This window comes from Salvelinus alpinus, chromosome 18 (genome assembly GCF_045679555.1).
Source record: "Salvelinus alpinus chromosome 18, SLU_Salpinus.1, whole genome shotgun sequence".
In the NCBI taxonomy this organism is placed as follows: Eukaryota; Metazoa; Chordata; class Actinopteri; order Salmoniformes; family Salmonidae; genus Salvelinus; species Salvelinus alpinus.
Window position 1 is genome coordinate 16,861,928 of NC_092103.1, and position 130,072 is coordinate 16,991,999.

General features: G+C 43.6%; 6 protein-coding genes and 1 long non-coding RNA gene across 16 annotated transcripts; 6 read left to right on the top strand and 1 right to left on the bottom strand.

Annotated features, from left to right (window-relative positions):
• Positions 1 to 627: 627 nt before the first annotated feature.
• gnaz (guanine nucleotide binding protein (G protein), alpha z polypeptide) lies at positions 628 to 40,973 on the top strand. Of its 4 annotated transcripts, none has more exons than XM_071350447.1 (4): positions 628 to 885; positions 25,571 to 25,804; positions 26,188 to 27,011; positions 37,983 to 40,973. In XM_071350447.1, exons 3-4 carry the CDS (start codon positions 26,289 to 26,291, stop codon positions 38,325 to 38,327), a joined length of 1,068 nt encoding a protein of 355 aa, XP_071206548.1. In that variant the 5' UTR covers positions 628 to 885; positions 25,571 to 25,804; positions 26,188 to 26,288; the 3' UTR covers positions 38,328 to 40,973. The 4 variants fall into 4 exon arrangements, with proteins under 4 accessions (XP_071206548.1, XP_071206547.1, XP_071206551.1 ...); XM_071350450.1 differs by lacking the exon at positions 628 to 885 and adding an exon at positions 25,029 to 25,359; XM_071350446.1 differs by having other exon boundaries at positions 25,571 to 27,011.
• On the bottom strand, positions 15,082 to 28,605 carry LOC139543913 (uncharacterized). Its single transcript, XR_011668769.1, has 2 exons — positions 28,206 to 28,605; positions 15,082 to 15,911 (listed from the first exon to the last, which is right to left on the bottom strand). It is a non-coding gene; the product is annotated as an uncharacterized lncRNA (long non-coding RNA).
• A 7,801-nt stretch (positions 40,974 to 48,774) lies between the features above and the next one.
• On the top strand, positions 48,775 to 53,459 carry rab36 (RAB36, member RAS oncogene family). 2 transcript variants are annotated; one of them, XM_071350452.1, is made up of 11 exons: positions 48,775 to 49,066; positions 49,621 to 49,724; positions 50,669 to 50,760; positions 50,880 to 50,954; positions 51,053 to 51,154; positions 51,276 to 51,340; positions 51,568 to 51,619; positions 51,724 to 51,805; positions 51,994 to 52,084; positions 52,505 to 52,621; positions 52,831 to 53,459. In XM_071350452.1, exons 1-11 carry the CDS (start codon positions 48,997 to 48,999, stop codon positions 52,890 to 52,892), a joined length of 912 nt encoding a protein of 303 aa, XP_071206553.1. In that variant the 5' UTR covers positions 48,775 to 48,996; the 3' UTR covers positions 52,893 to 53,459. The 2 variants fall into 2 exon arrangements, with proteins under 2 accessions (XP_071206553.1, XP_071206552.1); XM_071350451.1 differs by having other exon boundaries at positions 48,777 to 49,066; positions 49,606 to 49,724.
• A 2,362-nt stretch (positions 53,460 to 55,821) lies between these two features.
• Positions 55,822 to 88,319, top strand: depdc5 (DEP domain containing 5, GATOR1 subcomplex subunit). 5 transcript variants are annotated; one of them, XR_011668770.1, is made up of 43 exons: positions 55,822 to 56,984; positions 57,095 to 57,182; positions 57,269 to 57,315; positions 57,473 to 57,558; positions 57,662 to 57,745; positions 57,853 to 57,902; positions 58,032 to 58,101; positions 58,229 to 58,307; positions 58,480 to 58,541; positions 58,888 to 58,957; positions 59,055 to 59,127; positions 59,291 to 59,394; positions 59,504 to 59,578; positions 59,686 to 59,820; positions 61,397 to 61,458; positions 62,836 to 62,909; positions 63,107 to 63,176; positions 63,270 to 63,306; positions 63,405 to 63,522; positions 63,617 to 63,849; positions 64,178 to 64,378; positions 65,708 to 65,843; positions 65,948 to 66,051; positions 66,199 to 66,258; positions 67,707 to 67,890; positions 68,343 to 68,503; positions 68,732 to 68,852; positions 68,953 to 69,120; positions 70,302 to 70,539; positions 70,728 to 70,861; positions 70,989 to 71,088; positions 71,908 to 71,970; positions 79,399 to 79,529; positions 79,655 to 79,735; positions 80,144 to 80,276; positions 80,400 to 80,508; positions 80,883 to 81,122; positions 81,770 to 81,861; positions 84,224 to 84,393; positions 85,124 to 85,295; positions 87,052 to 87,112; positions 87,475 to 87,557; positions 87,722 to 88,319. XR_011668770.1 is itself a non-coding variant. In XM_071350453.1 (42 exons), the coding sequence occupies exons 1-42, from the start codon at positions 56,930 to 56,932 to the stop codon at positions 88,018 to 88,020; spliced, it is 4,821 nt and encodes a 1,606-aa protein (XP_071206554.1). In that variant the 5' UTR covers positions 56,058 to 56,929; the 3' UTR covers positions 88,021 to 88,319. The 5 variants fall into 5 exon arrangements, 4 of the variants coding, with proteins under 4 accessions (XP_071206554.1, XP_071206555.1, XP_071206556.1 ...); XM_071350453.1 differs by lacking the exon at positions 81,770 to 81,861 and having other exon boundaries at positions 56,058 to 56,984; XM_071350454.1 differs by lacking the exon at positions 81,770 to 81,861 and having other exon boundaries at positions 56,058 to 56,984; positions 67,734 to 67,890.
• A 3,964-nt stretch (positions 88,320 to 92,283) lies between these two features.
• Positions 92,284 to 95,262, top strand: ywhah (tyrosine 3-monooxygenase/tryptophan 5-monooxygenase activation protein, eta polypeptide). The gene is made up of 2 exons (XM_071350459.1): positions 92,284 to 92,756; positions 93,777 to 95,262. The coding sequence occupies exons 1-2, from the start codon at positions 92,670 to 92,672 to the stop codon at positions 94,428 to 94,430; spliced, it is 741 nt and encodes a 246-aa protein (XP_071206560.1). The 5' UTR covers positions 92,284 to 92,669; the 3' UTR covers positions 94,431 to 95,262.
• Positions 95,263 to 100,258: 4,996 nt separating this feature from the next.
• slc5a1 (solute carrier family 5 member 1) lies at positions 100,259 to 113,643 on the top strand. Its single transcript, XM_071350458.1, has 14 exons — positions 100,259 to 100,471; positions 101,844 to 101,915; positions 102,467 to 102,571; positions 104,832 to 104,891; positions 105,015 to 105,119; positions 106,061 to 106,166; positions 107,900 to 107,980; positions 108,406 to 108,617; positions 109,064 to 109,307; positions 110,542 to 110,692; positions 110,829 to 110,997; positions 111,426 to 111,641; positions 111,792 to 111,906; positions 112,016 to 113,643. The coding sequence occupies exons 1-14, from the start codon at positions 100,340 to 100,342 to the stop codon at positions 112,228 to 112,230; spliced, it is 1,983 nt and encodes a 660-aa protein (XP_071206559.1). The 5' UTR covers positions 100,259 to 100,339; the 3' UTR covers positions 112,231 to 113,643.
• A 4,718-nt stretch (positions 113,644 to 118,361) lies between these two features.
• Positions 118,362 to 128,452, top strand: rnf208 (ring finger protein 208). Of its 2 annotated transcripts, XR_011668771.1 has the most exons (3): positions 118,362 to 119,411; positions 126,136 to 128,138; positions 128,169 to 128,452. XR_011668771.1 is itself a non-coding variant. In XM_071350467.1 (2 exons), exon 2 carries the CDS (start codon positions 127,279 to 127,281, stop codon positions 128,077 to 128,079), a length of 801 nt encoding a protein of 266 aa, XP_071206568.1. In that variant the 5' UTR covers positions 118,362 to 119,411; positions 126,136 to 127,278; the 3' UTR covers positions 128,080 to 128,452. The 2 variants fall into 2 exon arrangements, 1 of the variants encoding a protein (XP_071206568.1); XM_071350467.1 differs by having other exon boundaries at positions 126,136 to 128,452.
• Positions 128,453 to 130,072: the final 1,620 nt, after the last annotated feature.

Consider the following 130,072-nt stretch of genomic DNA (forward strand, 5'->3'; position numbering starts at 1 on the left):
AAAAGGCCCGTTTTTACCAAAGATAGATGAGAGCTGAGGAGAACAGCAAGCCCTACCCCTTCACATCGCATAGTAGGTATGATTTTTTATTTGTCAGCATATCTATTTGTTCTTGGTTAGAGCCAATAGCAGTAAAGGAAGTGGTCCCTCTGTCACAGAAACAGTTGGCACGGAAACAGCACATTACACCATTATCCAATCCCCCTCCCAGACCCATATCGTCATCACTCCTCTCCCTCCCTTCCTCTCCTCTCTTCTCCCCTTCCCACTCTCTTGCTCTCTCTCTCGTGCATGCTATTTCAGCCATCAATGAAATCACAACCAATCTTGCTGTTGACTTGTCATAGACCAGAGAAAGAGAATAAGCAGGGCTGTTATACATTGAAACACACACATAAGCTGTCCTTTCCATTGCTTCTCATAGGGGTCTCTGTCTGTTTCCCCTTCTCATTGCAGCAGACAGTTTCTATTGTATCCTGTTTTTGTCACAGCCCTGTGTTCTGTTTAGCTTGGTGCCCTTTTACCTCTTTCTCTGTTTCTCTCATGATTTAATCCTGTCCATTTTCCCCTTCTCTCTATCCCTGCTGACTCCTCCCTTCATTTCTCTCTCTCTCCGCTCTCTGACACACTCAAACACGCACACATACACACATGCACACACACCCTCCTCCCCCACCGCTGCAGTGTCTCAACTGCCTTGGAGCAAACAAGAGAGGAAATAGAACACAGACAATAATAAGAAAGGCGAGAAAGAGGGGAATAGAAAGAGAGAGAGTGTGAAAGACAGGAGGATGTTGGACTAAGGGTGGAGTGCACACAGCCTTTCTCTTCCAGCAAGTGTTTGTCTGCAGTATCCCTGGTGAATGGACGCTGGACGGTGAAACGGTAAGCCTGCCTGCTTTATTTTCTCACACACCCTTTTTTTGTCATCACTGCTAAGTTGGCCTCCTTTGGGCCCCCTTTGTTTTTCTGGGGTGGGGTGAGGAATTGCTATGTGACTGTATTCATAATACGGAGGAACAGAACATTTTTCCTCTCAGCTGAGCTCAGGATGGTGATGTTCTGAGATGGAACCAAGGCAAGGCTGCTTCTCCAGTCCCCTCCTCCACCCTCCCTGCTCTCTATGTAGATATAGGCATGGACAAGGAGAGCTGGTGTCTGCCTATCTGTGGTGTACATCTCCTCCTTGATACATCCTTGATACATCCTTGATACATATGGTTGTCTGTAATGTTGGGTTTATGTGAAATCGGAAGGATACCTCAAAGGTGTATGTGTGCATGCTCTGTCCATCCCAGCGACCATGGAAGAGAGAGAAGAGAGCCAGTAAAAGCACTGTTAAGTAGGATCTGCTGTATGGCTCTCATGACTGCCTTAGTTAGACAGTGAATGTGACACTGCGGTGGGAGGAGCACACACCCCGTGGAGCGTTGCTCTGCAGGCAGGCACTGGACTGGACATTGGCTTCACATCGGCATTTAGCAGCACTCCGCCTGCCAGCCCACATCAACAATAACATCAGCACTTCGATCGATAACTGTTTTGACCCGGGATGGGTGTGTGTGGAGGTGTATTTGTGATGTGTGTGCATGAGTGTGATTGTGACAAAGTGAGAGAGTGTGTGTGTTCGCTGCTCTCCATCGGCCACAGCACTGAGGGTCATTTGTTTTATTTAAAAAATCCCTCATATCTCTAATGAGGCATTACCGTGGCTTGTGGAGAGGGGTCAGAGTCAGCAGTGCAGTGCCAGGAGTCTTTCTGTGTGTGTTTGTGTGTATGTGTGAGTGAGAGAGAGAGCGATAACCTGCGCAGGGAGGGGTCGAGGGGCTAGGGGGTTTAACAGTGGGGAGGCAGATGAGGTTGATGCAGTGGAGAGAGAGAGAAATGGGGAAAGAGAGAGAGAACGAGATTGGGAAACAGGAGGAAAACAGGACAAGAGAGGAGAGATGGAGAGAATGTAATGAGAAACATTGAGGGGACAGGGCTGTTTAGCCGAGTGTCACCGGAGATGATGGATGATGCAGACTAAAGAACTGGCTGCATGCGATAGTCTGAAAGAATGAAGTGAAACAGCCAACATCCAGGCCCTCAGACATCTAAAAATGGAGGAAGAAAATCCCACAATGCTTTGGGATCTCTAGAGGAAGACAGATCAAATCAAATCAAATTTTATTAGTCACATGCACCGAATACAACAATACAACAATACAATACAAATACAATTTCACCTTACAGTAAAATGCTTACTTACGAGCTCCTAACCAACAATGCAGTTAAAACATTTTTTTAAATAAATATGAATAAGAAATAAAAGTAACAAGTAATTAAAGAGCAGCAGTAAAATAACAATAGCGAGACTATATACAGGAGGAACTGGTACTGAATCAATGTGATGAGGTACCGGTTAGTCGAGGTAATTGAGGTAACATGTACATGTAGGTAGAGTTATTAAAGTGACTATGCAAAGATGATAACAGAGAGCAGCAGGGGTGTAAAGGGGGGGGGGGGGGGGGGGGGGGTAGCCATTTGATTAGATGTTCAGGAGTCTTATGGCTTGGGGGTAGAATCTTTTTAGAGCCTCTTGGATCTAGACTTGGCGCTCCGGTACCGCTTGCCGTGCGGTAGCAGAGAGAACAGTCTATGACTAGGGTGGCTGGAGTCCTTGACAATTTTTAGGGCCTTCCTCTGACACCGCCTGGTATAGACATCCTGGATGGCAGGAAGCTTGGCACCAGTCATGTACTGGGCCGTTCGCACTACCCTCGGAAGTGCCTTGCGGTCGGAGGCCGAGCAAATGCCATACAGGCAGTGATGCAACCAGTCAGGATGCTCTCGATGTTGCTCTTTGAGGATCTGAGGACCCATCCCAAATCTTTTCAGTCTCCTGAGGGGGAATAGGTTTTGTTGTGCTCTCTTCGCGACTGCCTTAGTGTGCTTGAACCATGTTGGTGATGTGGACACCAAGGAACTTGAAGCTTTCAACCGGCTCCACTCCAACCCTGTCGATGAGAATGGGGGCGTGCTTGGTCCTCTTTTTCCTGTAGTCCACAATCATCTCCTTTGTCTTGATCACATTGAGGGAGAGGTTGTTGTCCTGGCACCACATGGCCAGGTCTCTGAACACCCCCCAATAGGCTGTCTCGTCGTTGTTGGTGATCAGGTCTACCACTGTTGTATCATCGGCAAACTTAATGATGGAGTTGGAGTCGTGCCTGGCCGTGCAGTCATGAATGAACAGGGAGTACAGGAGGGGACTGAACACGCACCCCTGAGGGGCCCCTGTGTTGAGGATCAGCGTGGTGGATGTGTTGTTACCTGCCCTTACCACCTGGGGGTGGCCCGTCAGGAAGTCCATGATCCAGGTGCAGAGGGAGGTGTTTAGTCCCAGGGTCCTTAGCTTATTGTTGAGCTTTGTGGGCACTATGGTGTTGAATGCTGAGCTGTAGTCAATGAATAGCATTCTCACATACTGAAGGTGTTCCTTTTGTCCAGGTGGGAAAGGGCAGTGTGGAGTGCAGTAAAGATTGCATCATCTGTGGATCTGTTAGGGCGGTATGCAAATTAGGGTGGGTCTAGGGTTTCTGGGATAATGGTGTTGATGTGAGCCATGACCAGCCTTTCAAAGCACTTCATGGCTAGGGAGGTTACCTTAGTGTTCTTGGGCACAGGGACTATGGTGGTCTGCTTAAAACATGTTGGTATTACAGACTCAGACAGGGAGAGGTTGAAAATGTCAGTGAAGACACGTGCCAGTTTGTCACAGTACACGTCCTGATAATCCATCTGTCCCTGCGGCCTTGTGAATGTTGACCTGTTTAAAGGTCTTACTCCCATCGGCTGCGGAGAGCGTGATCACACAGTCTTCCGGAACACCTGGTGCTATCATGCATGTTTCATTGTTATTTGCTTCGAAGCGAGCATCAAAGTAGTTTAGCTCGTCTGGTATGCTCGTGTCGCTGGGTATCTTTTGGCTGTGCTTCCCTTTGTAGTCTGTAATGGTTTGCAAGCCCTGCCACATCCGACGAGCGTCAGAGACGGTGTAGTGCATTTTGATCTTAGTCCTGTATTGGTGCTTTGCCTGTTTGATGGTTCGTCGGAGGGCATAGCGGGATTTCTTATAAGCTTCCGGGTTAGAGTCCCGCTCCGTGAAAGTGGCAGCTCTTGCCTTTATCCCAGTGTGGATGTTGCCTGTAATCCATGGCTTCTGGTTGGGGTATGCACGTACAGTCACTGTGGGGATGACGTCATCGATGCACTTGTTGATGAAGCCAATGACTAATGTGGTGTACTCTTCAATGCCATCAGAGGAATCCCGGAACATATTCCAGTATGTGCTAGCAAAACAGTCCCGCAGCTTAGCATCTGCTTCATCTGACCACTTTTTTATTGATCGAGTCACTGGTGCTTCCTGCTTTAATTTTAAGCAGGAATCTTGAGGATAGAATTATGGTCAGATTTGCCAAATGGAAGGTGAGGGAGAGCTTTGTATGCGTCTCTGTGTGGGGAGTGAAGGTGGTCCACAGATTTTTTCTCTTTGGTTGCACATTTAACATGCTGATAGAAATTTGGTAAGACCGATTTAAGTTCCCCTGCATTAAAGTCCCCGGCCACTAGGAGCGCCGCCTCTGGGTGAGCGTTTTCCTGTTTGCTTATGGTGGAATACAGCTCATTGAGTGTGGTCTTAGTGCCAGCATCAGTCTGTGGTGGTATGTAGAGAGCTACGAAAAATACAGATGAAAACTCTCTAGATAGATAGTGTGTTCTTCAGCTTATCATGAGATACTCTACCTCAGGTGAGCAAAACCTCGAGACTTCCTTTGAAATTTACAAAAATACATAGTCCGCCGCCCCTCCGCCGCTGTTCTATCCTGCCGATACAGCATATAACCAGACAGCTGTATGTTGATAATGTTGTCGTTCAGCCACGACTCTGTGAAGCATAAGATATTACAGTTTTGAATGTCCCGTTGGTAGTTTAATCAAGTCAAGCCAATATGGAATATTTCAAGAACTTTGAACGTTTCTTTTTTGAACGTTGCAGTCGCAACAACCATCAAGAGCTATGATGAGACTGGCTCTCATGAGGACTGACACAGGAAAGGAAGACCCAGAGTTACCTCTGCTGCAGAGGATAAGTTCATTAGAGTTACCAGCCTCAGAAATTGCAGGCCAAATAAATGCTTCACAGAATTCAAGTAACTCAACATCAAGTATCTCAACATCAACTGTTCAGAGGAGACTGCGTGAATCAGGCCTTCATGGTCAAATTGCTGCAAAGAAACCACTACTAAAGAACACCAATAAGAAGAGACTTGCTTGGGCCAAGAAACACGAGCAATGGACATTAGACTGGTGGAAATCTGTCCTTTGGTCTAATGAGTTAAAATGTGAGATATTTGGTTCCAACAGCTGTGTCTTTGTAAGACGCAGAGTAGGTGAACGGATGATCTCCGCATGTGTGGTTCCCACCGTGAAGCATGGAAGAGGAGGTGTGATGGTGCTTAGCTGGTGACTCTGTCTGTGATTTATTTCGAATTCAAGACAGACTTAACCAGCATGGCTACCACAGCATTTTGCAGCGATCCCATCTGGTTTTCGCTTAGTGGGACTATCATTTGTTTTTCAACAGGACAATGACACAACACACCTCCAGGCTGTGTAAGGGCTATTTGACCATGAAGGAGAGTGATGGAGTGCTGTATCAGATGACCTGGCCTCCACAATCACCTGACCTCAACCAAATTGAGATTGTTCGGGATGAGTTGGACCGCAAAGTGAAGGAAAAGCAGCCAAAAAGTGCTCAGCATATGTGGGAACTCCTTTAAGACTGTTGGAAAAGCCTTCCAGGTGAAGCTGGTTGAGAGAATGCCAAGAGTGTGCAAAGCTGTCATCAAGGCAAAGCGTGCCTACTTTGAAGAATGTAAATATTTGTTTAACAGTTTTTTAGTTTCTACATGATTCCATATGTGTTATTTCATAGTTTCGAGGTCTTCTATTATTTTACAATGTAGAAAATAGTAAGAATAAAGAAAAACCCTTGAATGAGTAGGTGTGTCCAAACTTTTGACTGGTACTGTATGTCTAGTGTAACTTGCAGTTATTCATGTTAAATCTAAATGGCTATCATATGGCTATCACATACTTTCTTACACATTGAAGATGAAACTATCATAAGGTTCAGTTTACACGTAGAAGGTACTAGTACACACAGAAGGACCGGGTAGGGTAAAAATTAGACGTGGACCAAGCAAACGTAACAACGTCAGGTCAGACATTTCACATACTTTAAAATCTTGGTGTGCTTTACGTTATGGAGGTATGTCAACAATTTAAACTGGTAACTCTACAGAGAAGAAATGTGACCCATAGTGATGTCACTGCTTGGAAGGTTGGTGCTGCCATGTCAGACACAGCTCCTTCGGCACTATGGGAGATGTCCACCAAAGACAGAACCACATGCCTAATCAGTCCTACAGTACATTATATCACCTCAAACAGAAACGTCATGTAGCCTAGGACCCAGCATTCTGTGTCTGTATTTTCTGTTACACAATAATAAGTATATCTCAGGAAATAACTACCGGACCACAGGTCAGAGATCTGAAAAATATTTCCTCACATATCCCATTTTCCGACTTCTATTTGCAGATTTGCTTTTCAAGCTAACAGCCTAGATGACACTCTAATATGATGTAGTTTGATAACCCATGCAATTAGAGTGGGATTGAAGCCTGAAGTTGGACTGAGAGGAGAGGGAATTGGAAAGAGCAGTAATAGGGCTTAACACAAAGTCAGAGGTCTCTGGTAACCTTGGCTGTAAGAATGGATGACAGGGATCATATCAAACTAAATCACACCCCTTCATTGAGCGCTCTTTAAGGTTTTGCTGACACACATTGGTTAAACTCACACACTCACATGATGCCATTGCCCATGTGGTGTCATACAAGACACAAACCTATATAATTGCCATATTGGTCTACAATACATCACATGCTTGGAATTTGGGCACAGCAGTACTAGCATAGCACAACACATTCACAGTGGCCGGTTTGTCTCTATGTTTTTTGGTCTGAGAAGGACACTGGGGTTGTATCATATGCTTCCCTCATCTATGCCCTTGTAGGTTAGAAGACTTGGCTGACTTTACCACTTAAATTGATTATATTATAGTACGGGAAATGATACAATATGTCCATCTCCTCTTACACTTAAGAACAATGATTTATGTGGACACATTTAATGTTATACTGTATCATATTACTCTAGGCCTGCAGGCTGTGGGAATATTCACCAAACCGGCCTCTATGAAATTGTTTTGCTAATTCCTTTAGCAATTGAATAACTCTGATAACCTACTCTGGAATGCAATAAACACAGAAATAATGTCTACTGTGAACCCTTTTTTAGCAGGATATACCTTTTTTATTTGTTATTCTGCTAGGTCCAATACTGTGCCAAGCCTCTTGTGACCCATCATGCTGACTGGCTTCCTAGATTTCTGACTGTCAATTGGACTGAACCAAATTAGGGTGGGGCTTTATCTGTTTGTAGTAACGTTACAGTAAGTAAGCATTAGGTTATCGTTGAGTTTTATGTAAATCTACATAAATTAATTTCTCTTTCTCTCCTTCCCTCCTCCTTTTCTCCCTCGCTAATCTGTGCTGGCGCTCAGAACTAGGACCCTGTGTGTGTGCCTGAGGACGATGGGCCCTCTTCCCAGCACTAATTACTGAGGGCAGAGCAAAGGAACTAACAGAGCATCTTTGTGTTCCATTCCTCACACATAACATCAGTCATATGACAGAGTACAAGGAGGAGGTGGTGGAGGAGGAAGTGGTGGAGGAGGGGAGGAGGTAGTGGAGGAGGGGAGAAGGAGGTGGTGGAGGAGGGGGGAAAGAGGTGGTGAAGGAGAGGAGGAGGTAGTGGAGGAGGTGGTGGAGGAGGGGAGGAGGTAGTGGAGGAGGTGGTGGAGGAGGGGAGGTTGGAGGATGTGGTGGTGGTGGAGGAGGTGAGGAGGTGATGGAGGAGGGGAGGAGTGGAGGAGGTGGTGGCGGAGGAGGTGGTGGAGGAGGAGGTGGCGGAGGAGGTGGTGGAGGAGGGGGGAAAGAGGTGGTGGAGGAGAGGAGGAGGTAGTGGAGGAGGGCAGGAGGTAGTGGAGGAGGTGGTGGAGGAGGGGAGGTTGGAGGAGGTGGTGGCGGAGGAGGTAATGGAGGAGGGGAGGAGTGGAGGAAGAGGGGAGGAGGTGGGGGAGGGGAGGAGTTGGTGGAGGAGGTGTTGGAGGTGGTGGCGGAGGAGGTGGTGGAGGAGGTGGTGGCGGAGGAGGAGGAGGTGATGGAGGAGGGGAGGAGTGGAGGAGGTGGTGGCGGAGGAGGTGGTGGCGGAAGAGGAGGAGGTGATGGAGGAGGGGAGGAGTGGAGGAGGGGAGGAGGTGGTGGTGGAGGGAAGGAGGTGGTGGTGGAGGAGGAGGGAAGGAGGTGGTGGTAGAGGAGGAGGTGGTGGAGGAAGAGGGAATGAGGTGGTGGTGGAGGAGGAGGGGGGAGGTGGTGGAGGAAGAGGAGGATGTGGTGGAGGAGGAGGGAAGGAGGTGGTGGTGGAGGAGGAGGGAAGGAGGTGGTGGTGGAGGGAGGAGGGAAGGAGGTGTGGAGGAAGAGGAGGAGGTGGTGGAGGATGTGGTGGTGGAGGGGAGGAGGTGGTGGAGGAGAGACGGAGGAGATGGTGGAGGAGGAGAAGGAAGGGAGGGGTGGGGGATGCTCTGGACTGGAGGACCATTGAGGGTGTTGGAGAGGGTTTGAGAGGTGACAGTTTTTGAGTGTGTGTGTTTGAGTATGTGTATGTGGGTGTGTACACTATGTTTGTGTGTGCTGTGACCATAGCTGCTACTGGCTTTAGGTCAGGAACCTCGACAGCACATCCAAAGTGTCCCAGAGCAGCAAATGAAGCCTGCATACTGATGGAAGGTGGCAAGTCTGCAAGGACACCACTGTCTGCAGGTCTAGTAATGGAATATTAAGTTGATGTGGAGGTCATGGGCCAACAGAAGTCTGTAACTGTGTGTATGTGTGTGTGTTTGTGTGTGTGTTTGTGTGTGTGTGTGTGTTTGTGTGTGTGTGTGTGTTTGTGTGTGTGCACACGTGCATGTGTACAGATACCCTTGAACTCTATGTTAAATTGGCATCATATCATTCTTTGTCTGAATCAGATTTTTTTTAAACGTCAAGGTTTGGAGGAAACAAAGTATGTCAGATTGCCTTGTCTTATGACTGATAGCCTTGTCTTATGACTGATAGCCTTGTCTTATGACTGATAGCCTTGTCTTATGACTGATAGCAACTGCTGTCAGCAAGATCTATGGAAGTACTTATGGATACATTTGACTGAGGGCTTATCCAGTGTGGAATAATACGTTTTTTGTGAGTTGGTGTATATGGTGCAAGGTTTCCCTGTATCTTAACATGCCATAAATTAGATTTATACATATCTGATACTGCTCATCAGTAACCTCTACTGCACATTGCAGTCTTTTCCATAGTCTTGCTTGCCAGACTCATGGCGTGGCAGCTGTGTGGAGAGACTGCCCTACACTGACCAGTATTCTTTCAATACGGCACCCATATTGATGACCCTGCTGCTGTACTGGTGTTTCCTATTGCAGTCTATTCCAGCTAAGTTTCCTCATCCTGACCCAATGATGAAAGCACCAACTGCAGGATGTTAACTAACAGTCAGTGGCTTACAGCAGACACAAAATGGCTGTTCCCCCACAGTTTCCCTTCTGTTAAAAAAAACTGTGGCGACTGCTGAGGGGAGGACGGCTCATAGTAATAGCTGGAATGGAGTGTAATGGGCTGGTATCAAACACATGGAAACCAGGGGAGTCGTCCTCCCCTCAGCAGCCTCCACTGGTCATGAGAAAAATATAACTGTGTTTGTGCCTGTGTTAGTGGAAAGATAAGTAGCCTGAGCCTTGTCCTGAAATATGATTATGTTAAATAAGAATACTATCAACTGGTTTTAAGCAGGTTGAAGAGTGAATAAGCTACAAAGCAGCCTGACTGAGTGTTTGCTTTGTCACTCAAATAACTATCCCAGTTTTGTTTCACAGACATTGAGACACACACACACACACACACAGGCACAAGTAAATGGACAGACAGACATAGATACAGGCACAACACACGCACACACACACACACACAGATTGCTGGACTCGCTCCACCTTCTACCATCCTTTCCCTTGAGTGGGCTGGCTCACGGCTCTGTCTGTGCACAAATGTGCCATTGTCAGCGCCGGCTGGCCTTGTGACTCAGTGTGACCCGCTCCATCGGCGGGACGGGAAGGCAGAGGGGCACAGGCAGGCGCTGAGGCAAGGCACACCAAACACAGTCCCTTATCACATAGGATCTGCTAGTAACTACACTGAGCCCCCACCACTACCCTGCTCCCAACCCTCTCTACAGCCCACTGTTTTGGAGGGATGAAAAATGAACACTGCCTTTCATTGTTTACCATGATGTAGGAACAGTGTACCCATGTGACCTACTTGTTGAGTGTATGTACTGACATGTATGTGTAACTGATAGATGCGCACACACACACACACACTACATGTTAATGTTTTTAAATGTATGGAAAACGTAAAGTATTTTGTCTGTAATGTATTTTTCATTATGTGTCAGACCCCAGTAAGATTAGCTGTCAACATTGGTGTCGGTTATTGGGGATCCTAATCAATCAAAAACCTAGTGTCTGCCTCCCACCCAGGGCCAGAAAGCGAGAGAGTGAGTGTACCAAATCATGAACAAACACAATGGTCAAGGCCAGATCTTCAGTCTAAATTGTAAGTGGTCCATGCACAAATGTTCACAAACAACTGAATGATTGTCGGGGTTAAAAACCAAAACATTTATCAAATAATTCAGTTAAATAACTATTATTACGGTTCCTGGGGATATGTGTGGCGCAAAAGCCCCCAGCATGCAGTGGGTGTTTTGAGAGAAGCCGAGCCAGCGTACTGTCTGAGGAAGCATTCCTTTATACTGTGTGCTTTCTGTGTGTGTGTCCATATTTGGGATGTGTGGGGTGAGGCAAGGACAACAAAAGTATTTTTTGTATTCTTAGTTTAAGACATGGGTTTGGTAACACTTTATTTGAATGTTTCATCCTAATCCCTACAGAAGATAATCATAAACATGGTTTAGTTATACTTGAATTGTAAGTCTAACAACAGTTCATGACAACAGTATATCACATTGTTAGTCTGTGCGGTAAACATGTTATGACAGAACAAGTGTTCTGTCATTTCAGCAATGGCCATATTCCCTCCATGATGTTATCCCTGGTAGTAAAGAGTAATTGTGAAGTTGGCCAGAAGTCCTACCCCAGCAGCCTCAATAGGGGAGTAAATGCTCTCACTATGACCCAATCCCACACATCCTACACCCAGCTCCCAGAACACGGGAGGACGCCTGGTATTTCCTCAGGCCAATTAAAAGTTCTGGCACGAGTCAGGAGACAACAGAAAGAAACTTATGGGCGACCTCTGATGTACCCCAGAAGGTTTAGGAAATGAATGATTATAATACATTTATTGAACTTGCTGATTGAACACAAGGTCCCAGATATGGTTGCAGCACTGATTAATTTATCCATATAGAATCCAAGGAGGCTGCCAGAGGCCCCTCCCCTCACCTCATTTGACAGGAATCCTGGGTCATTCTGGGGGGACTTTGTCAGATGACACATCTTGGGGCAGTAAGTGTTATCAGCTAACACACACTCCCCCCTCTCTCCCCCTAATCACTGTCATACACACACTCCCCCCACTCTCCCCCTAATCACTGTCATACACACACCCCCTCTCTCCCCCGAATCACTGTCATGTACACTCTCTCCCCCTAATCACTGTCATGTACACTCTCCCTTCTCTCTCCCCCTAACCACTGTCATACACACACTCCCCTCCCTCTCTCCCTAATCACTGTCATGTACACTCCCCTCTCTCTCCTTCTAATCACTGTCATGTATCAAATCAAATCAAATGTATTTATATAGCCCTTCTTACATCAGCTGATATCTCAAAGTGCTGTACAGAAAATGCTGTACAGAAAATGTACACTCCCCTCTCTCTCCCCCTAATCACTATCATGTACACCCTCCCCTCTCTCTCCCCCTAATCACTATCATGTACACCCTCCCCTCTCACTCCCCCTAATCACTGTCATGTGGGAGAGCGAACGCAGACCCAGTGATGATGATGGACTCATTTAGGGCTCTTTGAGAAGTCACTGGTGCTCTAAATGTACAGTCTAGTCAAATTAAGTGTTCTATCTGTACATATTCCACATCTACTGGGTGTCTGACAGTTGCACTAATGTCTGATAATGTGCTCTGATACTGTATATAGAGGCCTGTTTCTAACGGGTTGATCTATTTTAGCAGCATTCCATTCCTCAAGGACAAACGACATTGAGGACGTCAGGATTGTGAACTGGGATCAGATCTGGGTTATTATGGGAAACCCATAGCTAGTAGGGCACCAACTAACCAGCATATTGAAGCAACAACTCTATTCAGGCCAAACTCTCAATCTTGTATAATGCAACACAAAGTGCTGAGTCCTGAAGATCACTCAGTCTGCGACCTACATCTACTATGGCTCTGACGTAGGATGGTATGAGTGAGCTCACCGGCAGTGACTCACTACAGCGATACAGGAATTTTTTTAGGTTGAAACATTTGCCTCAAGCATGCAAAGCATTCTCATGAAATGTCCATGTTTATTGAACATATGAAGCCAGTCATAATTTTCAGAGGCAGGAGGACATTGTGCTGTCTGTCTGTTTGTGATGGAAGGTTGTAGTGGAGTGACATTGATCTTTTTCTCTGCTGCCTGAGGGATATTAAATTGACTTTCTGGTTGTTGTCCGAGTTTTTTGAAGGCAGCCTGCTGGTATCTGCGTTTTGGTATGTGTGTTTTGCCTCATTTTAAAGCTATATTTTAACACATTTTTGAGTGAGCACTTCCACTTTATTGGATCAAATTCAATACACTTTGAATTATTATACAATCCAACACCAATGAAACCAAAGTTGAATTACGCCTCAGAACATCTAGGGTGGTCATGGGTCATTCCTCCACTAGCTCTTAACCAAATACTGTAAATCAATCATCTCCAGTTACTGAATTGCAGGCTATGCATTGATAATTAGTAATTTCTCAGTGTTCCAGTAACAGCGAGTTTATCATTGAAAGTTTCCACCACAATCTCAATCTCAGTACTTTTCACTCTGAATCAGTTTCAGTTATTATTTTGTGACTTGGTCTTGTTTTCTTGTAGCTACAGATAAAATCAATATTCGGGTTTTGCTCCCTCTAAATTCCCGAGATCCAGCACAGCTCCTAGTCTGTTATTAAACTGTAGTGAGGTTAACCCCCCAAATATTAAATATTAATCTTACCAGCATTATGTTCTTAATAATCCAGACCTTTTGTACCTTTAAAGGGATACTGCGAGATTCTGGCAATTAAGCCATTCTCTACTTACCCAGAGTCAGATGAACTCGTGGATACCATTTGAATGTCTCTGTCTGCAGTATGGAGGAAGCTGAAGGTAGTTTCGCGAGCCAATGTTAGCGCAATGAATGGAAGTCTACAGGTACGGTAGCATATGCTAGAGTAGGCCTGCCTATAGATTTCCAGTCACGCGCAAACGCTAGTTAGCATTAGCTCGTGAAACTACCACTTACAGTACTTCTCCACTAAACATGATAGGGGGTGATGCAACAATGGAACCCATTCATTTTTAATGGAGGAAAGCGAAGTGGGCGGGGGGACTGTTGGACGACGCAAGCATGGGCAGGGCAGCGTGAACTGGGTGGGACCAAAATTGGGGAAAGTTGAACTTTACGCAAATACTCAGCGATATCGCTGTGTGATTTACCAGTTTGCTAGCATTGAATAGTGGAAATCCCCTGTAACGCAGGGATTACCTAACATTTGTATTTCGCATCGCCACGCTAGCTTCACCCTCATGTATGTGCTAGCAAGCTAGCTAGCTAGTGCTTGGTATCAACAGCCAATCCAGTAGGGACTTGACGATAAAGTGAGCTTCGATTAGTCAATCGCTCCGCGATATTGAAGAATATTTGCATAAAGTTCAGCTTTCCCCAATTTAGGTCCGGCCTTAGTTGCGATTACTCGCCTATGCTCGCATCGCCCAACGGTCCCCCGCCCACTTTGCTTCTCTTCCATTGAAAATGAATGGTTTCTGTAGTTTCATCGCCCACCTTGTATTCTATTGACACATACTATAACTTGCTTCATTCTGCACACAGAGACATACAAATGGTATCCACAAGTTCATCTGACTCTGGGTAAGTAGAACAAATATTACAGACACAATAACAAAGCATTTTTCCCACCCCTGTTTCGGTAACAAGCTGAGGGATGGGGCTGGAGAAATGTAATCACTTTCAAATTCATAGACAGCTATGGATGCAAGGACTGACCATCCACGATTGAACCATGTTTTGAGGCTATATAGTGTTTGTTTATATTTACCTTGATTACAAACATTGGAGTTCATGGAAATGTAAAACTTGTAGTGTATTTGAGGTTTTAAAAAGCTTCTGAAGTTTGGAATTTTCACTTTGAAATTTCAGACTTGATTTTCCCTTACAACAAAATGTATCAACCCTTCTGTCTTTCTCTAAACTCTATATGTATCTTCCTTTGCCTCCCTGTCCCAGAGTGCTTTGCTCTGAGCTGGAGTTATCAGGAACAATTAACTGGCTGATTTAAGTCATGTGTACTGTCTCAATCAGTCAGACGTCACAGTGCGCCTCAGAATCCCTAGCTTGTTGCGAGAAAGATAGAAAACTTGTGTTTTCAAACCAAAAAAGAAATGCTCTATAGACCAGAAAATTCCAGAGCCCTGCTTTTTCAAAGTAATTGAACAACATATACTGTATGTGCCTCAGTAGTATTGCATGGCCTCATCCCATTGTTCACAACTGATTTATCGGAACAAAAGGCCTGTGTTGGCTAAAATGAAGGCCCAGATCCGTCTCATGGGAAATGTCTTGATTTACATTTTTTATTGTATTACTAGTTTGTTAACAATGGTTTCATTGGTCAGTTGGTTGGTCACAAGGCTGGCAAGCCATCATCTCTGTGTCCTTTAGAGGTGTTAAACATTTAAATTAAATTGGGATCGTTAACATCTAGAACATTTTGTTTTTTGGTGGGGTTTTACACAAAATGTAAATCAGAGTGCAGGGAGGTACTGTGAGACCCAAACCGTTGCTGGCAGCAGCACAGGCCCCCAACAACAGACATTAGACAGGCTTTTCACACAAAAAATGTGTGAGTGAGAAAATCACAGTGCTGATTACAGAAATGATTGCAGTTCAAATGCAGCCATTGTCATTGGTAGAGGATGTCGGCTTCAATGTCCTGATGGCATATCTAGAACCAGACTGCAAGATGCTATGTCGAAAAAAACTGTGACGGCCCGGATGGAGAAGTCCTCTTCTGGCTGTGCCGGGTGGAGATTATAACAGTACATGGCCAAGATGTTCAAACGTTCATAGATGACCTGCAAGGTCAAATAATAATAATCACAGTGGTTGTAGAGGGTGCAACAGGTCAGCACATCAGGAGTAAACGTCAGTTGGCTTTTCATAGCCGATCATTCAGAGTTAGAGACAGCAGGTGTGGTAGAGACAGAGAGTTGAAAACAGCAGGTCTGCGATAAGGTAGCGCACATCCGGTGAACAGGTCAGGGTTCCATAGCCACAGGCAGATGTTGTGTTGAAACTGGAGCAGCAGCACGACCAGGTGGACTGGGGACAGCAAGGAGTCATCAGGCCAGGTAGTCCTGAGGCATGGTCCTTAGGCTCAGGTCCACTGAGAGAAGAGAAAGAAAGAGAGAGCGAAAGAAAGAGAGAGAGAATTAGAGGAAGCATACTTAAATTCACACAGGACACCGGATAAGACAGGGGAAATACTCCAGATATAACAGACTGACTCTAGCCCCCCGACACATAAACTATTGCAGCATAATTACTGGAGGCTGAGACAGGAGGGGTACCATGAACTGACTGACCACTTAGAACATGGAGGAGAGGCACACAGAAGAGAACGTAAAAACGGCATTAACTACTATCGTTGCTGAGTGGGAGGGGGACAGCAGTAAGGTGAGCGCCATCTGGTAGGCAGCCAGGACTGCGGTAGATTTGAACTGCATCGCCCCCTAGTGGTCATATGCATGACTATATCTGAATTGTCAATTCACATGTAATTAACGATTAAACGATAAAATAATTCTGTTTAAACGTTGAGAAAATGTGTACATTTGTCACTCAGCTCTCTCCCATCTAACCAGCTAGAATTCACAGGAATATTAGATACAGATTTAGTTCACTCTAACACAGGTCCTTGAATTTCTTGGTCGCCTAAGAGAAAAAAGATATGATTTTTGACTCTCAACATTTATTTATTTTACAGTGGTCTAATTCAATCACTTTATTCAATATGAAAACAATCTGATTGGCATCCTACTTTTAGTTTGACGATGACGACAAAGAATAGATTAAAGGACATGCTAAGCTGCTTGGATCTCATTTCTAAGTACAACTGCACATTTACATTTTACATTTTAGTCATTTAGCAGACGCTCTTATCCAGAGCGACTTACAGTAGAGTGCATACATTTTATTAAATTTTTACATACTGAGACAAGGATATCCCTACCGGCCAAGAGCAGACGCTCTTATCCAGAGCGACTTACAGTAGAGTGCATACATTTTTATTCCTTTTTTTTTCTTTTTTTTGCACCAGGGCAGTCATTGATTCACATGCCGCTGTATAAACGTCAAAGCCAGGTAAAGGCAGTTTGGACAGCCTCACACACACCAACATTTATCTGTCTAAATGATCACGAGTCCCATCAGGTCAGCTCTTCTCACTCTCAACTTTCTGTTCCCGTAATGTCGTTCACCAAGCCAAGCCTACTCACAACCTATTTAGGTTGCGCTGCTTTTCTTATTACGGTATTTTGGTATTTTATTAGGATCCCCATTAGCTGTTGTAAAAGCAGCAGTTACTCTTCCTGGGATCCACACAAAATATGAAACATGGCATACTACAGAACATTAATAGACAACAACAGCTCAAGGACAGAACTACATAAAACATGTTTTTTAAAAGGCACATGTAGCCTACATATCAATACATACACACAAACTATCTAGGTCAAATAGGGGAGAGACGTTGTGCCGTGAGGTGTTGCTTTATCTGTTTTTTGGGGACTGTGAAAAGACCCCTTCTGGCATGTCTGGTGGGGTAAGTGTGTGTGTCAGAGCTGTGTGTAAGTTGACTATGCAAACAATTTGGGATTTTCAACACATTAATGTTTCTTATAAAAAGAAGAAGTGATGCAGTCAGTCTCTCCTCAACTCTTAGCCAAGAGAGACTGGCATGCATAGTATTTATATCAACCCTCTGATTACAATGAAGAGCAAGCCGTGCCGCTCTGTTTTGGGCGAGCTGCAGCTTAACTAGGTCTTTCCTTGCGGCACTTGACCACACGACTGGACAATAATCAAGATAAGACAAAACTAGAGCCTGCAGGACTTGCTTTGTGGAGTGTGGTGTCAAAAAAGCAGAGCATCTCTTTATTACGGATAGACCTCTCCCCATCTTTACAACCATTGCATCTATATGTTTTGCAAATTCAAAAAGGCACTCGCACATCTGAGCAATCTTATTTGCAGGTGCATGGCATCAATTGAACAAGATGAAGGAAAAGGAAACCGCACACTGCTCTTGATAGTATCACCGATATTTAATAAGCTTACGTATCGGCCTTCGTCAGAGCTTTAAAAAAAAAAAAAAAAGCTCTGAAGAAGGCCGATACGTAAGCTTATTAAATATCGGTGATACTATCAAGAGCAGTGTGCGGTTTCCTTTTCCTTCATCTATATGTTTTGACCATGACAGTTTATAATCTAAGGTAATGCCAAGTAATTTAGTCTACTCAACTTGTTCAACAGCCATACCATTCATTACCAGATTCAGCTGAGGTCTTGAACTTAGGGAATGATTTGTACCAAATACAATGCTCTAAGTTTTGGAGATGTTCAGGAACAGTTTACTACTGGCCATCCATTCCAAAACAGACTGCAACTCTTTGTTAAGGGTTTCAGTGATTTCATTAGTTGTGGTTGCTGATGTGTACATCAGCATACACGGACACACGTGCTTTGTTTAATGCCAGTAGCAGGTCAATGGTAAAAATAGAAAAGAATAGAGGGCCTAGAGAGCTGCCCTGCAGTACACCACACTTTACATGTTTGACATTAGAGAAGCTTCTATTTAAGAAAACCCTTTGAGTTCTATTTGATAGATAGCTCTGAATCCACGATATGGCAGAGGTCGAAAAGCCATAACACAAGTTTTTTCAACAACAGGTTATGGTCAATAATATCAAAGGCTGCACTGAAATCTAACAGTACAGCTCCCACAAATTTCTTATTATCAATTTCTTTCAACCAATCATCAGTCATTTGTGTCAGTACAATACATTTTGAGTGCCCTTCTCTATAAGCATGCTGAAAGTCTGTTAATTTGTTTACAGAGAAATAGTATTGTATTTGGCCAAACAATTCTTTCCTATAGTTTGCTAAGTGCTGGTAGCAAGCTTATAGGTCTGCTATTAGAAAGAGTAAAGGCCGCTTTACCACTCTTGGGTAGCGGAATTACTTTGGCTTTCCTCCAGGCCTGAGGACAAACACGTTCTTCTAGGCTCAGATAAAAGATATGACATATATAAGAGTGGCTATAGAGTCAGCTACAATCCTCAGTAGCTTTCCATTGAAGTTGTCAATGCCAGGAAGTTGGTCATTATTGTTCGTTAACAATCAGTTTGTTGGTTGAAAACAGTGGAGGCTGCTGCTGTTGCTCCATATGGAAACCACATCGTTGATGTGTTTGATACCATTCCATAGACTCCAATCCACCCAATATTATGAACTGTCCTCCCCTCAGCAGCCTTCACTGGTTGAAAACACTATAGGCTAATGTGTCACACAGCTCAACCGTCTTCATGTCTACTGGGGGAGCCAGGTCAGGGAGGGCAACGGTTACTGACTGACTATTTAGTCTGGTGTCCTCAGTACCCTCAGTCTGCCAGGCTGCTCTGCTACCACAGGAACCCCAGCCTCCAGCAGGTAGTAAACCCTCTACCCTCCCTCTCTCCCAAAACCACTGTCCCTGTCCCTGCACTGCCATGGACCAATGGGTAAATGGAACATTAGAACCATAAGCGTTGTGCAAAACGATCCCTATTTCACAGTTTACTGTCTGTGAGGTTCACGGAGGACCGTTGGCAGAGAGAGATAGATGGGAGAGAGAAAGGGGGTGAGAAAGAGAGAGTGTGAGAGAAAAAGAGACAGAGAGGAGGGAGAGGAAAGAGAGGGAGAGGGGGGGAAGTAACCTCAGCGTGATGTAAAGTAACCAGTGACTGTGATTGTTGGGAAGAGGCCTGGGGTGTTCATGTGTGTTCATGTGGTATGCGCGTGTGAGGAGGGGGGCATGCATGTGTGTAGACATGAGTGAAGAGGGACTGGGGCATATCACACAATGCAACTGCTGGTGAGATGCTTTACGTAACAATAGTATTCATCAATAAGACAGAGATGCCATTGTGCTTTTTGTCAGGACTTACATAATCTATTTATTGCCAGAGCCAGGCCTGTTCAGTGGCAGGAGAGATGGAGCAGTGGCATACAAGGTAGGCATGGTAACCCTCGGCCTGGGGGAGCTGCTGCATACTCTCGGAACAACTAGTATGCAGAGTTTATCATATCTAAAACAACACACCTCTTCAGGTGTATTTTTGAATTTGAAAATCATACTCCTGTACACCTGTATTTCTACTTGATTACTTATGTTTATTTCAACACATGTCAAGCTGGCTGTTGTCAGAAACCTTTGGACAATGGACAGTACAGTATGTTTGCTCTACTTTGAACACCTAACATGATCCCTCTTCAAATACAAAACATGAACACACACCTGTTCACCTCATTTTTAAACCATTGGTAGTTAACAAAAACCATACTCATCACACACTCCGCTCTGAAAACATAATGACCTGAGAACAACATTACTTCTCTGTCTAGCAACTCTATCATCACTAAACATGACACTAGCACAAAACAGCACCTGCCTGTTCCTCAATTCTTAAATTGTCTGGCTTGGCTTTCATTGTCTCGCTCTACAATCTGTATGTGCCTCTCGATTAATTCTATTTAATTCAGCCCAGCCCATTGGATAAATGTCACGCCCTGACCTTAGAGATCCTTTTTATGTCTCTATTTTGGTTTGGTCAGGGCGTGAGTTGGGGTGGGCATTCTATGTTTTGTGTTTCTATGATTTTCTATTTCTATGTTTTGGCCGGGTATGGTTCTCAATCAGGGACAGCTGTCTATCGTTGTCTCTGATTGAGAACCATACTTAGGTAGCTCTTTTTTCCACCTGTGTTTGTGGGAAGTTGACTTTGTTTAGGGCACATAGCCTTTGAGCTTCACGGTTTGTTTGTAGTGTTTATGGTTTTGTTCGGCGTCTTGTTTAATAAAGGAACATGTACGCTCACCAGGCTGCACCTTGGTCCTCTTTTGTCGACAGCCGTGACAATAAAGGAAGGCTAGCAGACTGACACCATTGCAACCTCTTTCATAGTCCTATTTTATTTATTAATTGTAAGGAAAAGATAATGTCCATACTACATGTGAAAAAGAGTGGTGATGTGTGGATAGTCCTGGTAACATATAACGTTACTGAACAAAAATATAAACACAACATGCAACAATTTGTTACAGTTCATATCAGGAAATCAGCCAATTGAAATAAATAAATTAGGTCCTAATCTATGGATTTCACATGACTGGGAATACAGATATGCGTCTGCTGGTCACAGAACATGGGCCTCACAATTGGCCTCGGGATCTCGTCACGGTATCTCTGTGCATTCAAACTGCTATTGTTAAAATGCAATTGTGTTCGTTGTCCGTAGCTTATGCCTGCCCATACCATAGGCCCACCGCCACCATGGGGCACTCTGTTCACAACGTTGTTCAAACCGCTCGCCCACACAACGCCATACACGTGGTCTGGTCTGCGGTTGTGAGGCCAGCTGGACGTACTACCAAATTCTCTAAAACAACGTTGGAGGCAGCTTATGGTAGAGAAATTAACATAAAATTCTCTGGCAACAGCTCTGGTGGACATCCTTGCAGTCAGCATGCCAATTGCAAGCTCCCTCAAAACTTGACACATCTGTGGCATTGTGTTGTGTGACAAAACTGCACATTTTAGAGTGGCCTTTTATTTTCCCCTGCACAAGGTACACCTGTGTAATGATCATGCTGTTTAATCAGCTTCTTGAAATGCCACACCTGTCAGGTGGATTATCTTGGCAAAGGAGAAATGCTCACTAACAGGGATGTAAACACATTTGTGCATATGGAACATTTTTGGGATCTTTTATTTCAGCTCATGAAACATGGGACCAACACTTCACACACTGTGTTTTTATTTTTGTTCAGTGTATATCCACAGTACATTAGGACATGGGACACAAATAACACAATTGCTTCAAGAACATCATACATAACATTTTCGATTTCCATTTGAACACCTACACATGCTGATGCAATGTCATGCATGTGTGGGTTTTACACAATTTGCACATAATGTACATTTTAACTAATTGTTCATGCAGGTAATAAAGACCTGTGCATGCATTCTGTCCGTTAACCAGGAATCTTCTATTACCCAACCCTCTGAGGATTACCATCACCTCCCAAACTAATATGATTGACCTTTTTCTGATGGCAAATTGGTGCTTTCCACTATCATGACAGAAATAGCCCATTACACTACCGTGACAGTAGTACATCTGCTCATTTCTAATAATGATTAGATATTGTAATTGTTCGCGGCACGGTCGAATTAGAAATAGGAGGTGCGCTCAGGGAGAGGAAGCCATTTGTGTCGTGTAGTGAACGAGAGGCGAGAGAGTGACGGAGCTGGTCTCACCCTGACTATCACATTACCTCAGTGCTCACCATTAAACATGAGTCTGGCCTGGCCTCGTTCCACGGCACCTTCTGCGCTCCCTCTCCCTCCTCTCGCGTACTCTTAAAAGGGACACGCCCTCACTACGTCACACAACTCCATTATTCTCCACATCACAACTACTGTCCTTGATTCAGTGAACTGGTGAAGTGTGCTCCGGGTAACCAGGTTTAAAGTGCATCCAGTTATACGGTTTCAAAAGGTACGGTTTCATTTGGACACAAAAAGGGTGGGGTATTGTAGTTGACTGAAATAATATTTGTGAAGTGATACTAACCCCATATGCCCCCCTCTCACTTAGCACGTGCCTTACGAGAAAGAGTGCAAGCAGTTCTGTAGTTCCGTAAGCAGAGGAGGCACTCCACTGTGCCCATTATACCTGACTTTCTGCGTGTTCAGAGTGGAAGGCCTGGCGACCGACCTCGTGCCTTATCTTGCCCCTGGTGTTTGTGCTTCCACACTAACATAATGCATACATTGTCATGCCATCAAGTCAGTGGCCTACATGTAGAATTAACTGGTCAACTGAACAATCGAAACAAGCCAAAATGTAGCGACAGGGAGTAAAGTGATAGTTGAACTGATCAAAATAATTTGCCCATTGGTGTATTTCAGCTTTGATCATTTAGCTCAGTTGCATGTTTGCCTTTAAATGCTTGCAAAAGTGTAATGTTAACACCAAAAGACAAATACCACGCTCGTTCGCCATTCAACTAATACCTAAACCGTCAATCTATCTAATCTAACTGAACAAATAAACCCACCATTAAGTGTACGACAGTCTGTACATTCAGAGAGGGAAATGGGTAATATCATACACAAGAGCCTGCGGTAAATGTGGGGATATTGTTGCGTAATCATGAAGAAATACACATCCCACCACCTCCTCAGCAATTATCTAAAGAAGCATTACCTCTGAGGCAGTATGGCAATGCTGAAGAACGCTGAAATTGCACATTGAAATGAGCTCATGCGCCGTTCGTTGTAATAACTCCTTTTATGGCCTCTGAAAATCAGTGATGTGCAGCTTTCTAACTGGTTTGGCTGGCTCCGCCATTTTGAGAGCTTGGGCAATCAGGTGCCTGAAACAGAAGAACAATACTGTCTTTCCTGTTTGCGTTGTGTGGTGCTTCTGCTGTTTCAGACAGTCCTCCTAGTCTTTCCAAGAGTGGACCTCACTAACTTTGGGGAATGCTCTCTCTGTCTCCCTCTCGGTCTCTCCCTCTCAGTCTCTCCCTCGCCGTCTGTCTGTCTCTCTCTCTGTGTGTGACAGGTCTGAAGAGGGTAGTCTGGCCAACAAAACTAGGCCACAGCGTGATTTCACATTTGTTACACAACCAATAGCATACGGTCTGTCCTGTCACAATGTGCATCTATTTATCAGTCCCAGAGTCCGAGCTCATAATGCAGCCCATTCACTGTAATATACAGTCAGGTCCAAAATGATTGGCACCCCTTGGTTCTGATTAGCAAAAAAGACTGCATAAAATAAATAATACAAATACTGAGCATACACTGAGTGTACAAAACATTAGGAACACCTGCTCTTTCCATGACCTAGACTGACTAGGTGAATCTTTGAGAATGCCTTGATCCCTTATTGATGTCACTTTAATCAGTGTAGATGAAGGGGAGGAGACCGGTTAAAGAAGGATTTTAAAGCCTTGAGACAATTGAGACATGGATTTTATATGAGTGCCATTCAGAGGGTGAATGGGCAAGACAAAATATTTAAGCGGGGTATGTGTGTCAAGAACTGCAACGCTGCTGGGTTTTCACGCTCAACAGTTTCCTGTGTGTATCAAGAATGGTCTATCATCCAAAGGACATTCAGCCAACTTGACACAACTGTGGAAAACATTAGGAACTGTTTCCTAATATTAAGTTGCACCCCATTTTGTCCTCGGAACAGCCTCAATTCGTCGTGGCATGGACTCTACAAAGTGTTGAAAGCATTCCACAGGGATGCTGGCCCATGTTGACTCCAATGCTTCCCACAGTTGTGTCAAATTGGCTGGATAGCCTTTGGGTGGTGGACCATTCTTGATACTCACGGGAAACTGTTGAGTGTGAAAAACCTAGCAGCATTGCAGTCCTGGACTCACTCAAACCGGTGTGCCTGGCACCTACAACCATATCCCATTCAAAGGCACTTACATCTTTTGTCTTTCCCATTCACCCTCTGAATGGCACACACACACAATCCATGTCTCAATTGTCTCAAGGCTTAAAAATCCTTACTTAACATGTCTCCTCCCCTTCATCTACACTGAGTGAAGTGGATTTAATAAGTGACATCAATAAGGGATCATAGCTTTCAACTGGTCAGGCTATGTCATGGAAAGAGCAAATGTTCCTAGTGTTTTGTTCACTCAGTGTCGTTATTATTTATTTGATACAGTATTTTTTTGCTCATCTTTATCAAGGGTGCCAATCATTTTGGGCCAGACTACCTGCAGTATTCCAGCACATAAAATGCAGTGTATTCACACGGTGATTATATGATGTAAGAACATTTTAATCATCCAGAAAAATCCACATGGTGCAAAATGTTTTCAGCATTTTTGTAGACAGTATTTTTGTAAGGCAATCTGTTTGTTTTCTGCTTGATATCCAAAGCTGCAAAAAAAAAATCCGGACTGTTTTGAACCATACACCTGCAGGATCACAAATTGGAGGTTGAGGCAGAGATCAGGCTTTGCAGTGGAATGAAAGAGTGAGAGGCACCTGTCGGCTTGAGGCAGTTATTTTCCACTGTGATAGTAAATAAACAGCACACATGACATCAGCTTGCAGAGCCTTAGGTAGACAGGAGAGCGGGAGAGTCCAGGGGCGAAGTGAGGGGAGAGCGGCTAGGGGGAGATTCATTCATCTTGCATGTGTTTCCGTTTCACACCCTGGATATCTTTTGGGTTTGCTTTAGTGTGTGTGGATGCGTGTGTGTGTGGATGCGTGTTTGTGTGTATATGTGTGTGTGTGTGTTTTCTTGTGTATGACTCAGCTCTGACTAGGTCTATGGTAACACAGGGCTGCAGATGGAGATAGATAGGAGAAACGCCTGTTAGAAAGAAACAGTAAAGAGGAAGTGAGCACTGAGAGGGACAGTATGGCGACACAGCTGAGGATCCGAGATACAGGTCTGGGCTTTGACCAAGAGAACGAGTGCTGTGTGCTCCACATGCATTGCAGTGGAAATACACTGTCAGTTTTGGGGGTATGATATTTTGTGTTGCTTGTGTGTGTCTCTCTCTACATGTTTGTTTGAGTGTGTATTTTAGTATCTGCATTTTGTGTGTTTTGTGTTTTGTGAGACGTAAATGAAGCAGCTCCGCTCCACTTCTCGGTTTCCTCTCGGGCTCCTATGCTCTGATTCATCAGGACTGTGTTCATTGATCATGTCTCTCCTCTCCCTCTTATGTTGGCAGAAACGGGGGCCTTCAGTTTCCTGAGACGCACCACTGCGAGGAGGAAACGGAGCAGAATATAGCCCAGAGAGGAGGCAGACAAGGCGTGAAGGACTGCCCTGGATGACTGCTGTCACCAAGATAGGGAGTGGTGACGTGAGAGCCATGAGGGAGGAGAGCGAGGGGGATTTGCTGCACCTACACATCATCCCCGAACACTGTCTTCACTAACACCTCCATCTCCATTCCTGCTCTGTAAGTTTCCTCAGGGGGTGACCCCTGATATGACCCCCAGCACCCGTGGAATTAGGCAGTCCAGCCCAAGCCCCAGTTCCAGGCTCTGTGTGGGCATCCCACCATGTCCTGGTAGAGCTCTGTGCCAACGTCAGTCCCAAATCCTGGGATGAACCCACAGAGGACCAACGCACAGCCTCTAGATCACGAGGAGAATGAAATATTCCTGAGTCATTCCTGCTCTATGGTTCTTGTTTCTCTTTGTTTGCTCTGACTGGAAGGTGTCTCTCTTGCTTCCCATCAAGCCCCTGCAACTTTGAAGATTCAAACGTAATCCTATTCCTGCTCTGACATCCATCCCTCTCTTCGTTAGTCTCTTATCTCTGTTCCTTTTGATCTTCCAGATTATTTTAGTTTGACCCCGGACACACCGCTTTTGCCACCCGGCACGTTCTCCTCTGTGATCACCACGTTTTCCTCGGTGTTCACCGCGTGGCAGACGACCATGGGTTGCCGGCAGAGTTCGGAGGAGAAGGAGGCGGCGCGGCGCTCCCGGCGGATCGACCGCCACCTGCGCTCGGAGAGCCAGCGGCAGCGGCGTGAGATCAAGCTCCTTCTGCTGGGCACCAGCAACTCTGGCAAGAGCACCATCGTCAAGCAGATGAAGATCATCCACAGCGGAGGCTTTAATCTGGATGCCTGCAAGGAGTACAAGCCCCTCATCCTTTACAACGCCATCGACTCGCTCACACGCATCATCCGTGCCCTGGCCACGCTCAAGATCGACTTCCACAACCCCGACCGCGCCTATGACGCCGTGCAGCTCTTCGCCCTAACCGGGCCGGCCGAGAGCAAAGGGGAGATCACAGAGGAGCTGCAGGGAGTCATGAAGCGCCTGTGGGCCGACTCAGGCGTGCAGGAGTGCTTCTGCCGCTCCAACGAGTACCACCTGGAGGATAACACTGCCTACTATCTGAACGACCTGGACCGCATCTCCTCCAACGAGTTCATCCCCACCGTGGAGGACATCCTGTGCTCCCGCGACATGACTACGGGCATCGTGGAGAACAAGTTCACCTTCAAGGAGCTCACCTTCAAGATGGTGGACGTGGGGGGGCAGCGCTCGGAGAGGAAGAAGTGGATTCATTGCTTCGAGGGCGTGACCGCCATCATTTTCTGTGTGGAGCTAAGCGGCTATGACCTCAAGCTATACGAGGACAACCAGACGGTAAGGGAAGCCAATGGGCAACACATGCAACATTTGCCATTACACAACCAGCCAGTTCCTGTCCACACTCTGTCATCACACCCTTGGGGCCTGCTGTTAGATATGGCACTGTGGTGTTCTCCTTTTCACACTTCTCAGGGTGCATTACATCTAGGGCCACTACTCATTTCTGCAGAGTTTAATAGACAACATGTGACTTAAAATGGCAGGGGCCCAAGTTGACCTCTAGCATGTGTCCTCAGAATGTTGGAGTTAAAAACAGGTAAATGATCAAGTAACAAACCCTAACTAACCCTTCAAAGAGGAATATACTGTATATCTGACATTCTGTGTGGATATGATAGCTTTACCCCGTGAAAGCATGAAAAGGGAAGACTGTATTCCTAGATAGAGGGCTAAAAGTTTTTCTTTATTTTTAGTTGTATTTATTTGCACAAAAAAGGGCTACCTTTTGTGAGAAGCATTAGGAGCAGATTACACATGCAAGAGCACGAGCCTGATTTTATCTCTGCTGCGTCAACACTACTCTATACCGCTCTTTACAACCTTCTGCATCTAAGGATGAGTCGGACCACAGAGTGAAGGAAAAGCAGCCAACAATCGCTCAGCATATGTGGTAACTCCTTCAAGACTGTTGGAAAAGCATTCCAGGTGAAGCTGGTTGAGAGAATGACAAGCGTGTGCAAAGCTGTCATCAAGGCAAAGGGTGGCTATTTCAAGAATCACTTTTCTGGTGACTACATAATTCCATGTGTTATTTCATAGTTTTGATGTCGTCACTATTATTCTACAATGTAGAAAATAGTAAAAATAAAGAAAAACCCTTGAATGAGTAGATGTTCTAAAACTTTTGACCGGTAGTGTATACTCTACCTTCCTGTGGCCTGATAATTCACATATAACATAAATAAGACAAGATGTATTACGCAGTCGCTGATTTAGTACATGAAATCAATTAGTTTACATTTTAGTCATCTTATCCAGAGCGACTCACAGGCTCAATTGCCTTGATCAAGGGCAGATTTTTCACCCACTCTGCCCCGGGATTCAAACCAGCGTCCTTTCAGTTACTGGCCCAACGCTCTTAACCGCAAAGCTACCGGCTGCCCTTTTTAGCGGGTTATAAATACCTTCTTGAGAGGATAATGCAGTTAGGTGTTAATTGAGTTCATAGTGTAAGGTGTGAGGGTGTACCTGTGAGAATTAGCAGCTTGCGATGGCACTGTTTAGCAGTAGGACGTCACAGGTACAGGAACAATTGACTGAGAGGGGGGTGAAGAGAGAGAAGGAGAGGAAGTGAGGAATGGAGAAGGAGAAAAGGGGATTGTTTAGAGGAAATCAGAGGCCCCACCCTTTTCCTCCCCTTGTCTGTCTATGAGGCTTATTTCTGAACTCTGGGTGTGGTTGGCAGGCACGGCTGATTTGGGCCCTTATTAGTGAAATGTCTGTTGGAACAGTTTCCACAGCTTTCCGCATTATTGCAAGAGGCTTTTTCAACCCAAAGTGGTATGAAGGTTTGAGGGATGACCATGAATAATATGAATACTATTTCATTGTTAATTAGATGCTATGTAATAGGCCTACACAGTGGCCTACACAGTGGCCTACACAGTGGCCTACACAGTGGCCTACACAGTGGCCTAGTGCTCCAATCAGCGTCATGAAGTATTCTGTTTAAAGAAACATTTGGTTCTGGTGCAAACTAAGTTCTGGTGTATTTCAAGCCTTCAAGCACATACTATGTTAGAAATGACAAAAACAGCTCTAGAAGTATTAGTGTCTGACTCAATGTAGTATTATGTCTCAATGTGTCTCATATATCCTCAGAGGAAGATGAGAATGCATCTGAAGACAGGGAGACAGGCAGAGAGGCAGGGAGTCAGAGAGGGAAACAGAGAGGCAGGGAGTCAGAGAGGGAATCAGAGAGGCAGAGAGGCAGGGAGTCAGAGATGGAATCAGGGATTCAGAGAGGGAATCAGAGAGGCATGGAGTCAGAGAGGGAATCAGAGAGGCAGGGAGTCAGAGAGGGAGTCAGAGAGGAATCAGAGAGGCAGGGAGTCAGAGAGGGAATCAGAGAGGCAGGGAGTCAGAGAGGGAATCAGAGAGGCAGGGAGTCAGAGAGGGAGTCAGAGAGGAATCAGAGAGGCAGGGAGTCAGAGAGGGAATCAGAGAGGCAGGGAGTCAGAAAGGGAATCAGAGAGGCATGGAGTCAGAAAGGGAATCAGAGAGGCATGGAGTCAGATAGGGAATCAGAGAGGCAGGGAGTCAGAGAGGAATCAGAGAGGCAGGGAGTCAGAGATGGAATCAGAGAGGCAGGGAGTCAGAGAGGAATCAGAGAGGCAGGGAGGGAGACATGGAGAAAGGGGCTGTGGTGAGCCTCTGAATTAGATTACTCAATGAGCTCTCAACTTGATGCCGCTCAGTCTCAAATGGAGCTCTCTCTCTCTCCTCTCTCTCTCTCTCGACTCTCATGCATGACAACAGAAAGGGGAGGGATCAGAGAGGGCCTGAATAATTTAGTCTTAAACATGAATATATTTTAGGTACTCTTTTTTGTGTGTATCTTTGATGGACTGTCTGAGACAAGAAGAGACACCTGAGGCCCTGACACTATCTCTAGGCAGTTTACTGATTCCATTTTTTTGTTGTCAGTGTACGTGTATGTTTTATGGTTTAGGTTTTGGGACTGTTACTAATCAAAAGAGATGGGTTGAGGTTGAAAGACCATGGCAAATAGAATGGGACTGATAATTACTTTCACAGACATTTTAAATTAAGTATTCAGATATGTTTTATTTTAAAAGTAGTTGAATATTGGAATGTACTTGGAAAGTATTGGCATGTATTTGAAAATGCTCAAATACACTCCCATTCATTTAATCCAGGTATTTGAAAATACTTCCAAAGAGTAGGCTATTTTATATAACAAATAATCAAATACACATGTATTTGAAACCCGGACTGATTAGGTGAGCGATAGGGAAAGAGAGGGACACAAAGGAGCAAGATACAGCTTCCTAGAGAGTGTAGCACAACTGCGAGAAGAGTGCTGAGGTTTCTCCACTGAGAAAAAGCTCTGGATCTACAATTACTTAATTAATGGAGCTCGTACGGCCCTATAGTACAACCTCCATAACTCACTAACCACAGTCATCATTCAACCATGCTCTATAACAAAATGGACCCAGTTGCAATGGTGGCCTTAAACTGCAATATTTCACATCTGTTTTAACATTCGCAATTGGCTGATGTTAAATGTAAAAAATACAGGAGGCTAGGGGAACACATGATGACCTCAGATTATGATATACTAACATGGAATAGAAGGCTGAATGACATCGCCACCTGAGAAACCAGCAGGAAATGAATGTGCAGAATCAAGAGTACTGTAACTAAAGAACTAGGAAAAGAGACTCGGCTCTCTCTTATTCCATCACATGGAGTGTAGTACTGGATCACTGGTAGGACATGCTACACAGGGTTTTTAGAGAGGATGGCTGTCTTTGCGGGGAAAAATTAAAGTCTTGCAATTCTTTCCCCACCCACCCATTCCCTGATGCATTTTTCCTGTCCCATCCCTGTCTTCATAATGAATTGGTTGCCATGGCTTCAGTTGCCTAGTAACAGACCAGTCAAATGCTCCTAATAATCCTGGGCTGTTGACAGTGAGCTGTGATTTAGGGAGGGTGTGTGTGCGCTGCAACCACATGTGTGTGTTCTGCCTGCGTGCGTGTGTGTACTGTAAACAAATACATGTTTGTATGCGGTAGTGTGTACTGTGTGTATGTGAGGAGAAAACAAAGTACAAGGGCTTTCTGGTTGGAGTGGTGTACAGTGGACATACATTTCACAGAGCTGCTACAGTGACATGTGATTGCACTCTAAGCCCCATAGACATAGTAGAGGTGTTAAATTAAAGTGTCCAGTGACTCCAGAGGATCCAAAATAGGACCACACTTCTACACTTCTAAAATCTCCTAAGGAGCGTAAGCATACTTTCTCACGCTGTTAATATGAAAGTCATAATTGAAAAAGTTAAGCTAATACAATTTCATGTTAATGAATGGGGAATTGTGTCTAATTGGAAACTGGGTTTCACAGCAGATAGGATGACAGAGTAGGACCATTCTTGGGTTAGCTACTGAAACACTCACCAACTATGAGGTGTTTAAACAGAATTTAAGATCCGAATTTAAGATCTCAATAATGCTCTTGTGGCAACGAGCAGGTGTCCACATACTTTTGGTCATGCAGTGTATGTTATGAATTGTAGCTAGGTGTTAGGGGTAAGGGGTTAGGGTTAAGTCTTGGAGTTAGGTTAAAGGGTTAAAGTTAGGGTTAGGGAAGGGTTAGCTAACATATTAAGTGGTTGCACAGTAGCTAAAAAGTAGTAAGTAGTTGAAAAATTGCTAATTAGCAAAAATGCTAAAGTTGTCCGTGATGAGATTTGAACTCACAACATTTGGGTTGCTAGACATTTGCGTTATACGACCACCCATCCACCCCGACCAACCACTGCCTTAACTAACCACATGTCTTATGTTACCATACCAAACAACACATCATACTAATTTGGGTGTCTTGAATTTACATTTGCTATGTTAAGTCTAGTCTATGAGACCAGGCTGCCGTGAGAGTAAAGCATAAATCATAGTCCACAGACACTGAGACGCGACAGTCCGGCGTCCCATTGTGACATAGCACTCAGACCACCATCGAATGTGCACCTTGCAGTAAACCAACGCGACTCTGGAACGCGTACTCTATTAATTTGAATGTGTTGACAGTTGGAGAAATTGCTTGAGCTGCGCTGAGAATTCGAAAAGTTTGAAAGCCAGCAGTACAATATTCTAGAACACTGGTGTGTGTAAGCATACACATTTTGGACTATGATAGACACTTTAGAGTCCTTGAGGAATGTATACATTGTAAATCACAATTGTTATGGTATGGGGGTGTATTGGGGAAATCAATCACAGTAAAATGTTGAATCCATTCAAATTAATCATGGAAGCTTCTTGAATTGAATTTATCCTGGAATTAAATGTTGTTTATAGGCTGCACATTTAATTGAATCTTGCAGAGCCCAGAGCTTTTGATTGAATGAGGCTGCAGTGAGCAGCAGCACAGCGTACAGACACAGAGAGAGGAGAGAGGGATGGGGTGGAGTAACAAGCGCTAAAGACAGCTACAGAGCATCGGGTGAAAAAACGTGAGGTAATGCTAGCTCAAAATATTCAGGTAGCATTACAAAACAGGGAAAGAGCGATAAACTACCTTGATTAATAAAAGTGTAGTGTGTATAGAGATACCTTTTTTTGAGGCTCTGGCAATTATAATGAAAAATAATAATGGAAAACGTTGTGTATGATATTCTTGAGGCAATTGTATTATTTGTGTCCCATGTCTTAATGTACAGTGGATATACAGTACCAGTCAAATGTTTGGACACACCTACTCATTCAAGGGTTTTTCTTTATAAAGGGTGGCTACTTTGAAGAATCTAAAATCTATTTTGATTTGTTTAACACTTTTTTGGTTACTACATGATTCTATATGTGTTATTTCATAGTTTTGATGTCTTCACTATTATTCTACAATGTAGAAAATAGTTTAAAAATAAAGAAATACCCTTGAATGAGTAGGTGTGTCCAGACTTTAGACTTTTGAAATATAAACTCAACATGTAAAGTGTTGGTCCTATGTTCCATGAGCTGAAATAAAAGATCCCAGACAGTTTCCATACGCACAAAAAGCATATTTCTCTCAAATTGTTTACATCCCCGTTTTTGAGCATTTCTCATTTGACAAGATAATCCATCCACCTGATAGGTGTGACATATCAAGAAGTTGATTAAACGGCATGATCCTTACACAGGTGCACCTTGTGCTGGGAACAATAAAAGGCCACTCTAAAAAGTGCAGTTTTGTCACACAACACAATGCCACAGATGTCTCAAGTTTTTAGGGAATCCTTAGATTAGGGCCTAATGAATTTATTTCAATTGATTGATTTCCTTATATGTACTGTAACTCAGTAAAATCATTGAAATTGTTGCATGTTGAGTTTATATGTTTCTTCAGTATATAAGGTAGTGCCAATCGAATCGAACCTTAATTGAATTATGTAGGGGTGGCTCCTCACTCACTCCAGAGATTTGTATTTACTTGAAACAAAGCATTAACCTCCTCATTAATACTTCATCTTAATTAAGGCCTGTGTGTGCTCAGGGAGAGGGGGGGGGGGGGGCTCTGCCTATAGGCCACGGGGAGGGATGGTGTGTTCAGGGTCTAGGGGAGGGGAAGCGTCCTGCTGTGTGCTGCTACCCTAGTATCTACTCTGCTTTCCCCTCTTCCCTCCTCTCTCCCTCTGTAACTCTAACGATGACGGAGTGAACAGGTAAGGAGGGTAGAGAGTCCCAAAGCACAGTGGGTGTGCTGCTGCCTTCCTCTCCACGCAGCAGGGTTCTGGTGTAGACACCATGAGAACAAATGGAGGGGGAGCCTCTGGCTCTGACCTTATTTAGTGTACACTGCTTAGGGTCCTAAGCTCAGTCCCTAAGGATGCCTACTTATGCCAGAGAAAAGAGGCTTGCGTCTCGCGCCACAGCACCGGATTCATAACAAGTCTGTATGTTCAGATGATTGGTTCATAGAACTTATATAGAACATAGAATTTACAGTATACAAATGAGTTCATTTGCCTAGTCCCTTGTTTAACATTGCAAAACACTACATATTGTATGCAACAACAAATAAGTGTGGATGGTTTATAGTTCAAGTAAATGAGACAAGAGACTTTATACGCTACAACCCTCTTGTTGTTAAACTATGTTTAATTGCACTTGCCCACCTATCGCTCTCTCTCCTTCTATCGCTCTCTCTTTCTCTCTCTCTCTGAGCATATCTTGTGATGTGCTCAGAGCACCATGATGTTTTGTGTAACCTTTTAAACAGCCGCCCAGTCTTCAAACTGAACTCCTCACTCAGTCACAAGCTACTGGATTCACACCACATGCCTGCAGCCTCCCATATCTCTTTCTCTTACACACACACACACACACACACACACACACACACACACACACACACACACACACACACACACACACACACACACACACACACACACACACACACACACACACACACACTTGCAGTATGTCTAGTGTTAGTCATTTTAGTACCGGGGACTTTTAATGGGATATGAAATCTATCAGGCCACAGATTTTTGTTAATCTCATAGATATTGTACATCTTGGGAAAAGCCTCATGCATGACAGAGCTCTACTTGCTGCATCTGTACTGATGTCAGTCAGACTGTTCTTTTCACATTTGGCTTCACCAACTGCCCAGCACTCCCTTGTGCTCAAACTATGATTCACTGCATGACCAACAACTGTTTCCTTGTTCTTCTTTGATATATAACAACTCCTCTCCCCAGTAATATGTGAATATATATTTCAGTATGCCAGTGATTTAGGGAGCTGTTAACTCTTTACACGCATGGGAATACTACTGTATACTACTGTATATGCATAGGGCTAAATTGAAATGTTTCTTACAGAAGAAATATGAAAACATATGCATAACCATGGTAGCAATTGAAAGGGAACAGTTTGTAGATTATGGGGAAATGATTAGACCAAAGGTGAGGACACAACAGTTGACCTGACACAAGACTGAATGTGTACAGGTTTGGATAGATTTTAGCCATGTTTTCAATTTAAATGTAAAAGTACAATAATCAGTGCAGCTTCTCAAGTCCATGGGCGTTGCATTCCAGTATATTGTAGCTCTAACAGAGAAGGCCGATTGACCGGTTTTACTGTGTCGAAAAGGGACAACGCAATCTCCTCTAGTTACTGCCCTTGTTATCCTGGAGGTGCTTTCATTGAGCATGATATGCCGGCATAGGGGTGGAGGGGCAAGACCATGCAGGATCTTAAAGACAAGGCTTGCATCTACATTCTGCTTAAAGCTATCTAGACTAAATAAATTATGTTTGTAAATGATATGACAATGGTGGTAACTGTTTGGTTTGTTATCAAACATCTTAAGTGTTTGTTTGTAAAGTGATTCAATTGGTTTCAGGATAGTAACTCCTGCTTGTGACCAGCATGTGAGGCAACATCTCAGATGTGAGAGGATCATAGCATGCATATATAGTTTGGCGGCCTCCAGAGGAAGGAAAGGTCTTGACCGTGTTAACCACCTTCATAAAACTTCATAAAAATGACATGGGTTTGAGTGAGAGGACTAACTGAGGTCTCCAAGTGGCCACACTCCTCTCCAAAGTGTGCACAGTTCCTGAGTTATTTCAATGCACTTGTATGACTCAAAGAAGAGTCTTCAACTATAAGGTGCTTTTTTGAGCTCTCCTAGCTGTGCCATTGAGGAACTAGAGCAAGCACACTTGTAGTTGTTTTGTTTGGAACACAGATCTGCATCCCCGTCATCACACAATTACTGTTGTTGTTTACACAATCCAAAAACGGCCCAATATTAATTATCAATCTGGGTCAGGTGAGCATAATTTGAAAGCTTGTTCTACTGCCAACATGACGAGATAAATTCTAAAATACGATCTTACAGTGTTAGGCTTTCACAAGGCAATTCAGAGAAACAGAACGTAATTGTGATGCGCATAGAAAGGAGTCATGAGTGCATTCAGGCGTACGTTCCGAGACAAATTTTCTTCAAAACAGACAAACATAGGCTCATTGTGTTCAGAACAACCCAGGCTATGACACCATGTCATGTTGTAACTGTATATCAAACAAAGTGATCATAAACATTGACACTGTATATGACATTAGTTTCATGATATGGAAATGTCAAGTGCACATTTGGACTCATGGCTGTTTGGCTTGCTTGTATGACTGCGATCTGGACTCAGGGGTAGACATAACATAGTAAACGAAAATCCAGCACACTCAAATTGGTATGATATGTTACGTTTGGTATGGTATGTATTAAATTTGTGGATGTGCATCATCCATTTGGTATGATATGTTACAAATTCCAATTCGTATGATAGAGTATGTTACGAATTGCAACTCGTACAGTATTTACGAATTTACAATACGCAAATGATATGCTATGAATTCCAAATTATTGTGGCTAAAGTTAGCTAGATGGCTAACACTAACGTTAGCTAGGTGGCTAACGCTAACGTTAGCTAGGCTAGGGGTTAGGGTTGGGGGTAAGGTTAGAGTTGAGTTTAGGAGTTAGGTTGAAGGGAAGGGTTAGCTAACATGCTAAGTAGTTTAAGGTAGCTAAAAAGTAGTAAGTAGTTGTAAGGTTACAAATGAGCTAAAATGCTGAAGCTGTCTGTAATGAGAATGGAACACGCAACCTTTGGGTTGTTAGACGTTCGTGTTTTTCTCCTTAAGTTAAATTCTGTCTTATGTAGCCATACCAAACATAACATATCATACTAATTTTAGTGTCCCGGATATTTGTTTATGTCTAATCTGAGACTAGCCTGTATGTATGTATGACATCAAAGCAGTATTTATTATATTCCTTAACGTCTCAATAATTTACAGCATTTCCCTCACTCAGATGACAAAAATGTTCAAAAGTTGCTCAATTAGCAGGAGTGATGGGGCAACTTGTCTCGTGTGGTGCTCATGTTCAGAACGGCTGTCAGTCAAAATCCTACAGCGCTGTGAAGCGCAGAGCCCGAGCTCTGACGTGATTTATAGCATTTTACTGTACAGCCACTGCATTCCAATTTAGGCAATTATCAGCGCCCACATCTGCCATTTTCAACACGTATATGGGTACAAGTGTAAAGGGCTACAGTCCTCTTTGGTTTTGCAATTTGTATTTCATGTGTTTTAGAGGTTTGAAACACAAACCTTCGCAACAAATTGCATTTTTGGGAGCATGTGATCTTGACAGTTATGACTGTGGCCCTCATGGCTACACATTTTAACAGAACTGGCTCCCATTCATGAATTTGGAAAGCATCCTAGGAGGAAAATAAAATGTATCCTAGGGGTTTGGATAATACACAGCTGACATCTCCGAGGCAGCACAAACAAATGGGTCTTGGTCTGGTAGCAGAACACTAAGAACCACAAGATTGTATATTGCTTAATTTAATATGCCTCCAAAAACAGAATCTTGCAATCATAGAAAGAAAACAGACAGAGAAGTTGTGCTTTGGGCAAAGCCAATGTAAGGCAGGCTATGCTTTTGCTCCCATGGCTAAAGCTCAAAGGTAGAGTAAATATGTCATGCCTGGGATGGGCTTAAGAGATGTACTCAACCTATCAAGTTTATTCTGTCGCTTAGTCCATCTGTCCACACTGAGGATTGTTCCTGTTCATGGTTATGTTCAGTGTAAAATACCATGAAAATTCCCTGAAACGTAATACCGTTGATTTGAAATACATTTCATACTCATTTCACCCATTTGTCTTACGTCAGAGAGGGCAAGGCTATCTGTACATCTGTACATCATCTGACCTCAAAAACAAGACTTTGATGTGTTTTTTAACTGTGCACAGTTCCAGTAACTCATTTAGTGCTCATCATGTGGGCAGTAACAGTTCTTTACTCATGCTAAGCTTGAAGTGAGAGAGAAGACCTGCTCTGTTTTTTTCCAGGATGAGAGTTCAAGTGCAGGTCTTTGACCAAGTCTCCAGTCCATGTTTACACAACATATAAACCACACCTTTGGCTGCTCGAGTGGAGATCTGAACAACTGCCACAAATATTTTAAATCTACACTACAGGGTCAAATCGTGTTCTCATTTTCAATGACTTTTTGGAAGATTTAGCAGTTACAACAAATCATATTCACAATCACTAAAAATGACTAATTTATAACCATCTTCAGCTTTGGCCCAACATCAGCCTCTTTCTCTTACATGTCAATAGGCTGTGTCACACGTGAGGGAACAACAATTTTCTCATGATTGCCTCTTCTCTCTCCCTTTCCATCCCTTCTCTCTACAGAGTCGTATGGCAGAGAGCCTGCGTCTGTTTGACTCCATCTGCAACAACAACTGGTTCACCAACACCTCACTCATCCTCTTCCTCAACAAGAAGGACCTGTTGGCCGAGAAGATCAAGCGCATCCCTCTGACTGTGTGCTTCGCCGACTACAGAGGTCAGAACACCTACGAGGAAGCGGCAGTCTACGTGCAGCGGCAGTTCGAGGACCTCAACCGCAACAAGGAGACCAAGGAGATTTACTCGCACTTCACCTGCGCCACAGACACCAGCAACATCCAGTTTGTGTTCGACGCCGTCACGGACGTGATCATCCAGAACAATCTCAAGTACATTGGGCTGTGCTAGGACTGGGGATAGGGTGGGGAGGGGAGAGAGGGCTGCATGGCAGCAGTAGACCTATTCGCTACCAGGCCCATTACACACAAAGCCTGTCTGTCAGTCTCTTTGAGGAAGTGTAGGAAAGAGAGAACCTGCAAGGTGGAGCGAGGGGGTTGGGATTGTCAGGGACGGCTATAGGATCAACTGATCTGCTTGAAATATTAGAGTTGAGGGTCAAAGGTCAAGATGGGATTTACCCAAGGTCAGCATAAATGTGTTTGCACTGAATATATGAGTATGTAGAGACACACACACACACACACACACACACATGCTTATGTTTGCTCACACACAAGGACTTGGGATCAACTGTCAAGCACTTGTTTGGCGTGAAAACAATGGAAACTGAAGACAGCTACCCCTACTCTGCCAAACCTGGTATTGAGCAGGAGTTCTTGACTGGCAGTTTCAGAGTTACGTTTGTCATTTTAGGTTGTTTTATTTGCCTCAGTCAATTAATGATGCTTTGCGAAAATCAATAAATTCCTGTGGATTTTCCCCTAAAAAGCTGGACAGCGGGTTTACCTGGCAAGGTATAGGGAGATGGTGAGTCACAGGTGTCCTGGGAAAATAGTTGGAGGACATGACTTATGTCACAGGGTTTCTATCCAAAGGAGAAAACTGCCACAGTTGAAAGCTGAAGTAAAGGGTATTTTCTACACACACTGTATCTCATTTATTGAGGGCTAAATGGCTCTTTAAGGTTATCTGTTTGTCCCTCTTCATTATATTTTCATTTTTTTTTGTTTAAAAAAAAATGTTTGTCAAACCTGCCCCTTAGAGCAGGTCTCTGACCTACCAGGAGAGTGTTACACTCCATAGAGTGGATGGTGTTCTCTAAGATCATTCCAGTTTCCAGCAACAAAGACATCAAAAACAGTGCCAATTTTAGTGTAAATAAAAACAGATCCCATCAATAATGTTGGTTTTATTGACAGAAACATTAAAACATGCATGATTTTGTTAATTGGGATATTGATCATTTTTTATTTTGGATTTGTTTTCTGTTATTTTAGGTTTAACTAATATATTCCCTAAAATATATATACAAGTCAAACACTGTGTACGATTGTACAGCTGTTGTCTAAGAGGAATTTATTGAAAAGAGTACTATAACTAGAGATGAGATGATGATGATGATGACAATGATGAAGATGGTGACGATGATGACGCCAATGACAAGCTCATTACAAACCCAGCATGAGATGATAGAGTGGGTCGGGGAGGGTTAAAGGGAAAAAAGTTTGAAGACTGCAAAAAATATGAATGCGAAAAAACAAACGCTTCAGTTTAATCCTCCTTGCGCTATCTACATGGTAATTGTTATACAGTGGGTATGATGTGTAAATATACTGTAAGGTTCACTCTGTTAAAACAATAAATAAAAGGTTGAGTTGGAATACTGTAAGTGAGAGAGAATGTGAGAGAGAGAGAATGTGTGAGAGAGAGAGAATGTGAAAGAGAGAGATAATGTGAAAGAGAGAGAGAAAGCCCTGCTCTACTTCTCTCCTCCAACCCTCACCTTTTCAGCAGAGGAAACAACTCAGCTAAGGGCTTCAGGCTTGACAGGATGTTCACTTCAACAAAAAACAACCAATTTAGCCAAACAATAAAAATAATAATAAATAAAATGAATTATGCAAATTCTGGTTGTGCAGAGAATGTGTTTTTGGGTGGTGGTCATGGGTAGGATGGGAGTAGACAGGGAAATACAGTACACACTACTATGTTTCAGATCTTTATGAGAACAGGCTCTACACCATGCGGATGAAGCACTGGTATTATGTTTTGCTGTCTCTTATGCCTTTAATTCTAATCTAACACCACACCCACCAACAAAAATATATATTTTCGAAATTTTGAGTAGGACATCCGGTTCCTAAGCCATCTCTCTCTCTCTCTCTCTCCTAAATCACCATTAAAAGAGCTTGTTCTTATCTGAACCACCATGCTACATGGTGGGGAGGGACAAATAACTAACACACAATTAGAGTAGGCAATTAAATTACGAGTAAATTGATTTAAGTGATAAATTGTTGCAGCAGAGATTTGACAGGGTGGCAGAGGCGGTTGGGATAGCCACAAATTCAACTCAGAGCACAAACCCTGATTGACCCCCTTCCTACTGCTAATGTTTCCACGGGTCATTGTTTGGCCATCCACAGCGCCTGCTTCTTATGGTTGGTTTACAGTCTGTCTATCGACATGTCTGTAGACAATTGTCGTAGCGACATCCTGAACATTCCATTGTCGTCCGACATCAAACTTGTCATTGTTATTATGAATGGCCAGTTTAACGACACGTCTGTAGACAAGTGTCGCTGGTCAAAACAAAGTTTAATTTATACTCCGGTGGAATGTCTGTAGATTGTCGCTGTGACTGTCAGCTTCCTTGCCGCACAGACATGAAAAAAGTCTCTGCGACTGTCGCAACGTCCATTGTCGTGGTTACCGGACTGCCACAGTTCTAAAATTATCAGATAGAATGAGCTACTTTTATTTCGTCACACTGTGGCAGTAAGAGATTTTCTGTAAGCTCGCCATTACCTTGCAAATAATAATGTTGTTGGGTTTACTTTCTTGTAATAATGAATAAAAAGATGCTAAAGTTAAGACATTGTCAGCTACCCCTGGTCATTATTTGAACTGGCTAGCCAGCTAGCTAACTAGTATTTAACGAACCAAAACATTGTTTAAAAATTGCTTTTAGTTGCCTGGCTTGCTGATTGGTTGACATTTACCAAATTCATTTTTAAAACAGATGGGTTTATTGGTGTTAAAATAGAGAAAGTATGCTATCTGGAGCACCTGGCTGCTTATACTTTTTCATAACGTTCATAAGTTTGGTGTCGGACGACAATAGAATGTTCATGATGTCGCTACGACAATTGTCTACATGTCGAGAGACGGACTGTAAACCAGCCATTTAACTTTTTTCATGTCAGTGCTACAATGAAACTGACAGTTGCAGTTGATTATATGTTCAGGAGCCTTATGGCTTGGGGGTAGAAGATGTTTAGAAGCCTCTTGACCTAGACTTGGCGTTCCGGTACCACTTGCCGTGCGATAGCAGAGAAAACAGTCTATGACTAGGGTGGCTAGAGTCTTTGACCATTTTTAGGGCCTTCCTCTGACACCGCCTGGTATAGAGGTCCTGGATGGCAGGAAGCTTGGCCCCAGTCATGTACTGGGCCTTATGCACTACTCTCTGTAGTGTCTTGCGGTCGGAGGCCGAGCAGTTGCCATACCAGGCAGTGATGCAACCAGTCAGGATGCTCTCGATGGTGCAGCTGTAGAACCTTTTGAGGATCTGATGACCGATGCCAAATCTTTTCAGTCTCCTGAGGGGGAATAGGTTTTGTCGTGCCCTCTTCACGACTGTCTTGGTGTGCTTGGACCATGTTAGTTTGTTGGTGATGTGGACACCAAAGAACATGAAGCTCTCAACCTGCTCCACTGCAGCCCCGTCAATGAGAATGGGGACGTGCTCGGTTCTCCTTTTCCTGTAGTCCACAATCATGTTCGTTGTCTTGATCACATTGAGGGAGAGGTTGTTGTCCTGGCACCACATGGCCAGGTCTCTGTCCTCCTCCCTATAGGCTGTCTCGTCGTTGTCGGTGATCAGGCCTACCACTGTTGTGTCATCGTCAAACTTAATGATGGTGTTGGAGTCGTGCAGTCATGAGTGAACAGGGAGTACAGGAGGGACTGAGCACGCATCCCTGACAGGCCCCTGTGTTGAGGATCAGTGTGGCGGATGTGTTGTTACCTACCCTTACCACCTGGAGACGGCCCATCAGGAAATCCATGATCCAGTTGCAGAGGGACGTGTTAGTCCCAGGGTCCTTAGCTTATTGATGAGGTTTGAGGGCACTATGGTGTTGAAAGCTGAGCTGTAGTCAATGAATAGCATTCTCACATAGGTGTTCCTTTTGTCCAGGTGGGAAAGGGCAGTGTGGAGTGCAATAGAGATTGCATCATCTGTGGATCTGTTGGGGTGGTATGCAAATTGGAGTGGGTCTAGGGTTTCTGGGATAATGGTGTTGATGTGAGCCATGACCAGCCTTTCAAAGCACTTCATGGCTGCAGACGTGAGTGCTACAGGTCAGTAGTCATTTAGGTAGGTTACCTTAGTGTTCTTGGGCACAGGCACTATGGTGGTCTGCTTAAAACATGTTGGTATTACAGACTCGGACAGGGAGAGGTTGAAAATGTCAGTGAAGACACTTGCCAGTTGGTCACCGCATGCTCGCAGTACATGTCCTGGTAATCCGTCTGGCCCTGCGGCTTTGTGAATGTTGACCTGTTTAAAGGTCTTACTCACATTGGCCGCGGAGAGTGTGATCATCCTGTCGTCCGGGAACAGCTGGTGCTGTCATGCATGTTTCAGTGTTATTTGCCTCGAAGCGAGCATAGAAGTAGTTTAGCTCGTCTGGTAGGCTCGTGTCACTGGGCAGCTCTCAGCTGTGCTTCCCTTTGTAGTCTGTAATGGTTTGCAAGCCTTGCCACATCCGACGAGCATCGGAGCCGGTGTAGTACGATATGATCTTAGTCCTGTATTGACACTTTGCCTGTTTGATGGTTCGCCGGAGGGCATAGCAGGATATCTTATAAGCTTCCGGGTTAGAGTCCCGCTCTACCCTTTAACTCGGTACGGATGTTGCCTGTAATCCATGGCTTCTGGTTGGGCTATGTACGTACGGTCACTGTGGGGACGACGTCATCGATGCACTTATTGATGAAGCCCGTGACTGATGTGGTGTACTCATCAATGCCATAGGAAGAATCCTGGAACATATTCCAGTCTATGCTAGCAAAACAGTCTTGTAGCTTAGCATTTGCTTCATCTGACCACTTTTTTATTGACCGAGTCACTGGTGCTTCCTGCTTTAATTTTTGCTTGTAAGCAGGAATCAGGAGGATAGAATTATGGTCAGATTTGCCAAATGGAAGGCGAGGGAGAGCTTTGTATGCGTCTCTGTGTGTGGAGTAAAGGTGGTCTAGAGTCTTTTCCCCTCTGGTTGCACATTTAACATGCTGATAGAAATTTGGTAAGACCGATTTAAGTTTCCCTGCATTAAAGTCCACTAGGAGCGCCGCTTCTGGATGAGCGTTTTCCTGTTTGCTTATGGCGGAATACAGCTCATTGAGTGTGGTCTTAGTGCCAGCATCGGTCTGTGGGAGTATTTAGACAGATACGAAAAATACAGATGAAAACTCTCTAGGTAGATAGTGTGGTCTACAGCTTATCATGAGATACTTTACTTCAGGTGAGCAAAACCTAAAAACTTCCTTAGATATCGTGCACCAGCTATTGTTTACATATAGGCATAGTCCGCCACCCCTTGTCTTACCAGACGCCGCTGTTGTATCCTGCCGATACAGTGTATAACCAGCCAGCTGTAAGTTGATAATGTCGTCGTTCAGCCACGACTCCGTGAGGCATAAGATATTACAGTTTTTAATGTCCCATTGGTAGTTTATTCTTCCTCGTAGGTCATCAATTTTATTTTCCAATGATTGCACGTTAGCTAGAAGAGCAGAAGGCAGGGTGGGGTTTATTTGATCGCCTACAAATTCTCAGAAAGCAGCCCGACCTCCGTCCTCTTTTTCTCCGACGTCTCTTCACGCAAATGACGGAGATTTGGGCCTGTTCTCGGGAAAGCAGTACGGTGTTCACGTTGGGCTCGTTGGACTCGTTAAAGGAAAAAAAAACTTCTGCCAGTTCGTGTTGAGTAATCGCTGTCCAGAAGTTATTTTCGGTCATAAGAGACGGTAGCAGCAACATTATGTACAAAATAAGTAAAAAAACAAGTTAGAAACAACGCAAAAAAACGAACATAAAAACACAATCAGTTAGGAACACGTAAAATGTCAGCCATCTTCTCTGGCGCCGTCACTGATTGCAACAGCAATAAGCCAACAATAAGAAATAAAAAAAGAGTACAAACATAAAATAAATGGCTCAGTAGAACAGAATAAACATTTTAGCATAAGTATAATACAGGAAGGAACAATTTATAGTCCAATATTTACATGTGTATTGGGGAAGGGGGGGGATGGGGGCCAGTGTACTGATCAATATAATAAGAGTCTGGTAGCAGCAGTTGTGATGTGTGTGTAGCATGAATGTATATGTGTGTGTGTATATGTCTGTGTAGGTGTGTGCATGAGTGAGTGCATGTGTGCTCAGGTGCGTAGAATCAGAGCAGTTGGTCAGTCCAGTTCAAGTGTTCCACCATCTGATGGCTTGTAGATAGAAACTGTCTCTGAGCCTGTTGGCATCACACCTCATTCTCCGATACCGTCTGCCCGACGGTAAGGGAGTGAACAGCTCGTGGCTGGGGTGTGTAGGGTCTTTGATGATGCTGCGTGCCTTCCTCAAGCACCCGTTTCGAGTAGATGTCCTGGATGGGTGGATATATCCATCCCTAATTTCTACATCTCAAATTATGCTGATTGAGCTATGCAGCTCTGAGGGGGAGGATGCTCAGTCTGACCCTCAGCAGGTGACCAGAAATTACTATTCCAGACTGGGGACTGGACAGTGGCTGTCAGAATCATGCCTGATTACTTCATCTCAACCCTGACCTAATGACCCTGTAGCCACACATGGTTTTATCCTTTTTGAGATCAAAGCCTCATCTATAGTGAGAGAGAGAGAGAGAGAGAGAGAGAGAGAGAGAGAGAGAGAGAGAGAGAGCGAGAGAGAGAGTGTCTCCATCAATACTTCTATTTTGTGAGTATGGTTATGGACGAATAGTAATAGTGGCCATTTGTTTGAGATGAGATGTTTCTACAACATTATTGGAGTCCACCTGTGGTAAATTCAATTGATTGGACATGATTTGGAAAGGCACAACCTGTCTATTTAAGGTCCCACAATTGACAGTGGATGTCAGAGTAAAAACCAAGCCATGAGGTCGAAGGAATTGTACGTAGAGCTCCGAGACAGGATTGTGTCGAAGGCACAGATCTGGGGAAGGGTACCAAAACATTTCTCCAGCATTGAAGGTCCCCAAGAACAAAGTGGCCTCCATCATTCTTAAATGGAAGAAGTTTTAAACCACCAAGACTCTTCCTAGAGCGGGCCACCCGGCCAAACTGAGCAATCGGGGGAGAAGGGCCTTGGTCAGAGAGGTGACCAAGAACCCGACGGTCACTCTGACAGAGATCCAGAGTTTCTCTGTGGAGATGGGAGAACCTTCCAGAAGGACAACCTGCTCCAGAGTGCTCAGGACCTCAGACTGGGGCGACGGGTCACCTTCCAACAGGACAACAACCCCAAGCACACAGCCACGACAACACAGGAGTGGCTTCGGGACAAGTCTATGTATGTCCTTGATTGGCCCAGCCAAAGCCCAGACTTGAACCCATTCTAACATCTCTGGAGAGAGCTGATAATAGCTGTGCAGCAACGCTCACCATCCAACCTGACAGAGTTTGAGTGGATCTGCAGAGAAGAATTGTGGAAACTCCCCAAATACAGGTGTGCCAAGCTTGTAGCGTCATACCGAAAAACACTCAAGGTTGTAATCACTGCCAAAGGTTCTTCAACAAAGTACTGATAAAGGGTCTGAATACTTACGTAAATGTTATGTTTCAGTTTTCTATTTTGTATAAATTAGCAAAAATTTCTAAAAACCTGATTTTGCTTTGTTATTATGGGGTATTGTGTGTAGATTGATGAGGGGAAGTTAAAAAAAAATTATTTTAGTATAAGGCTGTAATGTAACAAAATGTGGAGAAAGTGAAGGGGTCTGAATACTTCCGAATGCACTTTTTATTTCAGGATGTGTATATTCCTTGGTAGCAGGTAGCCTAGTGATTAAGTACGTTGGGCCAAAAACCAAAATGTCGCTGGTTCAAATCCCCAAGCTGACTAGTTGAAAATCTGTTGATGTGCCGTTGAGCCAGGCACCCCAATTGTTCCTGTTAGTTGTTCTGGATAAGAGTGTCTGCTAAATGACTAAAATGTAACCCAGAAAATAATCTGAATTAATTTACACATCACAGTTTTGAAAACATAGCTTGTCCAAAACAAGTGGTCTCTTGGTACAACTTACCCCGGGTATTGGATAAATTAAGCTGCCTACAAATGTATGTACCAAATGAAATATTACCACTACCTTTTTTAAAGCATGTGTATCTTTATTTCCCAAACACAATTCAATACTATCACAATTGCTTTTTTGTCTTTTAAGCATTTTAAACATATTTAACACAGGCTTAACACCTAACAAAGACTTTGTGCTTTCTTTTTTTTTTACACTTTTAACATAGGTAACTGTTGTTACCTCATATCCCAGCAATAAGTCTGAGAAGAAAACACTTCAATTTGATCAACTTGCTATTGGCTCAACTTACACAAAGGCAAACATTTTGACTATATTAGCACACACAACTACAAGGATGCACTTTCATTCGAGGTTCAGGACCTCATATTGAAGCTTAAATAGATAAATTAATAAATAAATAAATTTGACTCGGTGGAAATCTTTTTTATTTTATTTTTTTACCTTACTTGCTTACCACTTTTTCCATGTGGTTTCTTCCTTCACAGACTCCATGAAATGACGGCCTCTCCCTAAACATTTGGTCAAATTGTGAATTTTTGGTATGGTTTCCTAGAAACAAGGGTGGCTCAACTTACCCCACTCTCCCCTACAGAAAACATTTGAGTTAATGGATGATAGGAGAGCTGGTTATGGGTGTATAATTGAAAGTGTATGGAGAACTAACAGACTGGACCGTCTATGTTCAATATTATCCATCCATCAAGGAAATATAATTTAAAAAACTCAAAATATGTCTTACAGTAGATCCCATTGCAAAGGCAAGAACCACAGTGGTGTCCACAGCAGACTGACCATCTATAGTATGAATGTTCACAATGTTGTTGGTGGGTAAATTGGAAACAATGCGGAACAAACCGAGCAGCCACACATGGAAACAAGTTTTGCACTCACAAATTGTTAGGAATTATAACATTGAGAGTCCAGAGCAATGTTTCTGGAGCATGCTTAGTGTTTCCACCAGTAATGCTCTTAACGCATCTACTGGTGTTGAAAAGCAAATGGCTTCATATCTTTATATGCTTTGTATCTTGTTGTTGTAACTCCATGGGATCACAACTACATTTATATTGATTTCTGTGCAATTTGCAGCTTATGACAGACACCTCAAAAGACTCTGTGCTCAAATGATCACAGTAAAGCGCAGTAGAAATAGAAAATGACTGAAAATGCCATTTTTCAACAGAGGGGTTGAACATACACAATATTTTCATGAAACAAACACAATAACAGGCCCAAGTTCTATGCTGAAAATCAGAGAGGACACATGAATGTCTATTGAAAAGTCATCTTCCAGACGGTGTGATATTGTCCTCTACTAAATTGCCTATCTGCCACCTGTCTGTCCTGTCTCTGTCACTGATAGGCCCAAATGGCTTTGCAACAGGATAGCCTTAACGTTAGGGAGGTAAGGTGTGCAATTAAGCCTCATACACTGCCTTACAGTCCATTATTATTGATCAGTGATGAAATGGAATTACACCTTGGGTGAAAGGGAGCTATTGTCCCACATGCATTTGTGTTAGTGGACATAAAGAGGACATTAGTTGGCACTGACAACACTTTTGCACAGATCCTGTTAAGGCTCCAGGCCTGGGACCTACTTGACAGTTGGACAATCCTTTATAATAATAAGATAGGAAGATAATGTAGGTAGTAAGTGGGGTAAAATCAAACCTGTTTTGCATGACACAGCCAGCAGTATGCATGGGTGGCTCTGTATCTAGACCTCTGCTGCCTCCCAGTGGCTGAGAATGGAACTTGCAGCAGTGACGGATTCACGGCATACTGAGAAGACACCTGTCTGAGAACAGAGGTGGGATATTATTTAATAAATGTATGTAACATTGCCCACCCCCCACCAGCCAGATAATTGCCTAACTGTGCCCACTTAGAAAAAGTGCTTAGCAGTGAGTGGCCTCTACATGTCTCCCCACTGAGACTCTTCCAGCTGATGAGCCAATACATTCTTAATGAGAGGGAAATTAAACCTCTCAGAGCTATGGATCATTTCAATGATTGATCTTATTAACTGCCTTCTCACAGACAGTTTCATCTGCAGTCACCTGGAGGTCCAAAACGATCAATTACATTTTTCTCTGTGTCGTTTTGAGAGCTTGTGTGTTCAAACATGCTGACGAGAGAAGAGGGGGGAGAAAGAGATAGACCACTATTCTTACTACAGGAAGTGCATAATACTAGCAACAAAATCAAATACATACTTCAGTTTCTTTAGTGTACTTGCCAGGATTTCTTATCAATGCGAATAGATGGAATAGACTGCAGCTAGCTGCACACGGCCCTTGTATTCACAGGAGCAGATACAGCATACCCGCATTGACCTAACGTCATTTAGAATTCTACATGATTCTAGCTACTGGAACATCCAAAACATGTCGTTTGTTAGAATGGCCACATTCCACTCGATACATGTGACATTTTAATAGCCTAACAATCGTTGAATTTACGCGTTTCTGCCTGGCTGCCATGCTTTTATCACATGACAAATATCCCTGTAGAGCACTGAAAGCTGGTTGTCATGGAGATGCGGGGTAGATCTGATGCTTCCAGCTCGAGATTCAAGTGAACGATTTTTTTTAGCAGCAACGACGGAACAGTTGACAAGAATCCGTGAGTAGTTTACACATCATTCTTGATTTCAAGGTACACGGTACTATGTTGCAGATATTTTCATTGGCCAAATGTTGCCATTTCATTGCGTCTTGCTATATTGTAGCGTAGCCACTTTGTGTTCTAGAATATAGAAGATTAAACAGTCATCATAGCTAACGTTAGTTTCCACCGCAGTACTTGCACACACAAGTCTAGATTCTCCACACTTGATAGTATTTTTTATTATCACTGTCGCTGAACATACCTTTTTTGTTCATCTGAGAAATGTTATCGTTGAGTCATCTTCAGAGCTTTATGTAGGCTATCTAAATATTATATGGGCAGTGGAGTTTAAACCTTAGGCCACTGAAGCGTAATTTGTGCACGGCCTACATAATAATGAATGTGAACCCCCTTCCCTAAAACACTCCAGTATGGTTATTCACACATCATACTGCAGTGTTTTAGAGAAGGGGGTGCACCCTTCACAGGAGTCTGCACACTTATGGCATGGGAATTAATATAGCTAATCAGTACATTGCACTGGTCATGGCCAGGATTCTCGTTCACAGGCAGACCACCACACAGCCTTACCATAATGCAGGAGATGAGGAACGGGATGATGCACTTCCCACCACCTGTGAGCAGAGACAGGGTCATATCCAAGTTCCCAAAGGTACCCGAGCACACACCAGCAACCTGCTACCAGCCTGCTAGCCATCTGGATCAACTCAAACCTACCATAATGTTTTAGTGGCTCTGGTACCGTTTGTTAAAAGTCACAAGTGCTGTCATTCAAAACAGGTTGGAATGGAGGGGTCAACAGTATGTGGTTGATGTTATTGAAACTGTGTGACATCCACACAGGAGCTTACAGTTGTCTGAGTGTGTGTGATCACAGGGCTGGCTATTTCTGAAAACAGCACTAATAAAGTTAATGTTGTATAGTAACCTACTGTACCCAATGAAGTCTCTCTGTCAGCTGTTGCTGAGTAGGCCCAACTCATAAGTTCTAACAGCATGCAGTGACACCTAAACTCTCCTTGGTCAGGACAGTATTCTGAGTAGATAATATAGGACCACAATAGAAACAAGTGTCTTGACTTTTTTTGTATATGTATCCTCGACAATTTTGGCATATGTATCCGTTGCCTGATGTAACATTTTATGTATTTTAAATTGTCTCGTCAAATAAGTAGTGAAGATGTAAATTGCCAGGGCTGTAAAAGCTTCAGAGGATGTTGCACACATACTGTATTCCTAATACGCAAGGATTTAGCTATTTTCCCCCACAGTCTCCTGGTGCCGTTTCAAAAGTAGATTCAATTAAAAGGTCAGGGGAGTTTGAGTGACATTTTTCAAGCCTGGATATGAGAAGAGCTTTTACAGTAATGTCAGCAGGAATAACTGGAACAGCAAGACTTTGTAGACAGCTGGTATTTTCATGACACACCATTAAAAAAGGCCTTCAGTATGTCAGATGGAAGCTCATAACAAAATAAACATCAGTGCTGCATTATTGTTTTCATTACAGATACCAAACAATGCATTTAAACTCTTCTGTGTGATTGTACATCAGAGAGTGATGTCTGTTAACGTTGATGCGACTGTTGTTTCCAGTGTTATACTCCACAGGCCTGTCTGCAGATGAAGGAGGACTGGGATACCCAGGCCAAGGCTACCTGCAAAGAAAGAGCTGACAGGCATCAGGGGTGAGTTGCCTGGTTAGATGAATTGATTGATTAATGTCTGACTGATTCACTTATTGATTGGTATTGGATTTATCTGGAAAAGCAACACTGGATTTAGCTGTTGAATATTTCCTTTGAAGATGGGACAGACTGAAGATGTCCAAAGCAGTGGTTGTTGGTGACCTTAATGTGGGCAAGACCTGCCTAATAAACCGGTAAAGTATTCAGCTTGCGACCTGGCTGCTATATCATGTTCCTTTTAGGTGGTAAACAGCCTTCTAACATGTTTGTATATTCTGTTCTGCATTTTCAGGTTCTGCAAAGATGTATTTGACAGAGACTACAAGGCTACCATAGGAGTGGACTTTGAGATTGAGAGGTTTGAGATTTCAGGAGCTCCATTCTCCCTTCAGATGTGAGTGAGGGTCATGCTCTGGTTTCTTTGATTATGTGCTTTATTATTTTATTAGAAACTTGTGATTCTTTACTTGTATTCAAAGGTGATTTTCCCCCCCCCCTTCTCTTTCTCTACATAGCTGGGACACAGCTGGCCAGGAAAAATTCAAATGCATCGCTTCAGCATACTACAGAGGAGCTCAGGGTAAGACAGAGACAGCCAGTGAGATGCCTTTGGCTGCGTTTACACAGGGAGCCCGATTCTGATCTTTTTTTCACTAGTTTCACAGCTCTGAAAAAGATCTGATATGATTGGTCAAAAGACTAAAAGATCAGCTTTTGACTGCCTGTGTAAAAAGCAGCCATTGTAGACTATGGAAACCCTGAGGAGTTCACTGTTGCTGTATCTAAGCCTCTGTGTTTTTATTACAGTGATAATCACAGTATTTGACATGGCAGACATTAAGAGCTTGGAGCACTCATGGTAGGTTTATTTAATATAATATGAAATCAAGAGCGAGCACAAAGATAAATCAGAACAATCAAAGTAAAATGTCCTCTCAAATGAAATGTCTCTATCTCTCACAGGCAGTGGTTAGATGAGGCCATGAGGGAGAATGAACCTGGCTCCTGTTCTGTTTTCCTGGTCGGAACCAAGAGTGACCTACTTGTGAGTGCACAAACATGTACATGGTTCTTGATAGATAGATAGATATTGTAGATAGGCACACATAGGTGTATAATATGCTTTCCCCCCCCCCGTATCCGTAATGAAGAACCATATCCATTAGCTCTGTCTTTTGGCTCCTTTCTATGCTTTAAAATACAATTGATTAATCTTTTCTCTCTGTGCACAAGGCTCCAGAGGAGCGCCAGAGGACTGAGAGAGATGCCATCAAGATAGCAACTAAAATGAAAGCTGAGTTTTGGTCTGTTTCGGCCAAGACAGGTACAGACCGGAGCAAAAAACCCTATTATAACATGACACCATGACTTCATTGCGATGTTCATGTTGACGTTAGCATATCAAATCAAATGTTATTTGTCACATACACATGGTTAGCAGCTGTTAATGCGAGTGTAGCGAAATGCTTGTGCTTCTAGTTCCGACAGTGCAGTAATATCTAACAATTCCCCAACAACGACCTAATACACACAAGCATAGCTGTGGTTTTAGAGACCACAGGATAATTACATAGAGATGGTCTCCAGGTGTGCAATGTGCTTATTGTGTAATCAGAGGTTAAGCTGTTTCACTGTATGGAGTGTGTCTGGGCCAAGTGCATTCAATGCAGCTGCCGGTCTTGTTACTGTAAATAAGCATTTTGATGATATGGTAATGACACTCACTATCGGTGTGACTGTGTAGGGGAGAACGTGCAGGGGTTCTTCTTCCGGGTGGCATCTCTGGCCTTTGAAGACTCTGTACTGAAGGACATGGAGAGAGGGATCACCTCCACTCGAATAGGAGGAGGAGACAGCATCAGTAAGAGACAACTCAAAGGGCAACAGAGGGGTTTGGGTCAGAGAGTGTAGGTGGAGGGACATACAGTATATAGAGAGGAAAATAGTGGATGTTTATTTAAACATTTGGGAATAAATATGTTGTCAGATGCTCATCTCTCAGATTGGACTTGAATTGAAGTTGTAAATTCCAATACTCTGTATTGATGTTCTTGGTATCTTTCCCTTTAGAATCTGACAGAGCCAACCTGGAGGAGCCCCAGTCCAAAGCAGTGAATACGAATTGCTGCTGAGAAAAGAGAAGAGGACTTGAAGTTGGAGTCAAGAGAAGGAAGGAAGGGGAGTGATATGTCTAGAAAGATGTTGAAATAGTGGATTTTAAAAGTGGAAAGAGCTGTGACTGACATGTGCCTCTATTTCTCAGTCTTCACTGGTATCATTCGTACGTGGACACACAAGTGTCTACAGCCTTTATAATCATCATTTAGTACTGCCATTTTGGGATGTAATGTATCAACTTCCTTGATTTTAATCCGGTCATCAATGACCTTTATTATATGCATTGTAAAGTATTTTATGAATTCAGTATTTTGTCGAATTTTGGAAATTAGGGTGCATTTCAGACTTATTTGTAGAAGAAGTGGTTTGATAGTTTATGTAATATACTGTATTATCGTTATGTATTGTGTAGCCCTAACATTCTGCAGTTACATTTCCAATAATTTTATTGCATATTTTTGTTATTACTGCTAACCTCGTTGTTAGGCTGAATTGTTTCTGCACAGAGACAGAGCTGGCTGGTGATGACATTACCCCTAATCAAAATAAAGTTTCATATTTTTGTATGGGTCTTCACAACATCTAAATATCTCAGTTCCTTTCACTGGATGACTCTCACTTTGTAAAGTGCTACAGAGCTAGTTACTGACCGAGTTCACAACTGACCAAGAACAGTGACAAAACATTTCAGCATTAAAGAAAAGAAAGAACAGTTAGCCACTGCATTTACACAAACAGTAAATTCAAGAAATACAAATGCAAGGAATTAAAGAATCACCTCAATGGAGGACAAGTTCAATAAGCTACAACATTGTGTAACAAGATATGTGATGCTGTTCAACTAACCCTGTGCTTGGGGATACTTTCTTCTATCTCCATTCAGAAAGAAAAGTGTATCTTATAAATGTCCGTGTCCAGTTGCAGGTGGTTCTCCAAAAACCAGACACAATTCAGAATTATATTAAATCCATGTTTTGCCTCTTGCATGTGTGTAGATCTTTGTTTTGGTCGCTGTCATCTACTTCTTAATTTGGCCGTGGCCACAGCGCATGAAAACTACCTGTTCCTGCAAAGATGTTGTGAAGGACTAGATAGTTTTAAATAGTGGAGTAGGGTGGTGGGTGTTCAGTAAGTGTAGGGTAGATGGTAGGGTATTTGTTGATTTCTTTCTTTTTCCCCCATGTTTTTTTCAAGCAATGTATAAGGGAGTTATACTCCAGTCTAGTAGATGGCAGTAATGCAACATTTATTAGATGCCAACCACTCTTAAACGTCATCAAAGAAGAAAGAAGTCTGACAGCTAAATTGGCTAGGGAACTTATCACTCTTGTGCAAAAAGTGGATTTAATATCATTCTGAATTTTCTCTGGTTTTTGGAGGACCACCTGCAACTGGACACAGACAGTTATAAACTATTGATAAGTTACACATTTCTTCTAAATTGAGAATGAAGAAAGTATCGCCAAGCACAGGTTACTTCTGTGCAAAGCTGTAATAGCGATATGCAGTGCTCGACTTAGACTAAAATAGGTGCTGGAACTAATTTGGGATGCCGGTAATGTTTACATTTAGGTGCAGGAGCTCCACAATAATCGATTAATCGCGCCCGGGCGCCCATGTAGGCGTGTTTGCACTGGCTGAAAGTTGATTGCATTCGATTTGAAACCGGGCTGCCACCCGAACATGAGCCAGGTGCCGGCGAAGAAAGCCCACGGCAAAGTCTGCTCAAAACAAAAGTGACCTAATTAAGCATGTGTAGTAATTACTAGGGTTCTGTGTTTTCCCATGCAAACGGGATTTATTTTGATAAAACACTTTACCTGCCTTCCCAATGAAAAATAGTCAAGACAATTCTAACATTTATTTTATGGAAAAGAGATGTATCTTTCTGGACGATGAAACCATGCTGCCTTGTTGACAAAATGGCCGACAGGCACATATTACTGTTCGATTTGAGAAGGGCACTCCTCCCTCCCTGCTTTCGCCCGCTGACGTAATGGGCCATAGACGGGTATCCCGTGGTTGGGCATAATCGTATCCGCCCAGTGTTGTAGGAAGCAACCATTGGAGGAAACACGTCCGCATAGGTCAGGGATGGACAACTTTGATGTTGGTGGAGGCCACAAATAATCTGAAGTCATCACGAGGGGCCGTAGTTGTCCCCCAGATAGATAAAAAAAATGTTGTGTAAATTCTACACTTTTGCCATGGGGTGTGGAGAAGATGTTGCTGTTTTAAAGCTATTTTGCTGCAATTCCACACATTTTGCCATGGGGCGGAGAGAAGATTTAGCAATTTTATAAGTAATTTCATGCACATTTTGAAGTTGTATGTTTAATTTCGTGCAATTATACTCATTTGCCATGGGGCAGAGAGGAAATAAGCAGTTTTACAGGAAATTTCCTGCTATTCTACATATTATGCCATAAGGTGGAGAGAGTGAAACTGACTAACAAATCAATGGGGGCTCTAATTCGACCTTGATTACTACAAGTTTAGATAGCTGGCTAATTTACCAATCTATAAATGTTTAGCTGACATGGGCTAATTGAGTGACTATCAGTGACTGACATAAGATAAAATAGAAAAACTGTTGACGCACAACCAAATGTCAAAATAGCATATTGTGTATTCTACTATTCTACCTTGCAACAGTAAATTGGGACCCGACTAGAGTCACAGAGGAAGTGATAGCGATAACTGGGTCCAAAGTCTGTCTTCTCCAGAAAGTGGCGTAACTAGTGGAAATAGTTTTGCACACGAGTATCTGTCCTCACATTGTCTAGAATGGTCTTACCTCCTCCCTACTGCCTTCCATTGTTGAATAAACGTATTTTCAGTGTTAGAGCGGCCACTATAGTATGTGGTTAATATAAATAATCTGTGCTAAAGTGCACGGGAATGAAAATTAAGCACACCCACAGTGTGTTCGTAAATTCATTCTGGAGTGCCAGAGGGCGCTCAAAATGCGCCCCGGGCGTTCGTAAATCCAGAGCGTTGACAGATTGTCCGTTGGTAATTCGGAGCGTTTCGCTCTAGGGGCGTTCAGAGCGCACACTGGACGCGCAGTAGGGTTGATCCGAGCGTTCTGACCCCACAACAGCAGTCAAGCAACCAAGCTAACATTGGCTAGCTTGCTAGCTACAGAGCCCCTAGGGGCGTTCAGAGCGCACACTGGACGCTCAGTAGGGTTGATCCGAGCGTTCTGACCCCACAACAGCAGTCAAGCAACCAAGCTAACATTGGCTAGCTTGCTAGCTACTTCAAGACACAAATGAGAGAATAATTCACTCTGACCATTTTACTCTCCCGTGCAGAAGTGGTTTAGGCTGTTTCATGTTATCCAGAGCGTTGGTGACTGTAACTGTGCTGCTGACAACAATTTAATAACGTTTTTTTGCCGACGTTTACCGACACCGGTCGTATTCAACGGGTGTTGAGCGTTCGTAAATTCATAATTTATTCTACACTCTGACACACTCAGACGAGAGTGCTCTGAAACGGAGTAGATGGCCAGAGTGAATTTACGAACGCACCCCCAGTAGCCAGTACCACTTGGTACGCGGTCTTGCGAACACCCAATCAGCTAGCGTCAACAACTGACAAGAAACCAATCGTTGAATGACTTTATAATCTATGGGCGGTTATACTCCATGTTTTGCAGGAAGTTGAACCCTCGCTGTGCAGTAAAAACAACAATATACGAAACGTCTAATTTCAATAACGTTTAACCTATTTTTCATATTAATGCGTTGTAAAGGCAAGTCTGAACTTCATCCAACTTTTGTGTGCATTGTCTCACGTTGTGTTTCCAGGTAGATGTAACTTGCTAAAAGCTCACAAGTTAGCTGTAGCAGCTAACGTTAGCCACCATCACGAGACCGTCAAGTCAGTGGTGTCCCATGCGTGGAGCTCTGTGTTACTAATAGGGTGTTATTTGTGTCTACAAAACTTCTCGTTTCTTCGGGTTGATAGAGTTGGGTGTAACCGAAAGGTTATATAACATGCGTTCTTGGTAACATGCATTCGGTGTGCCTTTAGCTTGTCCATCATGAAGAATAAAACATACAAACTTGTGGTGCACAAGAAAGGCTTTGGGGGCAGTGGTGAGTGAATTCCTTTCAGTGACGGTGTAAAACGGTTCACAGTGTTTTATCATGTGTTGGGTGAAATGAATGCTGTTCTGTTGTTGAGAATAACCCTTCCTTATACACAGATGATGAGCTGGTGGTGAACCCCAAGGTGTTCCCTCAAGTTTCCCTTGGGGACATAATTGAGATTGCACACCCCACAGATGAATACAGGTGAGGATGCATGCCAAGAAGTTATCTTTTGCCTGGGTCTATATATTGGTCCAAAGTTATGATAGATTCTCCTCATTTTCCAACAGCCCTCTCTTGCTGCAAGTGAAGAGTCTCAAAGAAGACCTCCAGAAAGGTAAAGCATGACTCATTTCCTCCAGTTTTAGGGGAAGCCCCTATAGAACCTAGCTAGTGAACTGATCAATATTCCATTTGATTGTAAATTACATGCACAAGGAACGCTCATCAGTAAATCTGTAGCCTAAATACAATGCATTCATCGTCTCCTCCAGAGACAATCAGTGTGGACCAGACGGTGGCGCAAGCCTTCAAACTCCGGGCATACCAGGATGTCATTGTAAACATTGTGGATCCAAAGGTGTTTTTTCTATGAATCATATTTCCAATAGTATTTGATTGAATTACACTATTCAAGCTGATTTTTAAAGCGAGCTCATGCTGTATATGGATTTCTGTGTTAGGATGTAACTCTGGACCTCGTAGAGCTCACGTTCAAAGACCAATACATTGGAAGGGGAGACATGTGGCGACTGAAGAAGAGTCTGGTGAGAGGGAGTCTGTTTGAATACCTCTGTATATGCTATTGGTGTTTTGTTAAGGTAGTCTACTTCTTGAATCTGTGCCTATTAGAACTTCATTATATTTATCTTAGGTGAGCACCTGTGCTTATGTGACCCAGAAAGTGGAATTTGCAGGGATCAGGTATGCAATACCATTCTTAACACATTAATAATAATAAATATGTTATTTCATGTGTAAATATGTTTTATGTTTTATGTTATTATGTGAGCTTCTGTCCCTTACGTTGTAACCTGTCTCTGTTACCCTCAGAGCCCAGGCCAGTGAGTTATGGGTGAAAGGAGAGAAGGTCACCTGTGGCTACATCAGTGAAGACACCAGGGTAAGCAATGTCACCTTCAAAAGTAACTGTCTATTAAGATATTGCAGGACACTGTATGTAGTTACTAAATATGTTCTCCAGTCTCTTTACGATAGAGTGCCTTTCATATTTGTGGTGTTTAATGCAGGTGGTGTTCAGGTCGACCTCTGCCATGGTGTACATCTTCATCCAGATGAGCTGCGAAATGTGGGACTTTGATATCTACGGTTAGTTTCTCTTCTATCCCAGGTTATCAGGTGTTGGTATTGTTGAGTGTGTGAGATTGAGGCTGTGTTTCTTCTGTCTTGAGTGAGTAGGTGTTTTACTGAGATTGGCATTGAGCAATGAGCCCTGTAGTTTGTCAATGAGGAGGAAAATAAAGTTTTCATTTGTTTTCAGGGGATCTCTACTTTGAGAAAGCAGTCAGTGGTTTTTTGTCTGATCTTTTTGCCAAATGGAAGGTTTGTGACTTACGTTCTGTGTTATACTTGCAATGCATAAACCCATTAATTAAACTTAATGAACACATTTCTAGGCATTAAACCAAGGGTGGGCAACTCCAGTCCTCAAGGGCCTGATTGGTGTCACACTTTTTCTCCATCCCTAGCAAACACGGCTGATTAATCAAATTGCATTTTAAACCGAAGATCATGATTAGGTGACTTTTGGAGTCAGGTGTGTTAGCTGGGGATGGGGCAAAACTGTGACACCAATCAGGCCCTCGAGGACTGGAATTGCCCACCCCTGCATTAAACAATGCAGTTCTAAAGGTATTTAACCTAGTGAGATTTTTTTTGACTTTTTCAGGAGAGGTATTGCAGCCATGAAGTGACAGTGGTGCTTTTCTCACGCACTTTCTACAACGCTAAAACCTTGGGTGAGACTTCTTATTTCTGTTTTCATGAGACATCAGGAATATCACATGCTAGCTATTATTAGATTAAATATTCTGTTTATCTTTCCATCTTCTGTAGAGGAGTTTCCTGACATATTGAGAGGTTCCATCAGACAGGACCACGAGGGCCGTTTCTATGAAGATTTCTACAGGTTTACTGTCTTCCAGCCTCATTGTCTCTTTCAATTCTATTTTCACAATGTCCGTTTTTGTATGTCTACTGATTTCTAGTTGTAGTTACCAGTTGATCTCTTTCCCTCATCTGTCAACTGTCTGACTGACTCATGGTGTTTCTCTTGTGTTGTGTCTTTGTAGGGTAGTGGCTCAGACTGAGAGACGTGATGAGTGGACCTCTCTACTGGTCACCATCAAGAAGCTCTTCATTCAGTATCCTGTCTTGGTGCGACTAAAAGAAGCGGGTAATGAATCAGACACAACTTTGTACATTTAACGTTATGAGCAGGGCACTTATGAATGTTACCATATTATTTATGTTTACTTGTGTACATGTGGTTATTTTTGTGATAGTTGGTTTCCCCTCCGGCCATAACTCTACTGCTGCTCAGGGGAATTACCTTGAGGCCATTAACCTGTCTTTCAACGGTGAGTGTGTCATCTGCTCATTATTTTGTGTGATGCTCAGTGTTCATATTGAGCCACATATCATCTTGTCTCCTTATGATTTAAATACGGTCCTGTGCCTTTCACAGTCTTTGACAAGCACTACATAAACCGCAACTTTGACCGCACCGGTCAGATGTCTGTGGTCATCACCCCGGGGGTGGGCGTGTTTGAAGTGGACCGACTGCTCATGATCCTAACCAAGCAGCGCATGATTGACAATGGTAGGTAGTTATAACAACAGTAATGGGATGGACAGTCATATACAGTGCCTTCGGAAAGTATTCAGATCCCTTAACCTTTTCCACACTTTGCTACGTTACAGCCTTATTTTAATCCTCAGCAATCTACACACAATACCCCATAATGACAAAGTGAAAACAGGTTTTGAAATGTTTTGCTAATTTATACAAAGAAGAAAAAAAACACACAAATGTTTTTACATAAGTATTCAGACCCTTTGCTATGCTACTCGAAATTGAGCTCAGGTGCATCCTGTTTCCATTGATCGTCCTCGAGATGTTTCTACAACTTGATTGGAGTCCACCTGTGGTAAATTCAATTGATTGGAAATGTTTTGGGATGGCACACACATGTCTATATAAGATTCCACAGTTGCCAGTGCATGTCAGAGCAAAAACTAAGCCATGAGGTCGATGGAATTGTCCGTAGAGCTCCTAGACAGTATTGTGTCTAGGCTCAAATTTGGGGAAGGGTACCAAAACATTTCTGCAGCATTGAAGGTCCCCAAGAACACAGTTGCCTCCATCATTCTTAAACCACCAAGACTCTTCCAATAGCTGGCCGCCCGGCTAAACTGCAATCGGAGGAGAAGGGCCTTGGTCAGGGAGGTGACCAAGAACCCGATGGTCATTCTGACAGAGCTCCAGAGTTCTTCTGTGGAGATGGGAGAACCTTCCAGAAGGACAACCATCTCTGCAGCACTCCACCAATCAGGCCTTTATGGTAGAGTGGCCAGACGGAAGCAACTTATCAGTAAAAGGCACATGACAGCCCGCTTGGTGTTTGCCAAAAGGCACCTAAAGACTCTCAGACCATGAGAAACAAGATTCTCTGGTCTGATGAAACCAAGATTCAACTCTTAGTCAGGATCGAGGCAAAGATGAACGGAGCAAAGTACAGAGAGATCCTTGATGAAAACCTGCTCAGGACCTCAGAATGGGCTGAAGGTTCACCTTACAACAGGACAATGACCCTAAGCACACAGCCAAGACAATGCAGGAGTGGCTTTGGGACAAGTCTCTGAATGTCATTGAGTGGCCTAGTCATTGGCTGAACTTGAACTCGATCGAACATCGCTGGAGAGACCTGAAAATATCTGTGCAGTGATGCTCCCCATCCAACCTGACAGAGCTTGAGAGGGTCTGCAGAGAAGAATGGGAGAAACTCCCCAAATACAGGTGTGCCAACCTTGTAGAGTCATACCCAAGAAGACTCGTTGCTGTAATTGCTGCCAAAGGTGCTTCCATAAAGTACTGAGTAAAGGGTCTGAATACCTATGTAAATGTGATATTTCCGTTTTGGGATTTTTTAATAAATTTGCAAAAATGTATAAAAACCTGCTTTTGCTTTGTCAGTATGGAATATTGGGTGTAGATTAATGAGAAAAAAAATGTAACCAATTTTAGAACAAGGCTGTAACCTAACAAAATGTGGAAATGGTCAAGGGGTCTGAATACTTTCCGAAAGCACTGTACATTGTTGATGCTCATAAATTATTTGCTATTAGAAGGTGATGGGACTAAAGTGATTATTCTGACATTTGTTTTCCTTTGCCAGGTATCGGTGTGGACTTGGTGTGTATGGGAGAGCAGCCACTTCATGCAGTGCCTCTATTTAAGGTAAGACGGACTGAACCCAAATATAAACTCAGAGGTTAGAGTTCTCCATCACTGCGACGGATTTCTGTAATATGGATGATACATGAGGGTTTTAGTAAATAATTGTATTTTTATTTTTTATTTTTTAAATTAAAGCTCCAGCCACACTTGAACATCTAAAACTAGAAAGTTTGGAGAAATGATAATGGACCTATATATTTTCAAATAATTGCCCTTTTTCTGGCCCGCAATCAATTCTGACAAAGAAATCTGTCTTTAAAAAATCTGTGCAACCCTCCCAATGGGGCTCTCGAGCCAAAAAGTTTGCCTGAGATGGACTTAAGTTTCAGTCACGGATACATTTTTTTTTTAAACCCTGGAAATGCCTCAATCGTCATTATGACCAAATTATTTGGACTCAAGTCGATGTGCAGCAGACCTGTTTTAACTGCTTTGTGGAAGGGGAACAAATAGTTACTTTGGCGGTGACTACATCTGTTTGAAAACAGATCATCAAAAATGACTACTTTTTAAAACAATTTAAATACACATCTCAGAAAGTGACTACTTTAAAAAAAGTAGAAGGCAGTTTTGGGATATTTAGTTTCCTTTCAAAACATAATAGCCATATTTTGTTACTTTTATCATTCTCATTAACACTTAATATTAAACTGTTCTTGTAAAAATCTCATTACTTTTTGAGCAACATTTTATTTGCATACATAATACTTTGGTCAATGCATTTGAATTGCATTGCAATGAGCTGAGTTTTGTAACTACTGTACACAAGGCATAGTTACTGTTCCTTTTTCCAATTATGTAATAACTCCATTATTACAAAGCAATTTCCAAAGTCCTATATAACAACGTAGCTTTTTTAATAATCACTAAGTTACTACACATGTATAAGAACTTGATGTCAAGTGTTACTGTATTACCTTACTAATTTACTTTTGTTAGTCATTTTGAAGCGGCAAAAATGGTCTACTCTAATGTTGAGGTGCTTCCATGTCCTCCATGTATTTAATTCTAGGCTATAGGCTATATTCATATCTATGAGCCATCCAAACCATGTGTGTTATTATATTCAGACGAATTCAACTAACTGTTGTACTTTTCAAATACCTTAAAATATTATTTGGTTTTCTGAGACCTGTATTTGAATATCAAAGAAAATAGCTGCCTTTTAGTTGAAACTGTATATAAATTATATTTGACTACCTTGAGTATTTGAAGAGTTGGTATTTTCAAATAAACTACAAAATTAAACTATTTTGTCTGATGTGCAGATACAGAATGTCTGTTATTGCTACCGTTTTCTGAGTTATGATTTTCTACAATATGTCACCGTCTTTGTATTGGATGGTTACTGTATGTTTTCCCTGTGATGTTGACAAGCTGCACAACAGGACAGTGCCTGGAGACTCACGACTGGGGGATGACTACAACCTGCCCCACTGGATTAACCACAGGTAAGACCAGACAGACACAGCTTCCGGATAAAGATGGAGAGATGGAGGAGAACAGAGGAAGGGTAATATGGGTAAGCGAGGTTCATATATTTCAGGATGGGAGACTGTTGAATATTCCTGGTGAAGAGATGAATGGGTTTTAGAGAAAGGAAGGGATGTTTTTCTAATGTTATCTCTTTCTGTTACCATGACCACAGCTTTTACACATCCAAAAGCCAGAACTCCTGCAGCTGCTTCACTCCTCGCATCAAGCTGGCAGGACGCAAGGTACATATATAGACCTAATCCAGATGCAGCCACTATGTTGAATTTGGCTTACAGCTCACCTGTCATTTATTTTCTCCATCTGTTTGTGTCTAGCTCCATGCAGAAAAATTCAAGAACAACAAAGAGCACAGTAAGAGAGAATGTGTTTATTGATTAAACCCCCCTGCAATGAACTATCATTCTCTTTTCTTCTCTAACAAACTGTGCCTCTTCTTCATTGCCTCTCAGCTCTTGAGGCTCCGAAGGACGAGAACAGCCTTCCCATCCAGGTGGACTACGATGCCCATGATGCACAGGTGTTCAGACTCCCCGGGCCGTCCCGAGCCCAGAGGAGCACCAACTTCAGGTGCTGCTCAAACACAACCACGCATTTATTGCACACTTCCAATAAATAGAGTTAAGAGTAAGGATAGGAGTAACTCGGTGTGACGGTCTTCTAGGGTGGTCCGAGAGAGGGAAGTGAGTGGAAGGAGAAGCTGGGGGTCTGCGGATGTGAGTGGGGTTCTAGGGGGCGGTGTGTCCCCCCCTGTCCGCTCTTGTGGGCCTGACGAGCAGCGGAGCCTGGCCTCTGATGACAGCCTGGGCAGGGTGTCCAACATCCTGCTGATCCCCCGTCTGCCCCCAGCCCAGTACGGAGAGGTCAGCAGCTCCCTGGGCTACACCAGCACCAGAGGTACCAGGAATAAACCCCTTGTATGAGTGATTAGTGTGATGTTTAATTGTGAGGGTGTGGTATCCATTCATGTGCTGAGTAGCCATAAGTGTTTATTTCAACTGTGCTAATGTCTCTGTCTCTGTGTCTGTCTCTGTCTATCTCTCTCTGTGTGTCTGTCTGTGTCTCTTTCTCTCTGTGTCTGTCTCTTTCTCTCTGTGTCTGTCTCTGTGTCTGTCTCTTTCTCTCTGTGTGTCTGTCTGTCTCTGTCTATCTCTCTCTCTGTGTCTGTCTCTCTGTGTCTCTCTCTGTGTCTGTCTGTCTGTGTCTCTGTCTCTCTCTCTCTCAGAGTTGTTGGAGAAGATGATGGAATCTCAGCGGGACTCCAGTGCTCCGGGGAGGTTCACTGTGGGGAGTGCTGAGTCCACCCTCCATGTGCGCCCAGGGGGCTACACCCCTCAGAGGGCCCTCATTAACCCCTTCGCCCCCTCACGCATGCCCATGAAGCTCACCTCCAACCGCAGGCGCTGGATGCACACCTTCCCTGTGGGTGAGGACACAAACACACACACACACACCTTCATCCACTTAGAATTAGACAGACTGAAACCCGCTAGTTTAAACTTTTTCTCTGTCTCAGAATCCGCATCAGCCAATTCAAATCTTTCACGTGGTTCTCGTGATAGAACGCTGAATGTTAGCTTTTCCCTTAAAATAACATGGCACACTTAGCTCTGTTCTGACAACACCAGCTGGGAATGATTGTTTTCTGTAATTCTGCATCGACCAATTACAAATGTTGACGTAGTTGGACGTGATATAATTATTTATTTTTTCATAAGAGTGTCCTTAACAGAGGTCAAACGGCAACATCTGCTAATCAAACACGCAACATTTCAACTGGACGATTAGCTCACAGTGTAGCGAGCCTGGCTCCTGGTAATTTTAGCTGTTTGTGGCAAGTTCGAATCCCGGGTGAGATACAGTATTTTTTTCCTTTGAAATTTGCGAAGGGAAGTGCATCCAACACATTGAAGATTAAGAATACATTTATAAGGAGCTGTATCTTTCTTCAGCCTTGTAGACAAGCTCTGCTAATAATCAAGTGCGTTATTTGAATTGAGCATCGAGGACCAGCAGTGAAATGATTTGTCCTTAGCAAAAAAGCTTGGATGTGAGGGAGCCTCGAACCCGCGGTTACTGTACCGTGCAAATTCACGGTTTAGCGGCGTATGCCACCCGGCAGTGACTGTAGTGGAGGTACATGACAGCTATTTGACAAGACCATGAGGCTCTTTGACTTTTTTTTTGATGGACGATAAACTCAAATGTTGATCTTTCTCCCGTGAAAGCACATAAATGTTTGTAAAACGGATAAGGAAAAACGTGGGATTTTGTCATTTAAATGTTTTTTTAAAATTCTAACGTTAGTATCTTAGTCAAGGATGTATCATGCAATATTGACACACTACTCTTATGACCGACCAAGTGAAACAAAAGTAATATTTGGAGGTTTAAAATATCTCTGGTGGCCAAGTTAAGCTATTTTAAGAAATGCCGTTGAGTTGGTGGATATATATAGTCTAAGATCTTTGATAGGCTAATGTGGAATTTGTTACAGGAAATAATCACTACCACCTGGTCAGGTTAGCATAGGGCTAAATGTGCGAGGTTATGTCATGGGAACAGCTAACATGTAGCATTTTAGCACGTGCAACTACATTGACGATTCTAATTGGCTGATGCACATTTTGAGACAAAAATACAAAATAGAAGTATCAGTGTACCACAAGCACATGGCAGTCATGATGCTACAGGTACAATGCGTACGTTCCAGTACAGGACATCTTTCACGTGGAACGTAATTAATGTGTTCCAGGTCCGTCAGGAGAGGCCATCCAGATCCACCACCAGACCAGACAGAACATGGCTGAACTGCAGGGCAGCGAGCAGAGAGACCCCGCCCACACCTCCGCCGAGCTCCTGGAACTGGCCTATCACGAGGCCACTGGCAGGTTAGACACGCCCCAGGGGGAAGGCCATGCCTCTTTTTTATTTATTTTTAATGTAATTATAGTTGTCTATTGATTATTTCCCCCCCTGTGGACTGTGTGTTCAGACGGACAGCCTCAGAGAGACGACAGGCAGGAGAAAATGGGCTGTACTCCAGCGGAGGGATGGAGGAGTATACTCATGGCAGCCCAGCCAGCAGCAACAGCACTGGTACACACACACACACACGCTAGTGCATCTGACTCACTATATAAGCATTGTATTCATCACACACAAACCCTGCCAACTATCTTTTCTCTTAATGTTATATGGTTGATGGTCACGCGGTTGGTTTTAATGCTGATAATGTCTGTACAGGAACACCGGTAAACCGTGGCTCCTCGTTGGAGGACTTTTCCTCTGGCAGTCCGGATCCAAGTGAGTCTGTGCTGCCCTAAGAAAGAAAACACACTCACTACACAGATACACTTTGACACAGTCACACACATGTCATGTACACAATATCCTATCAGTTTGGTTGTGAACATTGCCTGACAGCCGAACTGATAATTGGAATAAGCCCTCACATGATGAACTGAGAGCTTATTCAGCTGAACCCCTGATTGGCTGAATCCTCCGTTCGGTGTCTGTCTGTGAGCATAAAGGGTCACACGTTATTGGGTCACGCACCCACCCCCCCCCCTCTCTATCGTCCTTCTCTCTACCTCTGAGTATCTCTCACTTCCATTCTCTATCTTCCAGCTTCTCTAACTCTTTCTCGGCTTCCTCCATTTTCTCCCTCAGGCTTCACATCTCTCTCCTCAATGTATCTGCTATCTTTTACTCTATCATACATAATACACTTGAGAGCAGAGACTCTAATATTATGTGCTTAATTAGCCTCTTCCAGGTATGTGTGTGTGTGTGTGTGTGTGTGTGTGTGTGTGTGTGTGTGTGTGTGTGTGTGTGTGTGTGTGTGTGTGTGTGTGTGTGTGTGTGTGTGTGTGTGTGTGTGTGACTCCTGACTGTCTGCATGGATGGCCGGTGGCCTAGCGGTTAAGAGCGTTGGACCAGTAACCGAAAGGTTCGAATCCCTGAGCTGACTAGGTGACAAATCTGTCTGTGCCCTTGAGCAAGGCACGTAACCCTAATTGCTCTGGATAAGAGCGTCTGCTAAATTACTCAAATGTAAACGCATGAGTTTCTGTCCATTTCTCTGTGGCATGTGTAGTGTGTTTGTTTTGCATGTACTGTGTGTGTGTATATATAACATATATATGTGTGTGTTTGTATGAGCCATATATGCGTGCATGTGTGTGTTGTAATCACACTGCTGATGAGATCACTGCTTATCACATGCTTATCACATCATCACAGATTGCCAGGTCGATTGTCACAGAGCCTCAATCTCCTGCATGTGTTGATCAGAGCTCCACTTCTGTCAGTGACACTGGAATCATCATCAGGTGTAATGAAGGCAATGAGAATAACCCTCTGCTCTTTTTTTCCTTCCCCCTCTTTTCTCTCTCTCCCTCTCTCTTTCTCTACTTTTTATTTTTGTTTGTTTCTGTCTCGTTGGCTGTTGTTTTTCCCGCGCCACTCTTTTTATCATTCCAACCTGTATCTTTGTTCCACACTTTCCCCTCCTACTTTATCAACCACCTCTGCACACCTTCCTTTCATTCCAAATGTATTTCTCTCTTTTGCTTGTCCTTCTTTTCCTATTTCCTTACCTCCTCCTCGTCCACAAAATGCACCCTGTTGGGTGGTATGTGTGTTTGCCACGGGGCACTTGTTTGTGTCTGTCTCTGTGTTTGTATGTATGTATGTATGTATGGTATTTTTGTCTGGTTGGCTCCGTGTGTGTGGCGGGGGTTCCCCTGAAGCCCTGCTGCTGTCTGCCCCCCCGACAGTGCCCAGCTTCTGTTGCACGGTGGGGGTAGACTGGAAATCTCTGACCACACCTGCCTGTCTGCCTCTCACCACCGACTACTTCCCTGAATGGCAGACCCTGCAGAACGACTACACTGAGGGCTGCTACGACCTGCTGCCACACACTGATCTGGAGAGGTACAGGACACATGTTTGTTTTACTATCCTTGTGGGAGCCAAACAATTGATTCCCATTCAAAATCCTATTTTCCCTAACCCTAAACCTATCCCCTAACTGTAAGACTATTTGGAACCCTAAGCCTAAAATAGCCTTTTCCTTGTGGGGACTGGGGAAATGTCCCCACTTGTCCAAATTTTCTACTGGTCAAAACAAGGATAGTAAAACCAAAAATACACACACACACTGTAGAACAACTACACTGAGGGCTGGTACAACATGCTGCCATACACTGACCTGGAGGGGTAGAAAATGTAACACGCAGAGTACACACACACCTCACGTAGTATACAAAATGACTACTGCAACACTGACTGACTGCATGGTCTACTGAGAAATATATAGCAACTAATAAACCAACAGGTACATGCAGCTGTTTCAGATGCTCTCACCCTGTCTCTCTCTGTCTCAGGCGAGATGATGAGGCCCCGGTGATGAGTGCCCCTCAGGTGTTTGAGGAGTTTATCTGTCAGCGGCTGATGCAGGGCTACCAGATCATCGTCCAACCTAACAAGAGGAAACCCCAGCCTGCTGTGGCCCCGCCCCTCAGCAGTAGTCCACTCTACACCAGAGGTGTTCTATACTGTCTCTGTCCGGGCCTGTTGCTCAGCTCTGACACAGTTACCTAATAACACCACAGTCGCAGTTAGCTACTGACTGACACTCTTCACTTAGAGAGGCTAATGAGTCTGTTATACGGCATATTCACTTGCATAATTTAATCATTTGGTAAATTGCAGTAATCTCAGTTTGGACCAAGTGCAGTCATTTACCCTCTGTCTCTCTCTTCCTCCTTCTCAGGGCTGGTCTCTCGGCGCAGGCCAGAAGAGGAGGAGAGTCTGTACTGGCTCAGTATGGGCCGTACCTTCCATAAAGTTTGCCTGAAGGATAAAATCATCACTGTTACCCGCTACCTTCCGAAGTAAGTCTCCAGCCTTACATTAGATCCATACTCCCAGCTAAATCATCAGACTGTACTGTTTGCATGTCACTCACCTGTAGAGTGTGTGTGTGTGTGTCAGGTACCCGTATGAGTCGGCCCAGATCCAATACACCTACAGTCTGTGTCCCCCTCACTCTGACGCCCACTTCCTGTCCTGCTGGGTGGAGTTTGGTCACGAGAGACTGGAGGAGTACAAGTGGAACTACCTGGACCAGTACATCTGCTCTGCTGGCTCTGAGGACTTCAGGTACCTATGCTCAGCAAACACACAGTCACATACGGAGCCATGTTCAGCCCCAGGGAAGGCTTTAACACATTAATTTGGACCCCTTTCTGTTGTAAAAGAGTTTGCCATAGCCAACACTGAGTGTACAGAGTCAACTATACTGAACAAAAATATAAATGCAACATGCAACAATAAGGTAATCAGTCAATTGAAATAAATGTATTAGGCCCTAATCTATGGATTTCACATGACTGGGCAGGGGTGCAGCCATGTGTGGTCCTGGGAGGGCATAGGTCCACCCACCCACCCATCCAGCCAGGCTCACCCACTGGGTTACAGACAGAAATACTCCTCAGTTTTATCAGCTGTCCGGGTGGCTGGTCTCAGACGATACCGCAGGTTATGAAACTGGATGTGGAGGTCCTGGGGTGGTGTGGTTACACGTGGTCTGCGGTTGTGAGGCTGGTTGGACGTACTGCCAAATTCTCAAACGATGTTGGAGGCAGCTTATGGTAGAGAAATTAACATTAAATTCTCTGACAACAGCTCTGGTGGACATTCCTGCAGTCAGCATGCCAATTGCACTCTCCCTCAAAACTTAAGTCGTCTGTGGAATTGTATGTGACAAAACTGCACATTTTAGAGTGGCGTTTTAATGTCCCCAGCACAAGGTGCACCTGTGTAATGATCATGCTGTTTAATCATATTCTTGATATGCCACACCTGTCAGGTGGATGGATTATCTTGGCAAAGGACAAGTGCTCATTAACAGGAATGTAAACTAATTTGTGCATAACATTTGAGAGAGTTAAGATTTTAGTGTGTATGGAACATTTCTTGGATGTTTTATTTCACCTCGTGAAACATGCAACCAACACGAGTGGCGCAGCAGTCAAAGGCACTGCATTTTAGTCCTTGAGGTGTCACTACAGACACCCTGGTTCGATTCCAGGCTGTATCACATCCGGCCGTGATTGGGAGTCCCATAGGGCGGTGCACAATTGGCCCAGCGTCGTCCGGGTTTGCCCGGAGTAGGCCGTCATTGTAAATAAGAATTATTTCTTAACTGACTTGCCTAAAGGTTAAATGTAAAAAATAAAAAAAGTGTACGTGTTGCATTTATATTTTTGTTCAGTATGTATGTATGTATATGTATGTCACACTTCCAAATAACTCTTATTTCTACCGGTCGTGTGCCATAGTTTGATAGACTCTCTGAAGTTCTGGCGGACCCGCTTCCTGCTGCTGCCGGCCGGAGGGGCTAGACGTGTGGCGGACGGGGAGGGGCACTGGGACGTTTACGGGGAGGGAGTTGGCACAGTGGCGGGCAGAGAGGGCATGACGGGCACCGGGGACTGGGCCCTGCTGGATGGCTTCATCCGCTTCCTGGAGGGACTCAACCGCATCCGCAGACGCCACCGCTCTGACAGGATCATCAGGGTAACACCCTAAAACACTGTCTTACTCATTTCAAAACACAAAGAAAACTCAAAAGATGTGATTGAGCAGTCTTGCAAACCCAGCTAAGAGAGAAACTGACTGCCAGGAACAATGATCCTATGCCAATGTTGTCTTGAGCTGTTTTAAGCTTCCTGTCGTACTGTCTTCCCCTCTCATTCTGTCTGTAGAAAGGACCGGCGATGAAGGGTTTGCAGGTGACTGGTCCTCTCTCTGCCTACCCTCCGGAGCCTGTAGCACCCCCTCTGGGCAAGAAAGGCACCTCCGCTTTATCAGCTCTCCTGGAGTTGGAGCAGAACCAAAAGTGAGTGTAGTTGTCCTGTCTGTGTGCTTTCAATGGAACCTTGTGTGTTTCCAAATTATTAGAAGCACAAGGGTATCTGACATTGAATGTACCGGTCTTACAATGATGATGCATTTCCTGTCTGCAGGACTCTAGAGGAGCAGCAACAACAGGGGAAACCCTCAGCTGCCACCAGTGAGTCATCCACTGTCACCATGACCACTACATATGTGGACAGCCCTCGCAAGGTGGGTGTCTTTGTGTGGTTTTGGGAAGGAACACAATGATCAAGGGCTTTCTGTCTTGGGTAAGAGGGAGCTCAATTTCCGGCCTGGGTAAAAGGGAGCTCAATTTCCGGCCTGGGTAAAAGGGAGCTCAATTTCCGGCCTGGGTAAAAGGGAGCTCAATTTCCGGCCTGGGTAAAAGGGAGCTCAATTTCCGGCCTGGGTAAAAGGGAGCTCAATTTCCGGCCTGGGTAAAAGGGAGCTCAATTTCCGGCCTGGGTAAAAGGGAGCTCAATTTCCGGCCTGGGTAAAAGGGAGCTCAATTTCCGGCCTGGGTAAAAGGGAGCTCAATTTCCGGCCTGGGTAAAAGGGAGCTCAATTTCCGGCCTGGGTAAAAGGGAGCTCAATTTCCGGCCTGGGTAAAAGGGAGCTCAATTTCCGGCCTGGGTAAAAGGGAGCTCAATTTCTGTCTTGGGTTAAAGGAGCTCAAATTCTGTCTTGGGTAAAAGGGAGCTCAATTTCTGTCTTGGGTAAAAAGGAGCTAAAATTCTGTCTTGGGTAAAAAGGAGCTAAAATTCTGTCTTGGGTAAAAAGGAGCTCAATTTCTGTCTTGGGTTAAAGGGAGCTCAATTGGGGCGTTTTGGTTGGGGGCATTTTTTGTTGGTGTGTATGGAATGTTGGTTTGCCGTTTTATAGGGGTTTATCTTTGCTTCCTTATTATGGGGTTTCGCTTTGCTTTTGTTTCCTTCTCTCCTTCCCCAACTTTCTCTCCTTCCCTTCTTTTCCTGTTGATGGACTTTGGGTTTTTCGTCCTGTGGTGTATCCCTCTTCCTATGCTAACAGGATGCTGCCTTCATTTTGGATTTTATACGTAGCCCTCGTTCCTCCTACATCTATCACTCACAGGTTAGTAACTAGGGGCACTGGATGCCGCTGCATCTGTTAGAGTAGAAGTGTGTGTGTGTTGTCCTGTTTCAAGTTTTAATGTCACATGCACAAGTACAGTGAAATGCCTTTCTTGCAAACTCTAAACCCAACTTTGCAATAATCAATAACAATGTAAAACTTGAAAAAAGAAACACGAGAAATAAGAATAAGCGATATGAAATACACAAAGTAGTAAGCCTACTATATACAGTACCAGTCAAAAGTTTGGACACACCTACTCATTCAAGGGTTTTTCTTTTCTTTTACTATTTTCTACATTGTAGAATAATAGTGAAGACATCAAAACTATGAAATAACACAAATGGAATCATGTAGTAACCAAAAAGGTGTTAAACCAAAATATTTTTTCCTCAAAGTAGCCACCCTTTGCATTGATGACAACTTTGCATTGATCACGCTTGACATTCTCTCAACTAGCTTCACCTGGAATGCTTTTTAAGGAGTTCCCACATATGCTGAGCACTTGTTGGCAGCTTTGCCTTCTCCACGGTCCAAGTCATCCCTAACCATCTCAATTGGGTTGAGGTTGGGTGATTGTGAAGGCCAGGTCATCTGATGCAGCACTTCATCACTCTCCTTCTTGGTGAAATAGCCCTTACACAGCCTGGAGGTGTGTTGGGTCATTGTCCTGTTGAAAAACAAATGATAGTCCCACTAAGTGCAAACCAGATAGGATGGTGTATCGCTAAAGAATGCTGTGGTAGCCATTCTTGCTAAGTGTGCCTTGAATTCGAAATAAATCACATATGGTGTCACCAACAAAGCACCCCCACACCATACCTCCTCCTCCATGCTTCACGGTGGGAACCACGCATGCGGAGATCATCCGTTCACCCTACTCTGCGTCTCACAAAGACACGGCGGTTGGAACCAAAAATCTCAAATTTGGACTCATCAGACCAAAGGACAGATTTCCACCAGTCTAATGTCCATTGCTCGTGTTTCTTGGCCCAAGATAGTATTTTTTTAAATTATTGGTGTCCTTGAGTAGTGTTTATTTATTTGTTTTTTGCAGAAATTCGATCATGAAGGCCTGATTCACGCAGTCTCCTCTGAACAGTTGATGTTGCGATGTGTCTTACTTGAACTCTGAAGCATTTATTTGGGCTGCAGTCTGAGGGTGCAGTTATTCTAATGAATTTATCCTCTGCAGCAGAGGTAACTCTGGGTCTTCCTTTCCTGTGGCGGTCCTCATGAGAGCCAGTTTCATCATGGCGCTTGATGGTTTTAGCGACTGCACTTGAAGAAAGTTTCAACGTTTTTAATTTTGCGGATTGACTGACCTTCATGTCTTGATGTAACGATGGACTGTCGTTTCTATTTGCTTATTTGAGCTGTTCTAATAATGCCATAATATGGACATGGTCTTTTACCTAATAATGCCATAATATGGACATGGTCTTTTACCAAATAGGGCTATCTTCTGTATACCCATCCCTACCTTGTCACAACACAACTAATTGGCTCAAACGCATTAAGGAAAGAAATTCCACAAATTAACTTTTAACAAGGAACACCTGTTATTTGAAATGCATTCCAAGTGACTACCTCATGAAGCTGGTTGAGAGAATGGCAAGAGTGTGCAAAGCTGGAATCAAGGCAAAGGTTGGCTACTTTGAATAATCTCAAATGTAAAATATATATAGATTTGTTTAACCCTTTTTTGGTTACTACATGATTCCAAATGTGTTATTTCATAGTTTTGATGCCTTCACTATTATTCTACAATGTAGAAGAAAAAAAAATTTAAATATGAAAAACCCTGGAATGAGTAGGTGAGTCCAAACCTTTGACTGGTACTGTACATTAAATATTAAAAAGTCCAATACCATATTTACAGTGCATTCGGAAAGTATTCAGACCCCTTGTCTTTTTATACATTTTAAGTTACAGCCTTATTCTGAAATGGATTAAATTGTTTCTTTTCCCCCATCAATTAACACGTAATAGCCCATAATGACAAAGTAAAAACCTTTTTCTTTTTTTTTTATGTTTGCAAATTGGGGAAAAAAATACATTTACTTTAGTATTCAGACCCTTTACTCAGTACTTTGTTGAAGCAACTTTGGCAGCGATTACAGCCTTGAGTCTTCTTGGGTATGAAGCTACAAGCTTGGCACACCTGTATTTGGGGAGTTTCTCCCATTCTTCTCTGCAGATCCTCTCAAGCTCTGTCAGGTTGGATGGGGAGTGTCGCTGCACAGCTATTTTCAGGGGTCTCGAGAGATGTTCGATCGGGTTCAAGTCCGGGCTCTGACTAGGCCAATCAATGACATTCAGAGGCTTGTCCCGAAGCCACTCCTGTGTTGTCTTGGATGTGTGCTTAGGGTCGTCGTCCTGTTGGAAGGTGAACCTTCGCCCCAGTCTGAGGTCCTGAGCGCTCTGGAGCAGGTTTTCATCAAATCAAATGTTATGTCACCTGTGCCAAATACAATAGGTGTAGACCTTACAGTGGAATGCTTACTTACAAGCCCTTAACCAACAATGCAGTTCAAGAAATAAATAAACTAAAGTAAATATTTTATAAATAAACTAAAGTAAAAATAAATAAAAAATCTCAAATTAACATAAGATATTTACATAACATTAACGAGGCTATATACAGGAGGTACCGGTACCAAGTCAATGTGCGGGGGTACAGGTTAGTCGAAGTAATCTGTAAAGTTATTATGTATAGATAATAAACAGCGAGTATCAGCAGTGTAAAAACAAGGGGGGTGGTCGGTCAATGTAAGTAGTCAGGGTGGCCTTTTGATGAATTGTTCAGCAGTCTTATGGCTTGGGGGTAGAAGCTGTTAAGGAGCTTTTTGGTCCTAGACTTGGCGCTCCGGTACCACTTGCTGTGCGGTAGCAGAGAAAACAGTCTATGACTTGGGTGACTGGAGTCTCTGACAATTTTATGGGCTTTCCTCTGACGCCGCCTATTAAATAAACTCAGGGGGGAAAAAACGTCCTCTCACTGTCAAATGCGTTTATTTTCAGCAAACTTAACGTGTAAATATTTGTATGAACATAAGATTCAACAACTGAGACATAAACTGAACAAGTTCCACAGACATGTGACTAACAGAAATGGAATAATGTGTCCCTGAACAAAGGGGGGGGGTCAAAATCCTAAGTAACAGTCAGTATCTGGTGTGGCCACCAGCTGCATTAAGTACTGCAGTGCATCTCCTCCTCATGGACTGCACCAGATTTGCCAGTTCTTGCTGTGAGATGTTACCCCACTCTTCTACCAAGGCACCTGCAATTTTCTGGACATTTCTGGGGGGAATGGCCCTAGCCCTCACCCTCCGATACAACAGTTCCCAGATGTGCTCAATGGGATTGAGATCTGGGCTCTTCGCTGGCCATGGCAGAACACTGACATTCCTGTCTTGCAGGAAATCACACACAGAATGAGCAGTATAGCTGGTGGCATTGTCATGCTGGAGGGTCATGTCAGGATGAGCCTGCAGGAAGGGTACCACATGAGGGAGGAGGATGTCTTCCCTGTAACGCACAGCGTTGAGATTGCCTGCAATGACAACAAGCTCAGTCCGATGATGCTGTGACACACCGCCCCAGACCATGACGGACCCTCCACCTCCAAATCGATCCCGCTCCAGAGTACAGGCCTTGGTGTAAAGCTCATTCCTTTGATGATAAACTCAAATCTGACCTTCACCCCTGGTGAGACAAAACCGCGACCCGCCATTGAAGAGCACTTTTTGCCAGTCCTGTCTGGTCCAGCGACGGTGGGTTTGTGCCCATAGGCGACGTTGTTGCCGGTGATGTCTGATGCGAACCTGCCTTACAACAGGCCTACAAGCCCTCAGTCCAGCCTCTCTTAGCCCATTGCGGACAGTCAGCACTGATGGAGGGATTGTGCGTTCCTGGTGTAACTCGGCAGTTGTTGTTGCCGTCCTGTACCTGTCCCGGAGGTGTGATGATCGGATGTACCGATCCTGTGCAGGTGTTGTTACACGTGGTCTGCCACTGCGAGGACGGTCAGCTGTCCGTCCTGTCTCCCTGTAACTCCTGTCACTTAGGCGTCTCACAGTACGGACATTGCAGTTTATTGCCCTGGCCACGTCTGCAGTCCTCATGCCTCCTTGCAGCATGGATAAGGCACGTTCACCCAGATGAGCAGGGACCCTGGGCATCTTTCTTTTGGTGTTTTTCAGAGTCAGTAGAAAGGCCTCTTTTAGTGTCCCAAGTTTTCATAACTATGACCTTAATTGCCTACCGTCTGTAAGCTGTTAGTGTCTTAGCGACCGTTCCACAGGTGCATGTTCATTAATTGTTTATGGTTCATTGAACAAGCATGGGAAACAGTGTTTAAACCCTTTACAATGAAGATTGTGAAGTTATTTGGATTTTTATGAATTATCTTTGAAAGACAGGGTCCTTTTTTTGCTGAGTTTAGGTCCTGGATGGCAGGAAGCTTGGCCCCAGTGATGTACTGGGCCATACGCAATGCCCTCAGTAGCTCCTTACGGTCAGATGTCGAGCAGTTGCCTTACCAGGCGGTGATGCTCTCTGGTGCAGCTGTTTCAGTCTCCTGAGGGGGAAAGGTGTTGTCGTGCCCTCTTCACAACTGTCTTGGTGTGTTTGGACCATGATAGTTCGTTGGTGATGTAGACACCAAGGAACTTGAAACTCTCAACCCGCTCCACTTCAGCCCCGTTAATGTTAATATGGGCCTGTTCGGTCCTCCTTTTCCTGTAGTCCACAATCAGCTTCTTTGTCTTGCTCACATTGAGGGAGAGGTTGTTGTCCTGGCACCACACTGCCATGTCTCTGACCTCCTTCCTATAGGCTGTCTCATCGTTGTCGGTGATCAAGCCTTCCATTGTGTTGTCAGCAAACTTTTAATGATGGTGTTGGAGTTATGGGTAAACATGGAGTACAGGAGGGGACTAAGCACGCACCCTTGAGGGGCCTCGTGTTGAGGATAAGCGTAGCAAATGTGTTGTTGCCTACCCTTACCACCTGGGGGCGACCCATCAGGAAGTCCAAGATCCAGTTGCAGAGGGAGGTGTTCAGTCCCAGGTTTCTTAGCTTAGGGATGAGCTTTGGTGGCACTATGGTGTTGAAAGCTGAGCTGTAGTCAATGAACAGCATTCTCACATAGGTGTTCTTTTTGCCAAGGTGGGAAAGAGCAGTGTGGATTGCGATTGAGATTGCGTCATCTGTGGATCTGTTGGAGCGCTATGCGAATTTGAGTGGGTCTAGTGTTTCTGGCATGATTATGTTGATGTGAGCCATGACCAGCCTTTCAAAGCACTTCATGGCTACCGACGTGAGTGCTACGGGGCGGTAATCATTTAGGCAGGTTACCTTTGCTTTCTCTGGCACAGGGACTATGGTGGTCTGTTTGAAACATGTAGGTATTACAGACTCGGTTAGGGAGAGGTTGAAAATGTCAGTGAAGACACTTGCCAATTGGTACGGAGAGCGTGTTCATATAGTCGTCTGGAATAGCTGGTGCTCTCATGCATGCTTCAGTGTTAGTTGCCTCTTTGCGATCAAAAAAGGCATTTAGCTTGTCTGGTAGACTCACTTCACTGGGCAGCTCGCGGCTAGGTTTCCCTTTGTAGTCCATAATAATAGTTTTCAAGCCCTGCCACATCTGACGAGCGTCAGATCCGGTGTAGTAGGATTCAATCTTAATCCTGTATTGACGCTTTGCCTGTTTGATGGTTCATCTGAGGGCATAGCAGGATTTCTTATAAGCATCCGGATTAGTGTCCCGCTCCTTGAAAGGGGCAGCTTTAGCGGCAGGATGATGCCTGTAATCAAGGATCTCTCTGTACTTTGCTCCTTTCATCTTTGCCTCTATCCTGACTAGTCTCCCAGTCCCTGCCGCTGAAAAAGATCCCCACAGCATGATGCTGCCACCATCATGCTTCACCGTAGGGACGGTGACAGGTTTCCTCCAGATGTGATGCTTGGCATTCAGGCCAAAGAGTTGAATCTTGGTTTCATCAGACCAGAGAATCTTGTTTCTCATGGTCTGAGAGTCCTTCAGGTGTGTTTTGGTAAACTCCAAGCGGGCTATCATGTGCATTTTACTGAGAAGTGGCTTCCGTCTGGCCACTCTACCATAAAGGCCTGATTGGTGGACTGCTGCAGAGATGGTTGTCCTTCTGGAAGGTTCTCCCATCTCCACAGAGGAACTCTGGAGCTCTGTCAGAGTGACCATCGGGTTCTTGGTCACCTCCCTGACGAAGGCCCTTCTCCCCCGATTGCTCAGTTTGGCTGGGCGGCCAGCTTTAGGTAGAGTCTTAGTGGTTCCAAACTTCTTCCATTTAAGAATGATGGAGGCCACTGTGTTCTTGGGGACTTTCAATTTTGCAGAATGTTTTGGTACCCTTCCCCAGATCTGTGCCTCGACACAATCCTGTCTCAGAGCTCTATGGACAATTCCTTCCACCTCATCGCTTGGTTTTTGCTCTGGCATGCACTGTCAACTGTGGGAGCTTATATAGACAGGTGTGTGTCTTTCCAAATAATGTCCAATCAATTGAATTTACCACATGTGGACTCCATCTCAAGGATGTTCAATGGAAACAGGATGCACCTGAGCTCAATTTTGAGTCTCATAGCAAAGGGTCTGAATACGTAGGTAAATAACGTATTTCTGTGTTTTGTTTTTAATACATTTGCAAAAATTTCTAAAATCCTGTTTTTGCTTCGTCATTATGGGTTATTGTTTGTAGATTGATGAGGGAAACAAATATTTAATCAATTTTTAAATAAGGCCGTAACGTAACAAAATGTGAAATAATTAAAGTAATCTGAATACTTTCCGAATGCACTGGACATGTGCAGTGATACTGGAGTGATGAAGGTAGATATGTATTGGGGTAAGGGGACTAGGCATCAGGATAATAGATAAACAGAGTAGCAGCAGCAGACATGTGAGTGGATGTGCGGGTTTGTAGAGTCAGTATAAATGTATGTGCATATTATGTGTGTGTGAGCAAATGATGGAGTGGGTGTGCGGGTGTGTGTGTTGGAATGACAGTGTGTAACTTTATGTAGGGCCCTGTGAGTTTGCACATACATAGGTCAATAAAGATACAAGGTGAACTCAGTCCGTGTAGCTATTTTGTTAACTTGCATCCTGCACTGTCCTTCTGGCATGAAATCTGCATGTCTGCATGTGTCTACCATAGACACATCGTTGTTGTTTGTGAAGAGACCACACATTACACTAGTACCTGGCAGATTTAAGCTAAGTCAACCAAGGTAATGTATCCCAGATGCGAGTTATCCTCTTCAGTATCTAACTAGCATGAGACCAGAGGTGATTGATATGTAATGAAATAAATAGAAGGCAGCAGAGTGACTGCCTGAGATTGTTTGACTTCATTCTAACCTTTGGTGATTGGCCTGTAGGTTTCTACAGATCCTGCTGATGGAGGGGCCACAGACAAAGGTGGTCAGGTAGGGGCTGGGGTGGTGGCGACCGGTGGGGCTGCAGCCCAGGCAACAGGGGATACAGGACCCAGCTTAGCCACAGAAACCAGGTGAGGAAAGAAATACAGTTTTTCAGATGTAAAGTGTTCAAAATCATGTTTCTAATTGGAAAGTGTTATGTTAACGATGATGATATTAGTCATAGTTAACCAGACTGATGTCTGTGAGTTTACAGTGGACAGTCTGGTACTGGAGCCTTATGTTTGTCCTCATCCTCCACCCTGATGGAAATACTAGAGGCCATCAAACACCCCACGTAAGTGTGTGTGTGTGTGTGTGTGTGTGTGTGTGTGTGTGTGTGTGTGTGTGTGTGTGTGTGTGTGTGTGTGTGTGTGTGTGTGTGTGTGTGTGTGTGTGTGTGTGTGTGTGTGTGTGTGTGCGTACAAGGATAGTAAAAACAGGAAAATTCTGACAAGTGGGGACATTTCGCCGGTCCCCATAAGAAAAAAAGCTTTTTTTTGGCTTAGAATTAAGGTTAGGATAGGGGAAATAAGATTTTGAGTGGAAATCAATTGTTTTGTCCCCACAAGGATGGTAAAACAAGTGTGTGTTGGCGTGCACCACAACACATACCTCAAGTGTTTTAGGTGTGGTTTGTTGTTGTCCCTGCAGTTAGATGGGTGTGTTTGAGCTCCTGTTCTGTCCTGTTATGTGATATATATAGAACAGGTGTGCAGCTTCTACCTGAGCAGAAGGGCCTGCCCCCTAACTGCTTCATCAGTGCTGAGATTGTCCATTGGCTGGTCAACAACGTAGAGGGTGTGGCCACACAAGGCATGGCTGTCGACATCATGCAGGTAGGTATATGTTTATCTGGTTTTGTTAAAGCATGTGCCGGATACACACACTGTATGTAGTGAAGCCAGCATTTGTGTGTTTGTGTTTTTAACAGTATTGCTGTGTCCCCTGTGTTTCTGTAGAAGATGCTGGATGAGGGCCTGGTTACCCATGCATCGGGGGATGCCATGAGGACCTTTGTCTATGGCTTCTACTTCTACAGGATAGTGGCAGAGAAAGACGGCGAGCGAGGTTCGGGAGACACTTAGTCTGCACAAAGCTAATCTGAAAACGTATCATTTTAAAAACGTTGGTTTGCTCTCCTAGGACAAGGTAGTCCTCCATGCTGCCCACCAGATATGGGGTCAGTTCCATTTCAATTCCAGTCAATTCAGGAAGTGCACTGAAATTCCAATTCTCTTTGCTTTTCAATGCAGCAAATTTGGAATTTGGTTTACTTTCTGAATTGTAATAGAATTGACCCCAACCCTGCCTGCTCCACACACTGACTTCTTTCCAGTCATTGATTCTCAGTCATGCCGATATTGATTGTTCTCATTTCGAGAACAACTAACCAGACTCAATAATAACCATACATCTATCTCTCCATCTCTACTGTACTCCAGGCCCTACATCCCAGCTGCCCCCTCCTGTGGTACAGGGCTGGTCAACGGCAGCCCTGGAGGACTTTGCCCTGTTTCAGAGGAAGTGGTTTGAGGTGGCTTTCGTCCTGGAGGAGCGTCGACCTTGTGACCTCCCGGCCTTCCTTCTGCCCTGGCTGCCCAGCCGGCCCGCCTCCTATGCAAGTAGGCACAGCTCCTTCAGCCGCAGCTTTGGAGGACGCAGCCAGGCCGCAGCACTGCTAGGTACACACAGGCTGCTCTTCCCCCAGAGCTGAGCCTCAGCCCACCCACCTCAACCCCACCCCAAAATGGGCATGACCCCCCCCCCCAATCAGAATGAGCATGCCTCCCCCGTCCCTTCCAGTCAGACACATACCCTGGAACAGGCCCTCAGGGGTTTGGGGAGGGAGCGTCCCATAGCAGGTGTCACACAGAGCCACCAGACAAGATTCCTGCATGCCTCTGTATGCAAATATGAAGTGGTGCTAACTTGGCCATCAGATTGGGAGATGGTTGGTTGAGATCCGGTTAGACATTTTTCCATTAACTTGGTTTGTATTGTTGACAATAAGTTCCCAAAAATCATTAGTAACTTGTTAAAAGCTGATCTCTAACCATTCCATAACTGAGGAGCTACTATTCTATTTGATTGAGGCATTCAGGGAACTTACAAACATCCATCAAAACCATCAAACTCTCGCTAATTTATTCTTAGGTTTGAATAATTGGCCTATGATTCATTATATACTAACGACAATTTGACTCTTGAAGTACTTTCCATGACTTTAATTTCTCACCATCACAACGTTGCTCTCACACCATTGAATCAATGACTTGCCATCTGAACTAATATTTATCCTGGTGACATTGTTCCTTCTGTGTGACACAAGGCTTTGGACCTCAGTACCCATCCCCCATACGAGCAACAACAGGGCTGCATGTGATTGCTGGTGATCTATCTACTCCAGCTTGCAGAGCTTGGGTTGGTGGCACACTTAAACCTCTTCCCATTCTCATCCCAACCCCCTCTGCCTCCAATTGGAGCTTGAATTGGCATGTCAGTATGTACAGTACATATTACATCTAATGGTAGTACTCGTGCCACTGTTGACTGATTTGAAAACAACTCCATCCAATCAGATCGCTGATGGATGTGATTTGCATCTACTTCTTCCAATTAGAGAACTAGTTGGTGTGGTAGTGTTTAGTGCATGCTGTGGTAGCAGTGGCTGTGTACAGTAGTGCAGTGGTGTGCAGTGCACTGTCCTCTTTGCTTTCTCTCTCTATACTGTTTAATGCGTTTCCACTATAAAATGTTGTGAGAATGTTAATGTGTTTAGGGATTCTTGACCAATCCTTCTTTCTCTGTCTCACTGTGATTTTTCTTACTGTGATTTGATGCTGTTTATGCTGCCACTTTTACAGCAATTTAGAGGCAATCTGTAGTTGCTACATGCATTTTGGGATTTATAAAGTAGGGAAAGGGGGATATCTAGTCAGCTGCACAACTGAATGCATTCAACTAACCTCTGAGGAAGTACAGTTCCCGCTCAGCCCAGTCAAAACTGTTCGCTGCTCTGGCACCCCAATGGTGGAACAAACTCCCTCACGACGCCAGGTCAGCGGAGTCAATCACCACCTTCCGGAGACACCAGAAACCCCACCTCTTTAAGGAATACCTAGGATAGGATAAAGTAATCCTTCTAACCCCCCCCCCCCCTTAAAAGAGTTAGATGCACTATTGTAAAGTGGTTGTTCCACTGGATATCATAAGGTGAATGCACCAATTTGTAAGTCGCTCTGGATAAGAGCGTCTGCTAAATGACTTAAATGTAAATGTAACTGAAATGTGTCTTCCGCATTTAACTCAACTGCTCTGAATCAGAGAGGTGCGGGGGGGCTGCCTTAATCGACATCCATGTCATCGGCTCCCGGGGAACAGTGGGTTAACTGCCTTGCTCAGGTGCAGAACGACATATTTTTTTACCTTGTCATCTCGGGGATTCGATCCAGCAAGCTTTCGTAATGATATATAACCATTTATTCTGGAAGAATATAACTTCTAAATGACTCGTGCTTAGTTCAACTGTCGTACCCCATGAGAACCCAAAATATAAGCTTGTTTTACTCTGTTTGTAAACATTGTAAATGTGAACAAACACTGTATAGCCTCAAAACATGGTTAAAACTATCATTTGTATATCTTGGATGATCAATCCTTGCATCCATAGCTCTATCTATTCATTTGAGAGTGGTTACATTTCTCCAGGCCCATCCCTCAGCTTTTTCCAAAGCAGGGTGACCCCTTTGTAATTGTTTCAACAAAGGATTGCCCCTTTTAAATTACTGATGCGTTTGGAATTGATTTCTGGTTTATATAAACCAGTTTATTGCCATAAATGTCTAACACTGGGAGAGAAACACCTCCAACTGTAGGCTATGCCCCCATCTGCTCAGAAAACAGATATGGTCATTATACCCAACATTGCTGAAAAGATAAATGCAAAACTTTTCTCCCATAAAATCTGGTTTATTTGGACACATTTCTGTGAGATTATGAGTTCTGAATCATTATTCTGTACCTTAAAATATAGTAATTTATACATAAACTCAATGGTTCCTCTCCAGGAAATCACAATGACACCAAAATCTAGCTGTAGAAAGAATGTATTGAATGCGTATGTTTGTCATGATGACCATGTTTGTGTTGTCTCCAGTGATTAACAGTGTACTGGTCATTTAACCTATAGGCCTATTTTTTTTTAAATAACACACTAACCTTTTCAGAATTAAATAATCATATGGACAAACAAATCAGGATTTCTAAAGAATTGTGATGTAATTTGGAGTAGCATTCTAAATGTATGCATCATTAGCACATAGTCAGTACAGAACAGGTTTGAGGTCAATTCCATTTCAATTTCAGTCAATTCAGAAGGTAAAACAAATTTCAAATTGTCCTAACTGAAAGGTGTTGAAGAGAAATTGATTTGGAATTTCAGTGTACTCAACCTGAATTGACATGGAATTGACCCCAACCCTGGAGAGAAATTCTGAGCATAAGAGGTATTTCCAGGCAAGAGAGGATGCTATGGTGGAATATTGTGGCTTCACTGACTTTCGTTAACTTACTAACATTCTTTGTGAAGTTTCTAACTCCATCACAAACATTTGTGCCGTATACTCCAACAACTCTCACCCTCTTAATCTCATAATATCCATGTAAATGTCCTTTTCCTGCCTGTCCATCTCTACAACCATCTCTCCCTTTGGGCCTGATCTCTGGGCCTGTCCCTCTACTCCCTTGCTCTCTCGCTCCCCTCCCTCCTTGTCTCTCTCCTCAGCTGCCACTGTACCAGAGCAGAAGACAGTCACCTTGGATGTGGACGTTAACAATCGTAGCGACCGCACCGAGTGGTGCAGCTGCTATTACCATGGCAACTTCTCCCTCAACGCTGCCTTCGAGGTCAAGCTGCACTGGATGGCCGTCACTGCAGCTGTTCTCTTTGAGATGGTAAGACAAAGACAGACAGAGGGGGAATGTCCATTGAATCACTAGAGACACTCTCAGGGCTTCAAACTGTGACCAAAACGCTCGCATTTGCGACCCTTTGACATGACAATGTTTTATTGGTCGCGAGGGAGCCAGTGAATTTTTTGTTATCTGGTCATGTTTGTTTTTGGTTCACAATGTGCTTTTATAAAAATGTATTCTAACAGCAATGGGTATGCAAACCAGGTATTCAAAAGGTTTGGTCCGAAGTCTTGGTTGAATGTTTGCGATGCGCAGTTCATTCATCATGCTTTGTTTGAATTTACATTTCTAAATGCTTCCCCAAAAAACGGCCCAATTTAATTGGTGCGACCAAATCATGTGCTAGTGCCATCGACTGAAAACGTTGGTAATGCCACCAGTGCAAGAAGTTAGTCTAGCACTCTACACATTAAGACTAAGATTAAGACTTCCTGTCAGAATTATTTAATGTAAGATCTTTTTAAGACCTACTGACATGTTTCTTGATGTTTCTTGATGTTGCCACAGATATGTAGTAAACGGCTGAATTAAATATTTCAGGATGTCATACAAGGCATGCCAGCTGATAATTAAACCATTAGGGCTCAAAACAGCTCACTAATTCCCGACATCACAACACTACACATCACATTATGCTTGCTTGGACGAGAGAGTTTGACAACAAGACCCATGTTTATCTCGACTCTCCACCATACTCCCATCTCGACAGGTCCAAGGCTGGCACAGAAAGGCTGCCTCCTGTGGGTTCCTGTTGGTGCCCGTCCTGGAGGTGCCCTTTGCCCTACCCTCCTACCTATATGGTGACCCGCTGCGGGCCCAGCTCTTCATCCCTCTCCACGTCCACCGTCTGCTGAGGGACAGCAGCGACAACCTGTTTGAGGGTGAGGAAACACTAGGAGCTTTTTACACCACTGTCATTGTACAGTCGTGGCCAAAAGTTTTGAGAATGACACAAATATTAATTTTCACAAAGTCTGCTGCCTCAGTTTGTATGATGGAAATTTGCATATACTCCAGAATGTTATGAAGAGTGATCAGATGAATTGCAATTAATTGCAAAGTCCCTCTTTGCCATGCAAATGAACTGAATCCCCCAAAAACATTTCCACTGCATTTCAGCCCTGTCACAAAAGGACCAGCTGACATCATGTCAGTGATTCTCTCGTTAACATAGGTGTGAGTGTTGACAAGGACAAGGCTGGAGATCACTCTAATGTCATGCTGATTGAGTTCGAATAATAGACTGGAAGCTTCAAAAGGAGGGTGGTGCTTGGAATCATTGTTCTTCTTCTGTCATCCATGGTTACCTGCAAGGAAACATGTGCCGTCATCATTGCTTTGCACAAAAAGGGCTTCACAGGCAAGGATATTGCTGCCAGTAAGATTGCACCTAAATCAACCATTTATCGGATCATCAAGAACTTCAAGGAGAGCGGTTCAATTGTTGTGAAGAAGGCTTCAGGGCGCCCAAGAAAGTCCAGCAAGCGCCAAAACCGTCTCCTAAAGTTGATTCAGCTGCGGGATTGGGGTACCACCAGTACAGAGCTTGCTCAGGAATGGCAGCAGGCAGGAGTGAGTGCATCTGCATGCACAGTGAGGCGAATACTGTTTGAGGATGGCCTGGTGTCAAGAAGGATAGCAAAGAAGCCACTTCTATCCAGGAAAAACATCAGGGACAGACTGATATTCTGCAAAAGGTACAGGGATTGGACTGCTGAGGACTGGGGTAAAGTCATTTTCTCTGAATCCCCTTTCCGATTGTTTGGGGCATCTGGAAAAAAGCTTGTCCAGAGAAGACAAGGTGAGCGCCACCATCAGTCCTGTGTCAAGCCAACAGTAAAGCATCCTGAGACCATTCATGTGTGGGGTTGCTTCTCAGCCAAGGGAGTGGGCTCACTTACAATTTTGCCGAAGAACACAGCCATGAATATAGAATGGTACCAACACATCCTCCGAGAGCAACTTCTCCCAACCATCCAGGAACAGTTTGGTGACAAACAATGCCTTTTCCAGCATGATGGAGCACCTTGGCATAAGGCAAGTGATAACTAAGTGGCTCGGGGAACAAAACATCGATATTTTGGGTCCATGGCCAGGAAACTCCCCAGACCTTAATCCCATTGAGAACTTGTGGTCAATCCTCAAGAGGCGGGTGGACAAACAAAACCCCACAAATTCTGACAAACTCCAAGCATTGATTATGCAAGAATGGTTTGCCTTCAGTCAGGATGTGGCCCAGAAGTTAATTGACAGCATGCCAGGGCGGATTGCAGAGGTCTTGAAAAAGAAGGGTCAACACTGCAAATATTGACTCTTTGCATCAACTTCATGTAATTGTCAATAAAAGCCTTTGACACTTATGAAATGCTTGTAATTATACTTCAGTATTCCATAGTAACATCTGACAAAAATATCTAAAGACACTGAAGCAGCAAACTTAGAAATTTAATATTTGTGTCATTCTCAAAACTTTTGGCCACGACTGTCCACAATTTGTCTCCATCATTTTATAGAGCACCTGTCTTTAACATAGATTGTAAGTAAACGTACAGGGGCATAAGCATAAACAACTTATTGGGTGTTGCTTTGGGTGTTCATGCTTGTCAATATTATTCCCCTGTGATAATTGTTTGACAGGGTTTGAACCAGAGACGTATTGGGATAGAATGCAGCTCTTTCAGGAGGCCATACTATACCGGTAGGTGATTCTCTATACATAGTTTAGAGGCCAGCAGGTAGCTTAGCGGTTAGAGCGTTGGGCTAGTAACCGAAAGGTTGCATGTTCGAATACCCGAGCCGACAAGGTGAAAAATCTGTCGGCGTGCCCTTGCGCAAGCCTCTTAATCCTAATTTGCTCCAGGTGCGACGCACTACTACGGCTCACCCTGTAAAACTACACATTTCACTCCACCTATCTGGTGTGTGACAGTGACACTTTTTTGTTGTTCTCTGTAAACATGGGATGGAGATATCTATAAATAAAACTCTGAGGCACTATATGTGCTGCAAAGGGCTTTAGGTATTTATCCAAAGATTCTCTCACTTACCTGTCTCGCTCAGATTCGGTTTTGTCCAAGACAAGTTTTCTGCCTCTGCTTTCAACTTCCCGTCAGAGAACAAACCCCAATACATCCATGTAACAGGTAGGCACATATTAACACAAAGATGAGCATAATTTCTAATTCTGTCACACATATTTTTTCAATATGCCCTTTGATATTGCTAACACCCTCCCTCACAGTACTGTTCTCCTGCCCCTCTTTCTCTCTTTTTGTACTCCCTGCTCCCCTTCTACCTCCCTCTCTAGGCACAGTGTTCCTCCAGCTGCCCTACTCCAAGAGGAAGTACTCTAGCGGGCAGCAGCGGAGGAGGAGGAATTCAACAGCATCAGCCAGTCAGGGCCTGTTTGGCTCGGAAGAGCTGGTGGGTTACTACTGGGCCTACAATACCATGCTGACCAAGGCTTGGAGGACGGGTGTGCTTGGGGATGAGAAGCTGGCTGACCGCCTGCTCAGAGACTTCACTGACTTCTGCGCCAACAAAGACAAGAGGCTGGTGAACTTTTGGGACAGCTGCCAGGAGAAAATGAACGCTAGTGCTCCATGAAGATGAGATGGAGAGGTGAAACTGGGAGAGACAGACAAATCTATTGAAATGGGAATGCATTGGCTGCAGTGTTGAGGTTTTTGTGAAGAATTCTCCTCAACAACACCTTGTATAAGTGTGCTATGTCCCATCTGTGGCAGGACTTGTGCTTTGCATCTAGGTCAAGGTGGCAGGTAAAGTGCTATGACAGTTAATATGAAGACTATGCATGAGGAGCAGAGACTCTGCTTCCTCTGGTCCTGTTACTAAGCTGCTACTTTTTCTTCACATCAAGTGAATAATAAAATAACTCATCTGAACCTGGTCTCTACATCAAATCACATTTTATTGGTCACATACACATATTTAGCAGATGTTATTGACTAAAATACAGTAGAATAGAATACAGTATTGACATATGAGATGAGTAAAGCAGTATGTAAGCTTTATTTAAACATTATTAAAGTGACTAGTGTTCCATTATTAAAGTGGCCGGTAATTCCAAGTCTGTACAGTTGAAGTCGGAAGTTTACATACACTTAGGTTGGAGTCATTAAAACTCGTTTTTCAACCACTGCACAAATGTCTTGTTAACAAACTATAGTTTTGGCAAGTCGGTTAGGACATCTACTTTGTGCATGACACAAGTAATTTTCCCAACAATTATTTACAGACAGATTATTTCACTTATAATTCACTATATCACAATTCCAGTGGGTCAGAAGTTTACATACACTGAGTTGACTGCCTTTAAACAGCTTGGAAAATTCCTGAAAAAGATGTCATGGCTTTAGAAGCTTCTGATAGGTTAATTGACATAATTTGAGGCAATTGGATGTGTACCTATGGATGTATTTCAAGGCCTACCTTCAAACTCAGTGCCTCTTTGCTTGACATCATGGGAAAGTCAAAATAAATTGTAGACCTCCAAGTCTGGTTCATCCTTGGGGGCAATTTCCAAACGACTGAAGGTACCACATTCATCTGTACAAACAATAGTACGCAAGCATAAACACCATGGGACCACACAGCCGTCATACCGCTCAGGAAGTAGATGCGTTCTGTCTCCTAGAGATGAACGTACTTTGGTGTGAAAAGTGCAAATCAATCACAGAACAACAGCAAAGGACCTTGTGAAGATGCTGGAGGAAACCGGTACAAAAGTATTGATATCCACAGTAAAACGAGTCCTATATAGACAGGCCGCTCAGCAAGGAAGAAGTCACTGCTCCAAAACCGCCATAAAAAAGCAAGACTACGGTTTGCAACTGCACATGGGGACAAAGATCGTACTTTTTGGAGAAATGTCCTCTGGTCTGATGAAACTGTTTGGCCATAATGACCATCGTAATGTTTGGAGGAAAAAGGGGGAAGCTTGCAAGCCGAAGAACACCATCCCAACCGTGAAGCACGGTGGTGGCAGCATCATGTTGTGGGGGTGCTTTGCTGCAGGAGGGACTGGTGCACTTCGCAAAATAGATGGCATCATGAGGTAGGAAAATGATGTGGATATATTGAAGCAGTATCTCAAGACATCAGTCAGGAAGTTAAAGCTTGGTCGCAAATGGGTCTTCCAAATGGACAATGACCCCAAGCATACTTCATAAGGTTGTGGCAAAATAGCTGAAGGACAACAAAGTCAAGGTTTTGGAGTGGCCATCACAAAGCCCTGACCTCAATCATATAGAAAATTTGTGGGCAGAACTGAAAAAGCGTGTGCGAGCAAGGAGGCCAACAAACCTGACTCAGTTACACCAGCTCTGTCAGGAGGAATGGGCCAAAATTCACCCAACTTATTGTGGGAAGCTTGTGAAAGGCTACCTGAAAAGTTTGACCCAAGTTCAACAATTTAAAGGCAACGCTACCAGATACACTCAATTAGTATGTAAACTTCTGACCCACTGGGAATGTGATGAAAGATATAAAAGCTGAAATAAATCACTCTACTATTATTCTGACATTTTACGTTCTTAAAATAAAGTGCTGATCCTAACTGACCTTAGACAGGGAATCTTTACTAGGATTAAATGTCAAGAATTGTGAAATACAGAGTTTAAATGTATTTGGTTAAGGTGTATGTAAACTTCCGACTTCAACTGTATATAGGACAGCAGCCTTTAATGTGCAGGGTTGCGTAACCGGGTGGAAGCCGGCTATGATGGCTATTTAACGGTCTGATGGCCTTGAGATAGAAGCTGTTTTTCAGTCTCGGTCCTAGCTTTGATGCAGCTGTACTGACCTCGCCTTCTGGATGATAGTGGGGTGAACAGGCCGTGGCTCGGGTGGCTGATGTCCTTGATGATCTTTTTGGCCTTCCTGTGACATCTGGTGCTGTAGGTGTCCTGGAGGGCAGGTAGTTTGCGCCCGGTGATGCATTGGGCAGACTGCACCGCCCTCTGGAGAGCCCTGCGGTTGCGGACGGTGCAGTTGCCATACCAGGCGGTGATACAGCCCGGCAGGATGCTCTCAATTGTGCATGATGTGTTTACGAGTGCAACTGTGAAATGTAAAACTTTGAGGAGTATTCATTTGTTGCAGAAATGAATACAAAATAAATATCAAGAGGTTGTTATGGGGTTTGTTCAGGATGTTTTATTGCATGGAGATAATGTAATGCTAGTTTCCCTTCTCAGTGACTGGTAGCCGATGTGGGGGAAGCTACTCTGAAAATATAGTTTACCAAGCTACCAATTACTTCACACTGGAAGACGTTAAGATAAACTAAAGCTACCCTTAAGAAAAATATAGTTTGTTTAACTAAAGTTACTTTGTAAAAGTTTAGGAGACCATTTTCCCTAATCCTTGTCCTAACCTTAACCTAAATTCTCCTAACTTGCTACGAACTAACTGACATTTTTAGGGAATCTCAGTTAGCTACACCGCTACATGGCAAAAAAGTAATAAACACTACCTAGATTTGAATTTAGTTCAACTACCACCAAGCTACTGCAGTCTGCAAATTGTACATAGGGCCGCCTACTGGGGAGCCAGGCCCAACCAGTCAGAATTACTTTTTCCCCACAAAAGGGGGGGGAAAAGGGCTTTATTTCAGACTCCTCTGTTTCATCAGCTGTCCGGGTGGCTGGTGTCAGATGATCCCACAGGTGAAAAAGCCAGATGTGGAGGTTCTGGGCTGGCGTGGTTACACATGGTCTGTGGTTGTGAGGCCGGTTGGACGTACTGACAAATTCTCTAAAACGACTGCTTATGGTAGAGAAATGAACATTACGTTTTCTGGCAGCAGCTCAGGTGGACATTCCTGCAGTCAGCATGCCAATTGCAAAAATGTAGATATCTGTACATTATAGAGCGGCCTTTTATTGCACCCAGCACAAGGTGCACCTGTGTAATGTTTCATCTTTTAACTAGGCAAGTCAGTTAAGAATAAATTCTTATTTACAATGACGGCCAAACCCGGACAACGTTGGGACAATTGTGCGCCGCCCTATGGGACTCCCAATCACGGCCGGATGTGATACAGCCTGGAATCAAACCAGGGTCTGTAGGGATGCCTCTAGCACAGAGATGCAGTGTCTTAAACCGCTGCGCCACTCAGGAGCCCATGATCTTGCTGTTTAATCTGCTTCTTGATATGCCATACCTGTCTGTTAGGTAGATTATCTTGGCAAATGAGAAATCCTCACTAACGGATGTAACAAATTTGTGCACAACATTTGGGAGAAATACGTTTTTTGTGTGTATCTAAAATGTCTGCAATCTTTTTATTTCAGCTCATGAAACATAGGACCAACACTTTACCTGTTGCATTTATATTTTAGTTACATTTAGCTCACGACTCCCCAACACTGCTGGTAGCTAGATGTTCTGCTACATTCTTGGAATAATATCACATCGCTGATAATATACAGAAGTGTGTCATACACTCCTACCCAGTTACAGGGAAGAGATGATGCAACGCTGGAATGGGGAGTGATTTCCTTTTAGGGATGAGGGGAGGGAACACTTGTCAGCAACACAGAGGTCTTCTGCACCTTTCAGTATCATGTTTTGTACATTACAGCGGTTGGCATAAATGCTATCATGGCTTTGGGACTGGGTAGACGTAAGGGAAGGCACTGCTTATGTCCTATATGTTCACATCTCCATCCTACTATGCTGGAACCATTACTTGTATGCCATATGTGAGGTCACGCTAGCTGCAACCCTACACGCACGCGCTCTCAGTTGCTGCAACCGATGCAGTACGTTGCACTGCGCAGGTGCACGCCTGCAGCGTACATTTCTATTTTTAGAAAGTGACGTCATCTTGAAATATCAGCAGCAGCCTTCACCCCCCCCGCCCCGGATAGACAGGACTCTTGGAGCAGCACTCCATGTCGATAGCAGTGGGAGGCCGCAGTAGCTAGTTAGCCACCGGGTGTTGAGATAGAGTCGGTTAGGGGTTGGAGCGAGGACTTGGAGGGGAGTCACTGATTATCTTAATTCTAATTTGCGCCTCGGCAGCATTAAAAAGCGTATTGTTTCACCATTGTTTAGCTAGTATTGTAAGTGGGTTTTTAGAGATAATCCGCAGTGACATTTGATGTGCTGTGTGTAGTGTAGGACGTCATCGGGAAAATACACATTGCTTTCGAATACACCTAGCTATCGTCAATAGCCTCCCGTATCTTGGAACTGACTGCCCGACCCTCGGCACATCAACAGCGACAATGGCAGATAGAGAGCAACTGATCCAGAGAGCCCGTATGGCTGAGCAGGCGGAGCGGTACGATGACATGGCCTCAGCGATGAAACAGGTAGACATAATTTTGCATAATGAGCAATGCAGCTCACTTGGAAGAATGGCCAAATGTGACAGTAATTCATATCAGTTTGTAACAAAGGTTATCTATTATTACACTATTCACTAGTCAGACAATGTAGCCTCTTGCTAACTAGCTAACTAACTATAGTAACTGGGATTATAGTCTTAATCTAAGAAATAATTTCCAGAATTCTGTGCAATATCATAAATCAATGTGAAACCTGGTGCACACAGTACCAAGGTTGGCTATTTCGCTTCTGTTGCTATGTTATTTAGCCATATATTTTTTTAGAAGTGAATGTGGTAGCTGAAGAGCTAGCTGAGCTAACAATGAAACTGGTGGTGGTCTGGTTTCGTGGCTACGGCTGGTCTACGATGCAGTAGTAGCAGCACTAGCCTAGAGGCTGAACAGGGACACACGTTGGGTGCGTTCATTCACTACAGCACTTTGGGCTGATTGAATAAACCTAGATATTCCAAGCTTGAAAGCTGGTCTTACCTTTCCTGTAATAAACTAATATACAGAATAGTCGTCAAATTTATGCCAGACGGGTACAATTTCTTAAATTACGAACAAATATGATGGAAGTTTATCAACGACCAGATTTTGCTCCTTACAAACGCACCCACAAACCTGTCTGCAAGGGTGGAAATGGCTGCAGTTTGATGTATCGATGATGATGGATACATATTCTGCTTATGATTTAAATGTAGCCTGTTTCTCAAAAGGCATAAGACGAGCACCTTTATATAAAAAAGAGCGTTTAATATTCACAGTTAAGAATCAAGCACAGCTTCAGCCACAAATACAGCACAGTCTAGGCTTTCTCCAGCTAGGCATGCATGCACCCTGCAACGTCACACCTTTGTCATTGGTACATTTATAGAGTTTTTCTTCAGGATAGGAATGTTAGGTCAATGGTACATTTGTTCAATTTCTGGAAGGTTTATGATATGGTAGCATTTTCACATCCTGACACCATTCTTTGCAACACTTCTATGTCCTCACCAGGTGACTGAGCTGAGTGAGCCTCTGAGTAACGACGACCGCAACCTGCTCTCCGTGGCCTACAAGAACGTGGTGGGAGCCCGGCGGTCCTCCTGGCGCGTCACCTCCAGCATCGAGCAGAGGGCCATGGCCGACGGCAACGACAAGAAGCTGGAGCTGGTGAAGGCCTACCGGGAGACCATCGAGAAGGAGCTGGAGACGGTCTGCCAGGACGTGCTCAACCTGCTCGACCAGTTCCTCATCAAGAGCTGTGGAGAAGACCAGCTGGAGAGTAAGGTGTTCTACCTGAAGATGAAGGGCGACTACTACCGCTACCTGGCCGAGGTGGCCACGGCCGAGAAGAAGACCTCCGCCGTGGAGTCCTCCGAGGGAGCCTACAAGGAGGCCTACGAGATCAGCAAGAGCATGGCGGCCACCCACCCCATCCGCCTAGGTCTGGCCCTCAACTTCTCTGTGTTCTACTACGAGATCCAAAACGCCCCCGAGGAGGCCTGCAAGCTGGCCAAGGAGGCCTTTGATGAGGCCATCGGACACCTGGACAATCTGAACGAGGACTCCTATAAGGACTCCACCCTCATCATGCAGCTGCTGCGGGACAACCTGACCCTGTGGACCAGCGACCAGCAGGACAGCGAGGGGGGAGAGGCCCAACCCTGAGACCACCTCCTCCTAACCCCTGATAGTCTTTAGCTAGAGTTAGCCACTCCCCTTCCCACTGCCCCCCCCCCCCCCCCCCCATGCTTTACTAGTTTCAGATCTTTTGTTCTCTAATCTCTTCCTCATCGCTCACCTCTTTGTGCCATTATCATGCTCAATTAAGGCCTCATCAGGAATAATCTGTTCTCTAGTGGCCTGTTGTTTTTGTCCTACATTCTCACCTCTTCCCTTGCTGCATTCACCCTCTCATACTGTCCTCCTCAACTCTCTCCCTCTTTTCTGTCCTCCAAGCCTTTCTGTCCCTGGCCCACTTCCTGTGCGCTAGGTGGTATTTTTTCTGCTTCGATCCATTCCATCCCCTCCCTTCCATAGTTGCTGATAATTAACTGACTAGTTGGTATTCAAGTGACATTTCCACAGGATGTTCTCGTGAGGACAATTTAGTATCGATCATGAGTGGATGTCTGTAATTCTAATTAGGGAAAATGTATTTCATTACGTTACACAGCATAGTGGAAATGTTACTATTGACCAGAATGTGGTTGTAATCTCCTCCTTGACTTGAACCCTTTCTATGCCCCCCTGTCAATGTAAGATGTCTGTCTGTTGTTCCTCCTCTCGATTTCCTGTCTGTTGCCCTTTCCACTCTGCCCTCTGATCTCTGTGTGCACTGCTAGCCCCTGTGAATGTGTGTGCCAGCAATCATACCATTTTGAAATGTCCACCTTTTTGAAGGTTGATGGGACAGTGTCTGGAGTTTTCAGTTGTGCAAGTACATTTGTTTATTATTATGAATAATGTATGGTCATTAAAACATTACCTACCCTGTGAACTTGTGGGTTTATACCCTGTTCTGTGTGAATGCTTGGATGAACAGCATGCTCGTGCACATCAGTCGCCATGAGTGAATCTGTGGCCCTGCGGTCATGAGCTATTTGGTCATGATGTTTCCTGTTGTATGTTTATTTTCTCATTCCGATTATCTCTGTATTACACACACACACACACACATTTAGTTCACTGTGTGTGTTTTTTGTGAGACTGTTCTCATTGTATTCCTCCCCCTGATGGACAAAGTCAGAATGGTGTCTTGGTGCAGTCTACATTTCCAATGAATTAGCTGCACACTTCTGTTGGAGTGAAATGTACAGTAGGTGTAATATGACTCATTTTAGTTTTCTGTTGCAAAAGTTTTGATTCTATATGCCCAATTGAACACCACCCTGGCTTGTTTTACCACTTTTTTGTTTTACCTTCCTGGCTCTTTGTTGTGCGGCATTTTACCATGTTAAGCTCCAGACTCGATACTTACCTGGTGGTTGTTTCTGGTACTTTTACCCTCCCGACTACAGGGTCCATAACGTAACAGCCCCATTAAAGGGATTTTTTTGTTGTTGCAATCTTTCGACTTTATCATTGATTTATAGGTCTATGCTGAGACTGGTATTACAAACATCCCACTACAAGGAATACAAGGATGAAAGAATTAGAAAATAATCATGATCCAAAACCAATCAAAGTTCTATCAATTAAATTGTCAGTCTTTTATATTGGTACAGGCTTATCTTGATCATCTCAGGGAGGAGTGAGGTTGGGCATAGTTCAGGCTTTGAAATTGCTGAGATAAAAGCTCAGGGTCAGGGAAGATGCATCAGGTGATGATGATATAGGTTGGGGAGTAACATGTAATCCGTTACATGTAAGGGATTACAAAATGGGTAACTAATCCATTACGTTACCAGCAAAAATATTGTAATCAGATTGCACAACTGAGCAAGAGGACAAGTACATTAGTTAGTTACTAGTACAAACTAGTACACTAGTTTGAGAAACAAGATGCCTCACAAGTCCTCAACTGGTAGCTTCATTAAATAGTACCCTCAAAACACCAATCTCAACGTCAACAGTGAAGAGGCGCCTCCGGGATGCTGGCTTTCTAGGCAGAGTTCCCCTGTCCAGTGTCTGTGTTCAATTTGCCCATCTTAATATTTGCTTTTTATTGGCCAGTCTGAGATATGGCTTTTTCAGCTGTGCTAACATAATTGCAAAAGGGTTTTCTAATGCTCAATAAGCCTTTTAAAATGATCAACTTGGATTAGCTAACACAACGTGCCATTGGAACACAGGAGTGATGGTTGCTGATAATGGGCCTATGTAGATATTCCATAGAAAAATCTGCTGTTTCCAGCTACAATAGTCATTTACAACGTTAACAATGTCTACACTGTATTTCTGATAAATTTGATGTTATTTTAATGGACAAAAAATGTGCTATTCTTTAAAAAACTAGGACATTTCTAAGTGACCCCAGACGTTTGAACAGTAGTGTATATCTAATTTATAACATTGTTAAAACAAACATTTTGAAATCATGGGTCCAAATCTTTGGATTTGCCCTTTAAACAGCTGCATATTATCAAGATATCAAATAGGCATTAACAAAAAGGTAAACAATAGGCCTATAGCAAATGCTGCATATGGCATACATTTTCACATGTAAATAGCACTTTTCAGTAGTGCTCAAAGCATGCCATTCCATGAGCGCAGCATTTATTTTTCAACTCGAATCAATGAGTCCAATCAGTTCACCATGACAACAAAATCATAATCAACAGAGTAGGGCTGGCTAATAAGTCCTTAGTCTTGGGGTTATACTCAGGTAAAACAACTTGGCTAATCTATATATACCATATTTCCAAGTCCTATTCTTGAAGAAGAAGGGGTATAACATTTATTGGAATGACTGGAATTCTGATAGACTGGTTTTTAATGTAAAGATATAATTTAATTGTATTATTATATGTTGTAAAAAGCGATGGGTTTGAAGAAGCCTACATAACCAACCCATAAAGTGAAATTGTACGTCCATATATGGCCAGCTATGTAAACTTTAACGTTTATTTATCCTGCAATAGATGTTCAATTGCCTCTTAAGGGAAAAGTCATCTAAAAATAACTGAATGTAATCAGATTACGTTACTGAGTTTGGGTAATCCAAAAGTTACATTACTGATTACAATTTTGGACAGGTAACTAGTAACTGTAACGGATTACATTGAAAAAGTAATCTACCCAACCCTTGGAGCAGTACAAGGGTAAGATCATACAGTGACATTGTAAATGTTATATACCTGTAGAGACTAATGGCTGATGTAAATGTATGTGAACAAGATTGTTCGTAGCTGTGATGAGAGAGATTAATACAATTTTATGGATAGCCCCTTATCACACGCACACTCAAGTCTTCACCAGCAACCTGAAGAGGAATGGAGGGGCAGAGTAATCATTAACCCACTATCTGTGTGTGTTTACTCTGTGAGTGAGGTAGTTTTGTGAAGAAAGCACCTTTTTGATTGACTGTTACCTTGATTCAGAATTTGTTTCCTTGTGGAAATAAATCATAATATTGACAGAAGAGTTCATGGCCTGGGCTTACAGTCAACAGCCATGTCCATTAACACACATTTAATGCTAGTATTACTATATTTCCCCATTAAACATGTCCTATTATAGCCAATAAATCCTTCCTAATGGTTGTGTTCTATCAAAAACCCAACATATTGTTTTTCCTGTATGCTCTTTGGTGTGCTCTTTCTCCCAGGAGTCCACAATTCACCTGCTGCCACAGCACTTTCACAGTTGATGTATCTACCTACAGTAGTCACCTACTTTCAGAGTTATATCAACCAGTCTAGGGTTAGTGTAATTCTGAAAGTGGAGTGGCTTACAAGTTGTCTTTTATAGGATTTTTTTTTTCTTCTAAGTATTTGCGGTTTAGTTGATCATTAAAGCGTCAATCAGCAGTAGAAACAATAACAAAGCTACTGCCTGCCACTGTTATGGTAAAAAGCTGAGGGATGGGTTGGGAGAAATGCAACCATTCTCAAATTCCTAGACAGAGCTAAGAATGCAAGGACTGACCAACCATGATGTCAAAATGATCGTTTTTATGCTATATTGTGTTTATTTACAAACATTGGAGTAAAACAAGCTTATATTTGGGGTTCTGATAGGGTACAACAGTTGAACTAAGCTCGTGAGGCATAAGTTACTGTACATTCTTCAAGAATCAATGGGTACATATAATTAATTTATAAGTCCAAAAATGGATGTAGCAACTGTTGATTTCCCCTTCAATGACCCTTTGTTTGCCATAAAGCACATTCTTTGCATTGTCTCAAACACACTATTAACCAACACACCAGTGGGGGTCGGTGCCGTTTAAGATGAGGGAGGATGATTTGTTTTTTATGAGGTTGGCCTTATTTCTACTACAGCACATTGGATGACTGTCATTCATATACAATTAACCCAGCTCAATGTAACATCGATAGATTTAGACTACTACATGATAGTCGAATTTTACCTATACACATCATGAGCTTGCTACAACCTAGCCTATGAATAAAAGCTTACAATGTAGGAGCACAGGTCGAGAGAAATTTGAGTCATCAAGGTGACAGACATTGACACATTCAACACTGCCTTGCACACTCTTGTTGCCTCTAGCTGATCTAGGGTGTAATCATTTGTCCAACAGTTGCAAACAAGATTTTTCTATAGGACAAATTCAGGTAAGTTTCTCATATTTTGTTCCTTTTGCTTCCGTTTAAGAAATGTTTTTACAACAGAATCGGCAGAATGAATACACCCCTGATCACACCCAGAGTTCACTTTCATTGCAGCCACATACAAACAGCATGATCCTTTTGATCATTGAAGAATTGCTTCTCGCATCTACGCACTCCCCTCTTCTCACCTTTTCCCTGCGCTTGTGGACTTCAGTGCACAACACATCAGCTGTCTGTGACCAGATGAAAAAACCTTTCCAAACCAAACCTTCATATCATAACCACTAACCGTTACACATATCCTACATCGTTGTCACCATATTAAATAATGTCATAGTCAACATAGCTTCTAGAACTAAGGTGTTAGTAAACCCGCTACAATCATGCATTACAGTGTACAGTCAGCAAGGAGTTTAGCAGTTACACCGACGGGCAATAAATTAATAAAACCAAAAGCTTACCTTGACTTCGAAGAGTTCCAGTGTTGGATAGCAATAGCCAGCTAGCTAACATAGCCAGCGAGCTAACCCTGTTTGGGCAGGGTGCTTGAGTAGGCTAAACTAGCTAGGTAAGTGAAAATGAAAAAATACAAAATCTCTCTCTTTCTCTCTCTCTCTTGCTTCTCCTTCATTTTTTAATAAATTAATTTGTTCAAAACTGTTGAGCTATTGTTTTTCTCTCTCCTTGAGTCAACTACTCACCACATATTATGAACTTCAGTGCTAGCTAGCTATAGCTTATGCTTTCAGTACTAGATTCATTCTCTGATCCTTTGATTGGGTGGACAACATGTCAGTTGCTGCAAGAGCTCTGACCGTTTGGAGGAGGTCCTCTGGAAGTTGTCCTAATGACTGTGTAAGTCTATGGAAGGGGGTGAGAACCATGAGCCTCCTAGGTTTTGTATTGAAGTCAATGTAACCAGAGGAGGATGGAAACTAGCTGTCCTCCGGCTACACAATGGTGCTACCCTACAGAGTGATATTGCGGCTACTGTAGACCTTCATTGCAAAACAGTGTGTTTTAATCAATTATTTGGTGATGTGAATATTGTTAGTATAGTTTCATCTAAAAATGATAACTTTTTAAATGTTTCACTATTTACATTTTTCTGAAATTCACTGTTGAGGACAGTCCTCCCCTTCCTCCTCTGAGGAGCCTCCACTGGTCCACACGCACAGGTACATACGTGCTCACGTGCACACACATACCTATCTGTGGGGTCAGTAGTACATAAGTAGCATTGCAGGTGACAGAGGAGTCAGTAGCACAGCAGTAAAGGAGAGAGGCTTCTACAATACACCTGTCCTCTGGTCATCTCTGCAGCTCAGAACAGACAAAATGACACAGGATTATTTTGGGTTGTCCTTAGTTAGAAGTGTGCCTAACAATGGCACCACGGCTCTCAACAACCCGGCGGATATCTCCGTCATTGTGATCTACTTTTTGGTTGTCCTGGCAGTCGGAGTATGGGTGAGTTCCTTAATCTTTCCATTGACACATTGACACTAAAACAACTCTGTGTCTGTGAATAGTTAATCCCTCAGAAAGGAAAAGAGAGCATGTTTTAGTTGAATCTGGAGAAAAGTTGTTTTCTCTATACTGAATATGATTTTTTTTTAAATAAAAAAATAGAAGCATCTGGATAGTGTTTCAATGAGTTTCCTTCTGAGTGATAATATGTCCTTATATTTACAAAAATTAAATATGAATTATGATATTCTACACTTTCTATTCAAAGTAATTCAGATGGCTTCCAAAAAACATAATCACTAATGGGTTAATGGCTGGACTCATGCAGTACACTTGTTGCTGCAGATATTGTCCAATTGGGCCATTGTGCCAGGTACATTATGCGGAAATTCTCCTCAAGTGTATGTCAAGTAGCCTATGAATACCCAGTGTCAAGTAGCCTATGAATACCAAGTGTTAAGTAGCCTATGAATACCAAGTGTCAAGTAGCCTATGAATACCAAGTGTCAAGTAGCCTATGAATACCCAGTGTGAAGTAGCCTATGAATACCAAGTGTCAATTAGCCTGTGATAACCAAGTGTCAAGTAGCCTATGAATACCACATGTTAAGTAGCCTATGAATACCCAGTGTCAAGTAGCCTATGAATACCAAGTGTCAAGTAGACTATGAATACCAAGTGTCAAGTAGACTATGAATACCAAGTGTCAAGTAGCCTATGAATACCAAGTGTCAAGTAGCTTTTGAATACCAAGTGTTAAGTAGCCTATGAATACCAAGTGTCAATTAGCCTGTGATAACCAAGTGTCAAGTAGCTTATGAATACCAAGTGTTAAGTAGCCTATGATTACCAAGTGCACTGACCTCTCATTGAATTCCCTGGATTGCTTCAATTTATGCCCAGCTGCAAAATGTATAATATTGCCAGACATTTATAGAACAAGTCACCAAGTATGTTTGAATTAAATTGCTGAGGAATACTTTTGCATTTGTCATATTGTTTCAGCCTTGTGGAGAGTCGCAACAGTACTAACTACACACCCACTGGGCACAGACAAGTAACATCTATTCCTCTTTGGTTCAACGTACATGTAGTTTCATTGAAATGATGTGGAAACAACTTTGATTCAACCAGTGTGTGCCCAGTGGTTAGTGCTGATTGATGATTGACCCGAACAATGTTTACAAGATGTAGTAAACCATCAGTGTGACATTAACACCATATAAACAAAAATGTATATTGACCTTGTATATATAACTGAAAAAGGTGCAAACGACCGTATCATGTAACAACAAGGTTATTGATCAACATGATCCCTGATACATGAATATGGTATCTCAAAACAACTCAATTAACCCGTCTCTCTTTGCAGGCTATGGTGAGCACAAACCGAGCCACCGTAGGTGGATTCTTCCTCGCAGGAAGAAGCATGGTGTGGTGGCCAGTGAGTATAAGTCTTCTCTTAGGACAGTCTATTACATATTATAAACTGGGTGGTTCGAGCCCTGAATGCTGATACATTATTACGTTCAAAGGCATCGAACTCGCTCTAATCTACTGCCCACTGTTTATGACACTGGCCCATATTTGGAAAGACACACCCTGTTCTCCTGAACTATCCTAATACGTGCCTGTATTCCATGGAAGTGTCCAGTTCATACTTAAATCAAGGTCATAATCTTTTATCTTGATGCGTTGGAAGCCCATAAATCATATGCCCTTCATTTGAGACTGCTCCTAATGACTCACTAATGACTGATGTTGATTGTACCAGTACATGTGAGGTGTCTAACTTAATTGCATATTTCCCTTCTATGGACCATGTACTTGGCAACCTTTGCCCCGTTATCTAACACGGTCCACCTGTTGTTGTTGTAAATGTTCCTTTATGAATGAAGTTCTTCTCAATGACCTTCCATATCCCAAAACTGTGAAAGAATATAACTACTTTCTGTATAAATTGATCCTGAACGTTCCTCTGTCCTTCCTCTCCAGATTGGGGCATCCCTCTTTGCTAGCAACATTGGCAGTGGGCATTTTGTTGGCATCGCAGGGACTGCGGCTGCAGGTGGACTTGCCATTGGCGGATTCGAATGGAATGTGAGTGGCAACGTCTAATGTAAATAAATACCCTGATAACCTCTCATGCAAACATCATCATAAACGTACCTGAAACGTACCTGATATTATCACTCATCTCATCTCTATCTCTATTATCATCGCATCTCTATCTCTGTTATCATCTCCTCTATCTCTGTTATCATCTCATCTCTATCTCTGTTATCATCTTATCTCTATCTCTGTTATCATCTCATCTCTATCTCTGTTATCATCTCATCTCTATCTCTGTTATTTTTATTTTATTTTATTTATTTTTATTATTATTATTATTATTTTTTATCCGTTATTTTACCAGGTAAGTTGACTGAGAACACGTTCTCATTTGCAGCAACGACCTGGGGAATAGTTACAGGGGAGAGGAGGGGGATGAATGAGCCAATTGTAAACTTGTAAACTTATCATCTCTATCTCTGTAATCATCTAATCTCTATCTCTATTATCTATCTTTATTATCATCTCATCTCTATTTCTGTTATCATCTCATCTCTATCTCTGTTATCATCTCATCGCTATCTCTGTAATCATCTCATCTCAATCTCTATTATCACCGCATCTCTATCTCTGTTATCATCTCATCTCAATCTCTGTTATCATCTTATCTCTATCATCATCTCATCTCTATCTTTGTTATCATCTCTATCTCTATTATCATCTCATCTATCTCTGTAAACCATCTAATCTCAATCTCTATTATAATCACATCTCTATCTCTGTTATCATCTCATCTCTATCTCTGTAATCATCTCATCTCAATCTCTAGTATCATCTCAATCTCTGTTATCATCTCATCTATATCTCTGTTATCATCTAATCTCTATCTCTGTAATCATCTCATCTCAATCTCTATTATCATCTCATCTCTATCTCTATTATCATCTCATCTATATCTCTGTTATCATCTCATCTCTATCTCTGTAATCATCTCATCTCAATCTCTATTATCATCTCATCTCTATCTCTATTATATTCTCATCTCTATCTCTATAATCATCTCATCTCTATCTCTATTATCATCTCATCTCTATCTATGTTATCATCTCATCTCTATCTCTGTTATCATCTCATCTCTATTATCATCTCATCTCTATCTCTGTTATCATCTCATCTCGATCTCTGTTATCATCTAATCTCTATCTCTATAATCATCTCATCTCAATCTCTATTATCATCTCATCTCTATCTCTATTATCATCTCATCTATATCTATGTTATCATCTCATCTCTATCTCTAGTATCATCTCAATCTCTGTTATCATCTAATCTCTATCTCTGTAATCATCTCATCTCAATCTCTATTATCATCTCATCTCTATCTCTATTATCATCTCATCTATATCTATGTTATCATCTCATCTCTATCTCTGTTATCATCTCATCTCTATTATCATCTCATCTCTATCTCTATTATCATCTCATCTCGATCTCTGTTATCATCTAATCTCTATCTCTATAATCATCTCATCTCTATCTCTGTTATCATCTCATCTCTATTATCATCTCATCTCTATCTCTATTATCATCTCATCTCGATCTCTGTTATCATCTAATCTCTATCTCTATTATCATCTCATCGCTATCTCTATTATCATCTCATCTCTATCTCTGTTATCATCTCCTCTATCTCTGTTATCATCTCATCTCTATCTATGTTATCATCTCATCTCTATCTCTGTTATCATCTCATCTCTATTATCATCTCTATCTCTATTATCATCGCATCGCATCTCTATCTCTATTATCATCTCATCTCGATCTCTGTTATCATCTCATCTCTATCTCTATTATCATCTAATCTCTATCTCTATAATCATCTCATCTCTATTATCATCTCATCTCTATCTCTATTATCATCTCATCTCTATCTCTATTATCATCTAATCTCATCTCTATCTCTGTTATCATCTCATCTCTATCTCTGTTATCATCTCCTCTATCTCTGTTATCATCTCGTCTCTATCTCTGTTATCATCTCGTCTCTATCTCTGTTATCATATCATCTCTATTTCTATTGAACTCTGCAATTATTTGTATAAAAGGCGCAATTTTTTTAACATTTTTTTTTTTTACATAATATAGTTTATTATCTATATTGGGGCTGATAAGCCTGTAGGTTAAATGTCACTATATGATCGATACTAGAGAACAGCAGTGGGCGAAAGTAGTAACACTTCTAGTAAAAAGTAAAAAATCTGTCATTTCATATATTCCCCATCTGAGCCCTTAGGATGTGTGTTTTCAGGCTCTTGTGGTGGTGATCATTCTTGGATGGCTCTTTGTTCCCATTTACATCAAAGCTGGGGTGAGAACAACCTTTTCTGCTATTACAGTGTAATTACCATTATACCATGCAATTTCTTACATTTCTGTAGCATATAATCAAGTGCTATTCCACAATGTAGTCATGTCTACTGGATGTGTTTAGGTGGTGACCATGCCAGAGTACTTGAGGAAGCGGTTCGGAGGCCAGCGCATCCGCATCTATCTCTCAGTGCTCTCACTCTTCCTCTATGTCTTCACTAAGATCTCAGTGAGTCACTCATATCACTGTTCATTGTATATTACTGATGGTCAGTCCATAAAAACAACTAGGTACACTGTATATATACACTACCGTTCAAAAGTTTGGGGTCACTTAGAAATGTCCTTGTTTTCGAAAGAAAAGCAAATTTTTATGTCCATTAAAATAACGGTTTTGCGGGTAATATTTAATGAAGCTGCCAGTTGAGGACTTGTGAGGCGTCTGTTTCTCAAACTAGACAATCTAATGTACTTGTCCTCTTGCTCAGTTGTGCACCGGGGCCTCCCACTCCTCTTTCTATTCTGGTTAGAACCAGTTTGTGCTGTTCTGTGAAGAGAGTAGTACACAGCGTTGTACCAGATCTTCAGTTTATTGGCAATTTCTCGCATGGAATAGCCTTCCTTTCTCAGAACAAGAATAGACTGACAAGTTTCAGAATAAAGTTCATTGTTTCTGGCCATTTTGAACCTGTAATCGAACCCACAAATGCTGATGTCCCAGATACTCAACTAGTCTAAAGAAGGACAGTTTTATTGCTTGTTTCAGCAAGGGGCAACAAAGTTTCATCACGTTGTTAAAAGTCCATGTTAATTTATGTACGTAGAAACAGACTCAACTTCACGAATGCTCGGCCATCTGGTCTTCAGTCAGCTGTTCGTTTATGACAGTTATTGTATTGAATTTTTTCTTCATCCAAAATCGTGTGCTAGCCATATAGAAGCCCTTCCTTTGTCGTTAATCCCCTCTCTCTCTCTCTCTCTCTCTCTCTCTCTCTCTCTCTCTCTCTCTCTCTCTCTCTCTCTCTCTCTCTCTCTCTCTCTCTCTCTCTCTCTCTCTCTCTCTCTCTCTCTCTCTCTCTCTCTCTCTCTCTCTCTCTCTCTCTCTCTCTCTCTCTCTCTCTCTCTCTCTCTCTCTCACTCTCTCTCTCAATCTCTCTTTCTCTCTCTCAGGCAGATATGTTTTCTGGAGCCATCTTTATTAACCAGGCTCTCGGGCTTAACATCTACCTTGCTGTGGTTCTCCTGCTAAGTATCACTGCTCTATACACCGTCACAGGTATATTAATACATACTCTCAACTTTACACTACATAACTGTATATAGCAGCGATATACACTGAGTGTACAAAACATGCACTTTCCATGACAGACTGACCAGGTGAATTCAGGTGAAAGCTATGATCCCTTATTGATGTCACTTGTTAAATCCACTTACATCAGTGTAGATGAAAGGGAGGAGACAGGTTAAGGAAGGATTTTTAAGCCTTGAGACAAGTGAGACATGGATTGTGTATGTGTGCTATTCAGAGGGTGAATGGGCAAGACAAATGGTAGTAGGTGCCAGGTGGACCAGTTTAAATGTGTGTCAAGAACTGCAACGCTGCTGGGTTTTTCACGCTCAACAGATTCCTGTGTGTATCAAGAATGGTCCACCACCCAAAGGACATCCAGCCAACTTGACCAAACTGTGGGAATCATTGGAGTCAACATGTGCCAGCATCACTGTAGAATGCTTTCCACACATTGTAGAGTCCATGCCACATCGAATTGAGGCTGTTCTGAGGGCAAAGGGGGGTGCATCTCAGTATTAGGAAGGTGTTCCTAATGTTTTGTGCACTTAGTGTATAGCAGCGATATATAACTAATTCACTGAGAGGAGCCCTATATCGACTATGTCCATTTAAACCAATATGGAGTTCTTATCTGTAACCATGGCAGAGTGGAGTAAAGTCCATCCTGTATTGCTGTATTTGAGTCTTAATAGCAGACTATGTCTGACGGCACAAATGCCTTCCTCCAAGGCTGTTTATCTCCTGTACCACATGCGTAATTACCCATACTCCCTGATAAAACCTTGTTGTTCACCTCTGTAATGATGCATTAATTCCAGGACTTTAGTTCACTGACAGGCCATCAGCAAGGTCAGTAACGCAACACTGTCTCTGTATAGGATTGGGTTTCCATAATACTCATATAAACATGTAATGTAGATTAGTCTAGACTGTCTCCTGAGTGGCGCAGCAGTTTAAGACACTGCATCTCAGTGCTAGAGGCATCCCTACAGACCCTGGTTCAATTCCAGGCTGTATCACAACCGACCGTGATTGAGAGTCCCATAGGGCGGCGCACAATTGGCCCAGCGTTGTCCGGGTTCCGGTTTGGCCGGGGTAGGCCGTCATTGTAAATTGCCTAGTTAATTAAGGGTTAAATATTTTTTTTAATCTCTGTATAGGATTAGGTTTCCATAATGCTCATATAAACATGTAGTGGAGTTTAGTATAGGTTTTGTAAATATCATACATGAAGGTGAGTTAACTGCTGAAAATAGAGTGACTCACAGCATCAAATACTGTCATGCACACGTGACACATCGATGCTTTCGAGGTGCAGTCAACAGCAAACGTTGTGTGCACTGTTATTCTTTGCTAGGGCTTGATTTTCAGTCTGTAAGGCAGCCCCACGCAAATGTATGTAGGCCACCGTATCCTCTCTATTACCATTGTGCTCAAATGAATATCAATGACCTACATGTATATTCATATACCGTACACAACTACTGAGGGGAGTTATAGAGTCTATATGATAGACAAACATCAAACGAACAACTGGACCACTAACAGGCTATCCTTTTTGACCAAGGGCAATCATTAAAGTAAAAAATAAACATCACGTCTACAGTGTAAATGAGTACTACAGGGGTTTTCCACAGCTTAGTCATTGACTGTAACCCTGTATGAGTAATGAGTGGGATTGTGTTGTGCTGACTCTCACCATGTGCACTCTGCTTCAGGTGGACTGGCTGCAGTGATCTACACAGACACATTGCAGACCATCATCATGGTCGTGGGATCTTTCATCCTCATGGGTTATGGTAATGTATTTATTCATCCTCATGGGTTATGGTAATGTATTTATTCATCCTCATGGGTTATGGTAATGTATTTATTCATCCTCATGGGTTATGGTAATGTATTTATTCATCCTCATGGGTTATGGTAATGTATTTATTCATCCTCATGGGTTATGGTAATGTATTTATTCACCCTCATGGGTTATGGTAATGTATTTATTCATCCTCATGGGTTATGGTAATGCATTTATTCACCCTCATGGGTTATGGTAATGTATTTATTCACCCTCATGGGTTATAGTAATGTATTTATTCACCCTCATGGGTTATGGTAATGTATTTATTCATTGCCTCTTTTCCTTTTCCTAAAACTCTATATCTCTTCTTCCAATTCCTCTAACCTCTCTCATCCCTCTTTCCCAACCCTCTTCTGTCTGTCTCCCCAGCCTTCAATGAGGTGGGAGGTTATGAGAACTTCCAGACGCGCTACATGGAGGCCATACCCACTCTGACTGGGGTCAACATCAGTGAGAGCTGCTACACCCCTCGGCCTGACTCCTTCCACATCTTCAGGGACGCGGTGACAGGGGACCTGCCCTGGCCAGGCCTGGTGTTTGGCCTCACTGTCCAGGCCACCTGGTACTGGTGCACTGATCAGGTAGCCTACTGCTCCGTAGGGAATTAATAAGTCTAACACCCTCCCTCAGTTACATGCACACACACACACACACTAATGTGTGTATCATTACCATGGCCACTCTTTCCAAACAGCTCTCAGCTTGTCTTAGCTTAAGTGGCTGCCTTATGCAGAGAAGCATGCTTTTAGTTAGACCCAAATGCACTTCCTTCCCACAGACTTATTAAATAAGACTATTTCCGCTAGAAAAGCTGCACACACATTTGTACCTGTCAGAAGATCTGTGGTTGTATGGTGCATGGAAGGAATGATGAGTGCATTTCACTTCAAACCCCTTTCATTCCCCTCTACTCTTGATATTGACATATTCAAGCAATACAGAGGCACCATACTTAAGTTTTGACCATGAAAACTTAATCCATCACCTCTTTAGTCACTGGAGGCCTTTTATCTCTCCTGTCACCTAGGTGATTGTCCAGCGCTGTCTATCTGCCAAGAATCTTTCCCATGTCAAGGCTGGCTGTATCCTGTGTGGCTACCTGAAGCTGCTGCCCATGTTCCTCATGGTCTTCCCTGGCATGATCAGCCGAATCCTCTACCCAGACGAGGTGGCGTGCGTGGAACCAGAGGAGTGTCTGAGGTACTGTGGGGCCAGTGTTGGCTGCACCAACATTGCTTATCCCAAACTGGTGGTGGACCTCATGCCAAATGGTGGGTAACAGAAGATACTAGTCCATCTAGTAACAATGACAGACCTAGCACCACTATCAAATGAAATGAAATTGTATTTGTCACATGTGCCGGATACAACCGTACCGTGAAATGCTTACTTACAAGCCCTTAACCAAAAATGTAGTTCAAGAAATAGAGTTAAGAAAATATTTACGAAATAAACTAAGGTAAAAAAAGGTAATATTAAGTAACACAATAAAATAACAATACCGAGGCTATGTACAGGGGGTACCGTTACCGAGTCAGGTTAGTCGAGGTCATTTGTACATGTAGGTAGGGGTAAAGTGACTATGCATAGAAAATAAACAGTGAGTAGCAGCAGTGTAAAAACAAAGGGGGGGGGGGGGGGGGGGGGTGTCAATGTAGATAGTCCAGGTGGCCATTTGATTAATTGTTCAGCAGTCTTATGGCTTGGGGGTAGAAGCTGTTAAGGAGCCTTTTGGACCTAGACTTGGCACTCCGGTACCGCTTGCCGTGCGGTAGCGGAGAGAACAGTCTATGACTTTCACAAAAAATCAATAAATTAGGGCCTTCCTCTGACACTCCTAGTATATAGGTCCTGGAAGGCAGGAAGCTTGGCCCCAGTGATGTGCTGGGCCATACGCTCTACCCGTTATAGCGCCTTACAGTCGGATAACGAGCAGTTGCCATACCAGGAGGTGATGCAACCGGTCAGGATGCTCTCGATGGTGCAGCTAAATAACTTTTTGAGGATCTGGGGACCCATGCCAAATCTTTTCAGCCTCCTGAGGGGGAAAAGGTGTTGTCGTGCCCTCTTCATGACTGTCTTGGTGTGTTTGGACCATGATAGTTTGATGGTGATGTGGACACCAAGGAACTTGAAACTCTCGACCTGCTCCACTTCAGCCCTGTCGATGAGAATGGGGGCGTGTTCGGCTGCAGTCCACGATCAGCTCCTTTGTCTTGCTCACGTTGAGGGAGAGGTTGTTGTCCTGGCACCGCACTGCACAGGGACTATGTTACTACAACACTGTTACTACTGCTACAAATAGTGGATTCAATAAGTACTACTCCTTATTCCAGGAAAACAGTTGTTGCTGCCAATACAATCAACCATCACATTTGTTCATCGCTTCATTCCTTCTCTTTTCTCTTTTCCACACCTATCCTAATCCGCATTCCCTCCATTCCTGTTCTCCTTTGCACCCCCCCCTCCCTGCCCTCTCCTCCCATCCTCCCCTCTCTCCTGCAGGTCTGCGAGGCCTGATGCTGTCGGTGATGATGGCGTCTCTGATGAGCTCCCTGACCTCCATCTTCAACAGTGCCAGCACCCTGTTCACGATGGACATTTACACCAAGATACGCAGCTCCGCCTCCGAGAAGGAACTCATGATCGCTGGGAGGTACAGTAACACACAGCTCAGCCTGCTCGAGTTCTTTGGACTTCACTTGCTTTAATACACGTGTATATGTTTCTGCTTGTGTATGTTTGCATTTAGATAAATGGGTAATATTTATGTATTATTCTTGGCTGTGTAGGGTGTTTATCCTGGTTCTGATCGGGGTGAGTATAGCGTGGATCCCTGTGGTCCAGTCTGCTCAGAGCGGCCAGCTCTTTGACTACATCCAGTCCATCACCAGCTACCTGACCCCGCCCATCGCCGCCACCTTCATGCTCGCCATCTTCTGTAAGCGCATCAATGAGCCGGTGAGTCTCTAACTTAACCAAAGTCAGTGTGATTTAAACTAGTTTCATTGAGCTACTTATGGTTTGAACTGGTTAATTTAACCGGTTGTATAATTAAGCAATAAGGTACCTGAGGGGTTTGTGGTATATGGTCAATATACCACATATGGTCAATATACCACAGCTAAGGGCCGTATCCAGGCACTCCGCATTGCGTCGTGCAAAACGACAGCCCTTAGCCGTGGTATATTGGCCATATATCACATGCCCCTCGGGCCTTATTGCTTAAGTAGTTTATCTGAACTCTGCTGGCTAGGCTCAAAGGACCCTGGTTACCACTTTCACCATTTACTGCCTTGTTCCTGTGTATGTTTGTGTTATACGTGATGTTTGTGCAATTGGAAGTGAACCATGAAAATGTGTTGAGTCACAGACCCCCCCACTTTCAGGGTGTGTTCTATGGCCTTACGATAGGCCTGGCTATTGGCTTAACCAGGATGATCAGTGAGTTTGCCTATGGGACAGGAAGCTGTGTGACCCCCACTAACTGTCCAGTGATCATCTGTGGGGTCCACTACCTCTACTTCTCCATTATTCTGTTCTGTATCTCCTGCCTGCTGATAGTCAGCATCTCTCTCATGACCAAACCCATCGACGACAAACATGTAAGTTACAACTGCCCCCAATAGTCTAACTTTTTTAGTTATTCTTCCATCCGTGAATGTTAATTGAATAAAAACGCAGTCTCTCTGCTATCTCTAAATTAATTTCTCCCCATGTGTTTGTCCCGTGCCTCTTCCTCCCTCCATCTCCAGTTGCACCGCTTGTGCTGGCAGCTGAGGAACAGCACAGAGGAGAGGGTGGATCTGGAGCTAGACAATTGGAAAGAAAATCAAGAACCTACCTTTGTGGATATTGAAGATACGAGAGGTCTCTCTTCAATCTCTATCTGTTACTCCATGACACACATACAGATTTTATTTCTCACATTTACAACCACACACTGTTTCTTCATCCCTGTGTTTGTGTGTCTGTGCAGAGCCCACAGAGGAGCCAGGCTGTTGTAAGAAGGCAGTGTTGAGCTTCTGTGGCTTGGAGAAATCGAATGCTCCCAAGCTGAGTGCTGAGGAGCAGGCTGAGCTGCAGAGGAAACTCACAGACACCTCAGAGAAACCCCTGTGGAGGAACGTGGTCAATGCCAACGCCATCATCCTCCTGTGCGTCTGTGTCTTCTTGCACGGCTTCTACGGTTAAACATCTCCTCATACTGGACCTCCACTGCCCTGGACTGTCTAACCATAATCTTGAGTAGCCTCCTCTTTCAACCCTGAAATCGCCCCAGACTCACAGGCCCACAACGCACTGTGAATTGCCACCTCTCTTACACTCCCTCCCTCTATCCATCATCTGTACAGGTCGCTCTTAACCTCTTAACTTTGTAATCTCCACACCCCCGCCACGTGGCTAATGCTACGAACGCCTTACCTAGCTCCATACCTGAACGACTGGCCTAGCTCCATACCTGAACGACTGGCCTAGCTCCATACCTGAACGACTGGCCTTGCTCCATACCTGAACGACTGGCCTAGCTCCATACCTGAACGACTGGCCTAGCTCCATACCTGAACGACTGGCCTAGCTCCATACCTGAACGACTGGCCTAGCTCCATACCTGAACGACTGGCCTAGCTCCATACCTGAACGACTGGCCTAGCTCCATACCTGAACGACTGGCCTAGCTCCATACCTGAACGACTGGCCTAGCTCCATACCTGAACGACTGGCCTAGCTCCATACCTGAACGACTGGCCTAGCGCCATACCTGAACGACTGGCCTAGCTCCATACCTGAACGACTGGGCTAGCTCCATACCTGAACGACTGGCCTAGCTCCATACCTGAACGACTGGCCTAGCTCCATACCTGAACGACTGGCCTAGCTCCATACCTGAACGACTGGCCTAGCTCCATACCTGAACGACTGGCCTAGCGCCATACCTGAACGACTGGCCTAGCTCCATACCTGAACGACTGGCCTAGCTCCATACCTGAACGACTGGCCTAGCTCCATACCTGAACGACTGGCCTAGCTCCATACCTGGACGACTGGCCTAGCTCCATACCTGAACGACTGGCCTAGCTCCATACCTGAACGACTGGGCTAGCGCCATACCTGAACGACTGGCCTAGCTCCATACCTGAACGACTGGGTGTCACAACGCTCCTTCGTTTGGTGTTCTTTGTTCTTTGTGGACTGTAAACGTATGTACATGTATGTTGAATGTGTAATGAAGATCATGAGGATGATAAAGAGGATAATGATGATGATACTGATGATGGTGCTGATGAAGGATCTGAATAGAACTCGGTGTCCAAGGGTATCCAACGTTCACTTTGAACTTTCTGCCCTTCTTGAAGTTACTTTAGTTTGTTATATTACAAACACCAGGTGGGGCTGCAGTAGGAATAAACTTGCATAATTTAAGATTTAAGGAGCATCATTACCAAGATAACACTGTACAGCCAGTGGATTTTAAGGCATTGACACATCAAATGTTGTTGGCAATAAGAGGAAAAAAGCCAATACAACACATATACTTATTGAACACGTATGACATGTATCTTGTAGCTTCTTTTACTGAATTAATAAAGTATTCTACCTTAGTTCGAAAAAGGTTGAGAACTACCCTATTTTTCAGAGATGAGGGATGGACTCACAAACTCATTATCACACATTCAATCTCTGACTGACTACGGTGAATGGAGCCTGGCGATCAAAGGTCAAAAGTGGTGCCATGTTTCCTCTTTCCTCTAGCTGTCATTTTGCTTTGCTATGTGTTAATGAATGATATCTCAAAGATGGAAGGAGCAGTACATTTCCTCATGGTACTGGAGTAATAACCCACTTCACTCACGCACGCACGCACGCACGCACACACACACACACCCACACACACCCCCGAGCCATGCTTTTCTTTACTGCCCCCTGCCTGTCATAACAGTAAGTGCATCTGGAGGACCAAGAATGTAAAATATCACAGCCACATGGGGTGGATTACACTCTTTTGGTCTATGGGCTCTATTCAATCCGCATCGCGGATGTTCATTTTAACAGCGTGATTGAAATTTAAAGGAAATGTTCCCGCATTAGAACAGACTGCATTCACAGTGAACCGCTGCATATGTCCGTTCAATCAGAAATGACCTTAACATTTAAATCACACAATCTGAAACGCTTCAACTGTACAGATTGAATAGAGCCCTAAGTATACCTGTTACAAGTAGTGTACCCTAACCCTAGAATGGTATTAGGGTTGTTCCATGTCATTTCAGCAAGCCATGACACCCACCCTCGCAGATTGTTCTAAAATGGTTTCTGCAGTTAGAAACAGATTATTTTGTTGAAAGACAATTTGAACTCTATGGATTGCACCCAAATTGGCCATTTTAATTTATAGGATTCATATAATATTGAATAAATATAGCACCCAACATCCGATTTGGACCAAACCTCTTCCTAACATTGATTGAAGGTAGACTCAGCGATATGACGTAGATGGAGAAAGTAAACAGCATAGTGTGTCAATTTCTGCAACAATTGAAGCGCGAGGCTCAACTTCTCTGCTGTTCTGGTGCCCTGGCTACGACGCGAACGCGTGCACATGAGCAGATACTGTGTGTGACTATGTGAGAGCGAAGTCTTGCATCTTGCTCATCTCAATATCTCCGGTGCCGCTCGTGGCAACATGATTTTACTGAGTGTACCTTTAAGACATGAGGATTCCAAATAAATGCTCAAAAGCTACCAACGGACGCCCCAAACCCCACACCAAGCCCACCCCAACGCACAGTAGACCTAAACAGTTTCAGATTTCTATGTCTGACAAGTAGTATGACGCTGCGGCCTGGAGTATTCAGAGGAATTAGTCACTGAAGTCACTTGCCTTATATTGCATCTAACCCTAACCCTAGAATGGTATTATAGTGTCCTACAGCTGTAATGCTGAGCGCAACCATAACCCTTCAACATCAAGTGTGCTATAGTGAGATTTTCGATTGAATCCTGGCGTAATTGTAAAAGAACACAGAAAACTCTGCCTGTTGGTGCTATCCCATGTTGGTGCTATCCCAGTCCCTCTAACACACTGCCATCTTAGAAGCATCTGTCTCTCGTCTCAAAACATCCACATATTATTTTTGCGCTCTCTCTCTCTCTCTCTCTCTCTCTCTCTCTCTCTCTCTCTCTCTCTCTCTCTCTCTCTCTCTCTCTCTCTCTCTCTCTCTCTCTCTCTCTCTCTCTCTCTCTCTCTCTCTCTCTCTCTCTCTCTCTCTCTCTCTCAATTCAATTTTCAATTCAATTCAAGGGGCTTTATTGGCATGGGAAACATGTGTTAACATTGCCAAAGCAAGTGAGGTAGATATTATACAAAAGTGAAATAAACAATACAAATTAACAGTAAACATTACACTCACAAAAGCTCCAAAATAATAAAGACATTTCAAATGTCATATTATGTCTATATATGATGTTGTAATGTGCAAATAGTTAAAGAACAAAAGGGAAAATAAATAAACATAAATATAGGTTGTATTTACAATGGTGTTTGTTCTTCACTGGTTGCCCTTTTCTTGTGACAACAGGTCACAAATCTTGCTGCTGTGATTGCACACTGTGGTATTTCACCCAATAAATATGGGAGTTTATCAAAATTGGATTCGTTTTCGAATTCTTTGTGGGTCTGTGTAATATGGTCATACATTTGGCAGGAGGTTGAGAAGTGCAGCTCATTTTGTGGGCAGTGTGCACATAGCCAGTCTTCTCTTGAGAGCCATGTCTGCCTTCGGCGGCCTTTCTCAATAGCAAGGCTATGCTCACTGAGTCTGTACATAGTCAAAGATTTCCTTAATTTTGGGTTAGTCACAGTGGTCAGGTATTCTGCCACTATGTACTCTCTGTTTAGAGCCAAATAGCATCCCAGCTTGCGCTGTTTTTTTGTAAATTCTTTCCAATGCGTCAAGTAATTATCTTTTTGTTTCCTCATGATTTCGTTGGGTCTAATTGTGTAGCTGTCCTGGGGCTCTGTTTGTGAACAGAGCCCCAGGACTAGCTTGCTTAGGGGGTTATTCTCCAGGTTCATTTCTCTGTAGGTGATGGCTTTGGAAGTTTCTCTCTCTCTCACTCACTCACTCACTCACACACACACACACACACACACACACACACACACACACACACACACACACACACACACACACACACACACACACACACACACACACACACACACACACACACACACACACACACACACACACACACACACACACACACACACACGTAACAGTATAACTTTAGTACGTCCCCTTGCCCCGACACGGGCGCGAACCAGGGACCCTCTGCACACATCAACAACTGACACCCACGAAGCGTCGTTACCCATCGCTCCACAAAAGCCGCGGCCCTTGCAGAGCAAGGGGAAACCCTACTTAAGTCTCAGAGCAAGTGACGTAACTGATTGAAATGCTAGTAGCGCGTACCCGCTAACTAGCTAGCCATTTCACATCCGTTACACTCACCCCCCTTTCAACCTCCTCCTTTTCCGCAGCAACCAGTGATCCGGGTCAACAGCATCAATGTAACAGTATAACTTTAGTACCGTCCCCTCGCCCCGACACGGGCGCGAACCAGGGACCCTCTGCACACATCAACAACTGACACCCACGAAGCGTCGTTACCCATCGCTCCACAAAAGCCGCGGCTCTTGCAGAGCAAGGGGAAACCCTACTTAAGTCTCAGAGCAAGTGACGTAACTGATTGAAATGCTAGTAGCGCGTACCCGCTAACTAGCTAGCCATTTCACATCCGTTACACACACACACACACACACACACACACACACACACACACACACACACACACACACACACACACACACACACACACACACACACACACACACACACACACACACACACACACACACACACACACACACACACACACACACACACACACACACACACACACTGTCTCTCTATCTTTCTTACTATGTAACACTCTCCCCCTGGCATGAAGTGGATTTCCATCCCTATTTCATCATAATAACACTAATAACATAATAATAATAACAATTCTAATAATAACATAACATCATCATAAAGATAACCTAATTTGTTTTTCAGACTGTTAAAGGGATACATCGGGATTTTGGCAATGAAGCTCTTTATCTACTTCCCCAGAGTATACTTCCCAAGTGGATACCATTGTTATGTCTCTGCGTGTAGTTTAAAGGAAGTTGCTAACTAGCGGCAGAGGAATAACTGGAAGTCTATGGTAACTGCTAGCATGCTAGTAGATACCATAGACTTCAAGTCATTCTACTAACGGTAGCATTGGCTCGCGAAACTACCTTTAACTTCCTTCATACTGGATGCAAAGATAAAAATGGTAATAAAAAGTTTATCTGACTCTGGGGAAAAATCGTGAGGTATTCCTTTAACACACTGAAAAACACATTAGGTTATTAGGCCACTTACTGTATCTAGCTCATACAATACATGTGTGAAGAGAGAGACACAGATATCTCTTTTATAGTCAAAGTATAAAGAATCAAGCAACTTCAATGGAACGTTTTCTCAATGTGTGGGTTATACAGAAGCACACACAGATATTCTTTCATAGATCATCTTTTCAATCCGAGTTGAGGATTATTTATAGGTCAACATGCAGGCCTGTGGAGATGGGAAACTGATTAAAATCCTTGTTACGTAATGCTAGTCTGTGATGGCTGAGGCTATGGCATGACGGCCAGACAGGGACACTGCTTTTAAGTGTCTGACACTTTGTGTTTGTGAAAGCGAGCTAATGACATGAATATCCCATGTTTCTGTGATACTGCGTTTCAGTGAAATCTCACCATGAGTATTCAACATTTCTATGTTGTTTTGAATAATGCAGATATAATGCTAATTTTACTATGTCATCTGTTTTTCCTATATGAACTGTGAGGCTCATTATAGTATGTTGGTCTGTAATGTGATGCAGTATGATTCATGGGTGTTGTGTTGTTAAATATTCCATATTTTAATGAATTTGTTTATTGGATTTATGTTTAGTGCTGCACTCTGCAGATCAGATCTATTTGTTAGCAGCTTCCTGTATTTCCTGTGTGCCTGGCCTGTGTACCGAGAATATGTTTTTGTTTGTGTGTGATGGATTAATATTGTATATGGAGTATGATTCAGTGCTCTCTGCACATAGCCTCCATCTTTCAGTAGGTGGTGTGAGTGAGTGCAGGGTAGAAGGGGGGTGGGTTTTCAGGGCCCTCATTGGCTGAAATAATTTCACTGGCAACTAGAAAACGTGATCCAGCCTGCAGAGGCACTGCAGCGGAGACTGCAGAGAGATAGAGAGAGAGGGAGGGAGGGAGAGAGCGCAAGATAAGAGAGCGAGCAAGGAGAGAGAGAGCAAGAGAGGGGGAGGAGAAAACATGCAATAGAAATTGTCAGGTCCAGAGACAGAGATCGAGAGAGAGAGAAAGAAAGAGAAGGAGGTGGTAAGGGAGACAGAAACAGAGAACAAGCGTGTGTGTGTATGCGTGAGCCAGTGTGTGAGTGTGTGCACAGAGGCGCATTGACAGCAGCGGAGGAGGAGCAAGGCTAACAAACGGCAGCCGTGAGAGAAAAGGAGCACATAGACGCCACTGGGGGAGAGATAACGAGTGGAAGAAAAGAAGAGAGGATGAAAGAAAGACAGCAGTGGGTACCTGAAGACCTGAGGCTCTGAGACCAGAGAGAGAGAGAGAGAGAGAGAGGAGGAGAGGAAGATACCCAGAGAGGCATCACAGGAGCACACGTAATTACACAACCTATTTGGCTGGCTGACTGACAGGCAGAGAGAAAGAGACAGGAGGAGGGATGGAGAGGGAGCTGCTAGAAACCGCTGCTCGGCCACACCGCAGACGACAGGGCGAGAGGGAGAGAGTTTGAAGGACGAAGGGAACCGACAGAGGAGAAGAAGAGGTGGGCTCCACCACCAGTCTCTGTCCTCCATCACTGTGACTAAAGGAAGGAGTGACGCATCCATCCTTCGACAGCTCAGCCTCCATCTTACCTTCCCTTCCTCCCTCCACCTCCATCGTTTGTTTTCTCAGGGTCTCACAGACAGGAATGATCACCTTGCCTCCGTCGCTCCTCTCCTCCTCCTCCTCCTCTACCCCTCTGGCAAAACACCTTCTGTTCTACTCTCAGACGAACTGAGACCAATGGGCCATGTTATCAGCTTCACACGCACATGGGAGCTTTACCCTGTAACAAGACTATTGTCACCTCACAGCACAGTAATATCCAAAACCACCACCAACAACAACAACACACAGCAAGGTGGTAAGAGAACTGGGAGACGATATGTTACGACAGGACTAAACAACAACACAGGTAAAAGGCTTGATCAAGGATGCATCAATGTGTCCGTGTACACTGAAAGAGGGCTCTGTGGAATTTTTATGTCTGTGCATGTGCGTTCCATATTGTGTGTGTGCCAATGTATGCGCTGGTGTGTGTGTGTCTGTGTGTGTTTGTCCAGATGTCGGATCTTACCTTGATCACTCTTTTGTCGCTGAGAATTTTCCTGCTGCATCAGGAAATTAGAATGAGCCTCGTAAGTCCCTGATAAAGAGCAGTTCTCTTTCTCTCCATGCGGGGGCAGTCGAGTCATTTGGATCAGGGCTTGCTATCCAAATCATTTTCTCGCTCAAACGCTAGGCCTAGGTCCTATTACTGCAACATTCAAATGTACAAACATGTATTTGAAATGCAGCAAAATTGAGTTAAATGATGGTCTTGAGGTTAGGGCCACATATAGGTGGTCTACTGTGTCGGCGTGGGTTGGATTCTAGGCCACGCCCTACTGGCACAACTAACTCAATCCCCTAGATTGACTTGATATATTCACACATTTCAAATGGACAGTCCAGGGATATTTTACCCCCGGTCTTGATAAGAAATGACCTTACCAGACCCTTTTGGATAACATAAATAGGAAACTAATAAAATAATAACAATAGGCTACACCAACATTAGTTTCCATTCATACAAAGAGTCGGGTAAACTGCCACGATAGATTTGCTGTGGTAAACGAGAAAACACTTTGTACGGAATTCTATATTGGATTATATTGTACGGACTTCTTGTCAAATAGATGAATTGCCCCTAGTTTGTTAAAAAGGACTACGTTGTTCCGATTACAATACCAGCCAGAGGGCGAACATATCTCGATTTACTTTTGTTGCAAGCAGGACGAAGGTAACACCGACATCATATTTCAGGCAGCGGTAGAGGTGACCAATAAAGGTTGCAATTGAGATCAGTTGTGCAGGTGAATTTAGAGCGTATTGATGGTTTAACGAGACATCAGCTGGCGATAATCTAGTGCCATCGATGGTTGCAATAGGCCCCTTGTTATTTGATTATATTCCAATAGGCTACATTCTGTAGGCTACCCGTTAGCCTATCATTGTCACATAATGAAAGATGTGAAAACGGATAATATGCTACTGTGTTTCCCTGTCAGAGTTGATGAGCTGATTTGGGCCATCAGTTGATTGACAGATGTAGCACTACTGTAGAACGATACACTTTCCTCCAGTGTAGATGCTCGTCCACGCTTTATAGTTAGGCTATGTATTCTGGTCTTTGGATTGAAAGCCTGTATTGTGTGGCTTTAATATGTTATTTCGTAAAGCTGTCGAGATGTTTATGCATTTGAGCCGACCCAAAGACGACTTTGTTGAGCTGAGACACTTCTTTGATGTGTAAATCTTCCGACTATTTGTTTTACTTCTTGAAAACATTGAAATAAATGCAATTAACTTGTGGGCCCAATGAGGACTCAGGCTGGACGCTACATCGCCCAGCACTCATGATGCTCGGAGTGCGCTGCTTAGACCACTGCTCTATGGCAGTTCACTAAGAATACTATGAATACTGATGATCCATAGGTGCGCCGTTTTAATTTTTTTGTTTTAAGCCTTCCCCCAACCATAGCCCTAACCTTAACCACTCTGAATTAATGCCTAAACTGTTAACCTTTGAGTTGTTTCTGTTTCAACCCTGTAACCAAGAGGAATCAACCCTGTAACCAAGAGGAATTAATCTGTCAAAAATAGACATTCATCCATGAGTCAAAGGGCCAGATTCAAACCCACACCAACTCTGGCATATGTGTGCCAGGGTCAGTGGCTGTAACCACTGGACCACAGAGGCACTGAGAAAACCATTCATTTATTCTGCCTGCTTGCCTTCAACATATAATAATACAATTGATCTAAAAAAAGCAACGTATTTTCCCTAACGAAAAATGCATCTACCCCCTACAATTTTTAAAATGTATGATAATCCACATAAGAATTAACACGAGTCACACTGTTGCCTGTACGTAGCCTACATACAGTAAAGTGTAGTTACAGTGTGCACTGTATACAAACACCACTTCCAGCTGCTCCCCTGGCGGCGATTCTAATTAGCCACTTCTTCAGATATTCAAATCCTCCTGCTGCAGAATTAGTTTCCTCCTGCGGCAAAAGGGGTCAAATTAAAATCCTACATCTGTAGTACCGTGTCGTTGTTGCAGATGAGAGGGTTGTTGCATCACAATCCTCCATTCCTTGGACACATGCCCGCGCCCAGACGTACACACACACGTATGCATAAGCTACACACACACACACATGCACGCACATACACAAGCACACACACACCTGGTGGGGGGTCCGATTCGGTCTACAGATATTCCATTATGTGTTGACTGCAGGGGAAAGGGTATCTTAAGGCTACCTTTGGGGTATCATATCCCCAGAGGTCATGACATATGACAGATCTCTGGGAGGGGAGGGACCTGGCTGGAACTGCCTGTTCTGTAGCTGTCAACAGCACTGAGGGATCTCCATATTGACCATGCACTGTGCTGGTGCTGACTGCAGTCCGAGTGCTGTTTCCTGCTGCCATGCTGTGATTGCATAACTGCTGCTGCCACTGCCGCACCACTCCCACACGCTGCCACCGCGCTAAACCTGCTCCTTCCTTCTCACTGAGGCAAGCTCCCCAAATACACACATGCTCATCAGTTACAGATCTCCATCTACACCCCTCCTCATCACAGCAACAGTGTCTGTGTCTGCTTCTCCCTGAGCTGAGACATAAGTCTCCACAAAAATCAATCAGCTCAATCAATCGAGCCACTGGAATATTGATTTGTATATGGCTCGACGTGTCCCTCATAAGTCCTTCATGAGGCTGTGTGTCAAGAGGGGCCATTATCGTTATAATTTTTCTGCTGGTATCGACACCAACAAGCTCTGTGGTCGGCCATGTTGCCACAGAGAGAGAGAGAGGCGAGAAGAGAGAGAGGGAGCACAAAGAGTAGTTGGCTGTAATGAATTGTGGGGAAAATGGCTGACGTCTGCTTTGAATTTTTTATTTATTCATTTTTATTTTTAACCTTTATTTAACTAGGCAAGTCAGTTAAGAACACATACTTATTTACAATGATGGCCTAGGAACAGTGGGTTAACTGCCTTGTTCAGGGGCAGAACAACAGATGTTTACCTAGTCAGCTCAGGGATACAATCTAGCAACCTTTTGGTTACTGGCCCAACGCCCTAACCACTAGGCTACCTGCCGCCCCCTCCTGAATGGAAGGAGTTGAATTCTTTAACCTCCCCCTCACACATACACTAACATAATCACTCGTCAAATCTCCTCATTCAATCCCAACAGGATTATGTATAAAGAAAAGAGCAGAATGCACATCAACATCCTAGTCAGAATTCAGAAAACAGATTTCTTACAGTAGATGGATTTACACATTGACAACATTGAATGTACACATCTGAATACCACTTTATGGTTGCACAGCGCAGACATTAAAATGATAACGACCAACATCTAATGATTTAAAAAGCAACCATGCAGATGAGAATCCTATCATAATCAGCATTATATAGGCCTATACTAATCAACAGCAACATTAGGCGGTGCTTTATGGAATTCACAGGCGTTTAGAGTATAGCACTTTATGCAGATTCACTGCAGTCAACAGGGACACATCTGGGGATTTGTCCACAGCCAGCTCTAAGGTCATTATACCATTTATGTAATCATAATACATTATAACCACCACATGGTAGAGCAGAGAAGCACATACCTTTTATCAGCCAAGACAGAGCTGTGGATACTAATCAGAACATAGTCAACATTCTCTGTGTACTGTTGCTGGGTGTGTTATAGAGGCACAGGTACCAGTCAACCAGTCATTCTGCCTGGTCCAGTTCAGGTCACCTGGCTGAGGGTGAAGGTGTGTGTCATGGAGATGCAGAGAGAGCCTGCTGATAGTGTCTGACTCAGTCAGAACATAATGTCCTTCTCCTGCTCCCTGCACTGCACAGGTGGAATGCAGCCAGGAGGCAGTGTGAGGGAGACAGCTGGACTCAGCAGTTTAGGTGTGTGTGTAGGAAAATGGAGGGAGGAGGAATGGGGGAGTGGAAGATGGTAGGGATGTTCTGGGTGTTTTTTTTTGTTGGTAATGTTTGTTTCTGCATTGGTTCTGTTTTTCAGGAATTTCCAAAATAATCTAGAACATTTTGAAAAACAGACCAGCACACATAAACAATCACACAAACACGCGTGGCAAAATGCCAATGGATGTGAATAATCCAGAGTACATGTACAGTTGGTATAAAAAGTCATCACCCCCTTTCAAAATGTTCACCTTTTGTTGCCTTACAACCTGTAATGAAAACACAACCCACAATATCCAAGTAAAAATATATATATATTTTATTAAAAGTAAAACAGTAAAATACCCTATTTGGATAAGTGAACACCCTCCTGAGTTAATACTTGGTGGAACCACCTTTTGCTTGAATTACAGCCTTGATTCTCTTTGAATACATCTTTACTAACTTTGCATACCTAGACTATGTAATATTTGCCCATTCTTCCTTGCAGAATTGTTCAAGCTCAGTCAAATTGCATGGTGACCGCTCATGGATTGCACTCTTCAAGTCATTCCACAAATTCTCGATGGGATTTAGGTCGGGGCTCTGACTAGGCCACTCAAGGACATTCACCTTCCTGTCCTTCAGCCACTATACGGTTGCTTTGGCGGTGTGCTTTGTGTCAATGTCATGTTGAAACGTGAACCATCTTCACGTCCATGAGCGGTCACCATGCAATTCGACTGAGCTTGAACAATTCTGCAAGGAAGAATGGGCAAATATTACATAGTCTAGGTATGCAAAGTTAGTAAAGATGTATTCAAAGAGAATCAAGGCTGTAATTCAAGCAAAAGGTGGTTCCACCAAGTATTAACTCAGGGGGGTGTTCACTTATCCAAATAGGGTATTTTACTGTTTCAATTTTAATACATTTTCAGAGTAAAAAAAAATAAAAAATCTCACTTGGATATTGTGGATTACAGTGTGTAAATAAAGCCGGAAAAAGTATAATTTTATGTGTTTTCATTTCAGGTTGTAAGGCAACAAAAGGTGAACATTTTGAAAGGGGGTGATGACTTTCTATACCAACTGTATTCTTGAATCTGTAATGAGTCCATGGAAGATGAGACTATAAGTAGTCTGGTTTATTAGCGTTTAATAGCATCTTTACACGCATGTTAGTCTGTCTATTCAATTTGTGTGTGTCCTAAAATGTTATGGGTGGCGTATGTGATTGGGAAGCACAGGATAAGGTTGAGAGTGTTCTTGGTGTTAGTGTGTGTGTACGTACGTATGTAGGAATGTGTGTGTTGTGTGTCTCTCCTCTCGCCAGAGCGCTGCTATCGCCATCTCTCCGGCTCTCCCTTTTCTCCCTTGTTTGTTTGTGCTGACAGGGTCAAATGTTCAGCACATGATTTCATTAGTTTAATTCCTGAGCAGGCAGGCTGACTACTGGGCTGGGCAGGGCTGCAGACAAACAGACAGACAGACAGAGGCCTGGTATCTTAACAACATAGGCCTGACTGACTAATGTAGGGCTGCTACAGCTGTAACCCTCCTCTATGTGTGTTAATACTGAGTCTAGTTCTGATATTAGCCTCTTACATAACTGAAGAGGGGCGTCTATCACAAGGCACTAACGTCACGCCTCAGCAGGAGGCCTCCTTCGTCATCAGCTTCCATTTTTATATCACTGTCGCCAAATGAGATGTTCATTTTGCATGGTTCATTTCCGAGGGTGTGTTGCTGTGAGGCTCCTCGGACAGTCGGCTTGAATGTTTCTCGTCCAACATCATAAGACAGCTCCCTTGTCTCTGACTGACATGATTACATACTGTACATACAGTACCTCAGGTGTCTGGTATGTGTGTGGTGGCGTGGATGGATGAATGGACACTAAAGGGAATAATGAATACTATTCTACCTCAATGGTGAAACATATACAGTGTAGACATACAGTATTGACTTGAATTAGCCAGGCATCATAAAGGGAGGTTGGGGGCAGGAAACCACAGTAAAATGCATAGTGAAATAGACCATTAATAGTAACTAGGACCGCTGCACTCCTCTTTCTCTCTCCTTCTCTCTCTCTCTCCTTCTCTCTTCGCGCATCGCGTCTAACGAGAGCCTTGTGTGGAAGAGAAAAGATGTGCAATTTTACTCTGTGTTGCGTTGCCATGGAAACAGACATAGTATTACATCCAATCATACATTTACACCACCTGCATAATGAAACCTAGTCACACACCCTCATGGTAGCGATGGTTTTGCTCATCTGCCGCTGACCAAACATGCATCTCTTTCATGCACCATATAGTAGGATGATAACGGGAGCTGATAGGACGCTAGCGGCGTGAGGAGACTAAAACCACCCAGACTCATCATTCTTTCAGACAACTACAACCACAGTATGCTTTGGTAAAAAATAGAGCCCCTTCTCTACGGTTATTAAGGATTTCAAAGGAGGGTGCTCTACTCTTAATATTTCAGTGTACTCCCTAAAGAGGCATGTCTAAAATAGAGACAGTATCCATATCCATCCACATATCGGATCACATCCATCCTATAGTATGGCAATAACATTAGTTAACAATAATACATAGTCATGGCAGATTCATGTGTGATTCATCTTGATGAGTGGTGTTAACTCTCCTCTCCTTCCTCAGGTAACTCAGCCAAAGAGGACTGTGAGGACGACAGTCACACCATCTGACTGTCTGAGGCCACTGCTGTCACTCTGAACCGCTGAGGGACAGACAGACAGACCGTGACGAGGACACGGTCTCCCTAGAGAGACCTTTATCAGCTACACTAGTGGGAGGACTCAGTTTGAAAGTCAAGCACCCCTTCCTTAGAGGAATTCAGGAGTGGTTTGTTAAGGAGCAGGGGATTTCCACTGCCTCCTAAAAAAAGACCTCAGCCTTATCAGACTCCAGCCAAGGAAGCCAAAGGACACAAAACCATATTCGACCAAGAGGAGAGAGAGAGAGAAAGAGAAAGAGGAAGAGAAAGAGAGAGAGAGGTTCCAGCTAGAGGTTGTTGTTGTTCTCACACACAAGGCCATTCCACAGCCTCAGAAACAGGAAGGAAGTTCTGGTTTGAGCAGCAACAACCTAGAAACAAGCAAGCCCCAAGCCCTGTTTGAGTCAGTTTCCCCTGGCAAGCCACAGGACGCTGTGTGAGACAATACAGAGTGAACTACTACTGAACAGCCTGTGCTGCTTGAGCTCTCCATTTTGAGAGAGTAGAACTCTTCACAACACTGTTGTGTAAGTGTATAATATTAGTATCTATATATGTACATATAAGATTATTTATTGGTGTTATCACTGAAAACATATCTTTGTGCTGATGTGTTGAGACCTGTCTGTTGTTCAGCTGTTACTGTGGTTGAATATCCAGTACATATCTTTATTGTATATCTAAGACTACACAGACTAGTTTTAAGAGGACTAACTACCAGGCTCGGACTGTTATCGCTGTCTATCAGTAGTGTTATCAGAGGACAGTGTTTCTGTGTAATAGGGAAGTCTGTTTCACTGCTCCAGGTTTGAGAGCTCTGGCTTTAGTCCTCAGTCCTTCTGTCCCACATAAGGACTCAGGGTAACAGCACCACAGACGTGGGAGGCCTTCTAATTGAAACAATGGACAGAATCATACGTCCCCATGTCCCCTCTAATGGCTGACTTTGACACCCCCAGTTCACTTCAGAGCACCGCCCCACGCCCAACCCAAGCCAGGGGCATCGCCCGCTGAACCACCCACAGCCCCCTCTCTCTAACAAAGACACAGACACACAAATAAGCTTAATGTCCATGTCCTGCCTCAGGCGGCAGCCTGTGACAATCCCCATGGATACCGTCAAGATCATCCAGTCGGAAAAGTTCCCCCGGGAATGCACGGTGCCAGTCACCCAGCCTTGCTTCACCCCTCCCCCGCGGGTGGCATGGGATGGAGGGGGAGAGGGAGAGATCATTGTGAACCAGGCGTGCAGTGACCTAGCCCTGGAGATGACCTGCACTGACCTGGCCCCCACCAGACCCATGGTCTCATCTCCCCCAGCTCCCATGGCCCGCATGGGCCGCAGGGAGAGCTACCTGGCCCAGCGCAAAGCCAGCGCTGCAGAGATCTGCTACCACCAGTTCCACTACAAGATGGAGGACGTCATAGTCAACCAGTACGTGCTGCGTTCTTCTTCCACCTCCTCCTCCACCTCCTCTTCCTCCTCGGGGCCCGTGATGCCCTGTGAGCCCCTGGACTGCCCCACCTGCGGCCACACCTACAACTTTGCAGGCAAGCGTCCACGCATCCTCTCCTGCCTGCACTCGGTGTGCGAGGAGTGCTTGCAGATCCTCTACGAGTCCTGCCCCAAGTACAAGTTCATCTCGTGCCCAACGTGCAGGCGTGAGACGGTGCTGTTCACTGACTATGGGCTGGCTGCCCTGGCCATCAACACCAGCATCCTGAGCCGGCTGCCCTCTGACCCCAATGGCCCGGTGCAGTGGGGCGGGGAGGCCGACCGGAGCTGCTACCAGACGGTACGCCAGTACTGCCAGTCAGCCTGCACCTGTCAGATCGCCAACCCCCTATCCTCCTGTGGCATCATGTAGAGACCTAGGCAGGGGCCAAACTGGCATGCCTCCTCTCTTCTCACGTACATACAACCCGCCTCCTCTCTTCTCACGTACATACACCCCGCCTCCTCTCTTCTCACATACATACAACTCCACACAGATGTATCTCTATATTTAATAGCACATATGGATGCTGTCTGGGTCAAATGGATCGTGAAGGACACTGTCTTGCAGATGAAAACAGGGAAATAGCAAATAAATGTATTTTATGTATGAAGTATGAATCCTATTCCCCCTCTCTTGTTCGGATGTGTTTGTCATTGACATCTCTTTACATGGGAATGCTAGGGGAGGCCTATCCCCTCAACCTAGGTCAATAAAGAATAAACAAATGATTTTAAAAAAGCCACTGCTGTTTGGTCTGAACTGGCTGTAGATGTTCAGTCATGTAGAGACTATTATATAAGGTTGTTAGGTTGATGATTTAGGATGTTTATACATTTATCTGAAGTCACACCTCTGTCTTGTGGTGAAAGAGGAAAAAACCCTATAGCTCAGTTCATCATTAGACTAACACGTCCACGCGTCATTACCGCTGCACCGTTTACTGTCAATAATAACCGGGACATTGGTAATCGTTTGTGATTCTGTGTAGGTGTAATTGTTATGATGAACTGCCTATACATTTCAACACAGGGTTATTTGGAGTGCTGATGACTTGTCAGTTACTGTAAATAAATCGGCCCTTTTCTCATGGAAGATTTTATTTTCCTGGAACTAATCAAGTGCATAACAACTGGGGTAGTCATGATCAGGTGCATAACAACTAGGGTAGTCATGATCAGGTGCATAACAACTAGGGTAGTCATGATCAGGTGCATAACAACTGGGGTAATCATGATCAGGTGCATAGCAACTAGGGTAGTCATGATCAGGTGCATAACAACTAGGGTAGTCATGATCAGGTGCATAACAACTAGGGTAGTCATGATCAGGTGCATAACAACTGGGGTAATCATGATCAAGTGCATAACAACTGGGGTAGTCATGATCAGGTGCATAACAACTAGGGTAGTCATGATCAGGTGCATAACAACTAGGGTAGTCATGATCAGGTGCATAACAACTGGGGTAATCATGATCAGGTGCATAGCAACTGGGGTAGTTATGATCAGGTGCATAACAACTAGGGTAGTCATGATCAGGTGCATAACAACTAGGGTAGTCATGATCAGGTGCATAACAACTGGGGTAATCATGATCAGGTGCATAGCAACTAGGGTAGTCATGATCAGGTGCATAACAACTAGGGTAGTCATGATCAGGTGCATAACAACTAGGGTAGTCATGATCAGGTGCATAACAACTGGGGTAATCATGATCAAGTGCATAACAACTGGGGTAGTCATGATCAGGTGCATAACAACTAGGGTAGTCATGATCAGGTGCATAACAACTAGGGTAGTCATGATCAGGTGCATAACAACTGGGGTAATCATGATCAGGTGCATAGCAACTGGGGTAGTTATGATCAGGTGCATAACAACTAGGGTAGTCATGATCAGGTGCATAACAACTGGGGTAATCATGATCAGGTGCATAGCAACTGGGGTAGTCATGATCAAGTGCATAACACCTAGGGTAGTCATGATCAGGTGCATAACAACTAGGGTAGTCATGATCAAGTGCATAGCAACTGGGGTAGTCATGATCAGGTGCATAACAACTAGGGTAGTCATGATCAGGTGCATAACAACTGGGGTAATCATGATCAGGTGCATAGCAACTGGGGTAGTCATGATCAAGTGCATAACAACTAGGGTAGTCATGATCAGGTGCATAACAACTGGGGTAATCATGATCAAGTGCATAGCAACTGGGGTAGTCATGATCAAGTGCATAACAACTAGGGTAGTCATGATCAGGTGCATAACAACTAGGGTAGTCATGATCAAGTGCATAGCAACTGGGGTAGTCATGATCAAGTGCATAGCAACTGGGGTAGTCATGGAGTGGAGATCCAATTAAA

Bases quoted from the DNA above. Each gene is read 5' to 3' on its own strand.
- gnaz (XM_071350446.1), top strand. From the start codon at position 26,289: ATGGGTTGCCGGCAGAGTTCGGAGGAGAAGGAGGCGGCGCGGCGCTCC. The intron at 27,012-37,982 runs GTAAGGGAAGCC...TTCTCTCTACAG, and splicing joins TATACGAGGACAACCAGACG to AGTCGTATGGCAGAGAGCCT.
- rab36 (XM_071350451.1), top strand. From the start codon at position 48,997: ATGCTTCCAGCTCGAGATTCAAGTGAACGATTTTTTTTAGCAGCAACG. The intron at 49,067-49,605 runs GTGAGTAGTTTA...GGTCATGGCCAG, and splicing joins GGAACAGTTGACAAGAATCC to GATTCTCGTTCACAGGCAGA. The intron at 51,155-51,275 runs GTGAGTGAGGGT...TTCTCTACATAG, and splicing joins GCTCCATTCTCCCTTCAGAT to CTGGGACACAGCTGGCCAGG.
- depdc5 (XM_071350453.1), top strand. From the start codon at position 56,930: ATGAAGAATAAAACATACAAACTTGTGGTGCACAAGAAAGGCTTTGGG. The intron at 57,746-57,852 runs GTGAGAGGGAGT...TATTTATCTTAG, and splicing joins GGCGACTGAAGAAGAGTCTG to GTGAGCACCTGTGCTTATGT. The intron at 64,379-65,707 runs GTGAGGACACAA...AATGTGTTCCAG, and splicing joins GATGCACACCTTCCCTGTGG to GTCCGTCAGGAGAGGCCATC.
- ywhah (XM_071350459.1), top strand. From the start codon at position 92,670: ATGGCAGATAGAGAGCAACTGATCCAGAGAGCCCGTATGGCTGAGCAG. The intron at 92,757-93,776 runs GTAGACATAATT...TGTCCTCACCAG, and splicing joins TGGCCTCAGCGATGAAACAG to GTGACTGAGCTGAGTGAGCC.
- slc5a1 (XM_071350458.1), top strand. From the start codon at position 100,340: ATGACACAGGATTATTTTGGGTTGTCCTTAGTTAGAAGTGTGCCTAAC. The intron at 106,167-107,899 runs GTATATTAATAC...ACTCTGCTTCAG, and splicing joins TGCTCTATACACCGTCACAG to GTGGACTGGCTGCAGTGATC. The intron at 108,618-109,063 runs GTAGCCTACTGC...CCTGTCACCTAG, and splicing joins GGTACTGGTGCACTGATCAG to GTGATTGTCCAGCGCTGTCT.
- rnf208 (XM_071350467.1), top strand. From the start codon at position 127,279: ATGTCCATGTCCTGCCTCAGGCGGCAGCCTGTGACAATCCCCATGGAT.